General features: G+C 48.4%; 2 protein-coding genes and 1 long non-coding RNA gene across 5 annotated transcripts; 2 read left to right on the forward strand and 1 right to left on the reverse strand.

Annotated features, from left to right (window-relative positions):
* Positions 1–18,233: 18,233 nt before the first annotated feature.
* LOC112132708 (uncharacterized) lies at positions 18,234–29,635 on the reverse strand. The gene is made up of 3 exons (XR_002914423.2): positions 29,485–29,635; positions 27,279–27,415; positions 18,234–19,795 (listed from the first exon to the last, which is right to left on the reverse strand). It is a non-coding gene; the product is annotated as an uncharacterized LOC112132708 (long non-coding RNA).
* Positions 29,636–42,523: 12,888 nt separating this feature from the next.
* On the forward strand, positions 42,524–75,627 carry IFNLR1 (interferon lambda receptor 1). Of its 2 annotated transcripts, XM_002811287.4 has the most exons (7): positions 42,524–42,622; positions 48,946–49,069; positions 60,392–60,576; positions 68,092–68,234; positions 70,155–70,314; positions 70,605–70,735; positions 71,906–75,627. In XM_002811287.4, exons 1-7 carry the CDS (start codon positions 42,565–42,567, stop codon positions 72,674–72,676), a joined length of 1,572 nt encoding a protein of 523 aa, XP_002811333.1. In that variant the 5' UTR covers positions 42,524–42,564; the 3' UTR covers positions 72,677–75,627. The 2 variants fall into 2 exon arrangements, with proteins under 2 accessions (XP_002811333.1, XP_009232026.1); XM_009233751.4 differs by lacking the exon at positions 70,605–70,735 and having other exon boundaries at positions 42,533–42,622; positions 71,906–72,063.
* IL22RA1 (interleukin 22 receptor subunit alpha 1) lies at positions 73,011–109,696 on the forward strand. 2 transcript variants are annotated; one of them, XM_054540177.1, is made up of 9 exons: positions 73,011–73,162; positions 74,645–74,787; positions 86,313–86,658; positions 90,964–91,096; positions 92,371–92,549; positions 95,277–95,455; positions 101,168–101,306; positions 106,037–106,158; positions 107,731–109,691. In XM_054540177.1, exons 3-9 carry the CDS (start codon positions 86,616–86,618, stop codon positions 108,661–108,663), a joined length of 1,728 nt encoding a protein of 575 aa, XP_054396152.1. In that variant the 5' UTR covers positions 73,011–73,162; positions 74,645–74,787; positions 86,313–86,615; the 3' UTR covers positions 108,664–109,691. The 2 variants fall into 2 exon arrangements, with proteins under 2 accessions (XP_054396152.1, XP_024113057.1); XM_024257289.2 differs by lacking the exon at positions 73,011–73,162 and having other exon boundaries at positions 74,642–74,787; positions 107,731–109,696.
* Positions 109,697–113,956: the final 4,260 nt, after the last annotated feature.

Genomic DNA, 113,956 nt, shown 5'->3' on the forward strand with positions numbered 1-113,956 from the left:
CACAGACTGGCTGTTCCCTATCTCTCTCCCTCTCCTTAGGCCTCCCTATTCCCTGAGACACAGCAATATTGAAATTAGGCCAATTAATAACTCTACAATGTCCTCTAAGTGTTCAAGTGAAAGGAAGAGGTTGCATGTCTCTCACTCTAAACCGAAAACTAGAAAGCATTCAGCTTAGTGAGGAAGGCATGTGTTGAAAGCTGACATAAGCCAAAAGCTAGGCGTCTTGCACCAGTGAGCCAAGTTGTGAACCCAAAGGAAAAGTTCTTGAAGGAAATTAAAAGTGCTAATCCCGCGAACACACAGGTAATAAGAAGGTGAAACAGCCTTATTGCTGATATGGAGAAAGTTTGAGTGGTCTGGATAGAAGATCAAACCAGCCACAATTCCCTAAAGCCAAAGCCTAATCCAGAGCAAGACCCTAACTTGTTTCAATTCTATGAAGGCTGAGCAAGGTGAGGAAGCTGCAGAAGAAAAGTTTGACCCTAGCACAGGTTGGTTCATGAGGTTTAAGGAAAGAAGCCGTCTCCATAACATACAAGTGCAAGGCGAAGCAGCAAGTGCTGATGTAGAAGCTGCAGCAAGTTCTCCGGCAGATCTAGCTAAGGTCATTCATGGAGGTGGCTACACTCAACAACAGACTTTCAATGTAGACAAAACAGTCTTCTATTGGAAGAAGATGCCATCTAAGATTTTCATAGCTAGAGAGAAGTCAATGCCTGGCTTCCAAGCTTAAAAGAACAGGCTGACTTTCTTATTAGGGACTAATGCATCTGGTGACTTTACGTTGAAGCCAGTGCTCACCCATCATTCCAAAATTCATGGGGCTCTTTAGAATTATGGTACATCTCTTCTGCCTGTGCTCTATCAATGAAACAACAAAGCGTGGATGGCAGCACATCTGTTTATAGCATGGTTGACTAAATATTTCAAGCCCATTGCTGAGGCCTATTGCTCAGAAAAAAAAAAAAAAAAAAAGATTCCTTTCAAAATATTACTGCTCATTGACAATGCACCTGGTCACCCAAGAGCTCTGATGGAGAGATACCAGATTAATGTTGTTTACATGCCTGCTAACACAACATCCATTCTATGGCTCATTGGTCAAGGAGTAATTTTGACTTTCTTTTTCTTTTTCTTTTTTTTTCAGACAGTCTTGCTCTGTTGCCCAGGCTGGAGTACAGTGCTGTGATCTTGGCTCACTGTAACCTCTGCCACCCGGGTTCAAGTGATTCTCTTGACTCAGCCTCCCATGTAGCTGGTATTACAGGTGCCCACCACCATGCCCAGCTAATTTTTGTATTTTTAGTAGAGACGGGGTTTCAGCATCTTGGCCAGGCTGGTCTTGAACTCCTGACCTCGTGATCCACCTGTCTCAGCCTCCCAAAGTGCTGGGATTACTGACCTGAGCCACCGTGCCCAGCCTTAATTTTGACTTTCAAGTCTTGTTATTTAAGAAATATATTTTGTAAGGCTATAGCTGTCATACATAGTGATTCCTCTCATGGACCCGGGCAAAGTAAAGTGAAATCCTATAGGAAAAGAGTCACCATTCTAGATGCTATTAAGAGCATTTGTGATTCATGGGAGGAGGTCAAAATATCAACATTAACAGGTGTTTTGAAGAAATTAATTCCAATCCTTATGGATAACCTTGAGGGGTTCAAGACTTCAGTAGAGGAAGTCACTGCCGATGTGGTCGAAACAGCAAGAGAACTAAAATTAGAAGTGGAGTCTGAAGATGTGACTGAGTTGCCGCCATCTCATAATGAAACCTGAATCGATGAGAAGTTGCTTCTTAAAAATGGGCAAATAAAGTGGTTTCTTGAGATGGAGTCTATTCCTGGTGTGAATACTGTGAACATGGTTGACATGACAGCAAAGGATTTAGAATATTCCATAAACTTAGTTGATAAAGCAGCAGCAGGGTTTAAGAAGATCGACTCCAATTTTGAAAGAAGTTCTACCGTGGATAAAATGGTAAACAGCACCGCATGCTACAGAGAAATATTTTATGATAGGAAGAGTCCATTGATGTAGCAAACTTCATTGTTGTCTTATTTTAAGAAATTGCCACAGTCACCCCAGCCTTCAGCAACCACCACCCTGGTCTGTCAGCAGCCATCAACATCAAGGCAAGACCCTCCACCAGCAAAAAGATGATGACTCACTAAAAACTCAGATGATTGTTAACATTTTTTAGCCATAAAGTATTATTTAATTGAGATGGGTACATTGTTTTTTAGACATAATGCTATTACACACTTAATAGACTGCAGTATAGTGTGCACATCACTGGGAGGCCAAAAAGTTTGTGTGACTCAAGTGTACCGTGATATTCACTTCATTGCAGTGTCTCCGAGGTATGCCTGTACTTTAAATCATCTCTAGATTACTTATAATACCTAACGCAATATGAATGTTGTGTAATTAGTTGCCATTGTGTATTGTTTAGGGAATAATCACAAGGAAAAAAGTCTGTACGTGTTCAGTACAGATGCAACCACCCATCTTTTTTTCTGAATATTTTCAGCCCATAGTCTGTTGAACCCACAGATGCAGCACCCATGGATATGGAAGACTGACTCTATGTTTGTTAACAGGCAAGCACACAAACAATGAAAAAGTAGAGACAAGTTGTGCAAAATTCTGTTCCCCAGGAAAAACCACTGGTAATAGTGTATGGTGGCCAGGCATGTGGCTCACGCCTATAATCCCAGCATTTTGGGAGGCCGAGGTGGGTGGACACTTGAGGCCAGGCGTTTGAGGCCTGCCTGGCCAACATGGCAAAGCTCTGTCTCTATTAAAAATACAAAAATTAGCCAGGCATGGTGGCGCACACCTGTAATCCCAGCTACTCAGGAGGCTGAGGTATGAGAATCACTTGAACCGGGAGGCAGAGGTTGCAGTGAGCTGAGATGGTGCCACTGCACTCCAGCCTGGGCGACACAGTGAGACCCTGTCTTAAAAAATATAAATAAATAAAAGCTTTCCCAATAGGTTGTTGCATGTGTGTGAAGCCATCCTTCTAGATAATGGTGAAATTGTTTCGAGTGCTTCCCCGATCCCTCTAGGTCAAGATCTGAACCAGCTGCTCACCCTGGGGAGGGTGGTTTCTGTAAGGAATCTTCTGGCCAAAGTCCTCCGCCTCCACAGTTGTTAACAGAGTGGGGACAGCTCCAAGTCCTGTCCTTCGAGATTCTGCCTCTTTTGGGGGTCTCTCACTGATCCCTGCTGTCTTGGGGAGGGGAGCACAGAGCTCCCTTTGGTGGTCTGCTTAAAGCACAGCCTGGGAGCTCTTGCCTTCATTCCCCACAGCACAGCTGAGCTTCTTTAAACAAGAGGTTGGCCGGGAACGGGGACTGACACTTGTAATCCCAACCCTTTGGGAGGCTAATGCGGGAGGACCACTTGAGCCCAGGAATTTAAGACCAGCCTGGGCAACATAGCGAGACTCATGTCTCTACCAAAAATACAAAAAATATAGCCGGTGTGGTGGTGCGCATCTGTAGTCTTGGCTACTGGGAGGCTGAGGTGAGAGGATAGCTTGAGCCCAGGAGATCGAGGTTGCAGTGAGCTATAGTCACACCACTGCACTCCAGCCTGAGTGACAGAGTTGTCTCAAAAAAATAAAAATAAACAAGAAGTCACTAAGTCCCTGGGTGGGGGAAGGGAGATAGGAAGGAAATAAACACAGACGGCAGCGGCAGCACGAGACGAAGTTACCTATGTCACCTGCCACACCCCTCAGCCTCGGTTCAGCAGCCTCAGGTTCAGCAGCCTCAGCAAGCACTCAGCTCCCTGTCTACCTCCATGTGCAGGAGGCCTCTCTCCATCCCCCAGAACATCCCCCACCAGAACACCCAAGCTCCTCCAGGCGCAGATCACAGTGAGTGAAGTCCAGAAGGATGCAGAGGCCCCTTCCTCTGCTGAAGCCCTGCCTTCCTGACTCAGGATCTGCCAAAGGATCAACTCCCTCTAGCCCCAAGGCGGGGATGGAAACAGCCTGCCATACTCCTTCTCTCGCACCCAGGCCAGATGGCCCTGCTCATCATTGAGCCCACTTATAGCCTGGGAATCCTCAACACAGGCCCCGCTGAATTTACTGGGGTCCATGGGTTCCATTACCCCTAACTGTCATCCTTGACTTATGGCCTCAGTAGGACAACCAGCTCAGATGGTAGCCCCATAAACCCAGATAGGAGAGGTATTATTTCTTCCCAAAATTCACCCTTTAAAGACACCAGTTGCCTAACAAAAATGGGATACCAAGGCCCCAGATATGGCCCTTCATTGTTGCTTCCACATTGTGAGAAGGAAACCTCTATGGAAATGCAGGAGAGGAGTCAGGAAGACCAAGGATACAGTTCAGGGGAATTTGTCCCCAAGCGTAAAGGTCATCCCCAACGAGCCTAGGTCAGCCACTGATGTCTTCAGAACAGCCACTTATGACTTCTATTCTGGGAGATGATCCCATTGGAGCCTCCCAGCAATCTCTGTGGAGTAACTTATGCACAACCTCTAGGGCTTCAGAACTTGTGCTCTGTCTGGCACCTGTGGACCTGGGTGTAAATCCCAGCTCAGCCACTTGCCAGCTGTGTGACCTTGGACAACTCTCACCCTCCCTGAGACTCAGTTCCCACATTTCTAACATTTTCTCAGCTGGGGCCAATTCTGTGCCGGGGCATCTGGCAATTTTGGTTGTCATGACTGGGAGGCGGAGAATGCTACTGGCATCTGGTGGGCAGAGGTCAGGGATGCTGCTGAATTTCCTACAACACGCGGGACAGCCCCTCAAACAAGTCAACAGTGCCAAGGATTAGAAGCCATGCTGTATATTAAGAGGATAACAGTACCCATCTCATAGGTTGATTGTAAGATTAAGTGAGGACATGTACATAAAACATCTGGAATATATGAAGTCCTCAATAAATGAGAAATATTGCCATAGTAGAAACCCCCCACCAGAACATTAAAAGTGGGGCCCACAAACTCCAATCGTTTTAAATGCAATCTTGCAGTAGCTTATGTATAGCCACCTGCGTAGCTAGCTGGTCTTGACTTCTAGGGACCTGGAGCCAAATTGCCAATGGCAGTTTACCAGATTTACATTATCATGAGGTTTTCTTGAATTTTTGTTATCCTATTTTATGGCTATGAAGCCCAACTTCCTGCTGGAACTGGTTTGTTTGTTTTTTTGTTTGTTTTGTCTTTTTGGTTGTTTTTGTTGTTGTTGTTTTGAGACAATGTCATGCTCTGTCGCCCAGACTGGAGTACAGTGGTACAATCATGGCTCACTGCATCCTTGACCTCCTGAGCTCAAACCCTCCTCTCACGTCAGCCTCCCGGGTAGCTGGGACTACAGGCGATGCCATCATGCCTGGCTAATTTTTGTATATTTTGTGGAGACTGGGTTTTGCCATGTTGCTCAGGCTGGTCTCGAACTCCTGGGCTCGAGCAGTCCTCCCACCTCAGCCTCTCAAAGTGCTGGGATTTCAGGCGTGAGCAACCGTGACCAACCTGGAATTGTTTCTGTACAAGTACTTCTCCATCTCCCAGGATTTCTTCCTCTCCAACTTGCTTCTTCTAGTCTAAGGTGGGCTTGAAAACCTTAATGAAAGTTGTTTGTAAGCCAAGAGTAACTAGGTTACAAATGAGAGTCAGAGGGTATTTCTAGGAAAGAAGTCATAGGTATTGGCGCATGAACTTTATACTTTCGTGTGTTCAGAGGTCTTTTCTGCTTGCTTCCTGGTTCACAGATGAGGCTTCCTGATACTGGATCTGAAGACTTGAGGTATTATCACCACCTGAATAAATTCTATCTACTTTGGAATGCAGTGTATGATTTTTTTGTGTGCGTGCCTGAAAACTTCCTTAAGTTGGACTTAGAAGAATTTTTTTCAGCAAATATATATTAGGTGACTACTCTGTTCCAGGCACAGTGAGTGCAGAGAGCCAGCCAAACCAGCATGGGATTCAGACCTGCGTATACAGCTCAGCATGGTCAACAGTTATTCTTGTTCGTTCATTCATTCATTCACTCATTCATTCATTCATAAGAAAAGTTTAGTAAGCACCAATGTGCGCTAAGCACTGTTCAAAGAATTTCACTTAATTAAATCCTCTATCTTAAAAATTACCAAGCAAGGTAGGTCTAATTATCCCCACCTGAATTAGATGAAAAGACTGAGGGTAGGAACGGCAAAATCTCTTATTCAAGATCACACCTCCAGGAAGGAGTAGAGCTGGGCCTCAGTTGTCAACCCTGCTCCTCCCTCTTCCCACTCCCTGCCACCCCCACCCCCACCACAAGGCTTCCGACTCCCCTAAGAAAGGTTTTCTTAATTGCTCTCTAAGAACCTTGCACAGAGCACTTAGCTTTGCCTGGCTCTGAGAGCTGTGAAACGGGTATTTCATTAAGCTCTTTATAAACTTGCCTGGTTCCACCCTTGAGAGATACCTAAGCGCCAGCCTCCCATGACAGAGGGGAAACCCAGCAGTTTGGGGCCACTGGTGACGCTGGCCTGGTGCCAGCTCTCCCAGTCCCTGAGTAGAGCCAGACCTGGTCACAAGGACTGAGGGCTGGTGAAGACGGAAGGCATGGGGAGGGGTCCATGATCAATCAGGACAGAGGGGGTCTGTGAACCTGCCACGGAGAACAGTTTTGCCTCTGGGGAACACCTGTGTTCTTACCTGGTTTTGTGGGAAAAGTGTGGACTTTGGGGCCACAGACCCTACTCCGCCCGCCTTTAGCTGAGGGAACTTCTAGCTGGGATGTGCTATATAATCTCTCTGTTCTTCGGTCTCTTCACTTATAAAATGAAGATGATAAGTCCGAACAATGAAAATTAAATAAAATTGGCCAGGTACATTGGCTCATGCCTGTAATCCCAGTACTTTGGGAGGCCAAGGTGGGTGGATCACTTGAGGTCAGAAGTTCAAGACCAGCCTGGCCAACATGGCAAAATCCTGTCTCTACCTAAAATACAAAAATTAGCCGGGTGTGGTAGTGTGCACCTGTAATCCCAGCTACTTGGGAGGCTGAGGCACAAGAACACCTTGAACCCAGGAGGCAGAGGTTTGCAGTGAGTTGAGATTGTGCCACTGCACTCCAGCCTGGATGATAGAGCAAGACTCTGTCTTAAAAAAAATTAAATTAAATTATGCCCTACTGTACTCGACATACAATTTGCCAGGAATATGAAATGTGCAGCACAGCTAACTCCCCATCTCCCCTCCTGTGCTCATGGCAGACATCACTAACAGATCACAGAACCCTTCTTCACCAAAACAAACCCATCTCAGCTCCAGATGCCTGCCCAAGGGAGCATCCCAGGCAGCCACCTCCCACAGATCAGAGTTGACATGTGTCTCAATAACCTATTACAAAGTTGTTGGTTTAAGACAGCATTTTATTATATCTTGTGACTTTGTGGGTTAGGAATTCAAGCAATTATTTGGCTTCATGTAGCGTTGACTGAGGTTACTCGGAAATACTCAACTGAGCTCATCTGAAGGGTCCACCAGCTTTTCTCACACCCCTGACAGCTCGGTGGGGGCTGCTGTGAGGCTGGGCTCACCTGGGCCCCTCTTCATCTGCAGCAAGGTGGTCAGCCTTCTCACCTGGCCACTCAAGGCTCCAAATGACAGGAAGTGAAGCTGCAGTCTCTCAGGGTCTGAGCCAGGACCTGGCCCAGCATCACTTCCGCTGTTTTCTGTTGGTCAAAGCAGTTACAGGCCCCTTAGGTCCATGGGAGGCGTGTCGGAGAATTTGCAGCCATCTTTAATCCCTGCAGCATGAGAGATGAAGTGCGTTTACCCCAAAACAAGCAGCAAATGCTGGGGCTCTTTGCACTTCTTCCTGGGCACCCACTGCCCCATCTGTATTTACTCCAAGCCTTCTCTATGGGTGTGAGCAAGTGCCATGCTTGGTGGGGATACAGGAATCAGCAGGACCTGGCCCTGCCCTCCAGGAGCTGACTGTGGGTCTGAGAAAATGGGCCACATTCCGTAAGGAACTGACAACAGGGCCATGGGGCTTAGCCTAGAGAGAGAGACAGAGGCTTTGGTGGTTCCCATCTGGGGAGAAGGTGGGGGCAGGTGGCATCTGAGCTGCATTTCCAAGATGGTCAATACTTTACAGCTGGAGTCTTGCATTCCACTGAGCACTAATGAGGTGCCTACTGTGTGCCAGGTACAGTTTTTGGCTCCGAGGAAGCAGCAGCAGACAGGACAGAGTCCCCTGCATGAGAAGCTGACCATTCTGGCTGGGGAAGACTATGAAGAGGCAAGGAAGTGAGTAAACAGAGAGCATAGTTTCCGAGCACGATAAAGGCTGTGAAGAAAATAAAGTGAGATAAAGGAACAGAGCAACTTGCTGGGGGAGAAGGTTGTAGGTGGGGAGTCCGGGGAGGCCCCTGAGGAGGTGGTGTGGGAGCAGGGACACGACAGTCATGAAGACCCTGGCCAGGTGGTGCTAAGACCCTGTGTGCCAGGCAGGCAACCCCAAGGGCCCAGGCCATGGGGACAGTGGTTGCAATTTTTTTATTTTTTATTTTTGACACAGGATCCCACTCTGTCACCTGTGCGGGAGTGCTGTGGCACAATCATGGCTCCCTGCAGCCTTGACCTCCCGGGCTCAAGTGATCCTCCTGCCTCATCTTTTTTATTTTTTTTAGAGACAGGGTCTCACTATGTTGCCTAGGCTGGTCTTGAACTCCTGGGCTCAAGCAATCCTCCCGCCTTAGCCTCCCAAAGTGCTGGGATTACAGGCAATTCTGTCTCAGGAACAAGGCCAGTGAGGATGATGCCCACGGGCCGGCAGAGGAAAGGTAGGCAGAGCTGGGTCAGGTAAAGACCACCATAAGGCTTGCGCATTTGATTTGAGTCACATCTGAAGAAGACCTTCTGGTTGCCTGTGGAGAGTGGATTGGAGGGGTGGGGTGGAATCAGGCTCATGCGGAGCTGCTACACTGTCTATGGGAGAGAGAGATTTGGGATGAACGGCTGGATCTTGGATGGTTTTGGAGGCAGTACCAAAGCATTTGCTGATGACAGATGCGGGGTATAGAAATCAAGGAAGATAACCGGGCATGGTGGCTCATGCCTGTAATCCCAACACTTTGGGAGACCAAGGCAGGCAGGTCACTTGAGTTCAGGAGTTCAAGACCAGCCTGGGCAACATGGCAAGACCCCATCCCTACAAAAAATAAAAAAAATAGCCAGCCATGGTGGCACACACCTGTGGTCCCAGTTACTCAGGAGGCTGAAGTGAGAGGATGACCTGAACCCCAGGAAGTCGAGGCTGCAGTGAGTTGTGATCATGCCACTGTGCTCCAGCTGGGGCAACAGAGTGAGACCCTGTCAAAAAAAAAAAAAAGGAAAGAAAGAAAGGAAGGAAGGAAGGAGACAGAGACAGAGAGAGAGAGAAAGAAAGAAAGGAAGAAAGAAAGAAAGAGAAAGAGAGAAAGAAAGAAAGAAAGAAAGAAAGAAAGAAAGAAAGAAAGAAAGAAAGAAAGAAAGAAAGAAAGAAAGAAAGAAAGAAAGAAAAAGAAAGAAAGAAAGAGAAAGAAAGAAAGAAAGAAAAAAAGAAATCAAGGAAGACTCCAGGGTGTGCGGCCAGGCTGAACCGGGTTGGGGAGTGGGTGCCATTTCCTGCAATGAGGAAAACTGGGGAGGAAGAATTTAGCCCAAGTCAGATGGCATTGCTGTCATTTGAATTTTAGCTTCAATTTTTCAAGCAACTATTAAAAGTGAGATACGGTACTTTGTGACAATGATCACTCGTCAGTGACATCTGTGAGACAGGCTTTTTTATGCCCACTTTGCAACTGAGGAAGGCAAGGCTCACATAGCTCCTGTACAAGTTCCACAGCCAGCAGGAGCAGGGCCAGGTGCGACCCCAGGTGCCCCAGTCCCTTTGCAATATACTATACATCAGTGAGTGGTTCTCAACCAGGGGTCACTGTAACTGCCATCCTCTGGGGACATTTGGCAATGTCTGGAGACATTTTTGCTTGTCAATCTGGAGAGATGCAGCTGGCTTTAGTGGATAGAAGCCAGAGACGTGCTAAACATCCTACAATGAGCAAAACAGTCCCCACAATCAAGTACTATCCTGCCCCGGGCCAGGCGCGGATACCTACTGTGTGCCAGGTACAGTTTTTGGCTCTGAGGGAGCAGCAGTAGACAGGACAGAGTCCCCTGCATGGGAAGCTGACCATTCTGGTTGGGGAAGACTATGAAGAGGCAAGGAAGTGAGTAAACAGAGAGCATAGTTTCTGATCACGATAAAGGCTGCAAAGAAAATAAAGTGGGATAAAGGAACAGAGCAACTTGCTGGGGGAGAAGGTCATAGGTGGGGAGGCTGGGGAGGCCCCTGAGAAGATGGTGCCTGTAATCCCAGCACTTTGGGAGGCCCAGGCGGGTGGATCACCTGAGGTCAGGAGTTCGAGGCCAGCCTGGCCAACATGGTGAAACCCCGTCTCTACTAAAAATACAAAAACTAGCTGGGCGTGGTGGCGGGCATCTGTAATCCCAGCTACTCCGGAAGCTGAGGCAGGAGAATCGCTTGAACCCGGGAGGCGGAGGTTGCAGTGAGCTGAGATGGCGCCACTGTGCTCCAGCCTGGGTGACTGAGCAAGACTCCGTCTCAAAAAAAAAAAAAAAAATTATCCCTCCCCAAATGTCAGGAGTGCACCGAGATTGAGAATCTTTGACACAGAGCTTCCAAGAGAGGCAAAGAACCGCATGGTGGGGCGGGGAGATGGGACGGAATTTTGATGGCAGGGCTTGAATGAGCAAAGCCACCAGGGCCAGAAAGCCCAAGTGAGTGGGAAGGAGAAATCCAGGCTGGCCATGGGGGGTATGTGTGCCTGAGAATGCGCACAAGAGGCACGTGGGGACCAGACCCCATATGGGCTGCAGGCCGGGCTGGGGAGCCTGGACTCCCCTCAGCGGGCAGCAGAAGTTCTGAGGGTCTAAGCAGAGGAGAGGAGGCCCTGGAGGGAGGGCATGCTTGCCCTTCCCATACCTGCTCTCAGAAAAACAGCTAACAAACTCCTTTACACAAGGGATAAATGACAGAAGACTGGATGGGTGACCCTTTCCTGGGCTCTCTGTATTTTAACCAAGACGAAGCCTTAACCCAAAGAAGTGAAGCAATAATGGTGGAATTTCAGGCACCATCATGATGAATGTGGACTAAGCCTGACAGTCCCTCTCAGGCTGGACTGAGGTTGGAGGCCTGGACTGTAGATTTAGGGAGCCCAGGTAAGGAAGAACCACTGTTTTTCCATCAGTCAACATCCACTGTGTACTCATGCCTCTGTTCCAGGCACAGATCTTGTAGGCCCCACAATCCTGGGAGGGGGGTTCTGCTAGAGAGGACCTCCCCAAGGCACTCAGGGATTGAGTGGTACGGGGTGGAGCTGGTCCTAGAACTCAGGCAGCACCCCTCTGGGACTGTGTTCTTTATCTTGTCCAAACCCAGGACAACCCTAAGAACTGCTATAATTTATGGAGCCCTCACTACTTGTCAGGTATTTTAAGCTTTGCATATAGCAGTTCATTCATTCCTCAGGCAAACCGATCAGGTAGAACCACTATCATCCCCGTTTTACAGGGTAGCAAACTGAGGCACAGAGCGGGAAGTAACTCGCCTGAGGTCACATGACTTGTAGGTGTAGGAGGCAGCCAAGCCAGGACTCAGAGCTAGGCAGTCCCACTCGAGAGCCACGCTCTTTGCCCTCCTGAGCAGCTGGAAGCCCTGGGCTTTGTGGGAGGAAAGAGAAGGACCTGCCATTCCGGGGTTTCCCAGCACAGCCGCTCCACTCTCACGCTGGCAGATTAGTGCCCTGGGGATCTCAGACACCAGGGATGGGGTGGGCACTGGGGAGGGACCAAGGAAGAAAATACAGGACACATTCTTGGCTTGAGGCCAGTGCTGAAAGTTAAAGAAAAGACCAAGAAAATTCTCCTTTGGGGGCCTGGAGCTGTTTTGCAAGGTGTTGCTTTTCTCCTCGACTGTGTTGACTTTGCCAAACTGGAACGCTTTTCTGAAATCTAGCAGCCCAGGAGGCTCGGGGCTGTTTGCCAAGGAACCAGAGCCAGGGCAGGAGGAGAAAGTAGAAGGCAGGGCGCTGCATCTCCTCAGGGGCCCACCTGGCTGCCTGCTCCCGGGAGGATCTGCCTGGAGGGCTGCAGGAGTGAGAGAGGCAGAAGGAGCCTCTGGTGGGGAGTCAGGAGGCGGGTGGCCTCCCTGTCCTGTTTCTACGTCAATGCCTCTCAAGTGTGTGCCTCTCTGGACCTCTGCCCCAGCCGAGATTTACAGATCCACCTGTCCACTCTACTGGGCCGCTTGAGTGTCTCGTTAACATCTCACCCTTAACAAGTCCCCAGTCAAAATCTGAGCCCCACCTCCTCATACCTGCTCACCATCCCCCGCTCAGCCATCCCCTCCCTCCAAGTGCTCAGATCAAAACCCCAGCAGGCACCCTGGATTCCTCTTCTTTCCCTTACGCCCCACATCCTGTCCATCAGCAATTCTCATGGGTCCCCTGTTTATTTGTTTATTTTGAGACAGAGTTTCACTCTTGTTGCCCAGGCTGGAGTGCAGTGGCACAATCTCGGCTCGCTGCAACCTCCGTCTCCCAGGTTTAAGCAATTCTCCTGCCTCAGCCTCCCAAGTAGCTGGGATTACAGGCATGCGCCATCACACCTGACTAATTTTGTATTTTTCGTAGAGATGGGGTTTCACACGTTGGTCAGGCTTGTGTCGAACTCCTGACCTTAAGTGATCCACCAGCCTCGGCCTCCCAAAGTGTCGGGATTACAGCCGTGAGCCACCGTGCCCGACTGGGTCCACTGTTAAAATATGTCCCGCATCGAACTCATCACTTCGACCACCTCCACCCGCCTGGTCTGTGCCACCAACCACTTCTAACTTGCCATCATGTCCACCCTTGCCCCTCTACAGCCCTTCTGCACACAGCGGCCAGAGTGGTTTTTTAAGAATGCAAATCAGATTGTATGACTCCCCTGCTCAGAACTGTCCACTGACTTCATGTTACACTAGAGGAAAAGCCACTGTTCTCACCATGGCCTTGTCTGCTGTGGCCCCTGCCCTCCTCTCCTTCTGCTTCAGCCCCCACTGTTAGCCTTGTTCACTCTGCGCGAGGCACCTGGGGCTTCTGGCTGTGCCCCCTGCATTAATATTCTCCTCTCCCTAGAATGCTCTTCCTCCAGAACTTCCCATGGCTCCCTCCTTCCCATCATTCATGTCTCATCTCAAATGTCAGCTCCTCAGAGAGGCCCCTTTGACCGCTATGGTCAGTCAGTCTGTACCCCTTTTTCCTTTAAAAAAAATAATTCTCCATAACAGACATTACATTCTGAAATTACTGAGTTTATGTATTGTCTTTCCCCTGTAGAATGTCAGCTCCTTGAGATCAAGGACTGAGTGTCTCTTGTTTGCTGCTGTGTCCTCAGCACTGAGCAGGGACCCGCACACAGTAGGTGTGCAGCATATTTTGTTCACTAGGTGCATGAACATGCTTTGTGGGGGTCCCCATGAGCAGGTGATGGGCACCGTCTGCACCCTGGTTCTGTCGTGTGTAAGATGAGGCACCTGAGCCTCACCTGCAAGGGGCCAACCCCCTCTAACACCTCTGTGAGTCTCTTATTGTTCAGAACCATAAAAGGCCAGATCGAAGACGTAGCAATAGAAGCAAAAGAAAAAGTGAGAGAGATGGAATTTTCTGAAGATAGTAAAGGAGGGATTCGGAGCCCCACATGAGCTCAGGTGTGAAAAGTGTCGGTGGAAGAGCTGGAAGCAGGAGGACTCTAAGTCCCACGCCCTGGCCATTTACCTGCTGAATGATTTCAGACGAAGAAGTTTGCCTCTCAATGCCTCAGTTTCCCCCTCTATAATATGGCAATGATACTCCAAGCCCTGCTTCCTTTGCAAGGTTGCAGAGAGGGTCAAACAAAAACTGATTTCATGGGTCAAAATTTAATGAACAATTATATGATAAAAAAATTGTTTTGGAGAAGTCTTTACTGAGTGTCTGGGAGCCAGACACTGCTCTGGGGTCTGGGGGTACTGTGAGGAGTGACACTTTCCTTCAAGGAGGAGGATAATCATACAGACAAACGTGTGCCCACCAATAGTGAAAGGTGTGTTGAAGGAGGGGTGGATCCCCTGAGGGACTAGTCTGAGCTGCAGGTCAGGGAGGACTTCCCTGAGGAGGTGCCCTTTGGACTAAGAGGTGAAGGATAAGCAGAAGTCAAATAGCAAAGGGCAGGATGAGGGCTGGAAAGGGTGTTTCAGGCAGCAGATACAGCTCAGGCAAAGGCCTTGAGGTGGGGACGAACAGAGTGCAGAAGACTCGATAACTGACGTGGCTGCAGAGGTGGACAGGAAGCCTGCATCAGAGAAGCTGGCCAGGTTAGCAGGGACCAGGTCCCATGGGGCCTCACAGGGCACGGGAAAGCTCCATTGTCATAAAGGCAGTGTGGCCCCCAAAGGTTTGGGTGGGGGGAAGTGGGAGGTAATGATGTAGTCAGGTTTGTATTTCGAAAAAGCAACTCTGGCTGTTGTAAGGAAAGAAGATGGAGGGGAGCAAGGTGAATGTGGGAAGGCTGTTCACAGGCTACTGCACCTGTCCTAGCAAAAGTGGATGAAGCTAAAATAGGATGAAGTAGGAACTTGCACATAGCATGTTCAGGAGGGTAATTTCTGAGGGACCAATTTGCAATCTGAGGCAAAATAGCAAATGTGTAGACACTTTAGTCAAGCAATTCTGCTTCTACAACTCAATCCTACAGAAAGGCTGGCACAAAAGTTCAAAGACCTCTGTACAAGATGTTCACTACATCACTGGTTATAATAGTAAAAACTAGGAACAACGTGAGTGGGCATCAATTGACATTGACAGAATTATGCAGGGGAATACTATGCAGCTGGTAAAAAGAATAAAACAAATCCATGTATACTGATGGGAAAAATAGACATGATACATGGCCAGGTGAGAAAACAGGTTACAGAACTACATAAATATTATTAAACCATTGATTTTTAAGTATATATCTTCCTCACGTTTCTGTATACATAAAAAGGCTGGAAGGCTGGACGCAGTGGCTCATGCCTGTAATCCCAACACTTTGGGAGGCCGAGGCGGGTGGATCACTTGAGGTCAGGAGTTCAAAACTAGCCTGGCCAACATGGTGAAACTCCGTCTCTACTAAAAACACAAAAATTAGCTGGGTGTGGTGGCTGGTGCCTGTAATTACAGCTACTCGGGAAACTGAGGCAGGAGGCTCGCTTGAACCCAGGAGGCGGAGGTTGCAGTGAGCTGAGATCACACCACTGCACTCCAGCCTGGGCCACAGAGCAAGACTCCGTCTCAAACAAACAAACAAACAAACAAACAAACAAAAAAGGCTGGAAGATCGCACTCCCTTGTAACTAGTGGCAAATGTCTGAAGCAAAAGAATAAAATAATACGGAGAAACTTTCACTTTCTCTGTATTGTTTGCATTTTTTTTTACAGTGGACATGTATTTTTCAGCAAAATGTATTTCTTTTAAAATATTAGTTGCTATAATGAGATGTTTTAGTCTGTTCAGGATGCTATTACAAAATGCCAATAAACTGGGGGGCCTATAAACAACAGCAATTTGTACTTCACAGTTCTGGAGGCTAGAAGTCCAAGACCAAGGTGCCAGCAGATTTGGCATCTGGTGAGGCCCTGTTTTCTGGTTCATAGATGATGGCTTCTCACAGCATCCCCACCTGATGGAAGGGGCAAGGGAGTTCTCTGGGGCCTCTTTTATAAGAGCACTAATCCCATTCATGAGGGCCGTGTCTTCATGATCTAATCACCCCCAAGGCCCTCCTCCTAATATCCTAATATCTTCACACTGGTGTTCAGGTTTCAACATATAAATTTTGGGGGCACACAAACATTCAGACCATAGCAAGATGGCTTCATCTATCATCCACCCCACTACCACTAACATCCCATCAACCTCACCAGTATCACCACCTCTACCATCTCCTCCATCATCACCTCCATCACCATCACCACCTCTATCACCATCACCACCTCCACCATCATCACCAACTCCATCACCATCAACACCTCCATCACCACCTCCATCACCCTCACCACCTCCATTACCACCTCTATCACCATCACCACCTCTGTCACCACCTCCATCACCATCACCAACTCCATCACCACCTCTAACATATAATCCACCACCTCCATCACCATCACCACTACCATCATCATCACCACCACCATCACCACCTCTATCACCTCCTCCATCACCCTCAACACCTCCATCACCACCTCTATCATAATCTCCATAACCCTCACCACCATCATCATCACCACCACCATCATCACCTCCATCACCCTCACCATCTCCATCACCACCTCCATTACCACCTCCATCACCCTCACCACCTCCATCACCACCTCCATCACCACCTCCATCACCCTCACCATCTCCATCACCACCTCCATCACCCTCACCACCTCCATCACCCTCACCACCTCCATCACCACCTCCATCACCCTCACCACCTCCATCACCACCTCTATCACTACCTCCGTCACCCTCACCACCTCCATCATCACCTCCATCACCACCTCTATATCCATCACCACCTCCACCACCACCTCCATCACCATCACCACCTCTATTACCATCACCACCTCCACCACCATCTCCATCACCATCACCACCTCTATTACCATCACCACCTCCATCATCATCACCAACTCCATCACCATCAACACCTCCATCACCACCTCTACCACCATCTCTATCACCACCTCCATCACCACCTCCATCACCACCTCTATCACTACCTGTCACCCTCGCCACCTCCATCACCACCCCCATCGCCACCTCTATCACCACCTCCATCACCCTCACCACCTCCATCACCACCTCCATCACCATCTCCATCACCCTCACCACCTCCATCCCCACCTCCATCACCCTCACCACCTCCATCACCACCTCCATCACCACCACCATCACCCTCACCACCTCCATCACCACCTCTATCACCATCACCACCTCCACCACCACCTCCATCGCCACCTCTATCACCACTTCCATCACCCTCACTACAGCCATCACCACCTCCATCAACCTCACCACCTCCATCACCACCTCCATCACCACCTCTATCACCATCACCACCTCCACCACCACCTCCATCACCACCTCCATCACCACCTCTATCACCATCACCACCTCCACCACCTCCATCACCACCTCTATCACCACCTCCATCACCCTCACTACAGCCATCACCACCTCCATCACCCTCACCACCTCCATCACCACCTCCATCACCACCTCTATCACCACCTCCATCACCTCACTACAGCCATCACCACCTCCATCACCCTCACCACCTCCATCACCACCTCCATCACCACCTCCATCGCCACTTCTATCACCACCTCCATCACCACCTCCATCACCCTCACCATCTCCATCACCACCTCTATCACCCTCACCACCTCCAACACCACCTTTATCACCCTCACCACCTCCATCACTACCTCTATCACCCTCACCACCTCCATCACCACCTCCATCACCACCTCTGTCACCATCTCCATCACCCTCACCATCTCCATCATGACCTCTATCACCACCTCCATCACCCTCACCATCTCCATCACCACCTCCATCACCCTCACCACCTCCATTACCCTCACCACCTCCATCACCCTCACCACCTCCATCACCACCTCTATCACCACCTCCATCACCATCACCAATCCCATCACTACCTCTATCACCTCACCACCTCTGTCACCCTCATCACCTCCATCATGACCTCTATCACCATCTCCGTCACCCTCACCACTGCCATCATCCTCACCACTTCCATCACCACCTCCATCACCACCTCTATCACCACCTCCATCACCTTCACCACCTCCATCACCATCTCTATCACCCTCATCACCTTCATCACCATCTCCATCACTACCTCTATCACCGTCACCAACCCCATCACCAATACCACCACCACCACCACCTTTACCCAAGAGATGCAGTACAGCAGTGCTTAGGAACACAGATTTTAGAACAGCACTGTCTATGTAATTATAACTACATAATTCTAACTATAATTTTTAACTATATAATTTTAAATTTTCTTGTAGCCATATCAAAAAGTAAAGATAGGAATGAAATTAGTGTTAACAATATGTTTTATTTAACTCAATATATGGAAAATATGTCACCATGAAATCAATCTAAAAATCTCAATGTGATATAGTACATTCTTTTTTGTCACACCAACCATTCAAAACCTGGTGTCCATTACACACTCACAGCTTGTCTCGATTCACACCAGCCACATCTCTAGTGCTCAATGGTCACTCAGGGCTGGAGGCTGCCCTCCTAGGTAGCACAGTTCTGAAGCCAACTGCAGCCACCACATACTGGCTGTGTGTCTGTGGGCAAGTTGCTTAACCCCCCCGGACTCACTTTCTTCATCTGTAAATTGGGAATAAGAGCAGAGCTGTGACAATGAGATGCGTTAACATGTGCCTGTTGTTTGCTCCAGTGCCTGGCACACAGGCAGTGCTATCTAGTATTAGTTGTTATTCTTCCAGAAACCTGGAAGTTCAGAGCTTCCGGCTTTGCATGTGGAACCACCCAGAGAGAGGGAGATTCATGAGCGTTGGTGTAGCCAGAGGTGGCTTCAGACTTCCTGGAGAAGCGATTTAGTCAGATCTTGCAGCTTGGACAGAGCTTGCACAGGACAAGGAAAGTGGAGAGGGCTTTGTGGAGGAGAGGAGGGGAGTAGAGCCAGGAGGATGCCTGTCTGGTTAAGAAAGAGGATGTAGGTTGAGGAGCAGCGAGAGAATTGGGCATGGCCAGACAAGGGGGATGAGGCCTAAAAGCAAGGACTTGAGGGACCCTCGAAATCATGTCCTCCAGCATCCCCATCTGACACATAGGAACACGGAGGCCAGACAGGGAAAGTTACTTGCCCAGGGAGCCAGCCACACATGCTGCCCTTTGTTCACTGACCAAACAACCCATCCATCGGCGCTCTGCCTCTGAAGCTGGATCATACTGAGCTGGGCAGGCATGTTTCTCTGCTGTGAAGAAGAAACTCTGTGGCTCCCGAGGCCCCATCCCAGGGTCTGGACACTCCTGGAGAATTGTAAGCCTTCCTTGAACTGAACGCAAATCCTTTCTGTGGTTAATGGTGAATGTACCTCTTTGCAGGGTGGGCAAAGAAACTGGCCCCCGGGCTGCAAGGACCCCCTGGACCGTTTAGAGGCAACAGCTTATGCCGGGGATTCAGTCGCCGCTGTTCTCAGGTCAATAATTAACCAGGCCTCATCTGGGCAGCAATAAGAATGCTGGGGCCGTTAGCTGGAAGTATGCTGTGCATACATCTCCTCTGGGGATCACCCCCAACTGTTTGCTCCAGGAAGCGGGTGGCAAGTCTGCACAACCTGGCCCCCATCTCCAGGTGACTGGCCTTGAGGTCGGTGCCACCCTGGACAGAGGACCCAAGCCACCCATGTACTGACCCATGGGCAATGGGCAGGCAGCTCACTCACAAATAGCCAAGACCGTTCCCACTGAGAAGGGCCTGGTCGAGGCCACCCAGGGGTCAGAGGAAGTTCCTGGCTGTGAGGCCTTCTGCAAAGGTCATCCATGAGGACTGTGGGCTGCTTTTGTTGTTTGAAATAAACTGTTCCCAATTTTCTATCCAGTGCGTGTCCTTTCCAGAGACCTTCCCACAATGGGCATAAGTCATTTTAAAGAGTGTTTTTGTCAAGGAAATAATAAAACAAATAATATTTGTTATAAACAACACAAGTAATTTTATTATTAAGTATTAATATTAATTTGCTTTTTTTTTTTTACGACAGGGTCTCACTCTGTTGCCCAGGCTGAGTGCAGTGATGCAATCACAGCTCACTGCAGCCTCGAACTCTAGGCTCAAGAGATCCTCCCACCTCGGCCTCCCGAGTAGCTGGTACTACAGGTGTGTCCCACCGCCCTCAGCTAATTTTTTTTTTTTTTTGAGACGGAGTCTCACTCTGTCACCCAGGCTGGAGTACAGTGGCGCAATCTCGGCTCACAGCAACCTCCACCTCCCAGGTTCAAGCAATTCTCCTGCCTCAGCCGCCCGAGTAGCTGGGACTACAGGCGCACACCACCATGCCTGGCTAATTTTTTGTATTATTAGTAGAGACAGGGTTTCACCATATTGGCCAGGCTGGTTTCAAACTCCTGACCTTGTGATCCACCTGCCTCGGCTTCCCAAAGTGCTGAGATTACAGGCGTGAGCCACCACGCCCAGCGGCTAATTTTTTTTTAACTTTTTTGTAGAGACAGGAGTCTCACTATGTTGCCCAGGCTGGTTTTGAACTCCTGGCCTCAAGCTATCCTCCTGCTTCACCCTCCCAAAATGCTGGAATTACAGGTGCAAACCACGGAGCCCGGCCTTAAAGAGCTCTCAACTCATGATGATAAATCAGCTCTGGCAGAGATCAAACCAGCAGCTCTGTATGTGTGACTGACAAGCACACAACAGATCCAAGTCCTTATTGGGCAGCCTGCACAGGATCGGAACATGGCCAAGTTCTAATTGGATAAACAGCCGGGGACATTGCTGTACTTTAATTGGATGACCTATACAGGAACACTTCATTGCTAAATTCGGACTGGCTAAATGTACTTCTGTCCAAGTTCATGAGGAACCTGTGCAAGGTGGCATGTTGCAGAAACCAATCTAACAGCAACTTGAAGCTGCTCATGGTCATATTTCTCGTGTTACCTTCCAGTTTCATTGCTCAATCTACAGTCCAACAGTGTCTAGAAAGAAGGATTTGGCAGATGAAAAGTCCCAAACCTATGCTCTCTTCCCTAAAGAAAGGCTGAGCTGGGAGCAGTGGCTCATGCCTGTAATCCCAGCCCTTTGGGAGGTTGAGGGGGGGCGGATCCTTTAAGGTCGAGAGTTCAAGACCAGCCTGGCCAACATGGTGAAACCACGTCTTTACTAAAAATACAAAAAAGTTAGTTGGGCATGGTGGTGGGCACCTGTAATCCCAGCAACCCAGGAGGCTGAGGCGGGAGAATTGCTTGAAGCCAGGAGAGACAGAAGTTGCGGTGAGCCGGGATTGCGCCACTGCACTCCAGACTGGGCGACAGAGTAAGCCTCCATCTCGAAAAAACAAAACAACAAGAGGCTGAAACAGCTCACAATTTTGTTGACAATTAAAGTCAACAGTCCTTATTGGTGAGAGCTCTCATTTGCAGGGCAATTAATATACGCCAGGTGCTGGGCTTCACAGGCAACACCTCATTTAATCCTCACAACAACCCAATGAGGTGAGCAACATGTTTCCCCACTTTACAGATAAAGAAACTGAGATTCAGAAAGGGCCAGAAGTTGTCCAAAGCAAAGCCATGTGCCTAGAAAGAATCTGAGTTGGGATTCACACACGTCTGCCTGATCTTTACCCTGGGCTGTTTCTCAGTTTGCAAATGAAACCAAAATGTGCTGCTGGACAGAAACCAGCATTCCGCTTCCTCCCAGTGGGCAGGAAGGGTGTTTATGGTGGTCCGGTCCAGGCCTACACTCAGCACCAGTACATCCACAAAGTTGGCAAAACATTGAAACGCTTCCAAACTGGTTCGTAAGCAGCTGCTATCCTGAGTCCCCCAAGGGTCTCTCAGCTTCTTGATTCTCCAGGGACACCATCCCCTACCCTGAAGCCTTCCAGACCTCCCCACGATCCAGTGACTGAAGGGCTAATGCCCAGCCCACCGGGGGATCCCGGTACATTCCCATCTCCAGTACATGGGTCAGTGCCTGTGCTATATGGGTCAATAAATATTTGAAATTATCACTCGGGTAATGCAAGATCCATAGCTTGGCAGCTTATGGTAAATTACCTCACCCAAATGACCTAGATATTCTTCCCTTCTTCCAGAATAATGCGCGTCTCACCATCTGTTTTGAGAATGGGCTGATATCTAGCACATAAAGTCTGACATAGAGTAAGCCTCCAGTCCATGGAAGTATGTTGTGTTATTATAATTATTGCTAAGGTGGGTCTGCACTTTCTAGCATTTCTCAAACGGCGCTCAATAGCATTCTAGACCCAAGAGATGCTCTACTATATTAAAATAAATAAATAAATGGCTGGGTGCAGTGGCTCACGCCTGTAATCCCAACACTTTGGGAGACCAAGGTGGGCAGATCACGTGAGGTCAGGAGTTTGAGACCAGCCTGACCAACGTGGAGAAACCCCGTCTCTACTAAAAATACAAAATTAGCCGGGCGTGGTGTCGCATGCCCGTAATCCCAGCTACTCAGGAGGCTGAGGCAGGAGAATCGCTTGAACTTGGGAGGTGGAGGTTGCAGTGAGCCAGGATCACGTCATTGCACTCCAGCCTGGAAAACAAGAGCAAAACTCCATATCAAAAAAAAAATAAAAAAAATTCTGAGGTCAAGCAAATTTGGGAAACTGCAGATGCTCAGAGACTCACAATGTGCATTAAAGGATATAAAGGATCTGAGAAGGTCTGCATTAGATAAATCGGATTTGTATCATTTAATCCTTAAATTGTGTGGTCCCAAATCTATCTGACTACAGGACTCCCTTGTTCAGGTAGGACAGTTAGGTGGGTGGGTAAAAATTTACGGACATCCTCTACAATTTAATTTGGAAACATCTGTTCCTAGCCTAAACCAACACAGGATTCCCAAGTAATGATAGGGGCGTGTGTGCATGTGTGTGTGCGTGTGTGTGTGCGTGCTTGCGTGTGTGCATTTCATCTGCAAACTGAGACCATTTCCAAAAAGGGATCCAGCATTTTGAGCCTGGGCTGGAAGAGGGCGTCTACGATGGGGAGGCTCACACCTGTGAGTTATCACTGGGCTTGGTCTCAGCCTCACCTCCCTCCCTCCCAAGGGATGCAAAGTGATGCCAGGCAGTGTGGGGTGGGGTCCACCTGAGAAGGCTTCCTGCAGGGAGGGAGTGTGGAGCCAGCTAAAGGGGAGGGGTGGGGTCCAGATGAGCAGAGAGGAGGGTGGAGGTGAAAATGCCACTCCCCTGGGACACATGGCACCTTCCAAATCACACAATGCCCTGTCCAAGCCAGCTGTTGGCTTTCTGCCCTGGCCGCTAGCTCTCCTTCCTTCCCCTCCTCCCCTCCCAGGTCTAGAACCATCTTCTGAGTCAGCTCTGGGCTTCCTGCTAGGAGCTCAGACCCCTTCCTGCTCAGGGAAGGTAGGGCTACCTGAGGGACTGTACCTTGGGGGCGGGGACTGGAGACTCACCGACAGCGCACAGCCCAAAAGGAACAGAGAGTGCAAGGCCAAGTCTGTTTGCTCAGCCCTGGGGTTAACCCTGAGAACCCTCTCACCCACAACCACTTCTTTTATGGGGAAGGGGTAGGAACTGCCTGTGCCTGGGGCTGGGGAAGGGAGAGGGAGCTCCAGGGGTGGGAATCAAACTCAGGCTGGAGGTAGGACCGGCCTTTCTGTGGCCCCACAGGAGACCCAGAGCCAGCCTGGGAGAGAGAGGTGAGTCGGGAGCGGCAGGGGGTTGGGAGAGGCCGCATGAGCCCAGGCGCCAGGCGGGTTCCTCCACCCCAGCCCAGGGGAGCGGTCTAGATCCCTCCCTCCCTCTCAGCTGACAGGGCAGGGCCAGGCAAGCATGCAGGGACCTGGAACCGAAACTCAGCAAAGAGTGTCACTCCAGGGACCCTCGCCCAGCAAGCCTCCAACCACCCTGGCGCCTGCTCTGCCCTAAGGCCATGCCTCCCAGAAAGGGGGCTAGTGGGAACCGCAGAGCAATGGCAGAAAGAGAAGCCTTTGGGGTCAGACAGACAGACATGTTTCCTGAGCACCTGTCATGTTTCAGGCCCTGAGCTTGATTCTAGAAACACAGTGGGGACCAAAACCAGACATGGCTTCCTGCACCCTGCGTGGCCTTGGCCCGGTCACTCCACCTCTCTGAGCTTTAGCTGCCGCAACTATACCACGGGGCTCGTAACTCTCTGTTGCCTGGGTTGCTTTGAAGATTAACTGAGCTAAGCCTAGTATGTGACGCCCTGCAAAGGGTAGGTGCTCAATAAGGGGTAATTACCAACGTGACAGGGGCTGTGTTGAATAAAGCTCCCTGCACAGAAGGCCAGCTTTGCCCAGGTTTCTAGATCTTAATTCCAGTCCTCTCTGCGTGACCTCGGCAGGACCTGCCCTACCCTTCTCTGGTCCTCACTTCCCTCTCCTCTGAAATGGGGTCGCAGTCCCTATGCCAGCTGCTTCCTAGGATCAAGTGAAAGCCTTTGGACCCAATAAGGAGGGTTCCCCTAGGGCACGGAGGGACAGGCTTAGCAATGATTTTCAAACTACATGTCACAATCCATTATGAGTCTTGCAAGACATGTAGTGGCTGTCGCCAGAATTTCCTTTTAATTGATTAGAGGGCATCTTGCATAGTAAGGATATGTTTTTACTTTGGGAAATTTTTATTTCAGTTAAATATCGATATATATGTTTCCTAAGTCATAGGAACACATATATCAAAATGTTTTTCTTCCTATGGGGAGAGCAATGCTGCAAAGCAACTGGTAGTGGTTAAGAACACAAGCTCTGGGGTCAGAAAAGTTTGAGTTTGGGTCCTCACTCTGCCCCTATTAATGGAGTGATGCTGGGCAAGTTACTTTAGCTCTCTGTGCCTCAGTTTCCTCTTGTGTACAAAGGGGATAGAAATAACACCTACCGGCCAGGTGCAGTGGCTCATGCCTGTAATCCCAGTGTTTTGGGAGGCCAAGGTGAGAGACTTGCTTGAGGCCAGGAGTTCAAGATCAACGTGGACAACACAGCAAGACCCTGTTTCTACAAAAATAAAAAAAAGTTAGCTGGGGCCAGGCGTGGTGGCTCACATCTGTAATCCCAGCACTTTGGGAGGCCAAGGCAGGCAGATCATTTGAGGTCAGGAGTTCAAGTCTAGCCTGGCCAACATGGTGAAACCCCGCCTCTACTAAAAATACAAAAAGTAGCCAGGTGTGGTGGTGCCGGCCTGTAATCCCAGCTACTCGGGAGGCAGGAGAATCCCTTGAACTGGGAGGTGGAGGTTGCAGTGAGCAGAGATCATGCCACCAGACTCCAGCTTGGGTGACAGAGCAAGGTTCCATCTAAAAAAAATCAGCTGAGCATGGTGGAGCATGCATGTATTTTCACCTCAGGAGGCCGAGGTGAAAGGATTACTTGAGCCCAGGAGGCTGAGCCTGCAGTGAGCTGTGACTGCACCACTGCACTCTAGCCTGGGCAACAGAGCAAGACCCACTCTCTAAAAAAATAAAAAAGAAAGAAAGAATACGTACCTCGTTAGTACTCACAACAGTGCTTCGCACAAGGCTTAGTGGGAGTCAGACTCAGAATGAGGAGGAAGGCAGGCCTCAGAGGGGGTGGCCTCTGTAAGTGGGAGTGGGGTCTGCCGCCCCCTCCCCAGTGCAGAAGGCTGTCTGGCCCAGCCCCAGCACCCCTTACTTTACAGATGAGAAGCCCGAGGCCCTGAACCAGAGAGCAACTTGTCAGTCACTGAGAAGCTGGAGCCTTCCGCCTCCCAGGCCAGGGATTCCCACCTCTTACTGCCTCTTGGGCTTGACAGAGTACTTGACCCTTTGATGTCCTCTCTGTAAAATGGGGGCAGTAAATAGTTGACCTCTTAGGGTTGACTAAATGACATCCTTGATGTACAAGCAAAGTGCTTGGCACAGGGCAGGCCCACAGCAAGTCTAACGAAATGTTAGCAGTTTTTACACACAATATATTGTTCGACAAAAAAGGCAGGTTATAAAACAATATGTACAGTATGAGCTCATTTTGTATAAGTGAAAAAAAAAAAAAAAAAAAGGCGTGTGGTCTGCGAGCACCTCCCAAGCAGCTCACAGTGATCATTTCTAGGTGTGTGAGTGGGTGGGGGTCGGGGGCGGGGGGTGGCGCGTTACAGGTGCACCTTTGGTTTTTGTTTGATGTAGCTAAAGTTTCTAGTTCTAATTATTCTACAGCTAATGTGTACTGTTTTATGTAAAGGAAAAAGAGAGGTATTTTTAATTACCATAAATAAGAACAACTATCCACCTCAGCTGACTCATGCGACGTCCCCAGGCCAACACGTGGGCTGAACCCAGGCCGCCTTCCACTGAAAACCACCAGGTGTGCCATTGTGGTTTGGGGCACCGGCACACCAAGCAGCGGCCTGCTTTGCATTTTCTTTTTCTTGTTTGTTCACAGTGACAGCTGATGACCCACTGGTGGCATTCCGTGTAACAAACACATGCCAAAGATTGCAGATTTCGTATGCAAGAGGGAGGGAGGCAAAGGCACGCTGGAGTTTATCAAGCAATAAGTCCTGGCATCTTCCTTATGCAAAACCCAGGCTAGGAGTGGACAGTGATAAGGGCTAGGGACAGATATTCTGTAGGCTGTGGATGCCACACCAAGAGGAAGAATGAAGGGAGGGGTACATGGAAGGAGATGGTGGCTGAGGCAGGAGGGCAAGGGGAAGAAAGGGAGGTGGTTCAGAGGCTGCTCCCCAACCTGCTGGGCCCTTTCCAGGGCCTTCCCAGAAGTTCACCTGATGCTAGGCAGCAGGGGTGTGTGGGCAGCAGAGGTGTGTGGGAAGCAGAGGTGTGTGGGCAGCAGGGGTGTGTGGGAGGTGGGGGTGTATGCCCTGGGGAGGATGGGGGAATCAGGAAAGAGATTCTATTTGGCCAAGAAAGGGATATTGAGGCTATAGAGGGCTGGGGAATCATGTTCAATGGTGAGTGTGGGGAAAGATGGATCCAAGATGGACTCTTTTAAAAAGACACGTGCTTTAGGGAGCCTGTGGTTTCATGGGTCTCCACAAGCATCCAGAAATCTGTTCTCTGACAGCACCCTGGCTGCCCATCCCCTATCGCAGGGTACGTAGAGCTGTCTATCTCCTATGATCCACAGTAGCTATCCCCCAGCCGAGCCCCATCTCAGCCTCCTGAGGCTCAGCCCCCATCTCCCCCTCTCAAGGCCCAGCCCCCGTCTCAGCCTCCCGAGGCCTAGCACAGTCTCAGCCTCCTGAGGCTCTGCACAGTCTCCCTCCATCTTGGTCAAGCCCTGTGCCCAGCACGGGGCCGAAAGACAGAAGATGCCCAGTGAGCCCCCAGTGAACACCTGAGTCTGAAGATGAGTGTGGTCTGAGTGGCAAGTGACTCACCTGTGCCTGAGGCTCAGGAGACCCACCTCCCAAGTTCCCCTTTAGCTCGCTGTGATCTGAGCTTGGGAGCATCGTGGAACAGGTCCCTGCCTTTTGTTCCATCTGCACAGCAGGGTTAGTCCTGCCCGGCTCCATCTCTGAAGAGGGGGAATCGAAAAAAGGGATTTTACAGAGTTGAGGGGGAAGAGAGAGGGCGCAGGAGACCTATTCCAAGCTGGCATGCCCTGCACGTGCCTACTGGCTTTGGGGAAGTTGGCGGCCGCTAGGGGGCTGGACAAGAAGGAAAGGTTGGCCAGGGCCTGGGTTGCCAGATTCAGCGGCTTGGCTGGAGGCTATAAGCAGGAGGAGGCCAGGAACTGGATCTGAGAAGAGAGGACCAGTCCCAGGAAGAAAGCTGAGACACTGCTGTCTGGGAGGAGCCAAGAGCTTGGTTTATTGTACCAGGAAGAAAAGTCTAGGCCTCTGCCAGGGCAATCATCAGAGAACACTGCTCCAGGGAAAACTGCCTCCCACTTCCTGGACCTCTGTGGGCAATAGAGAAGTACATGTCAGCAGTGCCTCCTGCTGGACAGCCCCAACATTACACTATTTGTCCAATGTCAGAAACAGAATGTAAGACGGATGTATCTGGAATGTTCAAGCTGAAGTAACACCATCCAACAACTACTACTGCTGCTGCTGCCACTTTTATTGATAGCTGACTGTGTCCCAGGCACTATAATAAATAATTTTATTGGATGATCTCATTCAATGTTCACAACAGCCCTATGAGATAGGAACTACTATTAATCCAATTTTTCAGATGAAGAAACAGAGAAACAGTTTTTTTCTGAGGTTTCAAGTTAGCTGACAGCAAGATTAGCTGGCCAGCCCAGGCCTCTCTAGCCCAAAAGCCCACGTTTTTGTTGTTGTTGTTGTTGTTGTTATTTGAGATGGAGTCTCACTCTGTCGCCCAGGCTGGAGTGCAGTGGCGCAATCTCGGCTCACTGCAAGCTCCGCCTCCCGGGTTCACGCCATTCTCCTGCCTCAGCCTCCCAAGTAGATGGGACTACAGGTGTCCGCCACCACGCCCAGCTAATTTTTTGTATTTTTAGTAGAGACAGGGTTTCACCATGTTAGCCAGGATGGCCTCAATCTTCTGACCTTGTGATCCACCCGCCTCGGCCTCCCAAAATGCTGGGATTACAGGCGTGAGCCACCGTGCCCGGCCCAAGCCCATGGTTTTAACCGCATTCTTGGGTCTCTCAACCAGTTCAGGATGATGGAGGGTTTTCATTTTTGTATCATCTCCACTTGGTTGGTAGAGGCTGCCTAGAGCTCTGGGTTGAGAGGATTCCTGAGTACTGTGATGAATTTGTAATATCTGCCAGCGGCACTGGAAGGGATGTGGCCGCATGTGTGTGAGTTATGTTTTCATCTCTGATCTAGTCCAATCTATTGTATACTGTGATCCTTATAGGACCCTGAGAAAAGGAATCAAGGCTAAATCTTTTTTTTTGAGACAGGGTCTTGCCCTGTTGCCCAGGGTAGACTGCAGTGGTGTGATCACAGCTCACTGCAGCCTCAACCTCCCAGGCACAAGTGATCCTCCTACCTCAGCCTCCCGAGTAACTGGGACCACAGATGTGTGCCACCACACCTCACTAACTTTTTTTGTTTTTTGTAGAGATGGGGTCTCCCTATGTTGCCCAGGCTAGTCTTAAACTCCTGGGTGATCCTCCCACCTTGGTCTCCTAAAGTATTAGGATTACAGGTGTCAGCCACCGAGCCCAGTTTTCCGACCTCTGTCTTTACTGAATCACTCGGTGACCTAAAAGGCATCTCAAATGTATCATGTCTAAATATGGAACTCTTGATTTGCACCTCCAAACCATCCCTCCACCATCTTCCCCACTAAGTAAAAGGCATTGCTAGTCTTTGTTGGCTCAAGACAAAAAGCCTTAGTATCACCCTTGACCCCCTTTTTCTCTCACCCCTGACATCAAATCTTTCAATACATCTCACTGGTTCTCCCCTTGAAATATATCCAGAATCCAACCACGTCTCACCACCTTCACAGCTGCCACCACCATTGTCTTCCCTGGACTAATGTAGTAACCAGTCTTGCTCCACGTGTCCTTACCCCCTGTATTAGTCTGTTTTCATGCTGCTAATAAAGACCAGAGACTAGGTAATTTACAAAGAAAAAGAGGTTTAGTGGACTCACAGTTCCACGTGGCTGTGGAGGCCTCACAATCATGGCAGAAGGCAAAGGCACGTCTTACGTAGCAGCAGACAAGATGGAATGAATGAGAGCTAAGCAAAAGGGGAAACCCCTTATAAAATCATCAGATCTTATAAGACTTATTCACTACCATGAGAACAATATAGGGGAAACTGCTCCCATGATTCAACTGGCTCCCACCAGGTCCCTCCCACAACACGTGGGAATTATGGGAGCTACAATTCAAGATGAGATTTGGGTGGTGACACAGCCAAACATATCACCCCCTACACCTTAGTCTCAACTCAGCAGACATCCTTAGGACTTCTCAGTTTTTCTTTTTTTTTTTTTTTTAAATTATACTTTAAGTTTTAGGGTACATGTGTGCACAACGTGCAGGTTAGTTACATATGTATACATGTGCCATGTTGGTGTGCTGCACCCATTAACTCGTCATTTAACATTAGGTGTATCTCCTAATGCTATCCCTCCCCCCTCCCACTTCTCGTTTTTTCAAAGCACTTTCGCATAAGTTACACACACACACACACACACACACACACACACACACACAGAGTAAAGCGAGGCAGGAAATTGTCACTCCCATTTGACACATGAGAAAAACTGAGGCTTGGAAAGGTGATGCAAAGACATCAAAGACACAACGGGGAAGCTGCCCCAGCTCTTACTGTGACGCCTTACACTGCCATTTCCCTTCTGGACATGACCCTCTGTCTCCCACAGCCTCCTGTGGGCACATCCAAGAGTCTCCCAAGAGGCTCCAGAACGTCAGGTAAGGAGAACGTCAAGGAAGCCAGGAGAGTCGGTCTTCTCTCTGCCTTGGAGGGCCCCAGTCTAAGAAAAAAAAAACGTTATCCTTGGTCTAATGCGCGGTCTCACAGTCTGGACCACTTTCCTTTGGTATGTGGTGCCCCCTGGTGCTCACTCTTAAGAAGTGCAGCTGGTTACCTAAACTTTAGGGGAGAGAGGTGAGCCTTTCATGGTGGAGGTGATGCCTGGGGGCTCTTCTGACCACCCTCTCAGAGGAGCTCCCTCCCAGCACAACTGTTCCATGCCTTAGAGACCAGGGTGTGTGTACAGGTTGATGAGGGCCACGCTGCTCCTTTAAAAATTCACCAATCCACGACTTCTAGTGGGAACCCAAATTGGTACAGCCTTTTTGAAAACAGTCATTTAAAATAATAATAATAAAATAAAATAGCTGGACATGGTGGCTCATGCCACAGTCCCAGCATTTTGGAAAGCTGATGTGGGTGGATCGCTTGAGCTCAGGAGTTTGAGACCAGCCTGGGAAACATGGTGAAACCCTATCTCTACAAAAAATACAAAAATTGGCCAGTCGTGGTGCACGCCTGTGGTCCCAGCTACTCAGGAGGCTGAGGTGGGAGGGTTTCTTGAGCCTGGGAGGTCGAGACTGCAGTAAGCCAAGATTGCGTCACTGCATTGCAGCCCAGATGACAGAGTGAGATCATGTCTAAAAAAAAAAAAAAATTAACTTGGGAGGCCGAGGTCGGATGATCGCTTGACACCTGGAGTTTGAGACTAGTCTGGACAACATCACGAGACTCCATCTCTTAAAAAATTAAAATACTTAGCCGGGCGTGAAGGTGCATGCCTGCAGTCCCAGCTACTTGGGAGGCTGAGGCAGGAGGATCGCCTGAGCCCAGTTCAAGACTTCAGGCAGCCATGATGGTGCTGCTGTACTCCAGCCTGGATGACAGAGCGAGACCCCATCTCTAAAACAAAATTTTTTAGTTAAAACTTAAAAAAATATTTTAAATGACTTACTCATGATATAATGTGAACTACTAAACATATATATAAAATACTATGTACTAAATTCACAAATGGTAGCAATGAGTCTCTCTGCAGAGTGAGATGATATTTTATTTTTATTCTTCATAATTTTCTATACTTTCCCAATTTTCGGCATTGAGCATGTTTCACTTTTCTAAAGTATAGTTTTGTGAAGGAAAAATTAATAATAAATTCCTTTCCATCTGGTTTCCTGTCCCTGTCATCTGCTGTATGCTGGCCAGAACATCTCTGGAGCACTATTCAGTGAGCAACAGGAGAGTTAAAGATTTGTCCACCAGTGGGAACACGTGTGCATTGCAGTGGGGGAGCTTCTGAATGCCTTGCTTTACTCAGGGATTCCAGAGTCCCAGCAGGGGGCGGAGGAAGAAGAACAGACTCCTAGAGGAGGAAGAAACTTTGATCTCAAAAATAAACAGAGGACCAAAAGAAAGCTCATGACCAAGATTCTTAGGCAGATGGAGACAGGGTTGGGTCTAGCGTTGGTCACACAGCAGATGGAGACAGGGTTGGGTCTAGTGTTGGTCACACAGCAGATAGGTTGCCTGACCCCAATTCCTGAGTTCTTCCCCCACACCAGCAACTTGGAACTTCTAGAAAAAGCCCATGAACACGCAAATGAACACAGCAGTGAGAAACCTCTTTTGGCAAAACATTATAAGTTGGCTGAGATCTAGGATTGACTAGGATGTTAGGAAAAGGATAGTCTCGTATATCCTACCGGTAGGAAGTTGGTTTAGCCACCATGGAGAGCAACTTGCAGTATCTGTAGTATCTGTTAAATTTTAAAATGCACACACCCCGCCAGGAGCAGTGGTTCAGGCCTGTAATCCCAGCACTTTGGGAGGCCAAGGCAGGCGGATCACCTGAGGTCAAGAGTTTGAGACCAGCCTGGCCAACATGGTGAAACCCCATCTCTACTAAAAATATAAAAATTAGCTGGGTGTGGTGGCACACGCCTGTAGTTCCAGCTACTCAGGAGGCTGAGGCAGCAGAATCGTTTGAATCCAGGAGGCGGAGGTTGCGATAAGCCAAAATTGCACCACTGCACTCCAGGCTGGGCAACAGAGCAAGACTCTGTCTCAAAATAAATAAATAAATAAATAAAACAATAAAATAAAATGCACACACCCTATGGCCCAGCAGACTCATGTTTCCTTATTATCTACCACAGAAAAACAAACACTCAAGTGCACATGGGGCCAGTTACAAAAGTAATCATTGGAGTGTTTTATCGCGAAAAGCTGGAAATAGTCTAAATATCCACACATCCATTGAGAACAGTTTATAAAATAAGGCACACATGAACCATGGAATGTACCTTGAGCAGTGAAGCAGGCGGTCTCCATGTACTCTTGTGGGAAGTTCTCCAGGAGGTTCTGTTGAGTAAAATACCAGAAGCAGGCGGCATAATAACTGAGTATGACACAATTCATATAAAAACCACCCACAGGGCCGGGGCGAGGTGGCTCACGCCTGTAATCCCAACACTTTGGGAGGCCAAGCCAGGTGGATCACGAGGTCAGGAGTTTGAGACCAGCCTGGCCAAGATGGTGAAACCCCGTCTCTACTAAAAATGCAAAAATTAGCTGGGTGTGGTGGCGGGCATCCCAGCTACTCAGGAGGCTGAGGCAGGAGAATCGCTTGAACCTGGGAGGTGGAGGTTGCAGCGAGCTGAGATCACGCCACTGCACTCCAGCCTGGGTGACAGGGTGAGACTCAGTATTTAAAAAAAAAAAAAAAAAAAAAACCACACACAGGGATGTACAGTATCATGTATTTTCCATGGGCCTATAGAAAAAGATTTGAAAATATTGCTCCCAAACTGATAATAATAATGATTACTTTTGAGAGGGAGGGGAGAAAGGATAGGAGAATGATGAATCAGTGCTATTTTAATCTGTTGAAAGGAAAATGAATTCATCTATTGCCTGTGTAATTTAAAATTTATTATTAGAAAGATAGAGATAAGAAGAAAAATAAACTTTTTTTTTTTTTTTTTTTTTTTGAGACTGGGTCTCACACTCTGGCCCAGGCTAGAGAGCAGTGGCGCAATCCTGGCTCACTGCAGCCTCGACCTCCCTGGCTCAACAAATCCTCCCACCTCAGCCTCCCGAGTAGCTGGGACAACAGCTGCACACCACCACACCTGGCTAACTTATTATTTTTTTTTTATAGAGACGGGGGTCTCACCGTGTTGCGCAGGCTGGCTTCGAATTCACGGGCTTAAGCGGTCCTCCTGCCTCGGCTTCCCAAAGTGCTGGGATTACAGGCGTGAGCCAGAAAGAATTTTCTAAAGGGAGGATAATCGCAGGAGGATGTAGCACACATTAGTAGGCCCACAAGGTCCAACGGGTAGGACCGGAGTCCCCATCGGGCGTAGAAGAGTCCCGTTTGTGAGCTAGGGCTGGGCTCCCAGCCACCGAGCTGCCAGGCAGCAGGTTCGCGCACCCTTTCCCAGAAAAGTCTGGGCGCGCACTGTGTCTGCCCCTGCAAGCCCGGCAGCCAGTGCGCCTGGGAACCGCTGTCAAGCTCCAGCGGCCTTCCCAGGCCTGGAAGGAGCAGACAAAGGCGGGGCTGGAAAGAGCCTAGCTGTTCTTACAGGAAAGGGAGAGGGGGTTCTTGGATAAGAATGGCCCTCGCCTCCTCTCCTACTCCTTCTGCGCCTTTGCTCCCTCGGATCCTTTGAGCAGGGCCACACTTGGAGTCCTCCACGCCAGGGCCTGGAGAGAATGTCCCACCCCCACCACTCCTCACTGCCCGCTGAGACGGAAAAGGCTGGCTCGAGATGAAGGGCTGAGCCAAGATCTGAAATCACAGGCTCTTTTCCAGGCTGCCACACGGCCTTGGGTTCAAATCCCAGTTCTACCACCCTCAAACTGTGCGCCCCTAGAGACCACCCCGCAACTGAGATATAATTCACATACTATAAAATCCACCATTAAAAATACACAGTTTTTAATATATTCACAAAGTCATGCAACCATTTCTACTCTCTAATCTGAGAACGTTTTCATCACCTGGAAAATAAACTCTACCCACTAGCAGCCATTCCCCATTCCCCTCCCTTTCCCCAGCCCCTGGCAACCACTGATATACAATTGACCATTGAACATGGGTTTGAACTGTGAGGGTCCACTTATATGTGAATTTTCTTCTGCCTCTTCCACCGAGACAGCAAGACTAAACCCTCCTCCTCCGCCACCTACTCATTATGAAGAAAATGAGGATGAAGACTTTTATGATGACTCACTTCCACTTAATGAATAGTAAATGTATTTTCTCTTTCTTATGGTTTCCTTAATAACATTTTCATATCTCTGTTTACTTGAGCACAGTATATATGTAAGAGTGCAGTATATATATATATGACACGCAAAATGTATGTTGTTTGTGTAATCAATAAGGCTTCCGATCAACAGTAGGCTATTAGTAGTTAAGTTTCGGGAGAGTCAAAGCTTACACTCAAATTTTCAAACTCTTCTCTTCACTTCTTTACCTATTTGAATTTCCTTCGACAATTGTTGGAATTAAGTTTACTGCAGAGCAAAATGGTGGCTGCCTGCTCGCGCTGTTTCTCTCTCTCTCTCTCTCTCTCTCTCTCTCTCTCACACACACACACACCCCATTTAATACGGGTCTAAGCCCAAACTGGCCGGGTGCAGTGGCTCACGCCTGTAATCCCAGCACTTAGGGAGGCCGAGGCAGGTGGATCACCTAAGGTCAGGAGTTCAAGACCAGCCTGGCCAAAATGGTGAAACCTTGTCTCTACTAAAAATACAAAAAAATTAGCCAGGCATGGTGGCGCACAGCTGTAATCCCAGCTACTTGGGAGGCTGAGGCACGAGAATTGCTTGAACCCAATCAGCTGAGATCGCGCCACTGCACTCCAGCCTGGGCAACAGAGCAAGACTCTGTCTCAATAAATAAATAAATAAATAAATAATTAAAATAGGGGTCCAAACCCAAACTAAATAGAAAGGTAAAATATATCCACCACCCCACATCATAGTATGTTAGAGCTGGGATCAAATACTACAGTGTTTCTGAAAGTGTGGAACCCAGACTAGCAGCACCATCATCACCAGCATCACCTGGGAACTGGTTAAAATGCAAATCCTTAAGCCGCACCTCAGAAAAAAAATGGAACCAGGGACTCTGGAGATGAACCCCAGCAACCTGTGTCTTAACCAGCCCTCCAGCTATGGCTCACGCCTGTAATCCCAGCACTTTGGGAGGCCCAAACGGGTAGATCACTTGAACCCAGGAGTTCAAGACCAGCCTGAGCAACACAGTAAAACCGAGTCTCTACAAAAAATAAACAAAATTAGCCGGGTGTGGCTGCATATGCCTGTAGTCCCAGCTATTCAAGAGGCTGAGGCAGGAGGATCGTTTGAGCCCAGGAGATTGAGGCTGCAGTGAGCTGTGATCATGCCACTGCACTCCAGCCAGGTGATTCTAATACACATGAAAGTTCCTAAATTACAGATGAGAAAACTGAGGCCCAGAGAAAGGATGTAACTTTCTCAAGACCACAGAGTGATAAAGAAAGGAAGCTTTGGAATTGTGTGGTCCTGGATGTGAGTTCCAGCTTCCCCATTTCCTCCTGTGTGACCTTGGGCATGTCCCTTAACCTCCCTTTACTTTAGTATCCTTATCTGTGAAATGGGAACTGTGTATACCTCCCTCCAAGCAAGGCCACTTAGCCGCATTAAAGCCGGCGTGAGGGCTGGAACTGAGGTCTCCTGGTTCCCAGGCCGGTGCTCTTACACCAGGAAACTGGCTTCTGTCATCTGTGCACCATCTACAAGAAGGATCTTGAGACTTAACAACTGAAAGGCTGGCATGGGGAGAAGGGCTTTGTTTTCTTCTGTGAGGCCCCAAAAGGAAGAATTAGATGACTAGGGTAAATTACAAGGAGGTAGGTCAAAGTAAGGGCGATGTTCCTAACTAGAACTGTTCACAAACAGAACTGGCAGCCCCAAAATATAGCGGGATCTCGTCCCCCGATGAGTCCAAGCAGCAGCATCCAGCTGGTCTCTCCAGGATGTCGAAGAGGGTAGAATTTCAGGGTAGGAAGTTGGTGGGGATGATCTCTAAGGACTTCTCCTCTGCAACCCGGCAGTGGTTGTCTGTTTGTCTCTGCAGCATCCATTCCTCTGAGGAACCAATCTTCCTCCAGTTCCTGTAGCTGGAGGAGCTGTCAATCAGAGTACTCCCTTACCCCTCTCCCCCGGGGTGGGGATTCTACCGAGAGGCCAATGACGGTAGCCCATTCTTCTGACCACACCGATTGGCTCAGGAAATGTCATGTGACCCAAGCCAGGCCAATCAGAATCTGTTTCCACTAGAGCCGTCCCAGAGCCACATCCATCCTTTAACTTCTCAATCTGGGGAGCTTGCAGAATTCCTTTTGCACTTATGTCAGTTTGGAGTTTGTGTTCTTGCAGCTGGTAAAGTCTTAAATTCCACTCCCACATACAAATGGTCTCCTTGTTCTTGTACTGGGCCCTGCCTCCCTCCAGCATTACATTAAAACAACAGCAAGAAGAATAATAGTCAAAACAACAATGGTTTAAAATCTTTAGTTTTTTTTGGGGGGGGGGGGAAATGCCAAAAGAGATTTCAGTCCTGACACAGAGCCAAAAATTTGGAAATCCATTTTCTCCACCTCTCTTTCCATACATCTCATATTCACACTCACATTCAGCTCTTAGAGCAGCTGGTCCCTCCACTTCCTCCTTTTCTCTCCACATGTCCCCCAAAACTGTCTTTTAAAACCCAGCCCCAATTGGCTCTTGCATTTTGCCTCCTCTCCTGCCTTTTCCCATGTCCATTAACCCAATCCTATGGGACACTTTGCCAGCCTGCGCATAATTATCTTAGTAGACACGAGAGGGAGAGGCTGTGAACTCCCTCTCTCTCTCTCTCTCACACACACACACACACGGTAATGTGGTTTTGTTTCCCCTGTTGCACGTTATTATTATCATTTTATTTTATTTTGTTTTATTATTTTGAGACAGAGTTTTGCTGTCATTCCCCAGGCTGGAGTCCAGTGGCACGATCTTGGCTCACTGCAACCTCCACCTCCCAGGTTCAAGCGATTCTCCTGCCTCAGCCTCCCAAGTAGCTGGGATTATAGGCACATGCCACCACGCCCGGCTAATTTTTGTATTTTTAGTAAAGATGGAGTTTCACCACGTGGGCCAGTCTGGTCTTGAACTTCTGACCTTAGGAGATCCACCCACCTCATCCTCCCAAACTGTTGGGATTACAGGCATAAGCCACCGTGCCCAGCCACATTATTTTTTAAACATTATTCTTGGGGACAACAGAAGACTGTAAAATCCCAGCTATGGAGGGGAACATGACAGTGGAGTCATACTTTCGAAAAACACACAGGTCTTCTAACTATGAGTCATATGCCAAGTTCAAGTCAGTAAACACTTAGTGAGTGGCTAAGGCGTGGCAGATAAGAACCAGGAGAGGGGCTGAGTTGTTTAGGGCATATGAAATTGTGTTTGACTGAGCCCCATTCAGCAAAGGTTTGCTTACTCACAGTTCATTGAGCATCTACTATGTGCCAGGCCCTGAGCGAGTCATTAGAGTTGTATCCAAGAAGTAAGATATTCAGTGCACAAAAATGATGATATTGTGATTAATTTGTATCAGAGAGACTGCTATGGTTTGAATGTGGCCTTCAAAATTCATGTGCTGGAAATTCAATCCCCAATGCAACAGTGTTGGGAAGTAGGGCCTGATGGAAGGTGTGCAGGTCGTGAGGGCTCTGCCATCATCAATGGATTAATGCGTCCATAAAAAGGGCTTGTGAGAATGGGTTCTCTCTCTCTCTCTCCCTCTCCTCTTCTGCCATGTGAGGACATGGTGTCCTCCCCTTCAGATGACGAAACATTCAGGGTGCCATCTTGGAAGCAGAGAGACTGGGTTGTAACCTGAAGCCATCTTGAACTTGAACTTCCCAGCCTCCAGAGCTGTGAGAAATAAATTTCTGTTCTTTGTGAATAACTCACTCTGCAGTATTTTGTTACAGCAGCACAAAATGGGCTAAGTCAGAGACATACACGGGGATTGGGAGCAAATCAAAGACAGTGGTTAAGAAAGGCTCCCTGAGGAAGTGGCATGTGAGCTGAGACTGGAAGCAAGAATAGGGGCCTGTTGGAAGACTAGCGGAAGATAAGCCTGGGAAGGAAATTCCCGCCACAGGGACCAGTGTTTGAAAAGGCCAGGGGGCAAGAGAAAGAAGGGAACTGGAAGCCTCTGTGGCCAGAACACAGAGAACTAGTGGGGAACTTCAAAAGGTGGATGGAGGCCGCATTGTGAAAACCTTCAACAGCTGCCTAAGAGATTTTGAGCCTCAAGCCGTGGACCAGAGACTTAACATGAGCCCCATAGGCCCTTAGGGGTTGGGATATGGTTTGTTCTAAACATAGAAAAGCTCAGTTGTGGTGCCACAGATGTTGGGTCCTCCAACAGTGAGGGAAATTGGCTTCTTCCACTCAGTGGTGTGCTGGAGCTGGCTCGTACAGGCTCAGGAGCCAATTGTGCACATTTCTTCTGTTTTGTTTTTTTGTTTTTGTTTTTGTTTTTGTTTTGAGATCTCTGCCGCCCAGGCTGGAGTGCAGTGGCATGATCTCGGCTCACTGCAAGATCCGCCTCCCGGGTTCACGCCATTCTCCTGCCTCAGCCTCCTGAGTAGCTGGGACTACAGCCGCCCGCCACCGCGCCCGGCTAATTTTTTTTGTATTTTTAGTAAAGACGGGGTTTCACCATGTTAGCTAGGATGGTCTCAATCTCCTGACCTTGTGATTCGCCCACCTCAGCCTCCCAAAGTGCTGGGATTACAGGCGTGAGCCACTGCACCCGGCCACATTTCTTCTTATCTCTGTGTTCAGTGACCTCACATTTGCTAGCTTAAAGTCAGCCACAGTGGGGATATTCACACACGAAGGTTGGCAAACACAAGAAAGCAGGACTTTTACCCCATCCCCTAAACCCCCAACCAGTTGTGAAACATTTATCAGCACCACTGCTTCATACCTAATATTCCAAACCAAAGAGGAAGCTGGCTCTTCAGTGCCCACCGTTCCACTCATGAGAGTTGAGAGGTTAGCGCCATGATCTTTGCAAATCAGGAAATGATTAAGACTGGGGAGGTTTGTTCTTGTTTGCCCTTAAGCAAGCAAGAGTCTGGGTAGCAGAAGTTTTAAAACCACAAGCTTTGAGGACAGACAGACTGAGTTCCAAATCACAGCCCTGTCACTATAATTAGCTGTGTGACCTAAGCAAGGAATGTAACCTCTCCGAGTTTCATCTGTTAAAAGGGGATATTAATAATATCCACCTCATAGCGTTGTTGTGAAGATTAAATACTATATGTAAACTGCAGTGCCACTATATAACAAAGACTCAATAAAGATTCGTGCAGCTGGCTGTTTGGGATAAAGAGATATCAATAGAGATATATTCATTTTATTCCAGAATGGATGGATTGTATTTGAGATACCTGAAAGAAATTGAAGCAGTATATTTAGGACCTAAGTAGAGGCAAGGTCGTGGTAACTGGCTGAGATTTTCTGACTGGCATCTATAGATGACATTTTTTTTAAGGTTTTGAAAGATCCAACTTGGCCAAGCTCATAGTCACAAAATGTCTCTTGAAGTATCAAGGCATCTGAACACACAATTTCCTAACTCGAAACTGTGGGCAGGCAGGGAGGTGGGGGAAGAGGAACAAGAGAACAAACATGTGACAAACAAATTGTCAAAAAAGAGCAAGTGCCAGTTTCAGACACATAGCACAGGAGCCCATGGGTGGAGCAGGTGGCAAATGAAGATATTTCTGTCCCTGTTGTTGAACCGCTCCAAGTGCAGTGGGATTCCAGGTGTGAAAGAGTTGCAGTTGCTGGGTGGAAATGAAAGTCAACATTTCAGGGCCGGGTGCATGGCTCATGCCTATAATCCCAGCACTTTAGGAGGCTGAGGTGGGCAGATCACTTGAGGCCAGGAGTTCGAGATTAGCCTGGCCAACATGGCGAAACCATGTCTCTACTAAAAATACAAAATTAGCTGGACGTGGTGGCTCACGCCTGTAGTCCCAGCTACTTGGCAGGCTGAGGCATGAGAATCGCCTGAACCAGTAGGTAGAGGTTGCAGTGAGCCATGATCACACTACTGCACTCCAGCCTGGGTGACAGAGTGAGACTCTGTCAAAAAAAAAGAAAGCAAGAAAGTAAGAAAGCGAGAAAGAAGGAAAGAGAGAGAAAGAAAGAGAAAAAAAGAAAGAGAAGGAAGGAAGGAAGGAAGGAAGGGAAAGAAAGAAAAGAAGTAAAGAAAGAAAGAAACAGAAAGAGAAAGGAAGGAAGGAGAAAAGAACGTCAACAGTCAACATTTCAGAGATCCCAAGATACCGACACAGACCGTGCCTGCTGCTCTTCCATCCTCCTCCACCGTGCGCCTTTGAGGTGGGATTGCGTCCTCTGTGAGCAGGGCTTTGTTAAGAGGTCCTAATTAAGGCCAGGCACAGTGGCTCATGCCTATAATCCCAGCACTTTGGGAGGCTGAGGTCACCTGAGGTCAGGAGTTCAAGACCAGCCTGCCCAACATGGTGAAACCCCATCTCTACAAAAATTAGCTGGGCATGATGGCAGGTGCCTGTAATCCCAGCTACTTGGGAGGCTGAAGTGGGAAAATAGCTTGAACCCGGGAGGTGGGGTTGCAGTGAGCCGAGATCACACCATTGCATTCCTGCCTGGGTGACAGAGCTTCTATCTCAAAAAAAAAAAAAAACCCAAAAAAATCCTGATTAAGCAGAAGACTTGATGCTAGTCCCAGAAGCATCCTGAAATTTCCAAAAGAAATTTCTCCCGTGGTTAAACTCAGAGCAACTTTTGGACCCACCAACCTCTGTGAAAATCATTTTCTCTTCCAAAAACTGATGGGACCAAAGCTGATCCCAGTTTCAAATAATTATCAAAAAATTGGAAAAGAAATATGATCAGAAAAGAAGAAAGTTGAAAAAGAAAATCCTCATCACCCAAAGACAACAACCATTAATATTTTAGTAGTTATTATTTCAAATCTCTTTCTATGCATACAGACAGACAGACACACACACACTTTTTTTTTTTTTTTTTTTTTTGAAACTGAGTTTCACTCTGTCGCCCAGGCTGGAGTGCAGTGGCGCGATCTCGGCTCACTGCAACCTCCGCCTCCTGGGTTCAAGAGATTCTCCTGCCTCAGCCTCCCTGATAGCTGGGATTACAGGTGCGTGCCACCACGCCCGGCTGATTTTTTGTATTTTTAGTAGAGACGGGGTTTCACCATGTTGGCCAGGCTTGTCTCCAACAGCTGACCTCAGGCGATCCACCCGCCTCAGCCTCCCAAAGTGCTGGGATTACAGGCATGAGCCACCGCGCCCGGCTACACACACACTTTTTTAATGGGCCTATGTTTTAGCACTTGCTTTTCTGTTTCTCAGTGTGTTGCAAACACCTCGGTGTCGATACACACCATTCGGCAACGTCCTCCTAAAGGGCCGCAGAATATTGCGCGTCGTGGCGTGTGCCTTATTGAGAAGCTACTACTGTCCAGGTGAACACCACAGGGTTCGGGGTCAGAAAGACAGCTTTCCCCAGAACAAGCACTTGAAGCTCTGGGGACTGCCGCTCCCCGGGAGAGAAGTACGTGGAGAAGGGCAGCACGGACCCGCCGGGATCCCCGGGGGCATTAAAGGGAATCGCGTGTGTAAGGCGCTGAGCTCAGCATCCGGCTCAGAAACGCGCTCGGATCCCGCCAATGACATCTGAGGCCGCGTAGCCAAACCGGCCTTGAACTCTCCCTAGTCCTGCCAAAATGGCCCATCCTGGAGCCCTGGATTGGCCGTGGGTTATTGATCATCAGCCGGTTTCTTCCCCTCCCCTACCCTTCCCCCGTGCACGGATTTACTGATTTTTTTTTTCCGGGAATTGAGTAAAACAAAACTAAGTGCAGATGAAGCAGAGGTACGGGCGAGTTTCGAGCGCGGGGGCCGTCGCGCTCCCTCCCCGCGGCGGGGCTGTCCCCAGGGACCTTCTCAGTGAATCCTGGGCGGCAGGGACCGGCCCGCGGCTCTGCGGGCCATTGGCTGCCGACTGCGTCACCTGCCCGCGGTGGGCTAGGAGACGGCAGGCGGGAGGCGGGAGGCGGAGACCTGGGCCAGGGCGGGGACGCCGCGGCGGGAAGGCCATGGCCGGGCCCGAGCGCTGGGGCCCCCTGCTCCTGTGCCTGCTGCAGGCCGCTCCAGGTAAGGGCGCGGGGCCGCGGGAGGGAGGGGGAAGAGGGCTCCCCGGGCCGGGCCGCGCCCACCCTCGGACCCGGAGCTCCTGGGACAGGCACGAGGTCCGCAGCCACCCGAGCCGGGTGCGAATCGGCCCTGCCTACGCGCCCCCAGTTTGCTTCTTCCCAGGACTGAACAGAACCGGGTCTTTAAGATATTCCTCTCCCGCAGGAAACGAATCCAGTTTCCTAATGCTTCCAGCTTCAGGAGAACTGGAAAAAAGACAGCGGCAGTTTTATACTGCATTTTTTTAAATAAAGTGCTTTTTAATGTTTCCTAAAGAAAGCACTGATCCCTGCGTGAAAACCACACTTGACCCTAAAGGGTGAACAGTAGGGAAAGTGGGACCGATTGATGTCCCTTCCCATTCCTGCCAGGCCTCCGGTGGGACGGAGCTCTGGTCGCCTGTGCCCTGCTTTCTGACAAGACGCCTTCCTTTTGTTTTGTTTTTGTTTTTTTTTTTTTTTTCTACCTCTACTGATAAGTAAGGTGTCAGCTACAAAATTCCTCGCGGTAGGACCCAACCGTCAAACCTCACCGCCCACGGCTCCAACCAAAGCAGGGAAGAGAAGGTCCAGAAATTGCCCCCAGGATATTTTCCTAGTCTTGGACTCACAGTTTAAAGAGCTGTAAAGGTCCCTGGGCATAATCCAATCATCATAAAAGCCAATATTTATTTAGCAACTTCTTTGTGCCAGGCACCGCATTATTCTAGAAGCCTCACAACCCAGCCATCCTAGGAGGTAGATATTATTCTTACTTTTCCGATGGGAAAACTGAGGCTTGGAGCAATTCAGGGAATTGCTCAAGAAGGACGGCAGAGGTGAGGCACACAGAAGAGAGAAGACGGGCTGAAGCAAGCCTGGCTACCTTTGGCCTCCAGGGTAGGCACCTGGGATAGGCTGTCCATCCACTGGGTCGCTAGGCCAGCCAGGGATGCTCCAGCTCGCAGTGCCCACAGCAGCGTTCTCTCGGCTGATGAGGGACAGTGTACCTGTGTGTGGAGGGAGGGTGGAGTCTTCTGTTCCCTTTTCACTGTCAAGCCCAGACCTTCTTGTACTTTCACCTGATAAGTATTTAATATACACAACACTAACCATGGTGTGATGATTTAGGAGTAAGTACAGCCAGATCTAAGTTCAAATACTGGCTCCCACACAAACTGGCTGTGTAGCCTCAGGCAAGTTAGTTAGCATCTGTCTCTGAGCCTAGCGCCCTTTCCATGGAAGCAAAATGAATGACACCTACCCCATAGGGTGGTCTGTCCCCAGGATGATTGAGGTTTTACATGTAAAGAGCCAAACTAGTGCCTGGCATCCTTTGAAGGCTTCATAGAGGAAAGTTGCTCTAGCTGCTGTTTTTCTCATGTGACTAGCTCGAATCTGAGGACTGTCCTGCCCATAGGATACCTTACAAGTGGCTTGCAGACAGCCTGGTCTCCTGCTTGTCATCTGTTAGGAAATCCAGAAGCTGGGAGTAGTAATAGCATTAGCCTCGTAGTGATACAGTCCCAGCTAGAGGACACAGGATGAGATGGAAGCAGGCACCCACTTTTGGGTCTAGAAGGTCATGGGTAGGCAGCCCAGGCTGGGGACAGCCATCCACAGAACTGGACCCTCCCTCCCTGATGCCATTTTGCAACCTGTATGGATTTCCATCATGGCACATGGGACACTTCAGGACCCTGAATTCTCCATGGGACCATGAGCTCCTATAGGGCAGGAATGAAGTTGTGTTCTTCTTTGAAACCCCTCACACCATGGTCAACAGATCTTGTTTGACTAGTAGTGGTCAATAGATGGAATAGTTGGAATCATAAAGCTTAATAGACCCATGAGAACCTAGAGGACAAAGTACAGTCAAGAGCTCGGACTCTGGAGTTGACTAGGCCTGGACTGAATCTGATTCTACAACTTAATAGCTGAGAGGGCCTTGGTTTTCGCATCTGTAATGATTATAATTATTATAATGAATACCTACCTCCTAGGGATGTAATGAGGATTAAAAGAGAAAGTGCAGGTAAACTGTTTAGCACAGAACCTGGCTCATAGAACACAATACACATTAGCTGCTATTATTATTATTATTATTATTTTATTTATTTATTTTGAGACACAGTCTCACTTTGTCACCCAGGCTGGAGTGCAGTGGCGCAATCTCGGCTCACTGCAACCTCCACCTATCGGGTTCAAGCAATTCTCGTGTCTCAGCCTCCCAAGTAGCTGAGATGACAGGCGTGTGCCACCATGCCCAACTAATTTTTGTATTTTTAGAAGAGACGTGGTTTCACCATGTTGGCCAGGTTGGTCTCAAACTCCTGACCTCAGGTGATTTGCCTACCTCTGCCTCCCAAAGTGCTGGGATTACAGGCGTGAGTTATCATGCCCGGCCTTAGCTGCTATTATTATCATCATCATTGTTATCATCATCACCTCATAGATATGTCAAGGAAGATTCCCTGGAGGAAGTGACATTTGAATCAAATATTTCAAAGACTAGATGGTGAATACCAGGCAGTCAAAGACACCTGGGTTTAAAAACATTCGGAAGAATGCAGTGACTTGGCAATATCGAAAAGGAAGATTGCCTGGTGAGCCTGTAGGGTAGCTGTTGGGGAGACAGCAGCAAGACGGTCTGGCCAGGCCAGGCCACGTCAGGCAGGGCCTCACACACCTCACACACCATAAGAAATGTGGACTTTATTCTGAGGCCAAGGAAAGGGCATGAAGCTGGGGAGTGATGTAATCAGATGCGTATTTCAGAAGATGAGGATTAACAGTGAGAAGGAAAATGTGCCACGGAGGGGAATAGAGGTCCGTTAAAGGTAGTCAGGGAAAGTGTCCTCGAGACAGTGACATCAAAGCAATGTGAAAACAACAAAGGAGTGAGCCAGGTGGATATCCAGGGGCAAAACTGTTAAGGCAGAGGGAACAGTATGAGGGAACAGCGTGTGCAAAGGCCTGGAGTTGGGAGTGTGGCTGGGGTGCTCCAGGAAGGGCAAAAAGTCCTGTGTGGATGGAGATATGGGAGCAAGGGAGGAGTGGTGGGTCAGATTGGGTAGGGCCTTGGTGATGATTGTAAAGACTTTGGAGTTTAGACCAGGCACAGTGGCTCAGGCCTGTAATCCCAGCACTTTGAGAGGCCAAGGTGGGCAGATCACCTGAGGTCAGGAGTTCGAGACCAGCCTGGCCAACACGGTGAAACCTCGTCTCTACTGAAAATACAAAAATTAGCCAGGTGTGGTGGCACATGCCTGTAATCCCAGCTACTCTGGAGGCTGAGGCAGGAGAATCACTTGAACCCGGGAGGAGGAGGTTGCAGTGAGCTGAGATTGTGCCACTGCACTCCAGCCTGGGTGGCAGAGTGAGACTCTGCCTCAAAATAAAATAAAAATAATAAAGACTTTTGAGTTTACCTGGAGTGAGATGGAAGCCTTTAGAGGGCTTAAGCAGAAGAGGAACATGATCTGATTTTCATTTTTAATCTTTCCTGCTATGTGGAGAATGGACTGAAGGCAAGGTGTTTTGTATATTTCTCTGTTTCTTAGAGACAGGGTCTTGCTCTGTTTGCCAGACTGAAGTGCAGTGGCGCAATCACAGCAGCTTGAACTCCTGGGCTCAGGCGAAACTCCCACCTCAGCCTCCTTATTTTCACCATTGTGCCCTGCTAATTTTTTAAAAAATTTGTTTTGTAGAGATGTGGTCTCACTATGTTGCCCAGGCAAGTCTTAAATTCCTGGTCTCAAATGATTCTCCTGCCTCAATCTCCCAAAGTGCTGGGATTACAGGTGTCAGCCACCATGCCCGACCTGTTTTTTTTTTTTTTAAATGGGGAAAAAGCCTTTTAATAGTATGAGGTGTTTTCTGGTGTTTCTACCATAAAGCTCTTCTGTAAATCAAAATGAGAATGTAATTATTGATAGAGCAATGACCTTAGACTACAGTGCAGACTTTTCATCTTACATTTGGGCTCATGAATTTTAGTATAACTGATTATGACAGTGTTTTTTACATAGTTATGATCTAGAGCAGAACTGAAAACAAAATAACACATACTCTACATCAATATATTCTTTCAGTAATATCTGGGCTTGGATGAACCTGCAGAAGTAGGTAAAGCTGTCAGATATTTTCTTAAACCAACAGAAAAGAAATGTATATGACAGATGCTGTGTTTACTTACTTACTTATTTATTTATTTATTTATTTATTTATTTATTTATTTGAGATGGAGTCTCACTGTGTCGTCAGGCTGGAGTGCAGTGGAGTGATCTCTGCTCACTGCAACCTCCACCTCCCGGAGTCAAACGATTCTCTTGCCTCAGCCTCCTTAGTAGCTGGGATTACAGGCGTGCACCACCACGCCTGGCTAATTTTTGTATTTTTAGTAGAGACAGGGTTTCACCATGTTAGTCAGGCTGGTCTCGAACTCCTGACCTCGGGATCCGCCCACCTCAGCCTCCCAAAGTGCTGGGATTACAGGCATGAGCCACCATGCCCGGCCTGTATTTATTTTTTTACCACTGTGGAGTCCAGTATGAAATTCTCACAACTATGCAAATACATTATTAACATGTAAGCACACCTAGGTATAAATATGCACATAGTCCATTAATTACATCAGGGGAATTAAAAACATACTTTCAAGTTAAAATGAATTTTCAGGAAAAAAACTGCATTCACAAATCTGAAATGTGAATACAAAAATGAAATTGTGAAATAAATAATGAATATAGGTGTCACCTAAACTTCCATAGTAACATGTCTCCAAATGTGGATTTAGTGATCATCCACCTTGGGACAAGGGCTTTTGAGAGCCTCCAGCTAAATTAGGGTTCCAGTAGCAGAGTGGCTGGCAAGCCTGCCCTAATGAATAATGCCAGCGAGCTGGGCGTGGGTACTTACAGTGTGCCCTTCATGCAATACTTTTTTTTTTTTTTTTTTTTTGAAACGGAGTCTCGCCCTGTTGCCCAGGCTGGAATGCAGTGGCACAATCTCAGCTCACTGCAGCCTTGTCCTCCTGGGTTCAAGCAATTCTCATGCCTCAGCCTCCTAGGTAGCTGAGATTACAGCCCTGTGCCATCACGTTCTGCTAATTTTTGCATTTTTAGTAGAGATGAGGTTTCACCAAGTTGGCCAAGACTGGTCTTGAACTCCTGACCTCAGGTGATCTGCCCACCTTGACCTCCCAAAGTGCTGGGATTACAGGCGTGAGCCACTGCGCCCAGCCAATGAAATACTTCTTACCTGGCGGACAGCCTAATGGCCTAGCTGTCTAACCCATGGCTGGGGGTCCTTCACACTTGTTTATACTGGCAGATGTCCCTGTGACTCTTGTCTGATCCATGTGCAAGTTTATGCCTGTCTGACCATTGCTCTGGTGCTGGGAGCCAGCCTGTGTTCCCAGCAACCCAGGGAAAACCAGGCCTGGGCTGGGCCTGGGTTCCTGAGATGGAAGGTGCAAATTCAGTACACCACCTCAATGGGAAACAAGTTTAAAGGCTTATTACTTACAGATCCTGAGCAGGGAGAGTGCGATGAGTAGGGAGAGTCATCCTCCATCCTGGGCTACATGAAGCAGGAATGAAGAGTCAGTAAAAAGAAAGTGAGAGCTTGTGGCAATGAGAAGTATATTATATAAGGGACTAGGGTGTGGGTCAGGTTAGGTTTGAGGGCAAATGCTTGAACGATCCCTTTAAAGGAATGGGTGGGAAGTGGGGAGCCCAGTTTGCCAGGAGGGAGAGATGCCTCGAAGTTCTTATCTCTGGCCACTGGCTTGGGCCATCTGAGTGTGGCATCTACTTCTAATGCCTAGGCAGCAACCTTTGCTGTGTCGTCTCCCTTACACAAGGTTGGAAGAAGGGAGACCGGTCAGGAAGCCTTTGGTGTAACCCATGTTATTGTAATATTCATTCATTTACTCAACAGATGTTTATTGTGCACCTACTATGTGCTGAGGCCATGGCAGGCAGGCTCTGGGGACGTGGCTGAGAACAGGACAGAGCCCCTCGTCCTTGATAGCCTCAAGGCTGCTCCCTCCTGGAGGCCATTAGGTTCCTGTTCCATGGTGTTCTGCTGGAACCCTCTGGTCCCAGAGTATGCAGGAGCCTCCCCTCCTGGCAAAGGGTCTTCTCTAATGGCACAAGGGCTGCAGTACAGCCAGTCAGTGGCTCCTGGTTCCTCAAACTCGGTGAGCACCTGCCTGCCCTTCGTGCTGCCCCTCAGCTTGGGATGGCCTGAGTCAAGACCAGCCAGGAGCTCCAGGCTTCATGACCCCTTTCTTTCCCCCAGGGAGGCCCCGTCTGGCCCCTCCCCAGAATGTGACACTGCTCTCCCAGAACTTCAGCGTGTACCTGACGTGGCTCCCAGGGCTTGGCAACCCCCAGGATGTGACCTATTTTGTGGCCTATCAGAGGTAGAGGGGACTCTTTCGGCTGGTGGATGGGAAGACTGAGGGGGCGGGTGGGGGCTGGAGGGGCTTCTCTGGGACAGCTGCACCCAGTGTGGGCAGCATTGGCTAGCTCTCCGGGCCCTACGGGAGATGGCATGTGGCCGGCATTTGGAGAGGGGCTTTTGATAAAGATCTGGAGGTGGGGAAGATGTTGAATGAAGAGCAGAGTACAGGTGACCAGTCTGCCAGGGCGGGGGTAAGTCTTTGAGGAAAGTTGGTGTGGGGCATGGATGTAGCTGTGGGGGCCAGAGGATGAAATTCTCAAGTGGCTGGATGAGGTGCTTGGAGCTGTCCCAGCTGATCAGTGAGGCAACTAGGTACACAGCAGAGGAGCTGTTACCTGGGCAATTAGGCATCCCTGAATGATCACACTTTTTTTTCTCTTTTTTTTTTTTTTTTTTTTTGAGACAGAGTCTTGCTCTGTCACCCAGGCTGGAGTGCAGTGGCTTGACCTCGGCTCACTGCAACCTCCGCCTGCTGGGTTCAAGTGATTCTCCTGCCTCAGCCTCCAGAGTAGCTGGGATTACAGGCATATGCCACCATATCTGGCTAGTTTTTGTATTTTTAGTAGAGACGAGGTTTCTCCATGTTGCCCAGGCTGGTCTCGAACTCCTGAGCTCAGGTGATCCGCTCACCTCAGCCTCCCAAAGTGTTGGGATTACAGGCGTGAGCCACCGTGCCTGGCCAAATGGTCACACTTTTCCCAATGGGATCATTCTCAATTTGGAAGCCCAAGCAGCCACAGCAAATCCAGAGAAATCTGACAATGGAAGCAGATCCACCATCTTTGAACATAGATGGGAATCGTTTGAAGTTCTTTAGCAGGACAGTGAGATGATAGAAGCAGAAGCTCGGGAGGATTCAGCTGGAGTTGGTGAGGAGGGGAAAGCAGGAAGAGGAGGGGACCACCGTGTCCTCAGGACCCGTCCTGTGCCAGGCCAAGGGCTAAGAGCCCTACGTGAATATTTCACTTCCTTCTCCCAGTGTGACCAGGCAGGCTCTGTGTTTTCCCCATTCTAGAGGTGAGGGGATTGAGCTCAGAGGGTGCTGTGTCTTGTCTGAGGAAGGACGTCATGGAGCCAGAAGGGGAACTCAGGTCTGACTCCAACATTTGTGCCCTTCCTGTTCCATCACGTCGTCCCTCCATGTGTGGAATCCACATGTGAGTGACGGGAGCCTGGCTTGAGCAGGGACAGACTGCAAGAGAGCTTTCAAAAGCAAGAGCGCTATCAGGTGCCAGAAAACACCTAATATTTACTGTGTGGCTGGCACTGTGTCAACACATGTAATGAATTTAATCTCACAACAGCTCTATGAGGACAAGTTCAGTACGTCTCTTTACAGAGGAGCAGACTGAAGCACCAAGGGTGCATTTTGCTCAAAGTCACACAGCTGGGCATAGTATGGCTGGAATAAATTTATTAAGGAGTTGAAAGTCTATCCTCTAGGACCAAGCATGGTGGCTTACATCTGTAATCCCAGCACTTTGGGAAGCCAAGGTGAGTGGGCAGATTGCTTGAGTCCAGGAGTTCGAGACCAGCCTGGGTAACATGGTGAAACCCTGTCTCTACAAAAAAAAAAATACAAAAAATTAGTGAGGTGTGGCAGCATGTGCCTGTGTTCCCAGCTACTTGGGAGGCTGAGGTGGGGAGGATCACTTGAGCCCAGGAGATGGAGGTTGCAGTGAGCTGAGATCACACCACTGCACTCCAACCTGGACAACAGAGCAAGATCCTAAAAAGAAAGAAAATCTATCCTCTGAACTTCTATGATATTTTTCATGTCTTTTATACTTTTTAAACAACTGTGGTGGTTGCAAAATGGTGATATTCTAATTATATAATTTTTTTCATTTGTTAGTTGGAATTATTTTATAAAGAGATGTATCCTCTCATCTGGTATTTGATATCCAGTCATACTATTCAAATAGGCAAGAGAGGATAAATGCTTAATTTTTTTCCTTTATCAATTTTCAAGATAATGAATTGGTTCCTTGTCATCTCCCAAAGGTGATCGCTAGTTTATTATTATCATTATGAACTCAAGCATTTAAACATATTTGGTGGTTTCAGTCTATTGTGACGTACTCTGCTCAATGAAGCTTGAATTGCCTCATCTCTGTCCAGTGGGAGTCTCATCAAGCTTGCTCCTGAGTCCTTTTAACTTGACCCTAGTGGTGAAGTTGAATCTTTCCAGATTTAACAGATACCTTTCCAGCTGTCCGTTACGACAAGATGTTCCAGGTCCCTCTGGTACAATTCCTGACCTAAAACCTACAGTCAGCCATTTCTCCATTTAGTAAGAAATGGTTATAAAGACTGTAATCTGCATGCTAGCTATGCTGATCACTACTTAGCTATTGCTTTTGGTCTTTTCAGTGAACAGAGTGATGTGTGCATACCACATAGACACACACATGTACATACTTTTTTTTTTTTTAGACAGAGCTTCACTCTGTCACCAGACCAGAGTGCAGTGGCATGATCTCGGCTCACTGCAACCTCCACCTCCTGGGTTCAAGAGATTATCCTGCCTCAGCCTACTAAGTAAGTAGTTGGGATTACAGGCGCCCACCACCATGCCCAGCTAATTTTTGTATTTTTAGTACAGACGGGGGTTCACCATGTTGGCCAGGCTGGTGTCGAACTCCTGACCTCAAGTGATCTGCCCTCCTCGTCCTCCCAAAATGCTGGGATTACAGGCATGAGCCATCACACCCAGCCTACATGTACATAATTTTTAAGATAAAATGCCTAATGAGTTATACTGGTGCTTCCCATCTAAATTTAGTTCCTTAGGATTTTTACCTGACTTCTATGGTACATCTATATTTTCTTTCTTTCACACTGAGAATCTTGTTTCTCAAGGACGGGGAGATGATAGAACTAGAATGACCCATAATTACTCATTTTCTTTATCCCAAAACATACATACTTGCCTCTTAATAGTTTCTTGCTCTTTTTGCCCAAAGGGTTTGTGATGGTTAATATTAGGTGTCAACTTAATTGGGTTAAAGGATGCCTAGATGGCTGTTAAAGTTTTGTTTCTGGGTGTGTCTGTGAGGGTGTTGCCAGAGGAAACTGACATTTGAGTCAGTGGACTGGGAATGGAAGACCCATCCTCCCTCAGTGTGGGTGGGCACAACCCAACTGGCTGCCAGGTTGGCTGGAAAGCAGGTGGAAGATGGTGGGATAGCTTGGCTTGCTGGGTCTTCCAGCTTCCTTCTTTCTCCCGTGCGGGATGCTTCCTTCTGCTCCTCCTGCCCTTGAACATCACACTCCGGGTTCTTTGACCTTTAGACTCTTGGACTTAAGTTAGTGGCTTGCTGGGGGCTCTCGGGCCTTTGGTCACAGACTGAAGGCTGCACTGTCAGCTTCCCTGGTTTTGAGGGTTTCAGATTCGGACTGAGTCACTATGGCTTCTTTCTTTCCCACCTTGCTGACAGCCTATCGTGGGACTTCACCTTGTGATCGTGTGAGCCAATTCTCCTTAATAAACTCCCTTTCATATATACAGATAACCTATTAGTTCTGTTCCTCTGGAGAACCCTGACTAATAAAGGGTTGTTGCTTTTTCTTTAAAATCTAGTGATTTTATTTGACTGTGTGTTGGTATTGCTCATTCATTCTGAGTTGATAGTTTTAGGCACTCAATATTCTCACTTAATACATGGTTCCAAGTCATTTTTATTTTAGGAAGGTTTTCTTAAATTATCGTTTTAGTATTTGTTCTATTCTCTTGTTTTGATTTTCTTCTTTAGGGACTCATATCACTTGTATGTTGGATCTTCTTTTTCTGTGTTCAGTATTTGTCTTTTGGGCACAGAGACTCACACCTATAATTCCAAGACTTTGTGAGGCATAGGTAGGAGGATCGCTTGAGCCCAGGAGTTTGAGACCAGGCTGGGCAACACGGTGAGGCACTGTCTCAAAAAAGAAAAAGGAGAGAATATTTGTCTCTTTCTTTCAAATGCCTTTTATCTGTCGATCTATCTACTATTCTGCTCTCTAAATGAACTAGGTTTCACTCTTGAGTTTTTTAAAAACTGTGTGCTTTCCTGTGTGAGATTATTCAACATCTCATTTGTAATCTTTCTCTTGGTTACATTTATTTTTCCTGAAACTCTAGTCTGCTTTTAGCTGACATGTTTGTAACTAAGAACGCACATTTCTTATCATAGCCTGCCTTGCTGAATTAATTTCAATTTTCTTTTAAAATCAACATTATTGAGTTAAAATGTATATAGAATAAAATGTTCCCATTTTAAAGTATACAATTTGATGAGTTTTGACAAAAGTGTGCACCCACGTACCCACCACCGCAATCAAGATGTAAGACGTCTCTATCACCCCAGAAAGTTCCCTCATCCACTTTGCATTCAGGCCTCCAGATCTAGGCAACCACAGATCTGCTTTCTGACACTGTGAATTAAACTTTGCATGTTCCAGAATTTCATATAAATGGATGTGTATAGTATGTACCCTTTTGTGTCTGGCTCCTTTCCCTCAGCATAATGTTTCTGAAATTCACCCACATTGTTACATGTATTAGTAGTTAATTCCTTTGTATTGCTGAGTAGTAATGCCATTGTATGACTATGTATGACATTTGTTAATCCATTTTCCTGTCAGTGGATACTTGGGTTGCTTCCAGTTCTGCGGAGGTATTCATTTGCTAGGGCTGCCATATGCTTGCCCTCTAGACTCCCAAAATTTGTGTCCTTTTCATATGCAAAATACATTCACCCCATCCCAACAGCCCCAAAACACTTTTTTTTTTTTTTTTGAAACAGAGTTTTGCTCTTGTTGCCCAAACTGGAGTGTAATGGTGTGATCTCAGCTCACTGCAACCTCTGCCTCCCGGGTTCAAGAGATTCTCCTGCCTCAGCCTCCTGAGTAGCTGAGATTACAGGCATGCGCCACCACGCCTGGCTAATTTTTTATATTTTTAGTAGAAATGGGGTTTCACTGTGTTAGCCAGGCTGGTCTTGAACTCCTGACCTCAGGTGATCAGGAGTTCAAGGTGATCACTTGGCCTCCCAAAGTGCTGGGATTACAGCCATGAGCTACCGCACCTGGCTAGCCCCAAAACTCTTAACCCATTTCAGCATCTACTCTAAGTCCAAAGTCTCATCTAAATCAGGTATGGGTGTGACTGGAGGTGTTATTCATCCTGAGGCCAAATTCCTCTCCACCTATGAACCTGTGAAACCAGACAGGTTATGTGCTTTGAAAATAAAGTGATGGGACAGGCATGGGATAGACTTTCCCATTCCAAAAGAGAAAAATAGGAAAGAAGGAAAGAGTGACAGGTCCCAAGCAAGTCTAAAACCTCGCAGGGCAAATTCCATTAGATTTTAAGTTTCAAGAATAGCCCTCTTTGGCTCAGTGCTCTGCCCTTTGGGCCCACTGGGGCGGCAGCCCTACCCCCTTTGCCCTGGGTGGTGACCATACCCTCGAGTCACTGGTTAGCAGCAGCCTAGCCTGCTGAAACTAAGGAGGGGACAGTGTTGCCTCCAGGTCTTTGGTGGCAGTGACAACCCTGCTGAGCTCTGAATCATCTTCCAGGTAATTTTTCCCTATACTTGAAGGATATTGTGTGTTCACAGCCAAATAGCTCCAGCTCTTGTCCCTTTCTTTAGAATCCCAGAAGTCCAACAGCCTTCCTTCATTCTGTCCCATCTCCGTCCCCTTTAGTCAAAGCTGGCAGTGCCTCTGCTGGTATAATCCCATCAGTATGTCTAATTTCTGCTTAAATGGCTGATTAAGTCTATGAGTTGCACCTCTGATCTCTTTATCAAAAGGTTGTTCTAGCCACAACCTTAGTGTCCTCCCCAGAACATGCTTTCTCTTTTTTTTTTTTTGCAATGTGGATAGGCTAAAAATTTTCCAAAGCTTCAAGTTCTAGTTCCTTTTTGCTTACCAATTCCTTTCATATATCTCTTCTCTCACATTTTACTACAAGCAGTAAGAAGAAACCAGGTTGTACCTTCAGCACTTTGCTTAGAAATCTCTTCTGCTAAGCATCCAAGTTTGTGTCTTTTAAATTATCTTTTTGTTATTTATTTTATATTATCATTTTTGAGACGGCTAGCCAATGATCTTTTAACTTCTAATTTCTTCAAAACACTAGAAGACAATTCAACCAGTTCTTTGCCACTTTATAACAAGGATCACCTTTCCTCCAGTTTCCAATAACACATTCCTCTTTTCCACCTGAGACCTCACCAGAATCACCTTTAATGTCTATATTCCTACCAATGGTCTTTTTAAGGCAATATAGGCTTTCTCTAACATGCACTTCAAACTTCAAGATTCTACCCATTATGCAATTCCAAAGCCACTTCCACATTTTTAGGTATTGGTTACCTCAGCACCTCATTTCTGGTGCCCAAATCTGCACTGGTTTGCTAGGGCTGCCATAACAAAGTACCACAGTCTGGATAAACAACAGTATTTTATTTTCTCAAAATTCTGGAGGTTGGAAGTCCAAGTTCAAGGCATTGCCAGGTTTAGTTTCTCCTGAAGCCTCTCTCCTTGGCTAGCAGATGGCTGCCTTCTTGCTGTGTCCTCATGTGGCTTTTTCTCTGTGTGTGTTCACTCTGGTGTCTCTTCCTCTTCTTATAAGTACACCAGTCCTACTGGATTAGGGCCCCAGGCTTATTACTTCATTTAACCATAATTACCTCTTTAAAGCTCTTATCTCCAAATACAATACCACTGGGGATGAGGGCCTTCAACATATGAATTTTGGGGGAACTCAATGCGTCCATAATAGGGCTATTATGAATTAAGCTGCTGTGAACATTCATGTACAAGTCTTTGTGTGGATATGTTTTCATTTCTCTTAGATAAAGATCTAGGAGTATCAGCCTGGGCAACATAGTAAGACCCCATCTTTACAAAAAATTTTCACAATTAGCCAGGCATAGTGGCGTACACCTGTAGCCCTGGCATCTCAGGAGGCTGAGGTGGGAGGATCCCTTGAGCCCAGGGGTTTTAGACTGCAGTGAACTATGATTGCACCACTGCACCCCAGCCCGGGTGACAGAGTAAGACTCTGTCTCTAAAAAAAGAGGGAGAGGGGAGGAAGGAAAGAAGAAAGAGAAGGAGAGAGGGAGGGAGGGAGGGAGGGAGGGAGGGAGAAGGAAAATGGATCTAGGGGTAAGATCTAGGAGATTAGGTAATGAATGTGTACTATTACAGGGAACTGTCGAGCTGTTTCCAAAGTGATTGTACCATTGTTCATTGCCACCAACAATACATGAGAGTTCTAGTTACTCCATGTGCTTGTTACACTTAGTATTATCAGTCTTTTTCATTTTAACCATTCTAGTGAGTATGCAGTAGTATTTTATTATGGCTTTAATTTACAACTCCCTAATGATGAATGATGTCGAACATCTTTTCATGTACTTATTGGCCATTCATATATCTTTTGTGAAGTGACTATTCAAATATTTTGTCCACTTTTTATTAGGTCATTTGTTTTCTTATTATTGAGTTATCTATGAATACAAATCCTTTATCAGTGTATGTATTGTGATTTTTTTTTTTCCCAGTGGCTGGTCTTTTCATTTTTTTTAGGCTTTTTTGGTGGGGTTTTCTTTTTGGAAGAGAAAAATGTTTTAATTTGATAAAATCCAGTATATCAGGTGTTATAGACTGAATTATACTCTACCCCACAAATTCATATGTTGAAGCCCTAACCTGTAAGTGACTATTTGGAGATGAGCCTTTAAGGAGGTAATTAAAGTAAAATGAGATCATAAGGGTGGGCCGTAATCTAATAGGACAGGTGTCTTTATAAGAAGAGGAAGACACCAAGAGTTCACACACACAGAAGAATGGCCTTGTGAGGACACAGCAAGATGACAGCCATCTGCAAGCCAAGGAGAGAGGCCTCAGTAGAAACCGAACCTGCTGATGCCTTGATCTTGGACTTCCAGCCTCCAGATTTCTGTTGCTGAAGCCACCCTGCCTGTGGTGTTTTACCATGGCAGCCCTTGCAGACTAATATATCAGATTTTTTTCCTTCAACAGTTAACGCTTTTGGTGTCCGAAGGAATATTCGCCTGACCCAGGGTCATGAAGATTTTTCTTCTATGCTTTCTTCTGGAAGTTTTATAATTTTAGCTTTTATATATATTTTTAACTTTCCTTCTTCTTGCCTTCTGTTTCTTTTAAGGCATCATCTATTGTGTTAATTTGTTCTTGTATTCCTTCTGATTTATTCTTCACTTCTGAAGTGAATTTTGCTTTTTAAAATATATATATAATTCTTTTCTGTGTCTGAGTTTTTCTGATTAGGTTTTATGTTGTTCTTTCATGTCCTGCATCACTTTTTACTGTCTTTTAGCCCATTTTGAAGTATCAGGTTTGACCTGTTCATGGATATGTTTTTGTGACATGTTTCTTCTGGCTTCTTATCATTTATTGCTTAGCTTATTAATTTCTATTCTTTCTTATTTTCTATTATAAGTATTTAAAGCTATATGTTTTCCTCTAAGTATTACTTAGCTGTCTTATATGTTTTTATTTGTATTATTTGGTGATCATTCACTTTCAGCTATTTATTAGTTTCCATTATAATTCTTTCTTTCATCTATGGGCTGTTTTAAAAAATATTTTTAAGGCCAGGTGTGGTGACTCACATCTGTAATCCCAGCACTTAGGGAGGCTGAGGTGGGAGGATTGCTTGAGGCCAGAAGTTTGAGACCAGCCTAGGCAACAAAGTGAGACCCCCTCTCTACAGAACATTTTTAAAAAATTAGCTGGGCCAGGCGTGGTGGCTCATCCCAGCACCTGTAATACCAGCACTTTGGGAGGCCGAGGCAGATGGATCACCTGAGGTCAGGAGTTCGAGACCAGCCTGGGCAACATGGTAAAACGCCATCTCTACTAAAATATAAAAATTAGCCAGGTGTGGTGATAGGTGCCTGTAATCCCAGCTACTTGGGAGGCTGAGGCAGGAGAATTCTTTGAACCCAGGAGGAGGAGTTTGCAGTGAGCTGAGATTGCACCACTGCACTCCAGCCTGGGTGACAGAGCGAAACTCTGTCTCAAAAAAAAGAAAAAGAGAAAGAAAGAAAAGAAAATTAGCTGGGTGTAGTGGCATGTACCTGTGGTCCCAGTGACTCAGAGGCTGAGGCAGGAGGATCACCTGAGCCCAGGAGTAGAGGCTGCAGTGAGCTATGTTTGTGCCACTGCACTCCAGCCTGTGCAACAGAGCAAGACGCTGTCGCAAAATATATATATATTTTTAAATTTTCAAACTTCCTTTAGTTCTCTTTTTGTTATTAACTTTTAACTGGATTTTTTGCAGTCGGAAGAAATACTTTATGAGATACCTATTCTTTAAAATTTCTTAAGAATTGCTTTGTGTAAATATTTTGTTAATAGTTCACATGTGGTTCAACCAATTTGTTTAGTTAGTTCTGTATATGTTCATTAGACCAACTTGATAACTGTGTTGTTCTTTATTTATTTATGTATTTATTTTTCTTTGTCTATTCATCAATTGCTGGGTGAGATGTATTAAAATTTCTTGTTGTAAGTGTGGCTGTTCACTTTCTACCTGTAGTTCGTCTGTTTGCTTTATAGAGGGTGAAGTTGTTTAGTAGGCACAAATAAGTTAGAATTTTTCTGTCTTCCTGGTGAATGGAATCATTTATCATTATCTAATGTTCTTTTCATCTTTAGTATTGCTTTGGACTTGGAAGTCTGTATTTTGTCTCCTGTTAATATAACTACACTGGTTCCTTTGGTGTGAATATTTGCATAGTATAACATTTTCCATGAAGAAACAAAACAGAGGAATTGGTTCTTTCTCAAAATCTGTTCTTTGTGTCAGCCCCCATCTCAGCCTTCTCCATTCACCCTTGGTCACTCCCCAAACCCAGGAGCAATCCTTGATTCTCCTTTTCTTCACATTCTACATCCAATCCACTAGGAAGTTCTATTAGTTCTATTATTACCTCCAAAATAGATACTGAATCTAGCCCTTTCTCACTGTCTCCACCATCATCCTGTCTCACACCCCTGCCGTGGCCTCCTTACTGGTTGACCAGAGTGATCTTGTAAAAACATGTTAGACCAGGCGCGGTGGCTCATGCCTGTAGTCCCAACACTTTGGGAGGCCAAGTGGGTGGGTCACCTGAGGTCAGGAGTTGGAGACCAGCCTGGCCAACATGGTGAAACCCTGTCTCTACTAAAAATACAAAATTAGCCAGGTGTGGTGACGCTCGCCTGTAATCCCAGCTACTCGGGAGGCTGAGGCAGGAGAATCACTTGAACCCGGGAGGCAGAGGTTGCGGTGAGCCAAGATCATGCCACTGCACCCCAGCCTGGGCAACAGAACAAGACTCCATCTCAAAAAATAAAAAATAAAATGAAATGTTAGGCTCCCTGGGTCTCCGGCTTAGTCCATTTGTATTGCTTTAACAAAATACCTTAGAATGGGGTAATTCTAATAATTGCTATTAATAAATAATAGCAATTAATAAATAATTGCTATTAATAAATAATAGCAATTAATAAATAATTGCTATTAATAAATAATAGCAATTAATAAATAATTGCTATTAATAAATAATAGCAATTAATAAATAATTGCTATTAATAAATAATAGCAATTAATAAATAATAGCAATTTACTTCTCACAGTTCTAGAGGCTGGGAAGTTCAGGGTCAAGATGGCACCTGACTCTGTTCTGGTAAGGGCTGCTCTCCGCTTCCAAGGTAGTGCCTTCTCGCTGCATCTTCACACAGTGGAAGGGCAAACGCTGTGTCCTCACGTGGCAGAAGAGATAGAAGGGCCAGGCAGCTCTCTGAAGCATCCAGGTTGGAGTCATGGACCTGCATGTTCCCCTCTGACATGTCAGGGAGTACCTGTCATGGTCCTTGGCATGCAGCAGGTGGCCCATAAACGCCTGAATGAACAAACATACAGTAATGGCCGCTAGTACTAGGAATAGCAGCCACCGCAACAGCTCTGTGAGGGAGGCATTACAGATGAGGAAACTGAGGCTTAGGGGCAAGGACCTGCCCATGGTCCCAAAGCTAGGGAGGAACAGGGCTGGGATTCCCACTCCCATCCATCTGGCTCCAGAACCTGAGCTCCTGACCAGGCTGTTCTTATCCTGTCTCAGCCAGTGGCTACCTGTCTGGACGGATGGACCTAAAGTCAGTCCAGCCAAACAGAGGGATGCATGATCAACTGTTCTCTAAGTTCCCTGACCCTGAGAGGCTGAGTCCATGGCCCAAGCTCTCCCATCTCCTCCCCCAGCTCTCCCACCCGTAGACGGTGGCGTGAAGTGGAAGAGTGTGCAGGAACCAAGGAGCTGCTATGTTCTATGATGTGCCTGAAGAAACAGGACCTGTACAACAAATTCAAGGGGCGCGTGCGGACGGTTTCTCCCAGCTCCAAGTCCCCCTGGGTGGAGTCTGAATACCTGGATTATCTTTTTGAAGGTAGGTCTGTGGGTAAGGGACTGAGTGGAAGGCTGTCCATCCCATCCGGGAGCTGTGCTCAGTGCTCAGTGGTTCTGTTCTCCTGACCATCTGTCTGCCACTTCCTCAAAGCAGAGGGCAGCTCCCTGGGCCAGCCCCTTTGAGATGGGATGTGGGACCAGCAACAGCAAGGGACCATGTCCGGTAGCCTGTCAGGGAGTTAGGGGAGCTCCAGCCAGCACCAGCAATCTCACGTGCACCCTCTGCTAAAAATGTTCATTATTTTCAGTTGAGCACCATTTTGGTCATGGACTACACAAGGCACTTTATATGCTTATTCCTATTTTTTATGTTCAGCTTCTCTCCTTAAAAACAATGTTTAAAACAAATTCTGGGCCGGGCGTGGTAGCTCACTCTTGTAATCCCAGCACTTTGGGAGGCCAAGGCAGGTGAATCACCTGAGGTCAGGAGTTTGAGACCACCCTGGCCAACGTGGCAAAACCCCGTCTTTACTAAAAATACAAAAATTAGCCAGGCTTGGTGGCAGACACCTGTAATCCCAGCTACTCGGGAGGCTGAGGCAGGAGAATCACTTGAACCCAGGAGGCGGAGGTTGCAGTGAGCCAAGATCACGCCACTGCACTCCAGCCTGAGCGACAGAGTGTCTCAAAAGAAAAAAATTAATAAACAAAGAAAAAAAAATTCTGTTTGCAAAAGTATTTTCTATACACTGTAGAAATTTGGGGGTTGGGGGTGGGGGGGTAAAAATGATAGAAAAAAAATGTCCCATGCTTACTGACAGAAATCACGTATTGACATTGGGTGAGGAGAGCACTTTTTTTTTTTCAGTCTATTTTTAATCTTCACAGCAAACTTGTGAGGTTCATTTCCATCAACCTGAGACTCACAGAAGCTAAGAAACTTGATACCGCTAGTAACCAGTGGACTTGATACCACTAGTAACCGGTGGGCATAGATGTGAACTGGATCTTTCTGACCTTGGGCAGGGCCGGGTAACAAGGGGAGGCTAAATGCCCAGACAGTGTTCTCAGAGAGCTGAGAGCTGTAACTTGCTGCCCAGCCTTCTCACAATGTTCAAGGACAAAATAAGACTTTAAGAGAGAAGAGGGACGGACTGATTGCAGGGCAGCAGGAAGAGATGGTAGAGAAGGAAGAAGAGATGATTCGTGTGGAAAGAAGCTGGCTCGGTGGATGGATAAAAGGAGGGAAGGACAGATAGGTAAGAAGAAAGGGAGGATGGAGGGGATGGAGGAGGAAGCAATGGAAAAATGGGAAGGAAGGAGGTTGGATGGAAGGATAGATGCCTATTAGGAAGGAAACATTTGTGGATAGAGAGACGGAGGATAGGAAGTATGTTAGTCAAGGTTCTCCGTAGAAACTGAACCAATAGGATATATACAGATACAATAAGAGGAGGCCAGCCAGGCGCAGTGGCTCAAGCCTGTAATTCGAGCACTTTGGGAGGCCGAGGCGGGCGGATCACGAGGTCAGGAGATCGAGACCATCCTGGCTAACATGGTGAAACCCCGTCTCTACTAAAAATACAAAAAAAAATTAGCTGGGCGTGGTGGTGGGCGCCTGTACTCCCAGCTGCTCAGGAGGCTGAGGCAGGAGGATGGCGTGAACCCAGGAGGCAGAGCTTGCAGTGAGCTGAGATCCCACCACTGCACTCCACCCTAGGTGACAGAGCAAGACTCCGTCTCAAATAAATAAATAAATAAATAAATAAATAAAAGAGGCCAGCCGTGGTGGCTCACGCCTGTAATCTGAGCACTTTGGGAGGCTGAGGCAGATGGATCATTTGAGATCAGGAGTTCAAGACCAGCCTGGCCAACATGGTGAAACCCCGTCTCTACTAAAAATACAAAAATTACCCGTGTGTGGTGGCACACACCTGTAGTCCCAGCTACTTGGGAGGCTGAGGCAGGAGAATTGCTTGAACCTGGGAGGCAGAGGTTGCAGTAAGCTGAGATCACGACACTGCACTCCAGCCTGGATGACAGAGCAAGATTTTGTCTCAAAAAAAAAAAAATTATAATAAGAGGAGATTTATTATGGGAATTGGCTCAAGCAATCACAGACACAAAAACGTTCCCCAGTATGCGGTCATGGGCTGGACAACCAGGAAAGCTTGTGGTGTGATTCTGTCTGAGTCTGAAGGCCCAAGACCAGGGGAGCAGTGGTGTAACCCCCAGTCTGAGGCCACAGGCCCGACAATCAGAGGGGCCACTGATATAAGTCCCAGGGTCCAAGTGCCTGAGAACAGGAAGCTCCAATGTCCAAGGACAGGAGAAGTTGATGTGCCAGCTCAGGAAGAGAGAACGTGAATGTGCCGTTCCTCCTCCATTTTTTGTTCTCTTTGGGCCGTCAGTGGATTGGATGACGCCTGCCCACACTGGTGAGGACAAATCTTCACTAAATCTACTGATTAAAATGTTAATCTCTTCTGGAAAAATCCTCACAGATGGGCCCAGAAATAATGTTTTACTATCTACCTGGGTATCCTTTAGTGCAGCTAAATTGACACATAAAATTAACCATCACAGGCCAGGCACTGTGGCTCACATCTGTAATCCCATCACTTTGGGAGGCCAAGGTGGGAAGATCCCTTGAGGATGAGGTAGGCAGATCACTTGAGCCTAGAAGTTCAAGACCAGCCTGGGCAACATAGGGAGACCTCATCTCTACAAAAAAAAAAAAATTAAATTTGCTGGATATGGTGGTGTGCATCTGTGATCCCAGCTATTTGGGAGGCCAAGGTGGGAGGATGACTTCAGCCCAAGAGGTCAAGGCTGCAGTGAGCCATGATTGCTCCATTGCACTCCAGCCTCAGTGACAGACCAACACCCTGTCTTAAATAACGAAAAAATGTAACCATCACAGAAGGCAGCAGAAAAGGCAGATGGGTGGGTGAGATGGGTGGGTAGATAGTATAGAAGAAAAGCGCGACATCCAGGCAGGGAAGGAGGGGCTGGAGCGAAGGAGAAGCAAGGAAGGAAGGAAGGAGAGACAAGAAGGAAGGATGTGTAGAAAGGTAGAAGAGAAAAGAAGAATGGATGTATGGGAAGAATGGATGAGTAGGTTAGAAGACTCACCGGCTAGATAAAAGATGGGAAGTATAAATGAATAATAAGAAAGGAGGCATAGGAAGAAAAAAATATTGGTTAGAAAAGATGATTGTGAAGAAAGGAAGGGGTGGTTGGGAAGGAAGGAAGGATGGATGGATGGATGGATGGATAGGTGGATAGGTGGTGGGAAGGAAGGAAAGGAAGGATAAGGCAGACAGGAAGGCTGTCTGGCTAGAAGAATGGTAGACAAACCACAATAATCGCTGAATGGGTAGGAATAAGACATTAGAAGAATAAAGGGAAAGACACAAAGAGATTTAAAATGTTTTCATTAATTTTTTGCCTCCTCCCTGAATTTCTCCTGATTCTTCAGCCCCACATCCCAAACCAGGGTGACCCTTCTCACCTTTACACTCCCTCCACACTTTTTCTGCTCTCATCTGTGGCCCTGGTCACTTTCTTTTGGTAGTTTGCATATTTCATTTACCCCAAACTTTCAGCTCCTGGAGGTCAGGATACAAGGAGGCCTCATCTCCCCATTCCCCTCAGCTCCCTTCCTGAAGCTTGATACCTAGTCACTACCCAGTGGATGTTTCCTAAACATGTAAGTAATGGCATCATGAAGAAGCCGTGTGTTTACCTTGACCACAAACACAGGGCAAAGGTGACTAGTGTGGTCAGAGATCCCTGCTGGCTGGGAATCAGGGAAGGCTGCATGGAAGAAGTGGCATTTTAGTTAGAACTTAAAAGGTGGTGTATTTAGTTTTCTCTGGCTGCCATATTCCTTGTCACATTGCCCTCTCCATCTTCAAGCCACTGGGCAAGGCTAGAAGGCCCTCAACAGACTATCAGTAGGAATGTGGAAGTTGAAGACTCAGAGTGCAGAAAGAAACAAGCAGCATTTTAGAGAAAAGCTAAATCCCCTCCAAGAATACCTCAATCATTGTGAAGAGCCTGTTAGTAGACACACTGACACTCAAGGCACTGCTTCACAAGGTAAGGAACGTGTTATTGAAAACTTGAGAAAGGAAGAAACTTGTTCTGTACTGGCAGAAAGCTTAGCAGAATTGTGTCCTGCAGTCATGTGGGAAGCAGAGCTTGTAAATGATGAATTTGAATGCTTATCGGAGAAGGTTTCCAAATAAAATGTGGAAGGCACGGCCTGGTTTCTTCCTGCCGCTTATAGTAAAATGCGAGAGGAGAGAGAGAAAATGAGGGAAGAACTTAAACAGAAAGGAACCAGGACTGATGATTTGGGAAGTTCTCGACCTATGCAAAAAACAATAAAATTAAGAGATTGTAGCCAGGCACGGTGGCTCATGCCTGTAATCCCAGCACTTTGAGAGTCCAAGGCGAGCAGATCACCTGAGGTCAGGAGTTTGAGACCAGCCTGGCCAATGTGGGGAAACCCCGTCTCTACTAAAAATACAAAAATTATCTGGGTGTGGTGGTGGGCACCTGTAATCCCAGCTACTCAGGAGGCTGAGGTGGAAGGACCACTTGAACCCAAGAGGCGGAGGTTGCAGTGAGCCAAGATCATGCCACTGCACTCCAGCCTGGGTGGGTGACAGAGCAAGACTCCATCTCAAAAAAAAAAAAAAAAAAAGAGATTGCTCCCAAAAGTGTGACATAGAGAAACAGCCAACTATGTGATTATACCAAACTTCAGGAAGATAAAAGATCAAAGTACTCAGTCGCTCAAAAGGCTCTTTGAAGAGATTAAGATTATAACTCACAATCCCCTTCAATCAAACCAGAGGACTTCTAGGAAGCCGAACAGCATTGTCCCTCAGCCATCTCAGCTGGAGCCAAAAGTAGAGAAGGGCTTATCTGAAAAAAAGATTTGTGGAACTGGCTTTTCTCTAATAATGCAGTGGATTCCCCCATGACATCCATAGGAGACCCGTAAAGTTCCTGAGAAGTTTACATCCACAGAAATACTGTTAGCTTGGGTTAAATGGAACACAGAGAGTATGAAATCAAAGAAGGCTGTTGGACTCTCCAGTTTCTACTGGTGAGATGCAGACTGGTGAAACTACTTAGCTGCAAACACCTGCTACCTTTAGTGAAAAGGAAGGATGTCTCAGACGGTGAAACCAGAAGCTCAAAGGGCAGTGCTAAGAGCGAAAGAGAATTCTTCCCAGGCCTTGAAACCTAATGGAGTTTTCTTGGCTGGATTTTCAAACTGCATTGGACCATGACCCGATTGTCCCTTTCATGTTCCCATGCTTGAACCAGATTGTCTGCAACTGTTATCCTGTGCCTGTCCCACATTTTATGTTGGGAGCAGATAACTTTAGTTTTGCTGGCCCACAGATAAAGAGAAACTATACCCCGAGAGTTGTACTGACTGGACTATGCCCAGAGTCTATTTGACTCTGACTTAGATACTATTGATTTGGGAATTTGAGTTGATGCTGTAATGAGATGAGACCTTGGGGGACATTGGGATGGAGTGAATGGATTTTGCATTTGAAAGAGATGTGGGCTGGGTAATCCCCGCCCACACCTGTAATCCCAGCACTTTGGGAGGCCGAGGCAGGCAGATCACCTGAGGTCGGCAGCTCGAGACCAGCCTGACCACCATGGAGAAACCCCATCTCTACTAAAAATACAAAATTAGCCAAGCGTGGTGGCACATGCCTGTAATCCTAGCTACTCGGGAGGCTGAGGCAGGAGAATCGCTTGAACCCGGGAGGCGGAGGTTGCAGTGAGCCGAGACCACGCCATTGTACTCCAGCCTGGGCGACAAGAGTGAAACTCCATCTAAAAAAAAAAAAAGAAAGAGATGTGGATTTTGGGTGGGGGACAGAGGGAAGACCATGGTAGGCAGAATGATCCTCCAAAGGTGCTCTGCCCTAATCCCCAGAAGCTAAGAATATGTTAGATGTCAGTATTGCATGGCAGTAGGAATCTTAATTAAGGTTATAGACTGTTATGGTTTGAATGTCCCCTCTAAAACTCCTGTTGACATTTCATCATCATCGTGATCGCATTAAGAAGTGGCCCTGTTAAAAGGTGATTTAGTCCTTAAGAACTCTGCCCCCCGTGAATAGATTAATGTCAGTCTTGCGGGAGTGTGTTTATCATGAATGGATTGTTAAAAAGTGAGTTCTGGCCGGGGGCAGTGGCTTATGCCACTCAGCACTTTGGGGGGCCAAGACTTGAAGTCAGTTGTTTGAGACCAGCCTGGCCAACATGGTGAAAGTCTTGTCTCTACTAAAAAATACAAAAAGTATCCGGGAGTGGTGGCGGGCGCCTGTAATCCCAGCTGCCCAGGAGGCCGAAGCAGGAGGATCGCATGAATCCGGGAGGCAGAGGTTGCAGTGAGCTGAGATCGCCCCATTGCACTCCAGCCTGGGTGATAGAGCAAGACTCTGTCTCCAAAAAAAAAAAAAAAAAAAAAAGGAGAAAGAAAGGAAGGAAGGAAGGAAAAGTGAGTTCTGCCCTCTCTTGCTGGCTCATTCTCACCCTCTCTTGCCCTTCCACCTGCCACAATGGGATAACACAGCACAAAGGCCCTCGCCAGATGCCAGTGCCATGCTCTTGGACTTCCAAGTCTCCAGAAACATGAGCCAAATACATTTCTGTTCATTATAAATTACCCAGCCCATGATATTCTGTAATAACAACACAAAATGGACTGACACATAGATCTTCAAGTAGTGAGGTTATCCTGGATAATCCAGATGGGCCCAATCTAATCCCGTGAGCCTTTAAAACTTTCTCCATATGGAGGCAGAAGAGAAGTGGCAGAAGGGGAAGTCAGAGAGATTTGAAGCATAAACAGGACTCCGTGGTGCCGTTTCTGGTTTGACGACGGAGTGGTAACGTGATGAAAAATGTGGGTGCCTTCCGGAGCTGAGAGGCTCCCACTAACAACCAGCCAGGAAACAGGGACCACAGCCCTACAGCCACAAAGAACTAAGTTTTGCTGACAACCCAAGGGGGCTTGGAAGTGTCTTCTCCCCCATTGGTTCCAGATGTGAGACCCAGAGCAGAGGAACCAGCTGAGCCCACCTGGACTTCTGACCTAGAGAACTGTGAGATAAATAAGTTTGTATCATTTTTAAGGCACTGTGTGTGTGGTAATTTGTTATGACAGCAATAGGAAATGAATCCAGATGGGCAGGATCTGCCAGACCAGTGACATGTGGAGGGCACCCAGGTGGACGGGATGGCATGAGAGAAGGCAGGTCAGCAATGAGCTTGCCCGGGTCACCTCTCCTCTCTAAGCCTCAGTTTTCCTCTTTATGAAATGAGAATAGTGATATCTCCCTCCAAGGGTCAGTGCAAGGCTGAAATAAGATTATAAAGTGCTAGGTGCACAAGAAGTGTTTGAAACATGCTAGTTGCTTTTCCATTTCCAAGAGAGCTCTCTGGTCTTGGGGGATGGAGGCAGTGCGGCCCCTTGGGATTACTGACAGGTCCTGCTCTGTTTCTGCAGTGGAGCCGGCCCCACCTGTCCTGGTGCTCACCCAGACGGAGGAGATCCTGAGTGCCAGTGCCACGTACCAGCTGCCCCCCTGCATGCCCCCACTGGATCTGAAGTATGAGGTGGCATTCTGGAAGGAGGGGGCCGGAAACAAGGTGAGAAGCTCCTTTCCTGCCCCCAGGCTAGGCCCCCTCCTCCACCCCTTCTTACTCAGGTTCTTCTCACCCTCCCAGCCTGCTCCTGCACCCCTCCTCCAGGAAGTCTTCCCTGTACACTCCTGACTTCTGGCAGTCAGCCCTAATAAAATCTGACCAAAGTATGATGACCTACAGGAGGCCTGCTTGCCAAGTCAACAGATTCGGTACAGAAAAACCGAAAAATACAGATATGCTCTAAGAAGCAAACCAAAAGTACCCATAGATGACCACACATCACTCTGGTGTATATCCAATTTCAGATTTGTTTTCTGTGTATGCATGTGTGTAGAGCTGCATTTATTTATGGCAAGGGCTGGCAAACTTTCCTGAAGAAGGCCAGATAGTCGATATCTTTGGCTTCGTGGGCCGTATGTTCGCTCAGGACTACTCAACGCTTCAGTTATAGCACTAAAGGAGCCGTAGCCTATACATAAATGAATGGGCATCGCTGGGTTCCAGTAAAACTGTTTACAGGCCAGGTGCGGTGGCTCAAGCCTGTAATCTCAGTACTTTGGGAGGCCGAGGTGGTAGGAAGATTACCTTAGACCAGGAGTTCAAGACCAGCCTGGGGAACATGATGAAACACTGTCCCTACAAAAAAAAAAAAAAAAAAAAAAAAAGCTGGGTGTGGTGACGCATGCTTGTGGTCCCAGCTGCTCGGGATGCTGAGGCAGGAGGATCGCTTGAGCCCAGGAAGCGAGGCCACAGTGAGCCATGATCGCACCACTGCACTTTAGTCTGGGCAACAGAGTGAGACCTTGTCTCAAAAAAACAAAAAAATAAAACTTTTTACATAAACGAGTGGCCAGCCAGGCTTGGTCCCTGGGCCCCTGTTCTTGAATGTTCTTGCTTCCACTAAAGTAACATTTACACTCCCGATTTTTGCATACTCCGGGTTCTGGGGAATATAGATCTGAATCCAGTATGGTTCCTGCCTTCAAGAACCTCACAAATATTCTAGACCAGCACTGCCCAATAGAAAGAAATATAATGCAAGCCACATGTGCAGTTTTAAGTGTTCCATGTTAAATTAAGTAAAAAGAGACAGGTAAATCGAATTTTAATAACAGATTTTACTTCATCCAATTGAATGGTATCATTTCAATGAGCAATTCTGATAAAAGTGATTGAGATCTTTTACATTCTTTTTCACTACTTCTTTGAAATCTGATGTGTGTTTTGTACTTGGAACACCTCTCAGTGTGGACCAGATGCATTTCACATACTCAGTAGTCACACGTGGCCAGTGCTTTCCATACCAGACGGTGCAGCACCTGTAGGGGTTTCCTCCACTGCAGATAGACTAGGAGACCCCAAGATGGAAAGCCTGAAGAATCTGCTCCTCAAAGTAGGGACCTTAATGGGGTGCACACCAGGGCGACCCCAAGTGGTAGGCTGCTTTTGAACCATGGCTATCCCTACCTCGAGACTCAGCTGAAAAGAACTCAGGTAGTCTTGGGAAGTGCTTCCTCAATGCTTAAACTTTAATGCAGGAAAAGAATAGAAGGTTCAGGCAAGGAGGGAGGATCACTTGAGGCTGGGAGTTCAAGACCAGCCTGGGCAACAGCAAGACCTTGCTATACAAAAAATAATTTTAAAAAATTATCCAGGTATGGTGGTGTGGATCTGTAGTCCCTAGTTATTTGGAGAGCTGAGGTAGGAGGATCGCTTGAGCCCACGAGTTTGAGGCTGCAGTGAGCTGTGATCACACCACTGCACTTTGACCTGAGTGACAGAGCCAGACCCTATCCCCTACAAAAACAAACAAACAAACGAACAAAAAAACACCCTACCATGTCTGCCAACCCCACTCTGTCCTGGCTGTGTGAAACCAGTCCCCACAGCAGCTCTGCCACTCTCTGCTTCTTTTCCAAACAGACCCTACTTCCAGTCACTCCCCATGGCCAGCCAGTCCTGATCACCCTCCAGCCAGCTGCCAGCGAACACCACTGCCTCAGTGCCAGAACCATCTACACCTTCAGTGTCCCGAAATACAGCAAGTTCTCTAAGCCCACCTGCTTCTTGCTGGAGGTCCCAGGTGGGTATCAAGTGGTGCAGAAGGGGGAACTTTCCCTCTGGGCCTTGGGAGCTTCGTGACCAGTGGTTAAGAACATCAGCCTAGAGATAGACTTGCCTGGATTAAAACCACACTCATTGTGTGTCTTTGGGCAGCTTACATAATGCCCTGAACCTTGGTTTGCACAGTCTGCAGGATGGGTTTATTCTTGTGAGGATTAAATAGGGTAATGTATGTGAAGCACTCAGCACAGGTGCAGTTGTAGACAAGAGCCATTGTTGTTTCTCTCATTGTTATTTTTCCTTCCTTAGAAGCCAACTGGGCTTTCCTGGTGCTGCCATCACTTCTGATACCACTGTTAGTAATTGCCGCAGGGGGTGTGATCTGGAAGAGCCTCATGGGGAACCCCTGGTTTCAGCGGGCAAAGATGCCACGGGCCCTGGTATAGCAAATCTGGGGATGTGCGGCAGGTGGGGAGGGGGTTGAGAGTAAGGGAGTGAGGCTGGAGCTATGAGTCGTTCAGATAGAATATCAAGATGGTCCAGACTCTTAGACCAAAACGTCTATCTTTGTGTCTGAATTTCCACCATTAGTAATGCATTCATTTAGTTCTGAATAAAATGGCAAATGGGCCCGGGAGGGAGGAGTGCCTTAAGTTCTTTTGAGATAAATAACTTCACCTCTGCTAAGGATGTGTCAGCTGCTGAGAGCAGAGCCCCTGGCCTTGGACCTCAGGAGAGATACTCAAAAGGGGAGGAGGAGAGGAGGCACCAAAGGGGACATCTTAGAAGAGTCCCAATTTTTAGTTCACACTTTAACCCAGGATGAGCCGTGTCCTGGCTGACCTTGGAGTTTCTTCCTGGTCTGCTGGGTCTCTGCCTTAGAGTCTAGGGGCCAGCTGGGGCAGGGGAAGCCCAGGAGGTGATATAGGTCGGCCCTGTTCAGATGAGGGCTGGCAGGGGCAGCTTGGGCCTAGGTGAGGCTCCGATGGGCGTGGGGGCTTTGAGGATGGGTTCTGAGTGTCCCTGCATCATGGCAGAGTGACAAAGGGAGCATTTCCAAATTTCCTGGCTCCAGGATCTGTGGGAGAATCCCACTAACTGTCGGGGTGACAACCTCGGGTAGACATGTCTGTGCCCTCAGCCTTCCTGTTAAGAGCACACCAGCTGGATTTGCAACTCCCAGCGCCTGCACCCAATGGGCTTTCTCTGGCCTCTGGAGCCCACACTGCCCCTGCATGTGGCAGGCTGCAAAGTGTCACAGCCACCAGCTCTTCCATTCCTCAACAATGACTGCGGATAAATAGCCCAGGAGCGTTCCCCTCCTGGGGTCGCTCTGAGGTGCATGTGCCCAGTGGCTCCCTGAGTTCCCAGCAGGATTAAGTGCCAGTAGCTCTAGTGGTCAGCTGCTTGATAACACCCCGCTTCCTCACTGCTCCCCCAGTCCCATCTGGTGTGTTCTGGGATCACCTCCCAAAGAAACTGCTTACACTTGAAGCCTTGTCTCAGGTCTGTTTCTTGTCTCAGGTCTGTTTCTAGGGGAATTCAGATGAAGATAATTATGCTTCAGGAAAGCCTAAATTTTCTGCTCTTCTCTCCCCTACCCAAATCAGGACTTTTCTGGACACACACACCCTGTGGCAACCTTTCAGCCCAGCAGACCAGAGTCCGTGAATGACTTGTTCCTCTGTCCCCAAAAGGAACTGACCAGAGGGGTCAGGCCGATGCCTAGAGTCAGGGCCCCAGCCACCCAACAGGCAGGATGGAAGAAGGACGTTGCACAGGACGAGGAGGAGGAGGATGAGGAGGACACAGAAGATGGCGTCAGCTTCCAGCCCTACATTGAACCACCTTCTTTCCTGGGGCAAGAGCACCAGGCTCCAGGGCACTCGGAGGCTGGTGGGGTGGACTCAGGGAGGCCCAGGGCTCCTCTGGTCCCAAGCGAAGGCTCCTCTGCTTGGGATTCTTCAGACAGAAGCTGGGCCAGCACTGTGGACTCCTCCTGGGACAGGGCTGGGTTCTCTGGCTATTTGGCTGAGAAGGGGCCAGGCCAAGGGTCGGGTGGGGACAGGCACCAAGAATCTCTCCCACCGCCTGAATTCTCCAAGGACTCGGGTTTCCTGGAAGAGCTCCCAGAAGATGACCTCTCCTCCTGGGCCACCTGGGGCACCTTACCACCGGAGCCGAATCTGGTCCCTGGGGGACCCCCAGTTTCTCTTCGGACACTGACCTTCTGCTGGGAAAGCAGCCCTGAGGAGGAAGAGGAGGAAGAGGAGGTGAGGGAATCAGAAACCGAGGACAGTGATGCGGGCAGCTGGGGGGCTGAGAGCACCCAGAGGACCGAGGAGAGGGGCCGGACATTGGGGCATTACATGGCCAGGTGAGCTGTCCCCCGGCATCCCACCGAATCTGATGCTGCTGCTGCCTTTGTGAGGACTACTGGGCTTCCCAAGAAACTTGAGAGCCTCCGTACCTCCCCTGGGCAGCGGAGGGGCATTGCACTTCCGGGAAGCCCACCTAGTGGCTGTTTGCCCGTCGGGCTGAGCAATAAGATGCCCCTCCCTCCTGTGACCCACCCGCTTTAGGCTGAGCTACAAGAGGGGTGGACACAGGGTGGGCTGAGGTCAGAGGTTGGTGGGGTGTCATCACCCCCATTGTCCCTAGGGTGACAGGCCAGGGGGAAAAATTATCCCCGGACAACATGAAACAGGTGAGGTCAGGTCACTGCGGACATCAAGGGCGGACACCACCAAGGGGCCCTCTGGAACTTGAGACCACTGGAGGCACACCTGCTATATCTCATGCCTTTCCCAGCAGCCACTGAGCTCCCCCATCCCAGGGCTCAGCCTCCTGATTCATGGGTCCCCTAGGTTAGACCCAGATAAAAATCCAGTTGGCTGAGGGTTTTGGATGGGAAGGGAAGGATGGCTGTCCTCAAATCCTGGTCTTTGGAGTCATGGCACTGTATGGCTTTAGTGTCAGACAGACCGGGGCTCAAATCCCAGCTCTGCTGTTGACTGGTTGTGTGATCTTGGGGAAAATACCTTCCTTCTCTGCCTCGGCTTCCTCATCTGCAGCTACCCCTGGGTGTGGTGAGGGCTCTAGGGAATCTCAGATGTGTGTAGCACGGAGCCTGCTGTGTCCTTGGTGCTCTCTACATGGTGGCCGGTAGAATTCCCCATCTATCCAGGCTCCAGGAGACCCCTGGGCATCTCCCACCTGTGGCCCCTAAACCCAGAGTGACTGAGAGCACTTACCATACAGCTTGTCTCATCCCCAGTCTACCTCCTTCCTTCTACCCTCGCTGCCTCCCAGTCAGGAGAGTGAGCTCTCAGAAACCAGAGCCCCACCCAAGGGGACCCTGGTCTCTCCGCCTTCACCTAGCAATGGGAACCCTGCTTCCCAGGGGAGGAACCAAGTGCTCCACCTTCTAGGGACCCAGTTTGTTGGAGTAGGACAGTAAGGTGGCAGGAATCGGACTTCTGGGCCTGTAATCCCTGTTTGGACGGCACGTTAGACTCTTGGTTGACTATTGTGGTTCTTAGAAGTCCCATTCTCCCTTCCAGTTATGAGAAACCAATGCCTTCTAGATTCAGGTGACTATCCTTACCTGGGGGTGCTGATGCATCCTCAGTTAACCTACACCCACCTGAATACAGATGAGCGTAGCTGAGTTTTAACCCATAGGACCAAAGTGTTTTGTGGTGGAGGATCTGAACAACCTTGGCTCTGTGGCCATTCAACCTGCCAGGACTAACGTTTCTGGATTTGTGAAGAAGGGATCTTCAAAGCCATTGAACCCACAGAGCTGTGTTGTTTTAAAGTGACCACAAGGGTACAGCATTAAATGGCAGAAGTGGAAAAGCTTCTTAGGGCATCTCATCCAGGGGTTCTCAAACCATGTCCCCCAGAGGCCTTGGGTTGCAGTTGCAGGGGGCACCGTGGGGCTATAGGAGCCTCCCACTTTCACCAGAGCAGCCTCACTGTGCTCTGATTTACACACTGTGGCTTTCCATGTAAGGTTTTGTTTACAGGGTTCCACTACTGAAGAAAAAGTTAGCAAACCACTCCTTTTGTTGCGAAGGAGCTGAGGTCCAGGGTGGCAAAGGCACTTGCCCAAGGTTGCCCAGCAGTGCTGCTCTGATGACTTGTTGTGCACATCCCCAAGGGTAAGAGCTTCAATCTCTGCACAGCCGGGCCAGCCTCTGACCCCTTGTCCATGTCAGTAAAATATGAAGGTCACAGCCAGGATTTCTAAGGGTCAGGAGGCCTTCACCGCTGCTGGGGCACACACACACATGCATACACACATACGACACACACCTGTGTCTCCCCGGGGGTTTTCCCTGCAGTGAGGCTTGTCCAGATGATTGAGCCCAGAAGAGGAAGAACAAACAAACCACTGGGGAGGGCTGTGGCTTGGGGCCAGCTCCCAGGGAAATTCCCAGACCTGTACCGATGTTCTCTCTGGAACCAGCCGAGCTGCTTCGTGGAGGTAATTTCAAAAAAGTAAAAGCTATCATCAGCATCATCTTAGGCTTGTATGAAATAACCACTCTGTTTCTATTCTTAAACCTTACTATTTTTGTTCTGTTTTGTTTTTTGGAGTCGGAGTTTTGTTCTTGTTGCCTAGGCTGGAGTGCAGTGGTGCGATCTTGGCTCACTGCAACCTCCACCTTCCGGGTTCAAGTGATTCTCCTGACTCAGCCTCCCAAGTAGCTGGGATTACAGGCACCTGCCACCACACCTGGCTAATTTTTTTGTATTTTTAGTAGAGACGGGTTTTCACCATGTTGGCCAGGCTGGTCTCGAACTCCTGACCTCAGGTGATCCGCCCGCCTCGGCCTCCCAAAGTGCTGGGATTGCAGGCGTGAGCCACCGCGCCCAGCCAAACCTTACTATTTTTTTTTAAAGAATTTTTTCCAGAGTTTAATTTCTGACATAGCTTAAGTTTTCCGGTAACTCTAAACTCCATCTCCTTTATCGTCATTAAGTCATTCACAAAAAGCCAGGAGAAGCGTTAGGAAAGGGCATGATAATCAGTATAATAATTTGCCTTGTGTGGTCAGCACTTAACTGTTTACAAAGCCCTTTCACATGCACAGCAGGTGGGAACTGCGCGGTGTGGGCTGGGCCTGCGCTGGAAGCATATCCCGTGAAAAGTTTTAGTGCCTTAGGTGAAAGTAACATGTATCACTTTAGAGTACTAACAGTATATGTTGTTCTTATGTATTTGTATTTATTTCTATTTTTTCTATGTTTATGTCATATTTAAATGATATTCTACTGCTTGTTGGTATTACCCTAAACTGTTTAAATAAAGAGCTCTATTTTTTTTAAAAAAAAAGGTACAATTGAATGGAAAAGCATATGCTCTTATCTTTTTTTTTGAGACAGGATCTCACTCTGTCGCGCACGCATGCATCACCAGGCCTGGTTAATTTTTTTGTTTTTGTAGAGATGGAATCTCCTATGTTGCCCAGGCTGGTCTCAAACTCCTGGGCTCAAGCAATCTTTCCCGCCTTGGCCTCCCAAAATGTTGGTTGGGATTATAGGTGTGAGTGACTGTTTCTGGCCTATGCTCTTATTTTTCAAAGGCTCCTCACTTCTCCTCTGGGAAACCTAGCTGTTAAGACTACAAGGGTTGGCCAGGCGGGATGGTTCATACCTGTAATCCCAGCACTTTGGGAGGCCGAGGCGGGCAGATCACGAGGTCAGGAGATCAAGACCGTCCTGGCTAACATGGTGAAACCCCGTCTCTACTAAAAATGCAAAAAATTAGCCGAGCATGGTGGTGGGCGCCTGTAGTCCCAGCTACTTGGGAGGCTGAAGCAGGAGAATGGCGTGAACCCGGGAGGTGGAGCTTGCAGTGAGCCAAGATCACGCCACTGCACTCCAGCCTGGGCAACAGAGCAAGACTCCGTCTCAGAAAAAAAAAAAAGACTACCAGGGTCTTGAGTCGGGTCCGCAGAAGCAGACCCAGAGAAAAGGTAGAAAGGTAGAAAGCAGTGCAGTGATCCAGGTAAGGCCAGGAGGGGAGTGTGGAGGCAAGATGGGGCGGGGGTAGGGGAGGAGGGCAGTCAGGCAAAGTGTGTCATCAACAGGTCCCTGCTGTGGGCAGCTGGACCTCAGTGCCCCTGGAGAGCTCTGGAAGTCAATGTAGGATGCACTTCAGATTTGGTCCCACTGCCAGGGGCAGGAGCCAGGGAGTCTAGCTACTCCCTCCCATCAGTCCAGTGTGGAGGCCGTTCCCTGAGGCAGAGTTGCAGGTACTTGCAGTTGGAATCCACCAAGCTGAGTGCACAAGAAAGGGGAGTGCCATCGGGCTGAGAGCAGGGTCCCCAGCCAATATCCCTTGTTGTAGTGAGGCTGGAGCTGACAGCTCACCCAGCTGCAACTATGGTCCATGGAAGGATATGGAACAGCACCTGTGCGCCTAGCTTTGCACTGCCAAACTCATTCCAGCAGCTCTCCATTAGCGAGGATCTCCCAGTTTCTAGCGACTCTCTCAAGGCCACCTGGTGACTGTCTAGCACTGTGCCCGCAGTTGTCACCACTTATTGGTGCCAGGGCAGGCGCTAAACCCAAGCCTAGCTGATCCGACAAGTCCCTCTCCCTGGAATTCAGTAGTTTCCCTGGCTGGCTGGGCCTGGAGCAGGTACCTTCCAATCTGCCAGGCCGCATTTCCCAGTCTGAGGAACAGTCCGCAGACAAGACAAGAAAGCAGCCACTGCCACGTGGGCTGCCAAGACAAGAAACGGTAACCCCTGCTTCTGGTCCCTTCCCCCAGGTGCAGCTGCACCCGGGCCTCGACTTCATCCCACTTTTAAAAATATTTTTTTCTAGACAGAGTCTCTCTCTGTCAGCCAGGCTAGAGTGCAGTGGCGTGATCTCCGCATCTCAGCTCACTGCAACCTCCACCCCTCAGGTTCAAGTGATTCTTGTGCCTCAGCCACTCAAGAAGCTGGGATTACAGGTGTGCGCCATCACATTCTGCTAATTTTGGGATTTTTTTATTTTGTTTTGTTTGTTGTTGTTGTTGTTTTGTTTTGTTTTTTTGAGATGGATTCTCGCTCTGGCTCCAGGCTGGAGTTCAATGGCGTGATCTTGGCTTACTGCAACCTCCTCCTCCCGGGTTCAAGCAATTCTCCTGCCTCAGCCTCCTGAGTAGCTGGGATTACAGATGCTTACCACCATGCCCAGCTAATTTTTGTATTTTTAGTAGAGATGGAGTTTTGCCATGTTGGTATTTTTTTTTTTTCAGTAGAGACAGGGTTTCGCCATGTTGCCCAGGCTGGTCTTGAACTCCCGGCCTCAAGTGATCTGCCTGCCTCGGCCTTTGAAAGTGCTAGGATTACAGGAGTGAGCCACTGTGCCCAGCTAGTTTTTGTATTTTTAGTAGAGACAGGTTTTCGCCATGTTGGCCAAGCTGGTCACTCCCCTCCCAAAGTGCTGGGATTACAGACATGAGGCACCATGCCCAGCCCCTTGCAACCTACATACAAGTCCATGAAAGAAACCAGAATGTGTTACCCCCAAATATGCCTCTTTGACACGATATTTTTGAATATTTTTTAGCTAAGGTAATTAAAAAGCAGCAAACAGAGGAAGAGCTCCCCTCTTTCCGCCGAAAGGCAGGTTATAAATTCTTCTTTACTGGAGACAACTTTTACAAACCTTATGCCATCAGTTTACTCTCATGCACTTATCTTCTCAGAGGTCCCTCCTTTGGGAGCCTAAACCTACTTTCTTTTGTCTTGCCACTTCTCTAAAATGTATTGTGGGTTTTTTTCCTGGTTCCCGTTGTGGGATATGATGAGGTTTCTCTTCAAATAATCTGATCCATCTTTTATTCTTTAATTCACAGTACACCCCTCGCCCCTTTCCTTTTTCTCCTTTTTGCCTTTGTTAGATGCCCAGGCACACCACAGTACCAGGGGTCATCAGTACCAGCTCACATTCCTTTCCTTATTTGGAAAGAAGACTAACTTTCTAGCTCATGACAGACACCCCTTCCCCGCCCTCTCCAATTTCTTTGTGTGCCCACCTTATGTAAAAAAATTCAAATGTTTAGCCAACCGGGATTCGTTTAGATTGTACGACCCGACCCCGGCCAATGGGGAAAGCGTACAGGGGCAGGACTTGCGTCAGAAGTAAAGGCTCTCTTGCCCTTTGTTCAGGTGTGCTCTCATGGCGACTGGCCAAGGAGGCACCCGTCTGCGCAGAAGTAAAATTACTTTGCTAAGAATCCTTTGTTCGAGTGTTCAATTTCCTTAGGATTTTGAGCGTTATTCCTGACACCGTTTTGTCAGGATAAAATTTATTGTTCTTTATTGCAGATGCTCTCTAAGCCAGAGTCAGAAGCCACTACACCATCACCTTTCTTTTGAGGTTTCTCCCTCCTGATGTGTGCCACACGTATTACAGACTTGTTTGTTTTTCTCTTGTTAATCTGTCTTTTGTTACAGGGGGATCTGTCTCTACTATGAACACGTGAGGGTTAAGAAATTATATTTCCTCCCCCACCCCAGCATTTAAGCCAGGGCCTTCTGTTACGTGTAACCAAATGTCCTTGCTAATTCACAAAGACAAGGAGACAGTGAATCCACCTCCCGGGTTCAAACGCTTCTCATGCCTCAGCCTCCCGAGTAGCTGGGATTACAGGCACCCGCCACCATGCCTGCTTGTGGCCATCTTCGGGTATCTGGTCCTTCCCAGGAGACAGGGAAGGACGTCCTCTCCAGGTGACCCGCCCGCCCTCCTCCTCCTCCTACTGCTGGGTCCTCACCCTTGAGCTTCCGGGCCTGTCTGCTGCCACCTCCTGGACAGTGGTGGTATGTCAGGGCTGCTGGGCGCGGTCTTACCCCAACCGGGCTGGGATAATGGACGCCCTGAAAACTTCCTTTAGGAAAGGGGTTGCTTTTCCTCTTGCCACCAGCACCTGGCACAGAGTGGAAGCTTGGGATTGAGTAAGTGAATGAAAGAATAAGTGAGTGAATTGGCGTATGAATTGGAGTAAGCGGACGGCTGTGGCTGACTTACATATAAGGTTGCAGGAGCTCTCGCATGCGATGATACCATCCTAATCCCAAATTCCCGTTGCCCGTGGGTGCCTGTCCTCCCTCGCCCAGCATCTGCTCTGAGGGGGCACTGGTGCTGCTCAACGAGCATAGTCATGATGGAGGCAGTACGTGGGAGACGGAACAGGACCTTAACACTTGGTCTGGGGCTTATTATTCTGTAATTGTTTCCCATGTGATTTAGGGTTTGATCAATGGCTACCTGAGGCATCTTCCCTGAGCTCATTCCTGTGTGCATAATGTGGGGCTGAAGTAATGAGGGTTGAGGGTGTTTTTTTCTAGAAAAACAGACTAGAAGTTATATCTAAATGCGTGAGTCAGCTCCATGAGTCAGTTCCTCAAGAGATACTGGTTGACACCAGGACCGGTTCCAGCCCCCGGGAGCCCCACCCTTGGCGTGTGACGATACATGACACGGAGGTGTGATGGCTTTATATAAGCTGAGTCTTTTTATTTCCCCCTAACTGCTTATTTAAGTGGATGAAGAGGAGAAGCTCCCGAGGAGTGCCCTGTCCTGGTGGACAAAACCATCAGCATATGGCAAGAGGCCGCTCTCTAGGAGGGCGGTGCCTCCAGGGTGGGACATATCCCACCTCACACTGAGTCTGTTTCTCCAGGTGCTCAGTGGACCATCTGGGAAGCCAGAGTCCAGTAGGAGCCTGGAGCCCCCACACTCCCATCTCTGAGCTCCAGGCCCTTTCATGAAAGCCCCTGCTTCTAAGTAACTCTAACCCAGCCTGGACACCTAACCTGCAGGATGCAATGCCGTTACTTTCTCCAGCCCTGGAATCGGGCCTCAAAAATGATGGCCAACTCAAACTTCTTTTTTTTTCCCAAGATGGAGTCTTGCTCTGTCATCCAGGCTGGAGTACAGTGGTGCAATCTTGGCTCTCTGCAACCTCCGCCTCCCGGTTCAAATGATTCTCCTGCCTCAGCCGCCCGAGTAGCTGGGATTACAGGTGCCTGCCACCACGCCTGGCTAATTTTTGTATTTTTAGTACAGATGGGTTTTTGCCATATTGGCCAGACTGGTCTTGAACTGCTGACCTCAGGTGATCCGCCCACCTTGGCCTCCCAAAGTGCTGGGATTACAGGGGTGAGCCACCACACCCAGCCTCAAACTTCTAAGGGAATGTTATCATTGCCCTCATGCCCACCTCCCTCCATCCCCACACCTGCACACCAGCAGTCTAGGTTTTTGCAAAGCTTTTTTTTCTTTTTTCTTTTCTTTTTTTTCTTTTTTAAGGCACAGTCTCCCTCTGTCCCAGGCTGGAGTGCAGTGGCATGCAGTCTTGGCTCACTGCAACCTCCGTCTCCCGGGTTCGAGCGATCCTCCTGCCCGAGTAGCTGGGACTACAGGCGCGCACCACCACGCCCAGTGTATTTTTAGTAGAGAAGGGGTTTCACCATGTTGGCCAGGATGGTCTTCATCTCTTGACCTCATGATTCGCCCGCCTCTGCCTCCCAAAGTGCTGGGATTACAGACGTGAGCCACTGCGCCCAGCCTGCAAAGGTTTTTAAGGGACCTCATTGGTCCTTGGGTTCCTCATTTTGTAACAGAGGATGCTTGCTGCATGAGACCTCCTTCTCAGAAACTGTCCAGAGACAGCAACCCAGCAACATTGAGGAGTAGAGACTTAATTCCATTTCTAGATGAGGAAGCTGAGGACGAGAGGCTAAGGGACCCTCACACAGCAGGGAAGTGGCAGAGCTAGAATTCAGACTGGGTCTGTCTACTCAAAGCCCATGTTCCATTCACTTCCCTTGGCTCCCGTGGGGGCCTATGAAAGTGCTCCCCCATCCTGGCTGGAAATGCATGATCTTCTCGATGTTTTTATGAAGAAGCAGGGCCTTGTACTTGCCTTATAGACATGTAATAAGCTTCTGGAACTTCAAACTCCCGAGAGAGCTGAAATTATAAGTAGAGTCAGGAAATTCTACAATGACTTTGTTTGTGTGAATGACATTAGTCATGAAGGGAATTCTGGGATGTCAGGGGAGGTTTCCAACCCCAAAGTGACATAGAAGCAGAGGCCATGCAAGCTGCAGAGGCCCTTAGGAGCCTTCTAGACCAAACCTCCTTTACAGACAGGGAAACTGAGGCCTCAAGAGGGGACAAGAGCTATTCATAGTCACCTGAAGTCAGGTGCAAGGTTGGGACCAGACCCAGGCTCCGGACCTGGGCCATGTAGTCAATGTCCCTGATTGACACAGCCCAGGCCTTGGAGTCAGATGGGCTCTCAGGCTTCGTTCCTTGCTCCTGCTCTCCAGGAATGACCAGGAACCCCTCTAGGACCTGCCCCTGCAGAGTCATTAACTACGGAGACAGCACTCCACACTCCCCGAAGACTTCTGGGCAACAGCCCACTGCCTTTTGATGTTGTTCTTCTGGCATTCCTGGGTGTTGAGAGAAGGGACAGGAGCAGGTCATATACCCGAGTATTTCATTGTAAAATGTGCTTTTTCTATAGCTTGGAGATGTTCCCTACAGTCTTAAAGCCCTGGCCAGCTTTCTCCGGCACACTCATTCATTCAGCAAATCTTAAGAAGTACCTGCTCTGTGCCAGCTCCTACTGGACACTGAGACACCCAGGAGAGCGAGCTCCAGGCCTTGTCCCCGTAGTCAGTACCATGGGGAATGGGAAAGCACCATGCAATATGTGCTAGGAGATGGGAACACAGAGCTGGTGTTCCCAACCCAACCACGGGAGCATCTCACACAGGGGAAGCTTCCTGGTGGAAGTGAATTTGAGAAGAGGTCTGAAGAATGAATCAGAGTGAGACAGGAAAGTGGAGGTGGAAAGGCATTCTTGGAGGCAAGACAGTGCATGGGTGCACTGGAGAAATTTGTGAGAAAACAAGTGCTTTTCCTGGAGGTCTGAGAGTCAGCAAGGTGAAACTACTGCTCTGAAGGTCAACGCTGTAAGTCAATGTTGGATACCTGCTCTACATTCAGCCACGTAGAGGGTACAGAGGAATACCAGGGAGCTCTTTGCAATCAGAATGCTTGACGAGCACCATCCAATTGTGGAGCCCAGAGAACGAGGTTATCTGGGGAACCTCTGCCACTGGAGGCAGCTTCGTTGTGAACACCTCCAGCAGCCAAGACCTTTCTACCTCTCAAGGCAGCCACACCATAATAGCGAGAGTGATTTCCTTAAATTGAAAAAATGGCCTCTCTAATATGTCTCCCCCTGACCACCGTAGTTTTCCTTTTAGAGGTAGTTATACAAAAAGGGTCTAGAGCCTTCTCCATGCAATAGCCCCTCAAATATTTGAAGACAGTGCTCATGTTTCACCTCCACTCCAACCCGAATCTCTCCTGTTCATTCTTTTGTTTGTTTGTTTGTTTGGAGGCAGAATCTTGCTCTGTCACCCAGGCCGGAGTGCAGTGGCTCAGTCTCAGCTCACTGCAACCTCCGCCTCCCAGATTCAAGCAATTCTCCTGCCTCAGCCTCCTGAGTAACTGAGATTATAGGCACTCACCACCATGCCCAGCTTTTTTTGTTTTGTTTTGTTTTTGTTGTTTTTTTAGTAGAGATGGGGTTTTGCCATGTTGCCCAGGCTGGTCTCAAACTCCTGACCTCAGGCAATGCGCCCACCTCGGCCTCCCAAAGTGCTAGGATTACAGGCATGAGCCACCGAGCCCAGCCTGTTTGTTTTTGAGATGGAGTCTCACTAATTCTGTCGCCCAGGCTGGAGTGCAGTGGCGTGATCTTGGCTCACTGCAACCTCCACCTCCCAGTGGAGTTTCTCCTGCTTCTCCTGCCTCATTCTTCCTGATTCTTCCTCATTCTTCCTGATTCTCCTGCCTCAGCCTCCCGAGAAGATGGGACTACAGGTGTGCATCATCATGCCTGGCTAATTTTTGTATTTTTAGTAGAGACAAGGTTTCACCATGTTGGCCAGGCTGGTCTCGAACTCTTGGCCTCAAGTGATCAGCCCATCTCAGCCTCCCAAAGTGCTGGAATTACAGGCATGAGCCACAGCACCTGGCCTCCTTTCCATTCTTGAACATGTAACACAACTGAAGTATCATAGTGGACAATGCCAAAATGCGGGCCAGACCACACATTCTGGAAGGACTTTGTTATTTAGTTCGTTTGTTTTTTGAGACAAGGTGTCGCTCTGTTGCCCAGGCTGAGTGCTGTGGTGCAGTCATGGCTCACCGCAGCCTTGACCTCCTGGGCTCAAGCAATTCCCTGCCTCAGGCTCCCAAGTAGCTGGAACTACAGGCATGTGCCACCACACCTGGCTAATTTTTTATTATTTATAGCGACAGTGTCTCACTATGTTGCCCAGGCTGGCTTTAAACTCCTGGACTCAAGCGATACTCCCTCCTTGGCCTTCCAAAATGCCAGGATTACAAGCATGAGCCACGGTGCCTGGCCCCTGGAAGGACTTTCAAAGTAAGATGTTATGGGCTGGAGTTACCAAGAAGGGCCATATTGCAGAAGAAGAAAACTGTCTTGGTGAGATTCGAGGAAAAGGGAATTGGATAAGGGAGTAGAAATGGCATTCCAGGAGGAGGATAGAGCCCAGGCAAAGGCTTGTCTTTAATGCCAATTTGTTATGTTTAGTAACCTTGCTTTCCCTTAATATAAATTAGTGTATTTCCTATATTAACTTTAGGAAATGCAGATAAGCAAAGGGAAGAAAAGAAAAATCACCTACAATTCCACTACCACCCAGAGATAACGCCCCTAGTGTTTTCATCTATATCCATGAAGACACGCAGTTTGCTCTGTGTGTGCAGGTGTGCGTTTTAGCCAGGGTGGTACTGTACATAGTTTATGTTATGCCTCTTTTCACTTAAAAAAATATAATGAATCTTTACCAGGTCACGAAACATTTTTCTCCAGCATTATTTTGGAAGCTGCATTTGTCTTGCTTTGGGTGGACATACTACTATTTTTTTAACCCAACCTCTATTGTCAGACATGGAGGTTGTTTTCATTTTTTTCTCCGTTTTTTTTTTTTTTTTTTTTTGAGACAGAGTCTCGCTCTGTCACCCAGGCTGGAGTGCAGTGGTGCAATCTCGGTTCACTGCAACTTCCACCTCCCGGGCTCAAGCAATTCTCCTGCTTCAGCCTTCCAAGCAGCTGGGATTACAGGTGCCCGCCACCACGTCCGGCTAATTTTTGTATTTTTAGTAGAGACAGGGTTTCGCCATGCTGCCCAGGCTGGTCTCGAACTCCTGATCTCAGGTGATCCGCCCACCTTGGCCTCCCAAAGTGCTGGGATTACAGGCATGAGCCACCACGCCCCACCCATTTTTTTCTTAAACTGTTAGAAATGAAGTCTGGGTGTTCCCACATTCCTTAGCAATCCTGGTGTCTTCCTTCCCATTAATTCCTACATAACCACAGGCCCTCGAAACTACAGGACGCCCATTTCCTCCATCAAGTTCCTTCTTCCAGTGCTTCTGAGAGGCCCCACTTTCATGTTCCACAGACCTGTTGGGCTGCATCTTGTCCTCTCGGCCAGCCACATGGGACCAAAGCCTGCTCTTCTCCCTAAGGGTCCCTTGTAAACTGTTTTTCTGGCTGTAGCCTCCCCACACCACCTTGTCATCAAAGTCATCAAAAACCCTCTATCCATCATGGTTCATTCAGTAGCACAGAAACCTCTCCAGTCTTTCAGACCAAGGGACTTTAATGTAAAGGAGCTCATCACCCAGAGGATGAAGGAGCTGGGACACTAATCAGGACAGACAGTTCAGAGATTTCCCCAAAGCAGGAAGCTGTGCCATCCTACCAACTGAAGGGAAAGATGAGGGGAGAAGGTGTTGCCAGAGCCAGGAGCTGGCCTCCAGACAGGAACAAGAAAGACATAGGGGGTTGCCTGGCTGATGGACTGTCCAGAGGGAGCGGGAGCTGCAGAGGAGATACAGCCATTGCTGGGGAAGCCACTCAAAGCAGAAAACGAGGGGAGAAGTACTCTGATCTCTGCCTCCCCAGTCTTCCCCCAGGGACTAAACCTATCAGAAAGCAGTTAATAAAGGAGTCTGGAAAATGTAGTTTCCTGCAATTTCAGGAAATGACTGGCATAGGCCCTACCTTAATTCCTCCAAAGCACAGCTTAGATTTGGCTGTTTTGTCAAACCAACTTTAGCAATCAGGGCTGATAACAAACAATTACAATTCAGGAAAGAAAAACTTAAACACGGATCCCAGGATATCACAGCCCATTACATCCAACCCGTTGGCAGGATCCCTGCTAAAATTTCACTTGCCATTGTGCGCCTGGGGCCAGGCAAACTCTCCCCAGGGGCAGGATCCTCCGATCGTGTCCACCCTGACCAGAGTCCAGGCCCCAGGCCCCTTCAACCTTCTCCGGGCCCTGCAGGAAGGAGAAAACTATTTCCTAAATACCTGTCACTTCGTTCACACGAAGCTTGTGTGCAGATCCTGCCCCACATGGCAAAATGATGGGAGAGCAGCCTGAATCTTCATCGTCCCGAACCAAAGGCCCATTCATGAAGTTCAGCCCCATCTCTAGCACAGCAGAAAGAATCACTAAGGTTTGAGTTCCATTTTTTTTCTAACCTTTTGCAGATCCTAGACCCAAAGACTCAAGGTAAGAGTGGCTGGGCTTCCTCACCCCCAACGGCCTCTCTAGGGAAGAGCTGTTCCCAAGCCCACCCCAAGCATGGGGACCTGCCTTGATATGGAGGATCAAGGAGGAGCACCAGGTGCCCTCAATCTCCTCCTGCCAGAAAAGCAAAGGAGTCACAGCTTTTCCTTTGCTGCAAGAAACATTCTGGTACTTTTTATTCCCCCCTCTCTTGTCCAGTTATTTTCATCAGGGTAAATCCCCTAGGAATAGAATTATTAAAGCAAAAGATAGGTATGTGGTGTAGGCTTTTGATCCACAGTGCCAAATTACTTTTTGATAAGGCTGCATATCGTGGATTATTCTTGCCTTTTCTGCCCCTCAGCTCCTTGATAAACCACTTGGGATGAATCAGCCACCGGACCAGATAAACAAGCCAGCCTGTTACTACTGCTGTTTTCTGCAAGTTGGAAGGGAACTCCCTTAGATCCCGCCCAGAACCTGGAATTCCAGAGCACACAGAGCCAGGACACCTTTGTACCCCTGCTCCCCACCGGCTCAGGTCCCACCCACCCCCTTCTCCCCGCCCCATGCCCGGGTGGAGCCAGCTGCCAGGGCACCAAGACTCCCAGCCCTCCCTCTGTGCACAGCAGACTAGAGGCCAAGGGAGGGCTCTGTGCCGGCCCTGATGAGGACGCTGCTGACCATCTTGACTGTGGGATCCCTGGCTGGTGAGTGCCCATCTACCCTGTGGTCAGACCTCCCTTATCCCAGGGGCCAACGATCAGGGTCATCTCCCCAGCACCCTCCCCAGCCCCAGCATAGCCAGTTTCAGTTTCTCCCCTGCTAGGGCTGAGCAGGGTGCCGGGTGTTCACGGAGAAGCAAATGCCCAGCTTAGTCTGCTGGGGGCGTGAGAGGGTGCCTCAGACCCTGGGTTCTTCCAGGGACCCAAAGGACCCTCAGGTCTTGGGGGATATAGCCAGCTGTCTGAACTGGGGTGCTGGATCACTACACCTCAGTGAATGGAGAATTGGCCTGGAGGAGGCAGACATCCTTCAGTCCCTCAAACGGTGTCGGCACAGGTTGTACCATCCCTTCCTCTGCCTCTCACCTGGGACTGGCCTGATAGGGGAGGCAGAGGAAGGACGGGGGGAAATGAAGCTTGAGTTCACCATTGCCTCCCTCCATGTCCCTGCAGGGCCTCTTTGGCCCCTTTTGTTTTCATAGATCTGAAAGACCATTTTCTCCTAGAGTGGCCAGTTCTGCTACATTAATAGGTCTTAAGACACAGGACTCGTTTGGAAACAGGTCTTACGGGCATAGTGTTCAAAGCCAATAAAGTGAGCCCGGGGGCTCATCGTTATGGAGAACGTTACATGAGACCCTAGACTCTGTCTCTGCTCTCCTGGTGCATTGCATGAAATTCAGGGAACTTCCTTAGGAAGTCAAAGCACGGTCCTGATTGAGGATGGTGAGCAGGTATGGCCTCGGCCAGGCCCTCCTTGTTCAAGTGCAGGACGAGGCCCACGAAAAGGCAGAGCTTCCCACCCCCTCTGCCACTGTCCCGCCAGGGCTGCCTGCGTCCCCAGGGCTTCCAGCTCTGTGGGGCCCCTCCAGTCTGCTTCCCGGCATCAGGCTGGGCGTTCCAGGAAGATGTGAGGCACCCCCTCGAGGCCCCAAGACACGTCCCTTTAGACCCTCAGCCATACTGGTTAGAAATCCTAGAGGCTCCCAGCCATTTGAGATGGGGGACCCCAAGAAACAGCCCTTAGGAGATTGTCAAGGGTCAGTTGCCTCGCGCTGCACACCCCGGGTCCTCACCCCCCCAATCTTAGGCTGACTCCAGAGCATGTGGAATCGTTTCTTGTTTGTGTATTTTTCCTTAGCTTCCCAGCTGGTTGACAGAACATTGTTTTCCCACATGAATGTGAAAAAACAAGTTGCCTTTTATAAATCCGCCAGGCTGCCAGGCTCCACACAACACATGTCTCCCCAGATTTCACAATATAGACTTTCACCCGGGAAGTGCGGAAGCAACACAGGCTGAGGAATGGATGATAGATTTGAGGAGGAAAAGGAGCGAAGAGGGCGGGAAAAGAGGGGGAGATCTTGTTAGTCCCTGACACCCCTAAAAGAGAGGAGCGGGCCTAGGTTCACTTACCCCACTTCATGAAGCTAACTGCAGTTCCCTCCTGAAAAGTGGTGCCAACCTCCACGTAGCCCAGGGTCCTTTGCTTTGGCAACATGCCCCCACCTCAGCCACCAGCCTCCTTGCAACCCAGATGGGCCCTCTATTTCCCACTCAGAACACTGACCTCAACCAGCAACGTTCCCGCTGCAGACTCTACCCCAAGCCTTGATGGAGCCTGGCTTCTCAAATCCCACCCTCACCCTTCTGCCCTGACTTACCACCCAACCAGACGCCACTGTTCAGGTCTGACCTTGACTCCTCAACTTTAGACTCAGCCCTGAATCCAGGACCCCTCCCTCCAGAACTGACCCCAATTCCACCCAGCCTCACGTCCAAACAAGATGTCAGCAACATCCTAAGGCTCCACGGCACAGCCGTCACCTTGCGTAGAGGCAGTAGACCCCTCCCTGCGCCATCCCTAAGGCCCCAATCTGGGAACTCCAGGAAGCCTGAAGACATTTTGCAGCTGCTGGGCCAGAACCCAAATTCAGAGAGGAGGGCAGCCTTCGAGGTTAGCCAGAGGATGTGCAAGCAGGGTCGGACCATTCTTCCCTGTCCCCATCGGTCCTCGCCAAGCCTGAGGACCCCTCTCGTGTGTAGAGTTGGAGTAGGGGGATCAGTAACCGTCTGCTCCCTCACACCTTGGGCCCACTGGCAGTCGTAGTCGTGTCTGGGGAAGGAGGGGCACAGACATATCCAAGACACACACCCAGGCCGCAAGGCCTTGACCCAGCTGGGGCTCTCAACATTTTCCCACCTGTTTATTTCCCACGCCAGCCGGCCAGGGCCTCCGAGCTCCGAGCCAGCTGCCAGCTTGGGCCGCCATTTTCCCGCAAGCTCCTGCTCTCCACAGCCCAAGCCTGGGGGCCTGAGGGAAGGGTTTTATAAGTTAAGGACTCTGTTTACAGTGCAGATTGCTTCAGAGGCTGCAGCCCCTCCCCAGTCCCTTCCTTGAGGCTCAGGCCCTCACTGCCCTTCCCTTACCAGAAGCAGAAGTGGGCTGGACAAAGACCTAGCCTGGAAGAGAGGGCTGTGGACTCTTCAAGGGCCAGCTTCTCTCCTCCTCTCTCTTCTCCTTCTCCCTAAATTCATCCCTTTATCAGGTGCTCAGGTCCCTGAAGCCCACCACCCTCATCTAAAAGCGTGAACAAGACAGCCTCCTCCCTACAGAGCGAATGTCTTCCCTTCCCGGGTCTCCTCCCTTCAGACTCAACACATGTACATAGGGACCTATTAGACACTAAACACATTCACAGACACCACCCTGCTCTATCTGCCCCACAACCAGTCTAGCACTGGGATGAATATTGTAGGTTCTTCACATGCTAACTGTGATGCTGGGCAGCAGCTCTCTCTGAGCCTCAGCTCATTCATCAGATTGGGATAGTGATAGTGGGCACGTTGTTGTGAGGATTTAATGAAGGAAGGGACTTGCCTGAAAGAGGCTGTGCACTTCACAAATGCCAGTGGCTGCTGTTGTCATTGTTGCTTGTCTTTAGGTAAATCAAACTATATCTATTTTAGAGATGAGGCAATTGAAGTTCTCGTTGCTTAAACAACTTTCCCAAGGTCACCCTGCCCACGTGTGGGCTCAGTCAAGAGCGCCTCCTCCACCATTGCTTCAACTGATCAACTTGGGGCAAGTTACTTCTTACACATTTTAGTTACATATCTCTAAAATAAGGGTGAGGACACCAACTTCAGGTTGTGTTAAAAAGTGAATGAGAGACAATACCAAGCATCGATGGGGATGTGGAGAAATTGAACCCCTCAAACAATGCTGGTGGGAATTTAAGATGGTGCAGCCATAACATCCTGGACAATATATGAGACCCCATCACTACAAAAAATTTAAAAATAAATTAGACGGATGTGGTGGTGCATGGTTGTAGTCCCAGCTACTCAGGAGGCTGAGGTGTGAGGATTGCTTAAGCCCAGGAAGTTGAGGCTGCAGTGAGCCATGATCGTGCTACTGTACTCCAGCCTGGGGGACAGAGCAAGACCCTGTCTCAAAGACAAAAAAAAAATGGTGCGGCCAGTTTAGTTCCACAGTTCTTCAAAAGGTTAAAGATAGAGCTACTATATAACCTACCAAATTCCACTCTTAGATATATACCCAAGACAACTGAAAACATATGTCCACTTATAAAATTGAATACAGTGTTCACAGCAGCATTATTCATGGTAGCCAAAAAGTAGAAACAACCCAAATGTCCTGATGAGTGGATAAACAAAATGTGGTATATCACACAATGGAATATTATTCAGCCCTAAAAAGGAAGTACTAATCCATGCTACCATAAGTGTGAACCTTGAAAACATTATGCTAAGTGAAAGAAGCCAGCCAAGGCTCTATTTATATAAAAAGTCTAGAGTAGGGACATTCACAGACACAGGAAGTAGATTCGTGGTTGTCAGGGGTTAGGGGAGGAGAAGAATGGGTGGAGTGAGTGCTAATGGGCATGCAGTTTCTTTCTGGGGTGCTGAAAATGTTCTGGAATTAGATAATAGCGATGATTGCACAACATTGTGAAAATGCTAAGAAACCATTGAAATGAACACTGTAAGGTGGTGACGTTTATGGAATGTGAATCACAGCTCATTGCAAAGCAAAATGGCTGAGAGTGGATGGTTGGTTAGAACAGCGTGGGGAGCATCTTCTCTTGCTGGTGCATTTGTAGAAGGCTGGGGGCCGGGGTCTCCCTACTCACCCACCAGGCTGGCATCTTGAAAGCAAAGGCACTTTGCATGAAATTTATATGGGGCAGGACTCTGACTGAGCCCACACATGGGCAGGGTGACCCTGGAAAAGCCCCTGCTCACCCTCCTCGCACATTCCTGCAGCTCACGCCCCTGAGGACCCCTCGGATCTGCTCCAGCACGTGAAATTCCAGTCCAGCAACTTTGAAAACATCCTGACGTGGGACAGCGGGCCGGAGGGCACCCCAGACACGGTCTACAGCATCGAGTATAAGACGTAGGCTTCACTCTTGACCCCACCTCCTTTGACTGCTCTGAAGCCAGCCCCTCTCCAAGGAATTCCCCTCCTCTCCGTATGTTCCCATGTCCCCACCAGGACTGGTGTCACACAGCCCCTTCCAGATAAAGCTTTGCTCCTTTATGTTTCTTTTGCAGAGGGAGAATAATATAAGGGTACAAAGTACAGGTGATAGGGTCAGGCTGTCTGGGCTTAAATGCCAGCTCTTGCCTGTATAACCTTGGGCAGCCAGGTGACCTCGCGAAGCCTCAGTTTCTCCACCCACAAAGTGAGGACAATGATAGCACTTTCCTCACAGGGTTGTTGGGTGGGTTGAACAAGATAAAGTCATTAGCACTTGTGCCTGGAAAATTATAAGCTACCAATAATTATTTTATTATTATTAGTGAGACCAGGTCAACAGAAGATGCACCCAGCCCCTGTAGCCCACACCTGTTCCTGCTCCTCTCCCTCCCATGCAGGTGAGGAGGGGTGGCCTGGGCTCAGGAGTCCTCAGACCTGGCTTCCACTCCTGGTCATGCCACATTGTCCTGTAGCAAGTCACTTCCCCCTCTCTGAGCCTCATTTCTCTCGTCTGTAAAATGGGGATAACAGGGCCCACATCAAAGGACTATGGTGATGACGAGCCCAGAATGTGGACTCAGACTGGCTGGGTTCAAATCCTGGCTCTCCACATGCACACTTCAAACACATGGGCAATTTACTTCTTTGAGCCTCATCTTCTTTATTTGAAAAATAAAGAGAATAGACTGGGCACAGTGGCTCACACCTATAATCTCAGCACTTTGGGAGGCTGAGGCAGGTGGATCACTTGAGGTCAGGAGTTCGAGACCAGCCTGACCAACAGGGTGGCCATACTGTCTCTACAAAAATTAGCCAGGCATGGTGGTGCACTCCTGTAATCCCAGCTACTCGGGAGGCTGAGGCAGGAGAATCATTTGACCCCCGGAGGCAGAAGTTGCAGTGAGCCAAGATCGCACCACTGCACTCCAGCCTGAGTGACAGAGCAAGGTTGTGTCTCAAGAAAAAAAAAAAAAAAAGAAAGAAAGAAAGAAAAGGAAGGAATAAAGAAAGAAAAAGAGAAGAACGTATATGCCTCAGAGGTGAGAACAAAATGAGATCATTCGCATAAAGGGCCTGGGCCACTGAACATGCTAAGTAAATATTAGATCTCCTTGGCATTATTAATAAGCCACAGGCCTAGCGCTGGCCTTTTCATCACCACGGTGACTTGGCCCCTTCCTGGCCCACAGGTACGGAGAGAGGGACTGGGTGGCAAAGAAGGGCTGTCAGCGGATCACCCGGAAGTCCTGCAACCTGACGGTGGAGACGGGCAACCTCACGGAGCTCTACTATGCCAGGGTCACCGCTGTCAGCGCGGGAGGCCGATCAGCCACCAAGATGACTGACAGGTTCAGCTCTCTGCAGCACAGTGAGTTGGAGCCCCTGTGGGTTTCAGGGGAGGGAAAAGGAAAGCGCAGGTGTTTGCGGGGTGGGATGGCCTCTTCTCTTCTGGAGTGGGTGGAGGGTCCAGAAGGGGCTCTCTGCAAGGGGAGGGGGCAGCTGGGGATGTGGCTTTTAGGGAAGTCCCCCACCCCCACCAATTACAGTGTGTTCCTAGCAGGTTTGTTCATTTCTCTCCACCTCCACCCCAACCTCCCTAGTTCAGACCACCTTTATCTTGACCCTCGACTGCGGTCAAGGACACCTAACTTGTTTCCCCAACTCTCCTCTTTACCACCTCCTCCAGCCCATTTTCCACAGAGCATTTAGAGAGATCTTCTCAACACATAAATCCCACCTTCTCTTCTCAGCTTAAAACCCTCGGGCAGCTTCTCATGACTCTAAAAATAAGATCCAACTCCTTGCCATGGCCCACGAGGCCCTGCGTATCCTGGTCCTCATCTTGAACATGTTTTCCCAATGCATCAAGCAGCCAAGCTTCTGACAGTCCCTGCCTTGGGGTCCTTGCTGCTCCCACTCTCTGGGGGCACTTCTGAGCTCTTCACATGACTGGTTCTTTTATAGTCCTCACGGCTCAGCTTCAACATCACCTCCTAAGTCAGCGTCCCCACCTCCAGCCCTGATGACCTGATTTCTGTAGGCCACCATCTGTGATTCTCTATTGCAATACAGGGTTTATTGTCTTCATCGCTCACATCACACGCTGCAATTACTGTGTTTGCTCACATGTGTTATCATCTGCCTCCCCCTCTAAAATGTGAGCTCTAGAACTGCATGTGTGGGCGGCAGAATCCACTGCATTCCCAGCCCTCAGCATAGTGCCTGGCACGTAGAAGATGCTCAATAGCCAGGTGCAGTGGCTCACACGTGTAATCCCAGCACTTTAGGAGGCTGAGGCAAGAGGATCACTTGAGCCTAGGAGTTCAAGACCAGCCTGGGGAACACAGTGAGACCCCATCTCTACAAAAAATTTAAAAATTAGCCAGGTGTGGTGGCACACACTTGTAGTCCCAGCTACTTAGGAGGTTGAAGTGGCAGGGTAGCTTGAACCTGGGAGGTCAAGACGGCAGTGAGCTGGGATTGCCCCCACTACACTCCAGCTCAGGTGACACAGTGAGATCCTGTCTCAAAAAAAAAAGATATTCGGTAAATGAGTGGATGAGTGGATAGCAGTTGCTGATATGGTTTGGCTATGTCCCCACCCAAATCTCATCTTGAGTTGTAGTTCCCATAATCCTGTCTTGTGGGAAGGACCCAGTTGGAGGTAACTGAATGATGGGGACGGTTTCCCCCATGCTATTCTCATGATAGTGAGTACATTCTCATGAGATCTGATGGTTTTATAAGGGGCTTCCCCCTTTGCTCGGTTGTCATTTTCCTTCCTGCCACCTTTTGAGGAAGAACATGTTTGCCTCCCGTTTTGTAAGCTTCCTGAGGCCTCCCCAGCCATGTGGAACTGTGAGTCAATTAAACCTCTTTCCTTTATAAATTACCCAGTCTGAGGTGTGTCTTTATTAGCAGTGTGAGAATGGACTAATACAGTTGCCAAACTCCCTACACAAGCTAAGCATGTGATGATGTTCACCAACTGACTTTATAGTCACACATAGCTTTTTAAGAAAATAAAAAATAAAATTAAGTAAAATATTGTTTTTTTAACCTGGCTTGTTCAGTGAATTCACATTCATTGTAGAAAATGTGTGAAATATAGAAATATACAAAGAAAAATAAAAGTCACCCAAAATAATCTTAACATTCTAATGTAACTGCAGTTACTAGCAGCTGTATCTACTTTGCAATCTGGCATTGCTTTTTTGTCTTAGGTTATTTTTCCCCATATATTGGTATCACGAACATTTACCCATATCATTAAACATTTTGCACAACAAGATATTTCACAGTGGAAAATGATCCATTCTAGGGAGATACTCTAATTTACTTATATGTTTCCCTTTTTGAGGACATACAGCTCAGTTTTTCAATTTTTTTAGCAGCAATGAAGTAAACATTGTTCTGACTCAGATATTTTCAATCTTGGGGGCCAATGGATCATTGAGGTATTTTTACAAATTAGATTCAGGGTAAATGAGGTCCATGAATCCCTGAAGTTGGATGCAGGATTTTTGTATATATACATTTTGGCGGGAAGAAGACCCACAGCATTCACCACATTCTCAAAGGAGTCTGTAAACCAGCAAAGGTAATTTGGTTATTTGGAAAATTCCATCTTGAGAGAGACAGAAGTCTTCAGCCTGATCTTTGAGGCTGCATCAATAGTATTAGGCCCCAAACATTATTTAGGATGTGTAGTTGATGTCATTGACATCCCCAAAGCTGTCATACTCAATAGATGAGGGAGGAAGGGTGCTCTAGGCTGACTTAAGGTGGGGACGCAGGGGGCTGGGACGTGTGGGGGCAAGCCAAAGGCATGACCAAGCTAGGGGACTGGTGCCCCTCACCCTGAGTTCTTCTCATTCACTCTTGGTCATCCCTTTGCCAGCCTGAAACCCAAACACCAGGGCTTGCAGAAACTTTTCTCTTTTCACTGTTTGTTTAGCCGATGCTTTCAGAAGCATAGCTGGCACTGGAGTGGAAGGAGAGAGGGAGCAGTCATTTTCCACTGTCCAGGGTGGCCTCAGACACTACCCACCAATTCTGACTTTTTCTTTTCTCTTTTCTCTCTCCCTATTCCCAGCTACCCTCAAACCACCTGATGTGACCTGTATCCCCAAAGTGAGATCGATTCAGATGATTGTTCATCCTACCCCCACACCCATCCGTGCAGGGGATGGCCACCAGCTAACCCTGGAAGACATCTTCCATGACCTGTTGTTCTACCACTTAGAGCTCCAGGTCAACCGCACCTACCAAATGGTAAGTGTATGTTGCACCCTGTTCTTTCTCTGCCTAGGAAGCCTCTTCTCTCCCAATTAGATCTGAGTTGCTTTAAGAAAAAAAGGGGACATGTTATATAAATTAGCATTTCCCAAAACATGTCCCTTGAGAGGCTCCTTGAAGCCTGGAAAACATCACAAATGACAACTTCTGTCTTGTAGATTCACACACACAATAGCATGCTAAAAGCTCTGAAAAGTCCTGCAGAGCCAAGACTGCACTATCAATTTGTTTAATACAACTTCTCCCAAATTTATTTGACCAGAGAAGCTGCTTCTTTTGCATAATATTTACATTGTTTTTTGTTTAACACCTTCTCAGATCCTGGGGAACAACCTCTATTAATATCTTCAGATGTTCACATTAGAAAACACTAGAATCAATTTCTACTGCTGCAGTTCTTTTTACTAGTTCTCCACTATTTGCAGGAACTATATACAGGCAATGTGGAAGGATGAGTAATAATAAGAGGTGGAAGGCAAGGGCATAAATTCTCAAATAATATATGAATTATTTCTTTTCGTATTCAGAAAATATTTGGTACCCCTTACCCTCAGCATGTGCCACCAATCCACAATTCAGTTAAATGAATATTTATTTCCTACTTTGTGGTTTCTGCATGCAAGGAGCTTATAATCTAGAGGGTGAAAAGGGAGTTAAAGCAAGAATTCAAATAGCTGTAGGTAGAGGAAAATATGGGTATTGGGAGGTGGGGCAGGATGTCAGCACAGCAAGATTTGAAAGACTCCCAGAAAACTTTTGGGAAGCCAAAAATGACATAATATGCGTATATTACCTGGCATGCCGCAGAAATTGGTACTGGCTTCTAGAAAGCCTAATATGCATAATATGCATATTATGTCATTAATATTCATATATTACCTGGCATGCCACAGAAATTGGTATTGGGCCAGTATCAATTTCTGAGGCATGCCAGGTAATACACGCATATTATGTCATTTAATCTTCACCACAGCCTTGTGAGGCAGGTTCAATCATCTCCATTTTCTAGATGAGGGAACCAAGAGAAGTTAAAGTCACTTGCTCAAGATTGTTCAGCAAATAATAGGGTAGACAGGATTCAAATCCAGCTCTGTTTAGCCCACATTTCTCCCACCACTGGCCTGCCTATACTGCCCCACCATGATCAGAGAGAAAAGCAGCAAAACTTAAGCCATTTAAGAAAAAAAGAGACGGGGCCTCACTATGTTGCCCAGGCTGGTCTCAAACTCCTGGGCTCAAGAGATCCTCCTGCCTCAGCTTCCCAAAGTGCTGGGATGACAGGCATAAGCCACCGCACCCGGCCAACTTAAGACATTTTTGAAAAGCACAGAACTGCCCACTTTGACAAGAGCATAAAGACATGTAAAACAGGTTCTTAAAACATGGTCCCGGCCAGGCGCGGTGGCTCACGCCTGTAATCCCAGCACTTTGGGAGGCCGAGGCAGGTGGATCACGAGGTCAGGAGATCGAGACCATCCTGGCTAACATGGTGAAACCCTGTCTCTACTAAAAAATACAAAAAAGTAGCCGGGCATGCTGGCGGGCGCCTGTGGTCTCAGCTACTCAGGAGGCTGAGGCAGGAGAACTGCGTGAACCCGGGAGGCGGAGCTTGCAGTAAGCCAAGATCGCACCACTGTACTCCAACCTGGGCGACAGAGCAAGACTCCGTCTCAAAAAAAAAAAAAAACACACACACACACACACACAAACCATGGTCCCAAACAAACAGCATCAGATTCTCCTGCAGTACTTGTTTAAAATGCAGATTCTTGGGTCCCCTTCCAGTCAACTTCATCAAGTTTTTGCACTTGCAGCCCTGGGATCTGAATTTTAGTGAGCAACCCAGGTGCTTCTTCCCCAGTGCAAAGCTTGAGAACCTCTGATGTAGAGGGACCCCGGGAGATAAACCTCAGAAGACTGGATGGGACTATGCTGTAGAAGGGATAGGGTGGTGGAGGGGACGAATTTTTGTTTCTTTTGTAGTTGGGGGAGCCACTTGAGATTACTGAGCAGGGAGACTCCTTATCACACCTATTTTTTGGTAAATATTTGGGGTCTTATTAAATATTTTATTGTTGATTTCTAATTTAATTCAATTTGTGGTCAGAGAACACATGCTGTATCATTTCAGTCCTTTTAAATTTATCGAGGCTTGTGTTATGGCCCAGCCTATGGCCTGTCCTGGTGGACGTTCCTTGTGCACCTGAAAAAATGTATATTTTGCAGTTGGTTGGTGGAGTGCACTATAAATATCAATTAGGTAAAGGTGATTAATTGTGTTATTCAGATCTTCTATGTCTTTCCTGATTTAGGTGAGAGGTCAATTGGTCGTTTAATTGTTGAAAATAGTAAACTCTCCAACTGTAATTGTGGATTTGTCTATTTTCCCTTTAATTCTGTGCAGTTTTGCTTCATGCATTTTGAAACTCAGTTATTAAATACATATACATTTATGATTGTTGTATCTTCCTGATAGATTGAACCTTCTGTCATATGAATTGTTCCTTTTTATTTGTAGTCATACTCTTTGTATTGAAGTCTACTTTATCTGATATTAATATAGCCAATCCAGCCTTCTTATGGTTTGCATAGTATATCTTTTTACATTCATTTTCAATCTGTCTCTGTTATTATATTTAAAATGTATCTCTTGCAGACTGTTCTGACAGCCTTTACCTTTTTTTGACATTAATTCACATGCCATAAAATTCATTCTTTTAAAGCATACAATTCAGGTGTTATTTGTATATTCACAAAGTTGTGAAACCATCACCCCTATCTAATTCTCTCTTATCAATCTGTCTTCAAGTTCTCTATTTTTTCTGTCATTTCCAAAATGTTGTTGAGATAATTCAGTGGGTTTTTAAATTTCAGATGATAATATCTATAATTTTTCAGTTCTAAAGTTCCTAGCTTTTATAGTTTTCATATTCTACTGAGATTTTCTGTTTATTCATTCATTCAATATGAGCATATTTTGTTTCACTTCCTGGAGCATTGTTATACAGCTGCTTTAAAATCATTGTCAGCCAGGCGAGGTGGCCTACGCCTGTAATCCCAGCACTTTGGGAGGCCAAAGCGGGCGGCTCACTTGAGGTCAGGAGTTCAAGACCAGCCTGGCCAATGTGGTAAAACCCCATCTCTACTAAAAATACAAAAATCAGCTGGGCGTGGTGGCAGGTGCCTGTAATCCCAGCTACTTGGGAGGCTGAGGCAGGAGAATCATTTGAACCTGGGAGGCAGAGGTTGCAGAGAGCTGAGATTGCACCACTGCACTCCAACCTGGGTGACAGAGTGAGACTCTGTCTCAAATAAAATAAAATCATTGGCTGCTAATTCAACATTTTGGTCATCAGGGTCAGTCACTATTGTCTTTTCTCTTGAATATGGGTCGCATATTCTTTCTTTGTATGTCTAACAATTTTGAAATGTATCCTGGACATTATGTTGAAATTACTGTAGATTCTGTTATATTCCTCCAAAGAGTATTGGTTTGGTTTCACCCGGTTTTAGCAGGCAATTAATTTGGCTGAACTCCAAACTCTGAAATCTCTCTTCTTTTTTTGTTTTTTAACTTTATGTGGGCTGCCTGGAGTCTACCCCATTCATGCCTACTTTAGGGGCCAGTCAGGGATTTGAGCAGAGCTTATACACAGAGTTTGGGCCTCCTCCTCTACGATCTTTCCTGTCTGTGCTTTCTCCTCTCATTTTCCAGCTGCTGTGATTATTCCAAGCCCTGCCTTTTGGGTATTCAAGCCAGTGAGAATACAGGGTTTCTCTCTAGGTTTAGCCATTCCACAGGGTATAGACTGAGGTCTGCCTTCAGGCTACAAGACAGTAAAAATGGGAAATGTACCCATTGCCATTTCTCCTCTCTCTAATATGTGCCTGCTTTTATTTTCTCTCCAATGCCTTTAAGTAGTTGTTTTTCATTTTGCTTAGAATTTATAGTTGTTATTTTGGGGATGTTTGGTCCAATAGAAGCTATAAATTACTAGGATTAGAATGAAGAAAGATCAAATATGGAAATGGAAGAGATATCAGGGTGGTAAGTCAAAAGATTATTGCAATGGTATAGGCTGAAATTGAGGGCCTAAACCAGGATGGAGGTAGTGAAAAACTTGGGGAAGGAGGAATCAGGGCCTTGGCAACTCTCCTGGAGTTATGTCTCATGATATGTAATGTGTCCAGTTTCAACCACATAAGTTCTGCAAAACAATAAGTTAAAAAATTTATTTATGTACTGCTTCACTCACTGTCACCACCATCCCCATAAACACACACAAAAGAAAACAATAAATTACCCTCAACCTTGGCCTCCATGTGCCTGAAAAAGAGAAGGCAGAGCTGAAATACAAAGAGCCAAAGAGGAAAATTCTCAGTTTTTGAACTCCCAAGAACACAGGTTCTGGCCCTTTAAAGGAAGATTTCTGGATCCTTTAAGGGCAATTTGATACCAAAGATATGAGAGGGGATTTGTCCAAAATGGCTTCAAGGTTTAGGCCCTGGAGATTAGAAGAAGAGTGATGCTATTATCAAAATTAGAGAATCAAAAACAGATTTGGGTTTGGGGTTTGGGATGGGGCTGACCCCAGAGAGAGGAGGGCAGCATGTTTGGACATGTTGACTTAGAGATGCTCACATGGTACTATTCAGCAGGGAGCTGGCAGGGCCCATCAGAAACTCTATAGCTCTTCCTGAGATAAGTTTGGGAGTTATCCACACATCGGTGCTCACAGCAGCCATGGGTTCAGATAAGATCACTAAGTGGCTGGAGAGTACGTGAGAGAGAAGGAAATGGTTGAAAAGCAAATCTTGCAGAACAACACCGAGGAGCTAAAACCAGTGAAAAACCAGAGAGGTAGGAGGCGAGCCAGACAGGATAACATGTGGCAGCCACGGGAGAGGAGTTCTGGGTCAAAAAGGTGAGAGATACACAGAAGAACGAGAATCAAAACACAGTTCCAGCAGAAGGATTGGCAGATACAAAGAAACAAGGGCCTTCTTATGCAAGGTAGGTGTTTACCTGAGTGGCAGGTATCCAGCATTGATGAACCTGCAGAGCCAGGTGGGCTGCAGAGACAAATGAGTCTGGACTGGAAGCCAGGGACCAGGACTCTATTCTGTAAATATGGGTGAGGCCATCAAAGGCTTTTGAATAGAAGAGCATTATAATGAGATTACGTTTTAGAAAGATCCCTATAAACACTAGGATGAATATGGAAGTGAACAGGGGCAAATCCAGAGATGGGTGACCATGAAAGAGGCTACTGCTAGAGTCCAGGCTGAAGCCTTGAGGCCCAATTAAGGCAGAAGCAATGAGGAAAGAAAGAAAGGAATGGGTGTTCAAAGAGTTTATGATGTTTAACCATGAAAAGGTGAAGGACAAGAGGAATTGGAAGAAGGAGGGACAGTGGGAGCGTGGGAGGGTGGTGGAGGTCATAATGGCAGCTGCTAGTGTGTATAACCACTGCCTATGGGTCAGACACTGTTGCAAGTGAAAGGCACATGTGCTTGGAGACTGATTGGATTTGGGGATAAAGCAGAAGGGAGGGGAATGGAAGCAGAGGCTGAAGACAGACCCATCAGCATCAAACCAGAATCCAGGAGGAGCGAGCAAGCTTCCTTGGGCTCCATGTGGAGATCGGTGTGTAACAGGAATCACGTTGCATTCTCTGTCCAATTCAGCACCTTGGAGGGAAGCAGAGAGAATATGAGTTCTTCGGCCTGACCCCTGACACAGAGTTCCTTGGCACCATCATGATTTGTGTTCCCACCTGGTCCAAGGAGAGTGCCCCCTACATGTGCCGAGTGAAGACACTGCCAGGTGAGTTTGGCTGAAACCAGAGGGAGGTGGGGCTCCCGAATTCAAGCCTTGACTCTCCTCTTTCCTCCCTGTAACCAAGGTGAGACTTGGCAACACTCTAAAAAACCATGGAAGGGTTATCAGTGTGTTATTGAAGTCAATCTTTGTTTATCCTTAAAAGAGTTGGCTGATAAGTTATCAAAGTAAATGTTTGATTCTCACCCTCCAGCCTATGTCTGGATTTCCCCTCTCTGACAGGCCTTGTGTGTACCTTGGCAAAGCAAACTCACCTTAATATTAACCCAGGTGAGATATACTGGAGGGAAAATCTGCAGGGGGGAAGCAGAGAAGATAAAAAGATCCCTCAATATCTTCCAAAGTCAAATAATAATAATGGTATCATGATAACTAGCATTTCTGCAGTGCTAACCGGGAACCAGGCACAACCAAGGGCAAGCCTCATGAACAGTCTATGAAGTAGGTATTATTTTCATCCTCATTTTATAGATGAAGAACCTGAGGTTCAGAGTGGTTAGGTAACTTGCCCATGGCCAGGCACAGTGGCTCACACCTGTAAACCAACACTTTGGGAGGCCAAGGCAGGAGGATCACTTGAGCCCAGAAGTTTAACACCAGCCCGGGCAGCATGGCAAAACCCCGTCTCCACAAAAAAATCAAAAACTTAGCTAGGTATGGTGGCGTGCATCTCTGGTCCCAGCTACACAGGAGGCTGAGGTAGGAGGATCACCTGAGCCCAGGAGGTTGAAGCTGCAAAGAGCTATGTTTGCACCACTGCACTCCAGCCTGGATGACAGAGCGAGATCTTGTCTCAGAAAAAAAAAAAAAGTGACTTGCCCAAGGTCACACAGGTGCTGAGGGATGGAATGAGGCCTAATTCTAGAGGCCATGCTCTTACCACAGAGCTACTATAGATACAGTTGGGTTTTTTGTTTTTTGTTTTTGAGACAGTCTCACTTTGTCACTCAGGCTGGAGTGCAGTGGCACAATCTCGGCTCACTACAACCTCTGCTTCCCAATTTCAAGCAATTCTCCCACCTCAGCCTCCCAAGTAGCTGGGATTACAGGTATGTGCCACCACACCTGGCTAATTTTTTTTTTTTTTTTTTTTTTTTGGTATTTTTAGTAGAGATGGGGTTTCACTCTGTTGCTCAGGCTGGTCTTGATCTCCTGGCCTCAAGTGATCCACCCACCTCAGCCTCCCAAAATGCTGGGATTACAGGCATGAGCCATCGCGCCCGGCCTAGATATAGTTTTGAACCATCTGCTCAGTGAGATGGTCCCTTCCTCTAGCACATTGAAACTTGATTCTCATCACAAGCATCATGATGTTTTTATTAGTGTTTCTTTTCATAGACGGAGGGAAACGTTGTATTGCTCAGAGCTGCAGGTTTAGAGGATGAAGGTGATGGCAGTGGATGTGATAGATTTGGTAAAACAGTCTCCACTTTATCCTCATGTTCAGATTCATGATGTCAGTAAGTGATTTCAGTTCCAACCATGCCAACATTCAGAATAGAGTTGAGTTTGCAAGCTGGACATTGCGTGTGGCACGGTGGAAAGAGAAGTATCGCGTAAGGAATGAGAAGGCACAGTATTAGTCAGATGTCAGCCAACCATGTGCCTGGGGGAGTCACTCAGCCTCTGGGAGCCTGATCCCTCATCTGACAAATAGGGATGCTGATGCCTGGGCTGAGGCGATAATCAGAGGCCAGGCAGCTGCCAGACCTGGGCCCTAGAAAATGACACTCTGGTCCTCAGGTTTGTTTGGAAACTCATCAGTTTTCCAAACAGCCCACAAGAGACTGATTTCTCCACCTGAATCCCAGTGCAACCAGTTGGCAGGGGAGCTATGCCTCATGCAACAGCCAACACTGGCCACTTGCATGGGGCATACCCTTCCTGGGGCAAAGGCTGCTAGGGAGCTCAGAATAGAACTTGGCGAGAGGAGAACTAGAAAAAGGAAACTGACGTTCTGGGGCTAAGCTGGGAGTATTTGTATGATTCATGACCCCCTACCCTGGACTGTCCTAGATAAATCTCACCTGCTCCTGGCCCACGGGCCCTGGCCCACCAGCTTTTTGACAATGTGAAGACCACTCCACCCTTACCCACAACACCCTTCTGTTGCCTTGTCCTTACTTGGTCTTGCTCATAATGGGATACCATTTTTTCCTAAGACTGTCGCTTTTATATTAATCACACTTCCTGGTGGCTACTTCTTGCTGACATACAGAAGCACCTTATCCTTAAAAATATATTTAAAACCATTCCTACATTTATTAGCTTCTACTATATTGCCAAGCAAATAGTTGTGCCAAATGCTTTACATATATTATTTAATCTTTATTATTACATGTAACATATATTATTTAATCTTTAGAACAATCCTGCAAGCTGGGTAGCATCATCCTCGTTTTACAGAGGAGGAACTCTGGCTCAGAGAGGTTAAGCAACTTGCCTGTGACCACACAGCTGCTCGGGGAACCTGATTGATTCATCTGGTTCTGAAGGCTGGGCTCTACCCACCACTTTGCAACTTTGTTTACAGTGAGCCCCCTGTACTGCACACTTCTTCCTCCTACTTCCGTTTCAGAGTGATGCATCCTGCCCTTGATTGTGTATCCTGACGTCTGCATTACTGTCAGAATCCCCTTTACCTACCTCCGTAGATGAACAGGGAGGGTCACAGAGCATTGTCCCAGCATCTTGATGACGGAAGAGGCTCTAAGGGCCATCTCACCTCATATCCTACTTTTACAGATGAGGAAACTGAGGCTTCCTTGCAGAGTGGCAGGGAGGATGAGTTTTGAGTTACACATGTAACTCCACTGAGTAGCTGTGTGACCTTGGTCAGGTCACTTAACCCCTCTGGGACTCAGCTTTGTTATCCATAGGAAGCGAGCATCCCTATCCCTCTGTGTTGTGTTTGATGATGTAGTGAGATAACATAGGTAGAGCACCCAGCTCTACATGATCATACAGATCATGGCCCGTAGTAGAAGTTCAACCACTGCTGGCTACTGTTATTATTAAAGGGTAGACCAGAGAGGGTTGTGCAGCAGGAAGGATGCTCAGCATATCTGTGGCAGAGCCAGGCCTCTAACACCCTGTATTCCTTACTCTCAGGCTGGTGGTGTTTTTATATTCCATCCAGCCTCCCTATGGGTAAAATGGCAATGTATCCAATACACACAGTGTGAAATGGAAATATGTCAAGCCAGAGACCATTCCATGTCCCTATTCTGTCCTGGAACAAAGAGCAGTGGTTTTCCAGGAATGTGATAGACATTCGGGTGGGGTCTTTTTCCTGGAGTAGGGATGGGGGTAACATGTGACAGGAGACAGGGTTTCACCGAAGTAAGAAGCTGACCTAGAGAGGCCCAAGCTCGTGGGCTGGGGGAGGATTGAGGAGTGGGCCAGAAGTAGAGGTGCCAGAAGTAGAGGTTCCAGCAGTACCCGGGGTTCACAGTGATCGCCGAGGTCATTGGAGCTATTGATTAACTCTCCAAGCTGAGGCCTCACAGGGGCCAGGAAGAGAAGGAGGGTGATTAGCAGGCCCCTGGACTGCAGGGGTCTTGACTCTCCCAGTCACCTTCCCTCTGTTGCAAACTGTCAGTTTTACCAAAAACTCCAACAACCTCTTCCTCCATAAGTCCTTCACAAGTGCCACTTGGACTGGTGACAGGAAGTGTGTCCTGCCTGGAACTGGCTGCACCCATCCCAAAGATGCTGAAACACAGGGAGAGGCTCGGGCACTAGAGCCCTAGTCATCCCTCTCCCCTCCATTTTAGACAGGACAGTGCCTTTCCAGGCTCCCTTCTTGACCAAGATCTTCCCTGATGCCCAGCCCCTTATCTTGGTAGGGAGGTGGAGAGGACAGGCCTCCCTGTTTTCACTTCTCCCCTCCCTCTGCCTCTACCCTACCAGGGAGTCAGGACCGACCTTAGACTCAGGCAAGAGGTGCCCTTCCCTGCACCCAGCACTTTAGAAGGCCCTTCTCTGGCCCTGCCCTGGCCATTCCCCTCCTTGCAAGATGAAGACTCCATACAACAAAGGAGGCAGGTCCATCTGGATCCTGTGACCTCCTTTCTAGATCACATTGTGAGTACCTGGGACCCTGAAACTCTCTGTACATATGGCCCAGAGCTTGTGATCCATCTAGGCAGTCCTCTTTTGGGAGTCCTTCCTCATGAAGGCAGACACTGCTGACATGCAGTGCAGACCTTGGCCCAAAGGATGACCAACAGGCGGCTATTTGGGGGGGACATAGATGAGCTCGACCATGAGGGCTGGGGCATCTATACACATGTGCGTGAGGGCCCTGGCAGTGTGGGATGGAGCTGGGCTGGGCTGGGCTGGGCTGGGCTGGGCTGGGGGCCTGCAGTGCGCTGCGGGCTTTCCCTGTACCTCCCCACTTGAGCACAGTACCTAGAGAAGTCCAAGAACTCTGAATTAAAATATGGCATCCCGGGTGGTTGTAAAAAGCCTTTTTGTCAAGGTGGAAGTATAGAACATTTTATTTAACAGTGTAAAAATATAATTTGTGAATTCTTACTATTCAGACATACAATATATGGACTTCCATTTGTGATCTTGCCTTCTGACGGTAGGAGAGGCCTTGCCAGCGCAGCCGGAGAGGGTTTTCAGCATCCACATGTGGGGCCAGACCCAATCAGGCCCAGGCAGAGCCCAGCCTCACACTTCCTTCTCTGGCCCCTTTGGTTTCCTAGACCGGACGTGGACCTACTCCTTCTCCGGAGCCTTCCTGTTCTCCATGGGCTTCCTCGTCGCAGTGCTCTGCTACCTGAGCTACAGATATGTCACCAAGCCACCTGCACCTCCCAACTCCCTGGTGAGCCATCCCCCCGGGGCGGGAGGGAGAGGTCCTTGGGAGGGCCTGGGCTCCGAGGTCCCCAGTTCTCCCCAAAATGCAGGGATCCACAGACAAAGCAGGAGATGGGCCTGCTCTCTCCCTTCACGGAGTTCACAGTCCCACCTAAAGTCAAGAGACGTGTGGCCCAGCAGGTCTCAGGACGCATTGAAGAGGGGTGGGTGATCAGGAATAGTGGACGTGGAATAAAAAACCCACATGGCTTGGAAGTGTCCAGCACCAGGAGAGCAGTGTGGGACTAGAGTGAGCAGCAAGGCAACGAGGGAGGAATGGTGAGCGCCAGGAGAGCCGTGGCACTCATGCCCTGTCTAAATGGGCAGCCGGGCACCACCACGTGGGAATGCAGGCCCAGCACTGCCTGATCTTCATGTTTTTCAAGAGAAGCCAGAGTTTCAGATTATATTGTGAAATCTCCCAATTTTCAAATATTCAGAACTAATTTTTTAAACAGATTTTTTTTTTTTTTGAGATGGAGTCTCACTCTGTCACCCAGGCTGGAGTGCAGTGGCATGATCTCGTCTCAGCACAACCTCCACCTCCCGAGTTTAAGCAATTCTCCTGCCCTGGCCTTCCAAGTAGCTGGGATTACAGGCGTGCGCCACCACACCTGGCTAATGTTTGTATTTTTAGTAGAGACGGGGTTTCACCATGTTGGCCAGGCTGGTCTCAAACTCCTGACTTCAGGTGATCTGCCCGCCTCGGCCTCCCAAAGTGCTGGGATTACAGGCGTGAGCCACTGCACCTGGCCATTTTAAACAGAAAGTTTTTAAATGGCAAAACTAATTGTTAAGTGGAAAGCCCTTTGTTACAGCTCTTTTAGAATTGGTCTAGCAAGTGAAGACCAGAACCAGCCCCCACCGAAAAAATAAAAATAAAATGGAAAGCCCTACACCAGCCACACAAATCACATCAGCAGCCCCCACCTGACGCCAGTGCCGCCTCTGCTAGAGCAGCAAGGCCACTGCAGAAGCCATGAGCTGAGCCACCTGGGGCACCTGGAGCCTGCTCTTGCCCATCGGAGGGACAGAGGAGCTCTGAGGGAGTTTTGCTCAATGTGCAAGTCCAGATGTAGCATTTTCTGTAAAGCTCTCCCAGTCTCTCCTGGCTCCTTCTTTTCCCACTCTGACCCTGTATCAGGCCCTCAGGGACCCGTGGGCCAAGCAACAATGCAGGCCACCACCTCGAGAGCATGCCCCAAGGCAACCCCAAATCCTGGTCATCTACTCCCTGGATTATCTGCCTCCTGGAGAAACCAGAACCCAGATCTCTCTCCCTGAGATAACCCAGACTTTAGAACCAAAGAGCTGAGAGACCCTGTCCCTTCAGGGAGGCACTTGCACCTAGAGGAGTCTCTGGGAAGCAGATGGGGATATGGGACAGACGCATCTTGAAAAAGCCCCCAGATGGCTCCCTATGGAGGACCTCACCAATTTAGAGCTAGACCAGTTCTAAAAGAGCTGTAACCCACATCACCAGCAGCAAGCTTGGGATATACCCTAACCACGGGGGGTGACTGTTGTCCCCCCTGCACAGAATGTCCAGCGAGTCCTGACTTTCCAGCCGCTGCGCTTCATCCAGGAGCACGTCCTGATCCCTGTCTTTGACCTCAGCGGCCCCAGCAGTCTGGCCCAGCCTGTCCAGTACTCCCAGATCAGGGTGTCTGAACCCAGGGAACCCGCAGGAGCTCCACAGCGGCACAGCCTGTCCGAGATCACCTACTTAGGGCAGCCGGACATCTCCATCCTCCAGCCCTCCAACATGCCACCTCCCCAGATCCTCTCCTCACTGTCCTATGCCCCAAACGCTGCCCCTGAGGTCGGGCCCCCATCCTATGCACCTCAGGTGACCCCCGAAGCTCAACTCCCATTCTACACCCCACAGGCCATCTCTAAGGTCCAGCCTCCCTCCTATGCCCCTCAAGCCACTCCAGACAGCTGGCCTCCCTCCTATGGGGTATGCATGGAAGGTTCTGGCAAAGACTCCCCCACTGGGACACTTTCTAGTCCTAAACACCTTAGGCCTAAAGGTCAGCTTCAGAAAGAGCCACCAGCTGGAAGTTGCATGTCAGGTGGCCTTTCTCTGCAGGAGGTGACCTCCTTGGCTATGGAGGAATCCCAAGAAGAAAAATCATTGCACCAGCCCCTGGGGATTTGCACAGACAGAACATCTGACCCAAATGTGCTACACAGTGGGGAGGAAGGGACACCACAGTACCTAAAGAGCCAGCTCCCCCTCCTCTCCTCAGTCCAGATCGAGGGCCACCCCATGTCCCTCCCTTTGCAACCTCCTTCCCGTCCCTGTTCCCCCTCAGACCAGGGTCCAAGTCCCTGGGGCCTGCTGGATTCCCTTGTGTGTCCCAAGGATGAAGCCAAGAGCCCAGCCCCTGAGACCTCAGACCTGGAGCAGCCCACAGAACTGGATTCTCTTTTCAGAGGCCTGGCCCTGACCGTGCAGTGGGAGTCCTGAGGGGAATGGGAAATGCTTGGGGCTTCCTCCCTGTCCCTACCCAGTGTCACATCCTTGGCTGTCAATCCCGTGCCTGCCCACGCCACACACTCTGCGGTCCAGCCCCAGACGGGTGCCCTTGAGAGAAGCAGAGGGAGTGGCATGCAGGGCCCCTGCCATGGGTGCGCTCCTCACCAGAGCAAAGCAGCATGATAAGGACTGCAGTGGAGGAGCTCTGGGGAGCAGCCTGTGTAGACAAGCGCATGCTCGCTGAGCCCTGCAAGGCAGAAATGACAGTGCAAGGAGGAAATGCAGGGAAACTCCCGAGATCCAGAGCCCCACCTCCTAACACCATGGATTCAAAGTGCTCGCGGAATTTGCCTCTCCTTGCCCCATTCCTGGCCAGTTTCACAATCTAGCTCAACAGAGCATGAGGCCTCTGCCTCTTCTGTCATTGCTCAAAGGTGAGAAGAGAGCCTGCAAAAGAACCAGGCCTGGAAAAGAACCAGAAGGAGGCTGGGCAGAACCAGAACAACCTGCACTTCTGCCAAGGCCAGGGCCAGCAGGACGGCAGGACTCTAGGGAGGGGTGTGGCCTGCGGCTCATTCCCAGCCCCGGCAACTGCCTGACATTGCGCGATTTCAGCTTCATTCCTCTGCTAGAACGAAGCAAAATGCAGGTCCACCAGCGAGGGAGACACACAAGCCTTTTCTGTGGGCAGGAGTTTCAGACCCTATCCTGAGAATGGGGTTTGAAAGGAAGGTGAGGGCTGTGGCCCCTGGACGGATACAGTAACACACTGTACTGATGTCACAACTTTGCAAACTCTGCCTTGGGTTCAGCCCATCTGGGCTCAAATTCCAGCCTCACCACTTACAAGCTGTGTGACTTCAAACAAATGAATCAGTGCCCAGAACCTCGGTTTCCTCATCTGTAACATGGGGATCATAACACCTACCTCATGGAGTTGTGGTGAAGAGGAAATTAAGTCATGTCTTTCAAGTGCTTAATAGTGCCTGGTACATGGGCAGTGCCCAATAAACGGTAGCTATTTCCTGTTGTGATTTTTTTTTAAAAACTACGTTACACGAGGAGTGACCCCCTCCCCCAATTCAGATTGGCTTCAGACATACCTGGCATTTCCTCATGGGCTTAAATGACCTGGATTTCCTCAGGACAGGCAAAGCCAGAGAGGTCTGGGGTGGGAAAGAAGAGGGACTGCAGGGCCTTCTAGAGACAGAGTTCAGAGACAAATGATGTGGAACCTTCTCCCTGAGATCGTAGGCAGAAGCCATTGTGGGTGGCAGTGATGATCTCAGATGGCCTCTGTCCATCCAGCCTCCCTGACCCCCCACAGAGGCAGTGTTGCACGCTCTGTGCTCTCAGACTGCTGCCATACCCTCTGTATCACTGCGTCTCAGATGACCCCTACCATGAGGAAGCCAAAGCCCAGAGGGAGAGGGGACCTACCCAAGATCCCACTATTGAGGCTGTGACAGAGTTGGAGCGCAAACCTAGGGCTTTTAGTCCTCATCGAGAGAGGAAGCTTTCCACACCTGCTTGGATTCTTGGAGGATGAGACTAGTGGAGGCTAAGGAGGGGAGGCCTCCTAATGGGGTCCCCAAGAGACAAGTGCTCCTGGTCACCTTGCTCCAAAGTCTTTTTTTTTTTTTTCCTTTTGGAGAAAGGGTCTCACCCTGTGGCCTAGGCTGGAGTGCAGTGGCATGAACACGGTTCACTGCAGCCTTGACCTCCTGGACTCAAGTGATCCTCCTACTTCAGCCTCCCAAGTAGCTGGGACTACAGGTGCATGCCACCATGCCCAGACAATTTTTGGTATTTTTGGTAGAGACAGGGTTTCACCGTGTTGCCCAGGCTGGTCTTGAACTCATGGGCTCAAGTGATCGTCTTGCCTCAGCCTCCCAAGTAGTTGGAATTACAGGCGTGAGCCACCACACCTGACCTCCAAAGCCTTTTCTGAACATTTCTGAGAAAAAGGATGGAACACCAGTCACCTCAGAGGGACCCTTCCCAGAGTGGACAGTGTCCTTCTCTTCCCAGCTACATCTCCTCTTCTCTTCCCCACCCCTCCCCTTTCCTGGGGCACAGTGACAGGTGGTGGTGTTCTTATCTGATGGTAATTAATGTTTAACATCTCCTCGGTGTCACTGGTTTAAACCCAACACCTCCGTGCAGAGGGATGGGTCTACCTGGACAGCCCCCTCCAGCCCATTCACCCCTCCACGGCAGCCAAGTCAGCCGGATGATGGCTCGCCTCTCCCCACCCACTGCAAACAAGTCTACTTCCTGTTGCTTGGGTCACACTTGGCCAAAGGTTAACTATCTTCACCTTGTTTATTAGTGAAAAACAACCTAACAGGTGGACTATTCTCACCAAGTGAGACCCGGGAGCTACGGAAGTTTTTTATTAAGATCAGGTGCGGTGGCTCACGCCTGTAATCCCAGCGCTTTGGGAGGCCGAGGTGGGTGGATCACCTGAGGTCAGGAGTTCCAGACCAGTCTGGCCAACATGATAAGACCCCCTCTCTACTAAAAGTACAAAATTAGCTGGGCATGGTGGCGGGCGCCTGTAATCCCAGCTGCCTGGGAGGCTGAGGCAGGAGCATCACTTGAACCCAGGCAGCGGGGTTTGCAGTGAGCCAAAATCCAGCCATTGCGCTCCAGCCTGGGCAACAGAGCGAGACTCCATCTCAAAAAAGAAGTCTTTTTATTAAGAGCCATAAATATCTCTTCCAACTCACAGTAACAGGAAGCTCTCTGCCCTCCTCGGGGTGACACACATTTCAGAAATGATTCTGAGAGGGTGGAGTCTGAGTGTCTGAAGAGAGGGGTGGGTGGCTTCGAGTCTGTGACTCACCCCTCCTCAGGTTGGCCCTGTCTCCACTGAGGGGCAGGGACCAGGCTGCATGACCCCTGAGGTCCCCTGCCTCCCAGGCAGCCCAGGCCTGCAGATGGAGCTGGAAGCAGCCAGAAGGCAGAGCGTCCACGTACCCTGGAGCTGTCTGGGGACCTCATCGTTCCTGAGAGCCCTGGGTCCAATCCCATTTCCAGGCATCTTCACAGCCCCACCCTGCCCAGCGAGAGAGGTGATTGATTCTCCAAGTTGTCACTTGCCTACAAGGTATGGCAGAGTCAAGCCCAGGAATAAATGACTGGTAATATAATAGTAGCAGTAATCAAAGTCATAAGAAAGAGAAGAAGTCAACCGTGTTGCTTGGCAGTTATTCACTTGATCACTCATCCTCCTGGTACCCTTCTCTCCATGATAGGTTGTATTATTGATATTTTGCAAAAGAGGAAAATGTGGCTCAGAGAGATTACTTGCCCTAGTTCATGAAAATACTCTGGGAAGCTTACTAAAAATACAGCTTCGCCAACCCCACCCCAGACCTGCTAAACTCATAGTTTCTAGGAATCTGGTTTTTTGTTTTTGAGGCAGAGCCTCACTTTGTTACCCAGGTTGGATTGCAGTGGCATGATCACAGCTCACTGCAGCCTCCAGCTCCCCTGGCTCAGGTGATCCTCCCACTTCAGCCTCCCAAGGAGCTGGGACTACAAACACGCACCACCATGCCCGGCTAACTTTTATATTTTTTGTATTTTTGTCAACAGGTTTCACCCTGTTGACCAGGCTGGCTTCTAACTCCTGGGCTCAAGTGATCCTCCGCCTTGGCCTCCCAAAGTGCTGGAGGGTATCTGTATTTTTCATAAACTTCTTTGGTGATTCCTCTGAAGCAAGTTGAGGGAACAGTGCCGTTACACCGTCACTTTCTCTCTCCATAGCCTCAAATCAGCACCCTAGAGGAACCCCCATTACACTTGCTGTTGCAACAGAGTTGAGGGTGGGGGTACTGCATGGCTGTGATGCCTGCAAACCTCTGACCTCCCAAGCTCCCGACTCTAGGAACGTACAAGGCTTGCCTGAGTTTCCATCCAGAGAATTGGGCCAGCAGGATTGGAGCTCCTCCAGTTTCCCAAACAGCCAGAGCCTCTGTGTCCCTCCCAAGTCTGAGTGTCAACCTGGACAGGGAGACTATGGCCTGATGTCACCAATGCTTGTCCCCTATTGCTGTCCCCACCTGCATTCCAGACCATGGGACAGAAACAATAAGCTGAGGCAGGTATAGCCAGAGAGATGGAGGCAGCCCCCACCTCCCCTGCTGGTGCTGACACTGATGAGACAACTCTGAGACCCCAGAGCTGCTGCTCAGCCCCTTTGGCTACTTGAGCCCATTTTCCCTTCCCACTCTAAGGAGGAAGGGGGCGTAAGGAAGATAAGCTTTGGCCAGTCCATATGAGAAGAACAGCAGTTGGAATTAACTGGAATGCAAAAGCAACAGAGGGAGGGACGGGAGACTGAAGCAGGTACAGTGTCACCACAGGCGGGGAGAAAGCCACAGGCTTGGTTGCTGTAGGAGAAACAGCATAGAGGTTCAGAGCAGTCAGTTTGTTCCTAACGGTCGTAAGTCCAGGGAAGGGAATACAAGAGAAAAGAAGGCGAGGGGAGAAAGAAGAAAGATGAGCCGGGTACTATAGTAGGTATTTTACACATTTAACCTCATCTGAGTCTCTCAGCCATTCTGCAAGATAGGCAATTGCTATAGTCTGAATGTTGGAGTCCCCCCAAAATGTATGTGTTGAAACTTCATGTAATAGTAGCAAGAGGTGAGACCTTTGCGAGGCCATGAAGGCGATGCTTTCAATAATGGGATCAAGAGGCCAGCATGGTGATTCACGCCAGCAATCCCAGCACTTTGGGAGGCCAAGGTGGGAGGATCCCTTGAGGCCAGGAGTTTGAGACCAGCCTGGGCAACATAGTGAGACCCTGTCTCTACAAAAAACGCAAAAATTAGCCTGGTGTGGTGGTGCGTGCCTGTAGTCCCAGCTACTCAGGAGGCTGAGGTAGGAGGATCACTTAAGCCCAAGAGATTGAGGCTGCAGTGAGCCATGATTGCACCACTACACTCCAGTCTGGGCAACAGAGCAATATCCTGTCTCGGGAAAAAAAAAAAAAAGGAATGGGATTAATGCCCTTATAAAAGAGATTGAAGAGAGTGCCCTAGCCCCTTCCACCACATGAGGACTCCACAAGAGGCACCATCTATGAGGCAGAGAGCAAGTCCTCACCAGACACTGAATCTGCTAGCACCTTGATCTTGAACTTCTTGGTCTCCAGAACCATAAGAAATAAACTTTTATTATTTATAAATGACCCTGTCTAATGTATTTTGTTGTAGCAGCTCAAACGAACTAAGACAGTAACCGTTCACCCATTCACTGATTCATTTTTCTT

Source organism: Pongo abelii, chromosome 1 (assembly GCF_028885655.2).
Source record: "Pongo abelii isolate AG06213 chromosome 1, NHGRI_mPonAbe1-v2.0_pri, whole genome shotgun sequence".
Taxonomy (NCBI): Eukaryota; Metazoa; Chordata; class Mammalia; order Primates; family Hominidae; genus Pongo; species Pongo abelii.

Coding starts and splice junctions, on each gene's coding strand:
- IFNLR1 (XM_002811287.4), top strand. CDS start 42,565: ATGGCCGGGCCCGAGCGCTGGGGCCCCCTGCTCCTGTGCCTGCTGCAG. Junction 70,315..70,604: donor CTTCTTGCTGGAGGTCCCAG/GTGGGTATCAAG, acceptor TTCCTTCCTTAG/AAGCCAACTGGGCTTTCCTG. Junction 70,736..71,905: donor CAAAGATGCCACGGGCCCTG/GTATAGCAAATC, acceptor TACCCAAATCAG/GACTTTTCTGGACACACACA.
- IL22RA1 (XM_054540177.1), top strand. CDS start 86,616: ATGAGGACGCTGCTGACCATCTTGACTGTGGGATCCCTGGCTG. Junction 95,456..101,167: donor TCAACCGCACCTACCAAATG/GTAAGTGTATGT, acceptor TGTCCAATTCAG/CACCTTGGAGGGAAGCAGAG. Junction 106,159..107,730: donor CTGCACCTCCCAACTCCCTG/GTGAGCCATCCC, acceptor CCCCCTGCACAG/AATGTCCAGCGAGTCCTGAC.